We start from the raw sequence: 144,179 nt of genomic DNA, 5'->3' as shown, positions 1-144,179 counted from the left end.
AATTGTTATACTTTATTATTAGTTGCTGTTATTTACCCTGGCTATTTTATCAATTAAACCATTACAGGTATGTGTTGTAAACCCAAAATATCTGAGACAGATCTCAACCAATTTAGAGAGTTTATTTTGCTAAGGTTAAGGATACACCTGTTACACAGGCTCAGGAGGTCCTGACAACCTGTGCCCAAGGTGGTCAGCATACAGCTTGCTTTTATACATTTTAAGGAGACATGAGACATCAATCACTATGTGTAAGATGTACATTGGTTTGATCCAGTAGGACTGGACAACTCAAAGTGGTGGTGGGGTCTTCCAGGTCATAGGTAGAAAAGACACAAAAGACAAATGTTGCATTCCTTTGAGTCCTTGATCAACCTTTCACTGAATACACAATTTAGTTTGGCTCAGTGAATCTGCATTTTTACATAAACAATAGGGCAGAGGAAACAATCAGATATGCATTTGTCTCAGGTAAGCAGAGGGATGACAGTTTGGTTTTTTTGTTTTGTTTTGTTTTGTTTGAGACAGAGTCTCACTCTGTCACCCAGGCTGAAGTGCAGTGGTGCGATCTTGGCTCACTGCAACAACCTCCTCACTGCAACAACCTCTGCCTCCTGGGTTCAAGCGATTCTCCTGTCTCAGCCTCTCCAATAGCTGGGATTACAGGCACATGCCACTACACCTGGCTAAGTTTTGTATTTTTATTAGAGACAGGGTTTTGCCATGTTGGCCAGGCTGGTCTCCTGACCTCAGGTGATCTGCCCACCTTGGCCTCCCAAAGTGCTGAGATTACAGGCGTGAATGACCCACCGCACCTGGCCAGAGGAATGACTTTCGGTCCCACACCTGTGAAGGTAAGCTATCAGTTTACATTGCCAGGGTAAAATTCAACAGAATTGTTTTAGGATAAATACCTTAAGGCCTTCAAGGAATTTCCTTGTGGGCAAATTGTGAGGGAGGTATGTAGCTCTTTTATCTTTTTAACTATCTTGTTTAGGAATAAAATGAGAGGCAGGTTTGCCTGTAGTTCCCAGCTTGACTTTTCTGTTGACTTAGTGATTTTAGGGTTCTAAAGTTTATTTTCCTTTCACAGTGTGTATAGAAGAAAAAACAGTTATGTATAGGGTTTAGTACTATCAGCAGTCTCAAGCATCCACTAGGGGTCTTGGAATATATCCCCCATGAATAAAAGGACTATTGTATCTGAAACTGTACCAAACTAAGAAGAAAGGTATAAGAGTCTGCACTAATGGGACATCCACAGTTGGGGCCCAGGCTTTTTCTAGGAACAGAAATACAGAGAAATTCACTGATCTTCCTCACATGCAGAAGAATCTCCTCACATGCAGAAGAATCAGAACCTGATTCTATGAAACAGGTTTTCCTACTTTACTCTGAAACTCTACATTGCTCTGAAATGACCAAATCATAAAATATTGAGATTGTTAAAAAAAGTTTTCCAGGTCACTAAATGTAACTGCCCAACGGGTTCATCTTGCCTGCTGCCTAGACAGAGCCAATTTATCAAGACAGGGAAATTGCAATGGAGAAAGAGTAATTCACGCAGAGCCAGCTGCGTGGGAGACCAGAGTTTTATTATTACTCAAATCAGTCTCCCTGAGCATTGGAGCACTGGGGGATGGTAATTTTAAAAGATAATTTAGCAGCAGCCACGGTGGCTCATACTTGTAATCCCAGGACTTTGGGAGGCCGAGGTGGGCAGATTACTTGAGGTCAGGAGTTCAAGACCAGCCTGGCCAACATGGTGAAATCCCACTTCTACTAAAAATACAAAAACTAGCTGGCCATAGGGGCGGAAGGGGAGCCTGTAATCCCAGCTACTCGGGAGGCTGAGGCAGGAGAATCACTTGAACCCGGGAGGTGGAGGTTTCAGTGTGCCGAGATTGTGCCATTGCACTCCAACCTGGGCAACAATAGCGACAGTTGGTCTCAAACAAACAAAAATAAATAAATTAATTAAAAGATTATTTAGGGGGTAAGGGCCATGGGAAGTAGGGAGTGCTGATTGGTCAGGTCGGAGATGGAATCATAGCAGGTGTGGAAGTGAGGTTTTCTTGAGGTTTCTCTTGTTCCTCGGTGGGACTGCAGAACTGGGTGGTGGTAGCTGATCCATCGAATGTAGGGTCTGCAAAACATCTCAAGCACCCATTTTAGGTTTTACAGTAGTGATGTTATCCCCAGGAGCAATATGGGGAGCTTCAGATTCTTGCAGCCAGAGGATGCATGACGGACCCCTAAACCATAATTTGTAATCTGGTAGCTAATTTGTTAGTCCTACCCAGGCAATAAGGGATTTTCTTTTGGGAAAAAGCTGTTATGGTCATTGTTCTGAACTATAAACTATAAACTAAGTTCCTCCCAAAGTTAGTTCAGCCTACGTCCAGGAATGAACAAGGACAGATTGGAGGTTAGAAGAAAGATGGTTAGGTCAGATCTTTTTCACTGTCTCAGCTATAATTTTGCAGTGGTTGTTTCATAAAGACAAAAAACAAGTTTAAAGTTTATTAATAGCAAAGAAGTCAGTCAACTTTAAAAGTTTCCTCTGCTCGGCCGGGCACGGTGTCTCATGCCTGTAACCCCAGCACTTTGGGAGGCCGAGGCAGGTGGATCGCCTGAGGTCAGGAGTTTGAGACCAGCCTGACCAATACGGCGAAACTCTGCCTCTACTAAAAAAATTCCACGAAAATTAGCTGGGCGTGGTGGCATGTCCCAGCTACTCAGTAGGCTGAGACAGGAGAAGCTTGAACCTGGGAGAATTGCTTGAACCTGGGAGGCGGAGGTTTCAGTGAGCCAAGATTGTACCACTGCACTCCAGCATAAGCGACAGAGCAAGACTCCGTCTCAAAAAAAAAAAAAAAAAAAAAAAATTTCCTCTGCTCAAAATACCTTTCCTTCTTCACCTGGCCTGGCATTTGTGAAGTATTTGGGTCACTGGGGAAACCCCTTCCTGGGTACTGGGTTGTGGAGTTTTGGTATTGTTGGTTTTGATAAATGGAAGATACGATGAAAGGAAAAACTTGCCTCAAATATGAAAATGCTCAAAGGAAAAAAATACATTTCACAATACTAAATATGGGACATCCAAGAAAACTCCATTTTAATTTTTAGAGGTGACTCGTGGGTATACGGTAGTTTCCATAGAAACTGGGCGGAAATATATCCTGTCAGTATTGTTTTTTCTTCTCTCTCCACTTTAGCTTAGTTAATTCTTTCACTAAACTCGACTCCAGTTGTCAACGCAAACGTCAACACCAAAGGTAAACACTGAACATTGTTGCAAAACTAGTATCGCTGTGGGGCCCTAACTCTGGTCTCTACACTTGCGTAGCTTCTGACCTGGGCTGAGGTGCAGGTGGTACAGGTCCCACCTACCTGGTGCACCTGGCCACTCTTCACAATCAGGAAAGAGTGAGGCTCTCAAGGTTTATAAAACGGAACAGAACTCCTTTTGGGGTTTGTTGTTTGTTTGTTTGGGTTTTTGTTTGTTTGTTTTCTTTTTGTTTTTGAGACAGAGTCTCGCTCTGTTGCCCAAGCTGGGGTGCAGTGGCACAATCAGGGCTCACTGCTGCCTGGACCCCCCGGGCTCAAGCAATTCTCCCATCTTAGCCCCCAGAGTAGCTGGGACCACAAGCACATGCCACCATGCCAGGCTAATTTTTTAATGTTTTGTTGTGGGTGGGGGAAGGGGTGTCTCACTATATTGCCCAAGCTGGTCTCGAACTCAAGAGCTCAAAAGACTCTCCCGCTTCAGTCTCTCAGAGTATTGGGATTACAGGCGTGAGCCACCATGCCTGGCAGAGTTTCCCTTTGAATCACATCTGTGCACATTTTATTGTGCTTTATATCATTGAGCCATATATATCACTTAAGAGTTATTTGCCAAATATTTGTATTGCAAATATCTTCTTATCACTTGAGTCTGGGAAACACTTTAATGATCTCTTGTGATGAAATTGTTAATTTTGATGGCACATGCCTATAATCCCAGCTACTTGGGAGGCTGAGGCAGGAGAACTGTTTGAACCTGGGAGGTAGAGGTTGCAGTGAGCTGAGATCGCACCACACACGGTACTGTAGCCTGGGCGACCCAGCAAGACTCCGTCTCAAAAATAATAATTAGAAGAAGAAATTGTTAATTTTTATGAAGTCCAATTCATTTAACTTTGGTTTAGTTATTTTTGTGTCTCCCTAAGAAATTTTTCTTTCCCCAAGGTCACATAAATATTCGATTCTTTTTTATCCCCCTCATAACTTTATTTATTTTTCACTTTTAGAATTATGAGCAAAAAACCTGAACAGGCAATTCTAAAATAGAATATGTTAATGGCCAATGAGTACATGAGCATACGTTTTCACAGCAATAAAAAGTTTGCTGATTTCTTTATTTTAACCAGTGGTGACCAGACAAAGACCTCAATGGCCTCTGGTAACATTATTTCCTTTCCAGAAATCTTTTCAAAACTCTTCTGTGAAGGTTGTGTTTTTCTGGGGGAGGGGCGGAAGCATGATTTGAGGTGTGTTGCAGATGGAGATAAGATAAGGTTTCTGCCTTCAGGATTTTGAGGAATATCTGCCCTTCAGAAGCGTGCTTAATCTGATTCTGTTGATCTCCCTTTCTTTTTCAGTTTGCGCCATCTCTCCAATCCTGAGACTTAGTTCATAGCTGCATTTGATCTACATCTCTTCGGCTCCAGACGGTTTTACTAGGGGTCAAATGTGGGCTGCATCTCTCTGGGACAAAGGGAGTCCTACTAGAGTCAGATTGCCCTCTCCAGCCAAAAGAACCTACAAGTTAGGTGCTTGAGACATAAGGTCCTATCAGTTAGGCTCTCAGTCACTGCTAGGAGCCATCCTTCCTTCCTTAGTGGGTGGAATGGGAATTCCCCTGGGACTCGAAATTGAGGTCAATCAGAGGTGAGGAGTCAGAAATTCAAGACAGTCTAGAGCTGGAGGTGGGAGCCCAACCTTTTTGGCAGTTCCAGTGGTGCCTGTACACACTAGATTTGTGAGGCCCTAATTTGTGGGGCTAGTAGCAGAATTTATTGGAATTGAGGAACGAAACGAAGAAAAGATTTTAAGTTTTAGTTATTTGATGTAATGTGCAAGTACTATATTTTGCTAGAGAGTAAAAGTAAGTCCATTTTTTTTTTATTAAAAAAATTATTGAGGTAAAAAGAGCTTGCCATGAGATTTACTCTCTTGAATTTTTTTTTTTTTTTTTTTTTGAGATGGAGTTTTGCTCTTTTTTTCCAGGCTGGAGTGCAATGGTGTGATCTTGGCTCACGACAACCTCCACTTCCCAGGTTCAAGCTATTCTCCTGCTTCAGCCTCCCCAGTAGCTGGGATTACAGGCATGCGCCACTATGCCAGGCTAATTTTGTATTTTTAGTAGAGATGGGGGTTTCTCCATGTTGGTCAGGCTGGTCTTGAACTCCCGACCTCAGGTGATCTGCCCGCCTCGGCCTCCCAAAGTGCTGGGATTACAGGCGTGAGCCACTGAGCCCAGCGACAAAAATTTAAGAGTACAATACAGTATTGTTAACTACACAATGTTGTACAGCAGATCTCTAGAACTTACTTTGCATAACTGAAATTCCCATTTTCCCCTTCCCCCAACCACAGGCAACCACCATTCTATTCTCTGATTCAATGAGTTTGGTTATTTTAGATATCTCAAGTGGAATCAAGCAGTATTTGTCCATTTGTGGGAAGCTCATTTCACTCACAATAATGTCCTCAAAGTAGTTGACCCATGCTGTTGCATATTGCAGAATTTCCTTTTTTTTTCTTTTGAGACAGGGTCTTGCTTTGTCTTTCAGGATCGAGTGCAATGGTATGATGTTGGCTTACTACAGCCTCAACCTCCTGGGCTCAAGTGATCCTCCCACCTCAGTCTCCTGAGTAGCTAGGACTGCACGCCGCCATGCTTGGCTAATATTTTATTTTTTTGTAGAGACAGGCTCTCACTATATTGCTCAAGCGATCCCCCCATTTCAGCCTCCCAAAGTGCTGGGATTACAGGCATGAGCCACCGCACCCGGCCTGGTAGTTCTATTTTTAATTTTTTGAAGAACCTTCATATTGTTTTCCACAGTGGCTGCACCATTTCACAATCTCATTAACAGGGTAGAAAAGTTCCAATTTCTCTACGAACTCACCAACACTTGTCTTTTGCTTTTTTGATAACAGCTATCCTAACAGGTATTAAGATGATATCTCACTTTTGTTTTGATTTGCATTCCCTTGATGATTAGTGACATTGAGTATGTTTTCATATACTTGTTGGCTGTTTGTATATCGTCTTTGGAGAAATGTCTATGCAAGTCCTTAGTACATTTTTATTATTATTATTATTTTTTGAGATGAAGTTTCGCTCTTGTTTCCCAGGCTGGAGTGCAATGGAGCGATCTTGGCTCACCGGAACCTCTGCCTCCTGGGTTGAACTGATTCTCCTGCCTCAGCCTCGCAAGTAGATGGAATTACAGGCATACGCCACCAAGTCCAGCTAATTTTGTATTTTTAGTAGAGACAGGTTTTCTCCATGTTGGTCAGGCTGGTCTCAAACTCCCGATCTCAGGTGATCTGCCCGCCTCAGCCTCCCAAAGTGCTGGGATTACAAACGTGAGCCACCGTGCCTTGCCCATTTTTATTTTTAATCAGGTTTTTGTTTTTATTTGTTTTGATTAACTACTGAATTGTAAGAGTTATGTATCTTAGAAATTAACCCCTTATCAGATATATGGTTTGCAATTTTTTCCCCCCATTTAATAGGTTGCCTTCTTTTTTTTTTTTTTTTTTTTTTTTTTTTTTTAACCGTGCAGAAGGCCTATAATCCCAGCACTTTGGAAGGCCAAGGTGGGCGGATCACCTGAGGTCGGGAGTTTGAGACCAACCTGACCAACATGGAGAAACTCCTTCTCTACTAAAAATACAAAATTAGCTAGGCATGGTGGCACATGCCTGAGGCAGGAGATCACTTGAACCCGTGAGGCGGAGGTTGCGGTGAGCCAAGATCGCGCCATTGCACTCCATCCGGGGCAACAAGAATGAAACTCCATCTCGGAAAAAAAAAGAAAAAAAAAAAAGAAACTCTTTTATTTGATATTATCCCGTTTTTCTATTTTTGCTCTTGTTGGTTATGATTTTGATGTCATAGTCATTAAATCATTGCCAAGACCGATGTCCTAAAGCTTTCCCCCCAGAGTTTTATAGTTGCAGATCTTAGATTTAAGTCATTAATCCATTTTAGTTAATTTTTGTGACTGCTGTAAACAAGGGTCTAATTTCATTCTTTTTCATGTGAATATCTGGTTTTCTCAACATCATTTGTTGAAAAGATTGGTTTTTTTTTCCCTTTGTGTGTTCTTGGCAACCTCGTTAAAGATCAGTTGACCATATATTTATGGATTAATCTCTGAGCTCTCTGTCCTGTTATTTTGGTTAGTATACCTGTCTTTTTGCTAGTACCAGACTGTTTTAATAGCTGTAGCTCTGTAGTATATGCTGAAATCAGGAAGTGTGATGTCTTCAGCTTTGTTGTTCTTGCTCAAAATGGACTTGGTGACTTTGGGTTCTTTGTAGTTTCATATGAGTTTTATATGAATTTTATAGTCTTTTTTTTTCTGTTTTCTAAAAACTGCCAGAGAGATTTTGATACAGATTGCATTAATTGTATATCACTGAAAACTTTAACAAACATTAACAACATTTCACCTTCATGATTAAGTTTAATTCTTTCTTTAAGGGGGAGGGGTGCTACTATAAATGGCATTGTCCTTTAATTTTTCTTTCTATGTAGTTTATTATTTCATGTAGTTTATTGTTACTGTATAGTAATGCAAGTGACTTCTGAATATTGATTTTGTATTCTGCAAATATATTGAATTTGTTCATTAGTATTAACACTTCTTTTTAATGGAGTCTTTAGGACTGTCTCTATATAAAGTCATATTATCTGCAAACAGGCCCAATTTTACTTCTTCCTTTCCAATTTGGATACTTTTGGTGGTGGTGTTTTTGTCTTATGTTGAGACAGGGTCTTGCTTCAACTCCGTCTTCAGGTTGACTGATAATGCATGATTCAAATCACATGATTGGTATTTCTGATGAGGTTATGGGGTGTGGCCAGCCTCATCTTAAAAAAATACACTATACCCAAACAGGTACTTATAGTGCCAGCTACTTGAGAAGCTGAGGCAGGGGGATCCCTTCAGCCTAGGAGCTTGAATCCAGCCTGGGCAACATAGTGAAATGGTATCTGTTAAACAAACAAAACACTACTATTAGGGGGTCCAGTTTTTCATTACACAGGAAGAGATGGGCTCCTCCTCAGAAACTAATCTAGAATGACGTCTGACAAAGAACAGAACATAAATAATTCTGCTTTTCTAGGAAACTAATAACAGAAACCAATAGCCTGTTCTGAGGAGAACTGGGTGGCTAGGATATAAGAAAAATGGTAAACTTTATACAAAAAAATTTTAAACAATACATATTATCTATGTAACATTTTTAAAAATTAACAAATTATTACATGAAATACAATTTAGAAATGACAAGAGATGGAAAAGACTGTATTTATGCTCTGGATAAAATCACTTAGGGGAGCATTTTAAGAATACAGATCTTCTCAGTTTATACCAGAAATAGAAATGGAAATATGGGTGAAAAGAAAGTAAACAAACAGTAAAGAAATCCAGAAGATCAAAATGGAAAAAAAAAAAAAGGGAGAGAGAAAATTTTTCTACTATTGAAATTATATTCCATAAATAATCTAAAAAATTATTGGACTCATTTTCACATGAAGATGAAAATTTTAAAAGTAGATTACTTAGCCCCTTTTGGTGGTGGTATGATATCTCACAGTAGATATTAACCTACATGGGGACTAAAACAAACTCACTTCAAATTCTAGTTGTTAGCCAAGCATACATATCAATCTTTCATTTGGCAGGAGTATATGCCAAATCTAGGAGAACCTTGGAGTTTTAATGCTTAAAATTTCCAATATTCTCATCTGGAATAACCAAAAAGAAGTACATTTTACATTTTTTTCCCCTTCTCATCATCCACATCCAAATCACCTTATTTTTGACTCCTTTCCTTTCTATTCTTCTTATCTCTCCCCATAGTTCTGACTTTACTCCACTGTTTTGACCTTCCAAGAATATTTTTGAGCATCTACTAAGTATCATTACATTGGACTAGTTATTTGAAAGGTTTTGCTTTGTTTTGTTTTGTTTTTGTTTTGAGATGGAGTCTCACTCTGTCCCTCAGGCTGGGGTGCAGTGGCCCAATCTCAGCTCACTGCAACCTCTGCCTGCTGGCTTCAAGCGATTCTCCTGCCTCAGCCTCCTGAGTAACTTGGACTACAGGAATGCACCACCACGCCCAGCTAATCTGTGTGTGTGTGTGTGTGTGTGTGTATATATATATGTATTTTATTTATTTTTTATTTTTTATTTTTTAGTAGAGACAGGGTTTCACCATGTTGGCCCGGATGGTCTCTATCTCTTAACTTCATGATCCGCCTGCCTTAGCCTCCCAAAGTGCTGGGATTACAGGCGCGAGCCACTGCGCCCAGAAAATCATAAGCATTTTTAAGATGTTTTTCAGATCCTGAATTCCAGCAGAAAGGCCAACACCAACTAGCACTGACATTCATAAAGGAACTGAATCAGTGTGAAAATGCAGTTTCAGGCAGAGCACAGTGGTACACACCTGTAATCCCAGCACTTTGGGAGGCCACAATTGGAGGATCACTTGAGGCCAGAAGTTCAAGATCAGCCTGGGCAACATAGTGAGACCCTCTCTCTAACAATGACAGCAACAATTTTTTTTTCTTTTTATACTTTAAGTTCTAGGGTACATGTGCACAACGTGCAGGTTTGTTACATATGTATACATGTGCCATGTTGGTGTGCTGCACCCATTAACTCGTCATTTACATTAGGTGTATCTCCTAATGCTATCCCTCCCCACCCCAATTTTTTTAATTTTACAAAAAAGGGTCAGGTGCGGTGGCTCACGCTTGTAATCCCAGCACTTTGGGAGGTCGAGGCGTATGGATCACTCGAGATCAGGAGTTTGAGACCAGCCTGGGCAACATGGTGAAACCCCGTCTGTACTAAAAATACAAAAATTAGCTGGGCGTGGTGGTCATGGTGCCACACGCCTGTAATTCTAGCTACTTGGGAGGCTGAGGCAGAAGAATCGTTTGAACCTGGGAGGCGGAGGTTGCAGTGAGCCAAGATGGCACCACTGCACTTCAGCCTGGATGACAGAGTGAGACTCCGTCTAAAAGAAAAAAAAAAGAAAATGCAGTTTTCTCATCTCCTCATCCCATGACTTTACCTCTTTTTTTTTTCTTTTTTTGAGACAGAATCTCGCTCTGTCGCCCAGTCTGGAGTGCAATGGTGCAATGTTGGTTTACTGCAACCTCTGCCTCCTGGGTTCAAGCAATTTCCTGCCTCAGCCTGCTGGGTAGCTAGGATTACAGGCACCCGCCACCACACCTGGCTAATTTTTTGTATTGTTTTTAGTAGAGAAGGGGTTTTACCATGTTGGCCAGGCTGGTTTCGAACTCCTGACCTCAAATGATCCTTCTGCCTCAGCCTCCCAGAGCACTAGGATTACAGGCCTGAACCACCATGCCTGTCCCACGCAACACTCTTGGGCCAATCAACGATCCCAACTCCTTGATCCACTCCAAATCCCTTAAAATCGCTACCTCGAACTCCTCAGGAAGGCAGATTTGAGGTTTTCCTCCATCTCCTTGTTGGGCTGTACATGATTAAACCTCTTCCTCTGCTGCAATCTGATGTCTCAGTATATTGATTTGCCATGTATTGGGTAATGAATCTGATATGGTTACATTCTTCTTGATAAGCAAACTAGTAGGAAAAGCAGTTCTATATATAAATATATCTCTTTTTTTTTTTACAGTGAAATAAATGTGAATTAAGTGTTATGAAGTTGTTGTTGTTGTTTTCTTTGAGACAGAGTCTCACTTTGTTGTTCAGGCTGGAGTGCAGGGAGAGTGATCATGGCTCACTGCAGCCTCCACCTTCTGGGCTCAAGGGATCCTCCCACCTCAGCCTCCTAAGTAGCTGAGACATGCCCAATTAATTAATTTTTTGTAGAGATGGGGTCTCCCTATGTTGCTCAGGCTGGTCTCAAACTCCTGGGCTCACGGGGTCCTCTGACCTAGGCCTCCCAAAGCACTGGGATTACAGGTGTGAGCAACCTGAAGTATCTTATAATAAAAAACAAGAAATCATTGATTTTTCCCCCCTGGATTATGAAAAATGAGTAAAAATCTGTCGTGTAGACAAGATGAAGAGCATTCTAGGTGCAGAGAAGAACTGGAGACAGTGCGGCTACTACTACTTTATTATCTGCGCAAGGAAGCCCCTTCTCTGACCTTTGACCTTCACAATCTTCAGTGAGAACCTACGCGATAGACAACAGTCTCTTTTAATGTTCATTTCTCAGTACCTACACTTAACCTTTAGTTTGCTAAAAATAAATAAAATTAATGTTCATCCTAAGAGGTGAAAATGGGGGAGACAAAAGGTGTAAAGCAGTGGTCCCCAACATTTTTGGCATTAAGGACCGGTTTAGTGGAAGACAATATTTTCACAGTCTGTAGGGGGTGGGGCGGGGGCGGGGGCGGGGGCGGGGGCAGAGTATGGTTCCCAGATAAAACTGTTCCACCTCAGATCATCAGGCGTTAGATTCACATAAGGAGCCTGCAACCTAGATCCCTTGCATGCCCAGTTCACAATTGAGTTCGCACTCCTATGAGAATCTAATGCCCCGGCTGACCTGACAGGTGGCAGAGCTCAGGCAGTAATGCTCGACCGCCACTCATCTCCTGCTGTGTAACAGGCCATGGACCAGCACCACTCTGCCGCCCAGGGTTGGGGATGCCTAGTATAAAGGGTGCAAACAGTCTGGGAGCAGTGGCTTACGCCTGTAATCCCAGCACTTTGGGAGGCCGAGGTGGGCGGATCACAAAGTCAGGAGATCGACACCATCCTGGCTAACAAGGTGAAACCCAGTCTCTACTAAAACTACAAAAAATTAGCTGGGCATGGCGGCGGGCGCCTGTAGTCTCTGCTACTGGGGAGGCTGAGGAGGGAGAATGGCGTGAACCTGAGAGGCGGGGCTTGCAGTGAGCTGAGATTGCGCCACTGCACACTCCAGCCTGGGCAACAGAGCAAGACTCTGTCTCAAAAAAAAAAAAAAAAAAAAAAAAAGGGTGCAAACACTTCCTGATATCACAGGTAGAGAGAATTCTGAGAGTTACAATTCATTCAGAGTGAGAAATTGAGCTTGGTACTGAAGAAACAAACACAATTAAGGTATAATCTTTCTCTTCCCCACCAAAGAGCTCATGATGCAATAGATGAGAGAGTGAAGTAAAAAGAAGACTAAAATAACGTATCAAGTAGCTAGCACAACAGATAAAGCTCATAGGAGTGTGTCTGATCCAAACTGTTGGATATGAAGTTCCCACCATAACCTGAAGGATAAACAAGTGATCACCAGTGGAAGAAATGGAGGCAAACAAAGGGAAGCAAAGTGTAAAACAAGAAGTTCTGTCCCTCTGGAGAACCCGGACTAATATAGATTTTTGTATCAGGAGTGGTTCTAGAGGAACAGAATATTAAGGATGGAGTTCTTTCATTGGTTTTGGGGTTTCTGGAGTTGGCTGCTTAATATGATTCGACACAAAAATGCTAAGGACTCTACTTCTAATAGTGTGGAGAACACTGATAGTCCTTGGCATGAACTGTTCAGAGAGTTATGCAAAATAAATAAATTTGACACTCCTGATTCACCACTCCTGAGAAGCAAGTTTAGTGACTTTATACATAATACTTTTGACCATATGTGGAGAACCAAGGAACAAAAGGAGGCTGGTTGGTTGCTTCTAAGTTCAGTGGACAAAGTGATGAAAGAAAATGATGAACTCAGGGATTGTATCTCCTGGCTTCAGAAGCAGATACTAAGCCTCAAATCTGCTAAGATTGCCCTGAGTGAGAGTCTCATCTCCTGTAGAGAAAGAGCTGACATTGTGGAAAAACAGACAAAAGCTCTTACCATGCGAGTGGCTGACCTGCAATGAAAGATGCATGCACAGCCTCACCAGGTGTCTACTATTAAAGTGAGGGCATTGATTGGAAAAGAATGGGACCCTGAAATTGGGGATGTGTAAGAAGACCCTGATGAAGCTGGGAACACTGAGTTTGTAAACTCTGATGAACCTATTTTGCCAGAAAGAACAGCTTCCCAATCCCCAGTAGTGGAAACATCCCCTCCCCGACCCATGCTGCCATCAGCCTGTCCACCATTGTCTGAGGAGATAAACCCTGAGCTGCCTGAGGCAATAGTGATGGCCTCCCCTGAAGCAGTTGCCAGGCAAAATAATGTTGATTCTCCTCAGGAGAACCCCCAACACCCCTGTTTGCTTCTAGACCTATAACTAGACTAAAGTCCTGGTAGGCCCCTGGAGGTGAGATTGAGAGTGTAACTCATGAGGAGGTGCACTACACTTGAAAAGAACTGTTTGAGTTCTCTAATTTACATAAACAGAAATCTGGAGAACAGGCATGAGAATGGATATTTAAGGATATAGGATGATGGTGGAACACAGAGTTGGATCGGGCGGAATTTATTGATTTGGGCCCATTAAGTAGGGACTCTGCATTTAATGTTGCAGCTCGGGGAGTTAAAAAAAAAAAAAAAAAAAAGGTTCTAATAGTTTATCTGCTTGGTTAGCTGAAATATGGATTCAAAGATGGCCTACTGTGAGCAAGCCGGAAATGCCTGATCTCCCTTGATTTAATGTAGAGGAAGGGATCCAAAGGCTCAGGGAGATTGTGAAGGTGGAGTGAATTAGTCACTTTAGACCTACTCATCGCAGCTGGGAAGGCCCAGAAGATATATACCCTTGACCATGCTTTGCAAAACAGATTTGTGAGGGCAGCACCTGCATCTTTGAAGAGCCCTGTAATTGCTCTTCTCTGTATGTCAGATCTAACAGTGGGAACCACAGTCACTCAACTACAAACTTAAATACAATGAGAATAATTGGATTGCAAGGTGGCAGGGGCCAAGTGGCAGTACTCAACTGTCGAAGACAAGGTGGGCATAGCTACCATAATGGACAGCAGAGTCAAAGCGGTAATCAGAATAGTCTGACTCATGTGGAGTCTGGCATTGGCTAATTAATCACAGTGTTCCTAGAAGTGAAATTGATAGGAAGCCTACTGCATTCCTACTTAATTTATACAAGCAGAAAACTTCTAAGTCGAATGGACAAAAGACTAATTTGAATTATAAAAACAGAATCATGGCCCCTCAATCAGTTTCCAGATTTGAGCCAGTTTACAGACCCAGAACCCTTTGGATAAAGGGGAGGCCACGTCCCCTCGAGGAAGGACCCCACTACATTACTGAGAGTTTATGCAGTGAATCTTTTTCCCACCCTTCCCCAAGAAGACCCCCTGCCTTTTACCAAGGCAACTGTGCATTGGGGAAAGGAAAATGATCAGACATTTCGGGGACTACTGGACACTGGCTCTGAGCTGATGTTGATTCCAGGGGACCCAAAACATCATTGTGGTCCTCCAGTTAAAGTAGGGGCATATGGAAGCCAGGTAATCAATGGAGTTTTAGTGCAGATCCGACTTACAGTGGGTCCCCGGACTCATCCTGGGGTCATTTCCCAAGTGCCAGAATGCATAATTACATAGACATACTTAGCAGCTGGCAGAACCCTCACATTGGCTCCATGACTGGTAGGGTGAGGGCTACTATGGTGGGAAAGACCAAATGGAAGCCATTAGAGCTGCTACCTAGAAAAATAGTAAATCTAAAACACTCAATCATCAAAGGAAAGGTGAGTGTAGTGACTCTGATGAACTGAGGAGTCAAAGCAGCAATCAGAATAGTCTGAATCTCATAGATCTATGGCATTGGCTAGTTAATCATGGTGTTTTCAGAAGTGAAATAGATAGGAAGGACACTAAATTCTTTTTTTTTCTAGCAGAATGATGTTTTTATTTTACCATCATGCAAAAAAGGGAAGATAAGTATGCCAATGGTACATTTCTAATTTGTCACAGCAATTTCACAGTATTTATACAATTTAGGAAAGAGACATATCAGTTATTATGTTGTTACCAGGGCAAATTATCAAGTAAGACAATCAACTACTTGATCTGTATAAACAGAGAACTACCAGATCAAGTGAACAAAAGTCTAACTCGATAAAAATACAGTCATGGCTTCCCAGACTGCCGCAGTTTGCACAGTTACTATGGGACTGAACGAGGAGGATGAACACAGAAATGAAAACTTAAAACAAAAGAAACTATTTTAAAGAAGGGGTCCGGGGAAGAAGAAGAGAGCTCCTTGCTTCTAGTGAGCAAAGGCAGCCCTGAGCGTCTACAGCCCTTGGTATTTATTGGGTAGAAAGAGCAGGGAGGAGGAGATAATGATCGGTCAGCTGTTTGATGAGTCACAGGTTCACATTATTGCTAACAGGCTTCAGATGTGCCTAGTCACAAGAAACACTGCACGTGGGGCATGACTGCCCTCAGCATTCCTGCTGAGTGGCAGACACAGCTGTCAGCTTGCCAACATTCTGCATTTATGAGAACAGTTTGCTGTTTGCTCATATAGCCTCCAGTGGTATACTGAGTTGATCACGACCCTCACTCTTTCAGCGTGCAACACCAGACTTGAGCCAGTTTATAGACTCAGAACCCTTTGAATGGAGTGGCAGTGGGGTCTTCTTGAGGAAGGACCTGGTACGCTACCAAAAATTTATACTATTAATCTTTTTCCCAGCCTTCCTCAAAGGGACCTACCATCTTTTACCAGAGTAACTGAGCACTGGGAGCAAGGAAATAATTAGACTCTTTAGGGACTATAGTTCTGAGCTGACATTGATTCCAGGAGACCTCAACATCACTGTGGTACTCCAGTCAGAGTAGGGGCTTATAAAAGTCAGGTGACCAATGAAGTTTTAGCTCAGATCTGACTCACAGTGGGTCCGGTAAGTCCCTGAATGCATCCTGTGATTATTCCCCCAGTTTCAGAAAGCAAAATTGGAATAGACATACTTAGCATCTGGCAGAATCCTCACATTAGTTCCCTGACCTATGGAATGAGGGCTATTAAGGTGGGAAAGAACAATTGGAAGGCATTAGAACTACCTCTACCTAGGAAAATAGTAAATCAAAAGCAACACTACATTTCTGAAGGGATTGTAGAGATTAGTGCCACCATCAAGGACTTAAAAGATGCAGGAGTGATATTTTTGCTTTCCCACATCAGAGCTCCAGGTTCTCAGGCCTTCAGAATCTGGGACTCCAGAGAAGTCTCCCTTCTCCCTGGCCCACTGCTTCCTCAGACTTTGGGAGGCAGGCCTAAATCACACCACTGGTTTTCCTGATTCTCTAGCTTACAGACAGCATATTGTGAGATTTCTTGCCTCCATAATCCTGTGAACCAATTCTCATAATTCCTCATATTTACTTTTATATATCCTAGTGGTTCTGTTTCTCTGGAGAACGCTGACTAACACAGAATGTGTATATCACTACATGTGTGGAAAGCTGAGGACAGAACTGTGGGGGAATATCCATATTTAAGGAACAGGAGGAAGATTCTACGAGACCAAATGAAATCCAGGAAAGACTGGATAAAAGCACAGCAACCTGGAATCATGTATTTCAGACCCTAGCATCAAGATGAATGTGTTTTTCCAAACAAGGCAGTTTGTTTACTTTTTGATGAAATTAGGAAGAAACACATACCCAGCCATTTATGTCTGATGTTTCACTGCTGGGGAAAAATTAGCATTTCTTGTTTCCCAGTCAGGTTTTTGTAAAGTAGACAGTGGAGCTCTACACAGAACACATTTAGGTTTCACAGGTGGAGTTCAACAACTTCACTGCCATCCTTGTAGATACCAAAGCTCAGGTACCTGGGAGTACTTTCTGCACATCGATGAACCCTGGTGACAGTTGCATGAATCGCAGAGAATAAAACCCAGTTTCTCCACCTCCTTGCTCAGTCCCCAAAGAGCTGAAGAATAGTTTTTAAGTGGAGGAGCAAGGGAGGGAGGAGGCTTCATTGAAGCAGAACAGCCTGGCTGTGAGGCCTCCCGACTGAGGAGAAATGAGTTTGCTGGATGAGTTCAATTTGGGTCTTGCTGGGTTTCTTACCTTCTCTGAAATCTGCCAAGTATCCCCCTTGATCAAAGGAATCTTTATGGGCTCACCACGGAAAACTTATCCATTTTGGCATTTTACTTTAAAGAGAAGGGAAAAATGCATTATCGTGAAATGTCTGAAATCTCAAGTGGAAGAAAACATGCTCCAGGTGAGGCTCGAACTCACAACCTCGGCATCACCCGCACATATACTGTTGTATAAGTACCGCGCGCTAACCGATTGCGCCACTGGAGCATGCTTTCCTTATCCTCGCCATGCGCACTCTACAGAGCCATGAGCTACTGAAGCGCTCGACCCCGGCCTCGCGCCGGAGCGGGAGCGCGCTGAGCTGCAGGGGATCCTCCCTCCGCAGTCACTCGCCTCCTGTGTAAAACACAATTTGATCAAGATATCTGCGTCTCTCCTGGAAGATGAATGTAATCCTCCCCCCATGCCATCAGGAGCCAAAATTTCCCGGGAATATGCGGGTGTTCTTTTCAGAAAGCCCGAGAAAAGCCGAGGAGAAAAAGGAGAGACTCCGGCTTCTCCTTGCCATCGTCCTAGCAAGAACATGGGTTTTTGTAGAAGACGCGAGCTACTTGGCTTCTTCGTAGTTACACCGCGCACTGCCACGCTGGCCTGTGATGCTTTCAGATCCAGGACGCGGAGAAGCGGAGCTCGCCGCCTGCCCCTCCCTCTGCGCGTCTGCCGACACCAGCAGCGCTCCTGGCTGCCCTCCCAGCCTCGCCTGCAGCGCGCCCGCATTCGCAGTCCAGCATCTCTGGGCTGTCTATTGGGATTCCCCAAAACTCTCCCAGAGCCTGCCTGAAAACTGCATTCGAATTCACAGAGCCAGCTGGTCAGGCACCTCTTCAGGGAAAACTGGCACAGCAACCACTTCTTATTTGTGCAGCAGGTTCCAGAGGTCAAGGCAGTGTGCACCTCCAGCGCTCCTCCCTCTGTCTTGACCTTTTCCAGTTGCAGAAAGTTTGCCGCTGTGACATACCCGCTCAGTAACCTTATCTCTGGGGCCTCAATTTTAAGGCCAATTTTGTTTGTTGCTTGATTGTTTGATTTGGTTGGGGGACGGGGGAAGGCAGCTGTCAAAGTACACATATACACAAGATATGAAGTCTGTTGGCTTTTGTAGAATAATTTCTGTCAACCAGAAGAATTGTGTAAAAGGAATAGCCTGCCTATTCCTGACCACGGAACACTTAACAAACAGGACTGAGAGTAACAGACCAGTGACTAAGTTTCTCCATACTTTAAAAAAAAAAAAGGAAATGCTTCCATATCTTTATTTTTTTATTATTATTTATTTATTTATTTATTTTTGGAGGCGGAGTCTGGCTCTCTTGCCCAGGCTGGAGTGCAGTGGCTGGATCTCAGCTCACTGCAAGCTCCGCCTCCCGGGTTCACGCCATTCTCCTGCCTCAGCCTCCCGAGTAGCTGGGACTACAGGCGCCCGCCTCCTCGCCCGGCTAGTTTTTTGTATTTTTTAGTAGAGACGGGGTTTCACTGTGTTAGCCAGGATGGTCTCGATCTCCTGACCTCGTGATCCGCCCGTCTCGGCCTCCTAAAGTGCATATCTTGATGTCTATTACATAGCTGTTTTGAGATCTTTTCATGTGTTTAAAATAACACCTTAAGGTAAGGAGCGGGGAGAAGCAACACAGGCTCCTTGGTAGATGACCACCTCTCCTGAGAAGCTCCTACATTCTCACTACACAGTCCCAGAGGGAGCAACAAGGCTCTGCCTGAACCTCTAGAGATTGCTCCATCTAAATAACAGTAGCTCATAACAGTTTGTCAGAGCTTACCATGTTGCTTCGGTTTGAGTGTTTGTGTTTCTCCAAAATCATACTGAAACTTAACCTCCATTGTGATATTAAGAGGTGGGGCCTTTTGGGAAGTGATTAAGTCCTGAGGGTTCTGGCTTCCTGAATCGGATTACTGCCTATGTAAAAGAGGCTTTAGAGAGCTGCCTGGCCCTCTCATATCTTCTGCCCTGTGAGGATGCAGCAAAAGGCATCACCTTTGAAGCAGAGAGAGCATCCCTCACCAGATACGGTATCTGCTGGAGCCTTGATCTTGGACTTCCTTGTCTCCAGAACTATAAAAAAAAAATCTATTCTTTACAAATTATCCAGTCAAAGGTATTTTGTTAATATAGCCCTAAAGTACTAAGACACATGGGTCAGGCACTGTTCTAAGTGAGTTCTAGAAACCTCATAACAATACTAATGATTTTGTGTTCCAAAACCAGATCTAAATATGAACAGCCAGCATTTGGGGAATTATTGTTCTGAAGGGATGAAAACTTATAGGACTCACAGTATGTCACTGGATATTAAACAACTCTTATCAGGAGGCAGGTCAGTGACATAATATAGGATTTATAAGCATAAAATCATGATAGGAGAAAATGGTGGATGGAAAGCTGAATGTTTTGAATTGTTGATGTTAAAAAAGTGACTGTCTTCAGTTCTCTACCCACTGTGCCATAGAAAGCTGACCTGTATGATCTATACCAATAGATGTCCCAGGCCTGTGGTTTCAAGTTGAATTTTTTTTTTTTTTTTTTTTTTTTTTTGAGACGGAGTCTTGCTCCGTTACCCAGGCTAGAGTGCAGTGGCAATCTCAGCCCACTGCAACCTCCACCTCCCAGGTTCAAGTGATTCTCCTGCCTCAACCTCCCAAGTAGCTGGGGCTACAGGCATGTGCCACCATGCCCGGCTAATGTTTGTATTTTTAGCACAGATGGGGTTTCACTATTTTGACCAGGCTGGTCTCAAACTCCTGACCTTGTGATCCGCCCGCCTCGGCCTCCCAAAGTGCTGGGATTGGGATTATAGGTGTGAGCCACCATCCTGGCCTCAAGTTGAATTTCATTAGTGGAAACGCTAGCATTAGATCAGAATGAGATTGGAGAAAGAGGCTAGAGTATTTATTTATCTGAATCTCTTTCTGTGGGTCAACTCTGGGTAGTTCAACAAAGCGGACCTTTCCTCCAAATTTCAGTAATGGCTTTTTCCTCTCTCCTTCAGGTCTAGGGGCATTGACCACTCTACTATCAGTAAGCCTAGAGTACTGCCCTCTTCTTTGTCCTTCCCGCAGCCTGCCCATACCTTTACTAGACACCTTTAGTAAACAGTCCCTTTATTAAATCCTTCTGAAATTATTGCAATTTGAATAAGACACCTGTTTTCTCTCGGGATCCTGACTGATAGAAATCCTGGTACTATTGATAATGTCATTATGAGTGATTAGAAGTAGTTTGGGGAGGCCAAGGAGTGGGTGGCTCACGCCTGTAATCCCAGCACTTTGGGAGGCCGAGGCAGGCAGATCACCTGAGCTCAGGAGTTCGAGACCAGCCTGACCAACATGGAGAAACCCTGTCTCTACTAAAACTGCAAAATTAGTTGGGCGTGGTGGCGCATGCCTATAATCCCAGCTACTCAGGAGGCTGAGGCAGGAGAATCGCTTGAACCTGGGAGGCGGAGGTTGCGGTGAGCTGAGATCACTCCATTGCACTCCATCCTGGGCAACAAGAGCCAAACTCCATCTCAAAAAAAAAAAAAAAAAAAAAAAAAAAAATGTAGTTTTGGGAGTAGTAGTTAATATTATGTTTTGGCCAGTTTTGGGAGGCCGGCTGGGGTGGCTCAGCCTGTAATCCCAACACTTTAGGAGGCTGAGGCAGGAGGATTGTTTGAGGCCAGGAGTTCAAGACTAACCTGGTATAGTGAGACCCCATCTCTGCAAAAAAATTTTTTTAATTAGCCTGGTGTGGTGGCAGTCATCTGTGGTCCTAGCTACTCAGAAGACTAAGGTGGGAGGATCACATAAGCCTGGGAGGTCGAGGCTGTAGTGTGCTGTAATTGTGCCACTGCACTCCAGCCTTCCAGCCTGGGCCACAGAATAAGATTTTGTCAAAAAATATAGGTATATATTTTCTTTCTTTTTTTCTTTTCTTTTTTCTTTTTCTTTTTCTTTTTTTTTTTTTTTGAGACAGAGTCTTGCTCTATCACCCAGGCTAGAGTGCAGTGGCATGATCTTGGCTCACTATAACTTCCGCCTCCCAGGTTCAAGCAATTCTCCTGCCTCAGCCTCCCAAGTAGCTGGGATTACAGGCGCCCACTGCCACACCTGGCTAATTTTTGTATTTTTAGTAGAGATGAGGTTTCACCATGTTGGCCAGGCTGGTCTCGAACTCCTGACCTCGTGATCCACCCACCTCGGCCTCCCAAAGTGCTGGGATTACAGGCATGAATCACCACCCCCTACTAAAAAAATTATGTTTTAAGTTGGGGAACAAAAACATGAAAATAAACATGCTATTTTTACAACAGTTACACAAATATAGAAAAATTACAAAGTCTTTAAACTACTTTTCAAGAAGATAAAGATCTGGTAGCAACTGATATGTCCTATTTAAACTTATCTGAAACAGCAATTGTAGGTAATATACTCAAATTCCCTCTCAAAAATATTATTCTCTGTGCAACAATGGCAGGGAATTTTTTTTCTAATTAAAAAAAAAAAAAAAGATGATTCTCAAAGGTCCAAGACTCAAGGGTCTAATCATTTTGTTCCAGAATCAGATATGGCAGTGCCTCCTTTGCCATTTGAGAAAAGTGATGAGCCTTTTTAAATCTGAGAAAAATGCTGGTTACCTTTTGGTGTATTCCTCATCACAAATATTTAATTAAGGCTATATTAATAAAGTGAAAATGTTGAAATAGTATTTTAAACATTTCAGGGTGAACAAAGGTTTTTTTTTGTGTTTGTTTTTTGTTTTTCACATGCCATCACCCAGGCTGGAGTGCAATGGTGTGATCTCCTAACTCACTGCAACTTCTACCTCCCAGGTTCAAGCAATTCTCCTGCCTCAGCCTCCCGAGTAGCTGGGATTACAGGCACTGGCCACTACGCCTGACTAATTTTTATATTTTTAGTAGAGATGGGATTTCACCATGTTGGTCGGGCTGGTGTCCAACTCCTGACCTCAGGTGATCCACCCACCTCAGCCTCCCAAAGTGCTGGGATTATAGGCTAAGCCACCGTGCCCAGCCCGAGTTGGAGGATATTAGTGCTTGTTTTCAGTTTTTTGTCTAGTGGATGCTTAAATGCATTCATTTATAGAATCAGTGTATCACCTGTGTGAACAGAGAGAGAACCTTGAAATATATGTCAATTTTCAGAACTTTTTTTTTTTTTTCTTTTTTTTGAGACAGAATCTTGCTCTGGCGCCTAGGCTGGAGTGCAGTGGCGCAATCTTGGTTCACTGCCACTTCTGCCTCCCTGGTTCAAGCTATTTTCTTGCCTCAGCCTCCCAAGTAGCTGGGACTACAGGCGCCCTCCACCACGCCTGGCTAATTTTTGTATTTTTAGTAGAGACAGGGTTTCACCGTGTTAGCCAGGATGGTCTCGATCTCCTGACCTCGTGATCCACCCGCCTCAGCCTCCCAAAGTATCAGGATTATAGGCGTGAGCCACTGTACCCGGCTAATTCTCAGAATTTTTATTCTAGATTTGCACCCTTAATTGTTCATTTTTGGGGTGATTCTTTCAAAATTTATGTATGTGTTGGGGATTAGAAAAGGATACCCCAAAGTATGGTGCTTGGGCATGCTGAGTTCTTAGACTTAAAGGAAACTGGAAGGCTTAGAAGCTCTCCTCAAAATTAAGGTCTCTCTGGCTTCCCTTGTTTCTCCCCTCCAAGTACAAGTACAGGGAGAGGCTGTCTCTGAAGTTCCCCATACATGACTGAAGGAAGTTCTTCCAAAAGGAATACAATTGTCTTGAACTTTTTTCCTAGGAATATCGTCAAACAACCAGAGATTAATCACTGAGAGAAGAGGAGATTAAAAGTCATCATGGCCAGGCACGTGGCTCGTGCCTGTAATCTCAGCACTTTCGGAAGCCGAGGCGGGTGGATCACCTGAGTTCAGGAGTTCCAGACCAGCCTGGCTAACATGGTGAAACCTCATCTCTACAAAAAATACAAAAAATTAGTGGGGCATGGTGGTGCATGCCTGTAATCCCAGCTACTTTGGAGGCTGAAGCAGGAGAATTGCTTGAACCTAGGAGGCAGAGGTTGCAGTGAGCTGAGATTGTGCCATTGCACTCCAGCCTGGGCAACAAGAGTGAAACTCTGTCTCAAAAAAAATAAAAAATAAAAAATTTCTCCAATTTAGTGTGTGGAATGAAAATAAATCTCAGGACCCCAGAATCACTAAGACAAAGGGAAAAGTCAAGCTGGGAAATGTGTCAGACAAACCTGCCTCCTATTTTAATCCTAAATAAGATAGCTACAAAGATGAAAAAGCTACATACCTCCCTCACAGTTTTCCCACAAGGAAATTCCTTGTGGGCCTCAACATCTTTACCCTAAAACAGTCTGTTGAATTTTATCCTGGCAATGTAAATTGATAGCTTATCTTCACAGGTGTGGGACAGACAGTCATCTCTCTGCTCACCTGAGACAAATGCATATCTGATTGCTTCCTCTGCCCTATTGTTTATGTAAAAATGCAGTTTCCCTGAGTGAGACTAAGGCATAAATGACAATTTGCTACCCCCACGTAAATTGTGTATTCAGTGAACTGAGTCCTTGATCAAGGACTCAAAAGAATGCAACTGTTTGTCTCTTATCTACCTATGTCCTGGAAGCCCCCTCCCCTCAACTCCTTCAAGTTGTCCCTTTCCAGACCAAACCAATGTACATCTTACACATACTGATTGATGTCTCATGTCTCCCTAAAACGTATAAAAGCAAGCTGTACCCTGACAACTTTGGGCACGTGTCATCAGGACCTCCTGAGGCTATGTCACAGGCATGTTCGGAACCTTGGCAAAATAAGTTTTCTATATTGATGGAGACCTGTCTCAGATATTTCAGGTTCACAGGTAGTATTTAGATTGTGTAGGGCAGGGGGTGAGGGGGTAGGGGGTGGAGTAGAGGAATGCAGACCAGGAAAAAGTTGCACAGCATCCCTCTATACTAGAAACCCCTCTCCCGCAACACTGATCGGGGATACTTGTCACAAGATAGAGCTGTCAAACTTCATTATTTTGGCATCTCCTCTCTGTAGGATACAGTTAGGAGAGTCTTTGGGAGTGATTTCGGAGACTACCCAGAATGAGTGATCTCCAAGAAATAATCAAGGCTTGGCAAGACACAAAGAAAAAAATAAAATAATGTGGAAATAGGGGTCAGTTGCCATAAAGATGCCCAGAAAATCACACTAAAGCTCCCTTTCATCACTGTGGAGTAATTAGCATCATATATAAAGCCATGTGTTAGTCAGGATTCTCCAGAGAAGTCGAACAAATAGCAGATAGATAGATAGGTAGATAGATAGATACTAGATATATGAGAGGAGATTTATTCTGAAACTTAGCTTGTGAGCTTACAAAGGCCAAGAAGTCCCATGATCTGCTGTCTGCAAGCTGGAGAGCCTGGAAAGTCAGTGGTGTAATTCAGTCTGAGTCCAATGTCCTAGGACAAGAAGGGAGGCTCTAGTGTAATCCTACAGTCTGAAGATCCCAAAGCCAGGAGCTCCAGTGACAGGAGAACATGTGTGTCCCAACTCAAGAAGACAGAGCATTATCCCTCCCTCCACCTTGTTGTTCTTTTCAAGCCTTTAATGGATTGAATGATGTCCATGTGCACTGGTGAGGGTGGATCTGCTTTACTCAATCTGCTGATTGAAATGCTAATCTCTTTCAGAAACACTCTTGCAGACATATCCAGAAATGATGTTTTATCCAAACTTTTTGGGTATTCCTTACCCCAATCAAATTAACACACATAATTTGCCATCACAGACCATAAGAACACTAAATTCATTACACCTTTCTCTCTCCAGAAGGAAGGTGAGGATGGTGATCAGAAAAGATAGGGTTAGTGGAAGGATATGGTCCTAAGGCTAATTATTTCTGACAACCTCATGTTAGAGAGGGCACTAGGCAGACATGAGCAGGGCATGTCTGCCTAGCTACCCCAATCCCCTGCCCCAATAATATCAGGTCACCAGCAGGTGATGATCAGGCACTTGTTAAACTGTCTCTCTAAAATAATAATTGGTCGGCCGGGCGCTGTGGCTCACGCCTATAATCCCAGCACTTTGGGAGGCCGAGGCGGGCAGATCTCCACGTCAGGAGATCGAGACCATCCCGGCTAACATGGTGAAACCCTGTCTCTACTAAAAATACAAAAACAAAATTAGCAGGGCGTGGTGGCAGGCGCCTGTAGTCCCAGCTACTCAGGAGGCAGAAGCGAGAGAATGGCGTGAACCCTGGAGACAGAGGTTGCAGTGAGCTGAGATCGCACCACTGCACTCCAGCCTGGGTGACAGAGTGAGACTCCGTCATAAATAAATAAATAAATAAATAAATAAAATAATTGGTCATAGCCAGCACTAGAGAAAGGCAGTCTCCTAATAGAGGCAGTCTCCCAATAAATAGAAAACATTTGGTGTTATGTTGGTGATCAGCAGCTTCCCAGTAAGATCTCAGGAGTTGGGCGAGGGGGTCAAACATGTGCACTAAGAGGCAAAACGGTGGCCTTTAACCAGTGTATGATCTTCCTCTAGGAACACTAGAAACACTAGATTGGTAAGGGAAAACATCTCAAATGAGCATGTGCACAACTTCAGTAAATACACAGTGCTTGTGGCCCCTCCCAAGTGCTGGCAGGCCACTGAGCATGCAGATAGCCCACCTTAAGGGAAAAATCAAAAGAAGAGAAACAGAAACCCCAGAACCATGCCAATGTATAAAACCCCCAGTCAAGGGCCAAACAGCACACGGATCTCTCAAGTTGCACGCTTGGCCTTCTTCCAAGCTCTAAAACTTGCCTTGGTCTCTTACTTTGCCTTATGCCCCTCGGACAAATTATTTCCTGCTAGGAGGCAAGAATTGAGTTCGCCACTCCAGACACTCAAACCAACGATTTCACCTAAGCTAGAAGAACAATTTAAAACTGGCAAGTTAGAGTTCTTCAGGTATGGCAGGCACTTTGAAATGGCTAAACCAGCTCTACCAGAAGTAGATAAGGAATTCACTAAAGATTATAAAGTAGTTCATAGAACTAGTAACCTGAGTAAGCCAGAACACCAGGCTTATAGACTATGGAGCTAGAAACAACACCCAAAATCACACTACAGAACTGCTCACACACTGTTGCCACTACAAGGCAATAGTTAATGGCTTTTCTAGGAAAATGAACATATTTGCTACTACCATCACCAGAATGGATGCCTTGTACTGTCTGCTTCTTTATGTCCACAATTTCATTTCTTTTCTTTCTTTTCTTTCCTTCTGTTTTTTTTTTTTTTTTTTTAGATGGAGTCTCACTCTGTTGCCCAGGCTGGAGTGCAATGGCACAGTCTCAGTTCACTGCAAACTCCACCCCTCGGGTTCAAGAGATTCTCCTGTCTCAGCCTCCCGAGTAGCTGGGACTACAGGCGTGAGCCACTACACCCAGCTAATTTTGTGTTTTTAGTAGAGGTGGGGTTTCACTGTGTTGGCCAGGCTGGTCTCAAATTCTAAACCTCAGGTGATCCACCTACCTTGGCCTCACAAAGTGCTGGGATTACAGGCGTGAGCCACTGCGTCTGGCCTGTGTCCACAATTTCTGAATCAAAGCCTGACGTGGATGAACTTGGTTGGTGAATTCTTTGTCATATGCTTATGCTCTGGATGCAAAGAAAATGAGTTCAAAGACAAATGAAGAGGGCTTTGTGCTGTGGCTCACGCCTGTAATGCCAACACCTTGGGAGGCTGAGGAGGAAGGATCACTTGAGGACAGGAGTTTGGGATCAGCATGTGCATCCTACTGAGACCCCGTCTCTACAAAAAAAATTTAAAAGTTACCTTGTCTCAAGAAAAGAAAAAAAAGACAAGTGAAGGGTATCAAAATATGCCATCTCAAAATATGCTACTATAGCATAAGAATTGTTTTTAGCTGAAGTCAACTGAGTGAAACATCAGATGCCAGAAATGCTTTCTACCTTCCCCCTTTCTGTCTAAGAGCAGAGCATAAATTTTACTTTTGTGAAGGTCTTCCCTCTCCCCTCTCACATACTGGGGAGAGGAGACAATTATAATGCATCACCTACAATCTGCTTAAACAAACCTTACTTCCATTAACACCTTCCCCCGATCTGTAAATTTACCTTACCTAAAAGCCTAAATGCTTTTCATTTGTCTCATCAGTTCTCCAGTATTTATCACCCTTTGTTAAATAGTGCATAAGTTCTCAAGCCTAAACACTTGTTTGGGTTTTTACTTTCTTTTCTCTGAGACCCCTGTGTACACATTAAAATTAAAATATTAGCATCAAAGTTTGTATGCCTTTTCTCCTATTACTGTTTTTTGTCAGTTTAATTTCTAAGACTCCACTCACTAAACCTAAGAAAGTCAAGGAAAAAGTTCTATTTCCCCCTGTAGAAGATAACGGAATTGAGTGAAAATGGAGATTGAAGAGCAAATAAAAGAGTGTGCTATAACAATAACAGAATTAACAAATTAGAAACAGCAAGTAAAGGAGTTTTTTGGTCCTTCCCCAAAAAACTGAGTGACAAGAAAAGGTTAGTGAAAATTTCAAATAATTCAAAGGAAAAAGACAAACATATAAAAATAGTTATATTTTATTGAAAGACAATGGAGAACTAAGCAAAATCAGGTAACTTGTGTCTGAAGTTGAGAATAATTTCAGTGGAAAAGGAAACAAAACTTCAATAGAAATATTTGTAAATATTTATAAAGAAAGCCATGTTCCACAAAAATCAAGTACTTTCAATCCATCAGAACAGATACCGTGGCTGGGCTCGGTGGCTCACGCCTGTAATCCTGGCACTTTGAGAGGATGAGGTAGGCAGATCGCTTGACGCCAGGAGTTTAAGACCAGCCTGGTCAACGTGGCGAAACTCAGTCTCTACTAAAAATACAAAAATTAGCTGGATGTGGTGGTACACGCCTGTAGACCCAGCTACTCAGGAGATTGAGGTACAAGAACCTCTTGAACCGGGGAGGTGATGGCTGTAGTGAGCCAAGATCCCCCCATGGCATTCCAGCCTGTGTGACACAACGAGACTCTGTCTCAAACAAACAAAAACAAAACTGAGATACCTTTTAGGTCACCCCAGAATTTAGAAAAAACTAATAGATAAACAAAATGGAGACACATCCTCATGGTTACCAAACTTCTAAATGTAACTGCCCAAAAAGTTCGTCCTGCCAGCTGCCCAGGTGGAGCTGATTTATCAAGATGGGGAATGGAGAAAGAGTTTAATACACACAAAGTCAGCTAACCGGGAGACTGGAGTTTTACTATTACTCAAATCACGCCCCCTGAAAATTCAGAAGCTAGGGCTTTTAAATGATAATTAAAAATTAAATTCGTCCCAAAGTTAGTTCGACTTACAGCCAGGAATGAATAAGGGCAGCTTGCAGGCAAAGGCCAAGATGGAGTCAGATCAGATCTCTTTCATGGTCATACTTTTCCCACTGTTATAATCTTTGCAAAAGCAGTTTCAAAAATATAGAAAGAGGCTGGGCGCTGTAATCTCAGCACTTTGGGAGGACAAGATGGGCGGATCACCTGAAGTTAGGAGTTCGAGACCAGCCTGGTCAACATGCTGAAAGCCCATCTCTACTAAAAATACAAAAAATAGCCAGGCCTGGTGGTGGGCACCTGTAATCCTTGCTACTTGGGAGGCTGAGGCAGGAGAATCGATTGAACCCGGGGGGCGGAGGTTGCAGTGAGCCGAGATTGCGCCACTGCACTCCAGCCTGGGTGACAGAATTAGACTTCCTCTAAAAAAGAAAAGAAAAGAAAAGAAAATATATATTATTATTTACTAGATATTATTCAAATATAATAAAGATGTGCAAATGGTGCTATGAAAAAGCACTTCTCACCTAGATTGAGGGCAAAGTGATACATATTTGAATTCTGAAGTGGTAGGACTTAGCTAGAAGAAGGGATGAAATTATTATTGCATGCAGAGAAAGCAGTATCTATGAAGCCATGGAAACATAAAGTACCCTGAGGGCTTTCAGAAAGGAATGATAGTCCTAAAGTGCAAGCAACTAAAAGCTGCTCTGGTGGATTTTAGTAGAAATGAATAATCTGTGCCTGTCCTGATTCTTAAGCAATTTAAAGTAGATTTTCCAAACTTAGTACAGCAAAAAGTGTTGGATTATTTCAGGAATCCAAATTACCATTTTGAGGAGTCTATTTGTGACTTGTGAACATTATTATATTATTCAGTATTTAGAACAAATGTGGTGGAAAGAAACTCCATCATTTTAGTCTCTGATATAGATTATTGATTTTAACAATTTACGTGAGCCACTCAGATGTTATCTTTGGGTGTTTAATTTTGCAGGCAGCTCAGTTCCGATTCTGAGGCATAAATTGAGACCAGGAGGACTGATCACTTAACATTTAGGTAGAATCTTTATCAGAGCTTTCTGTGTTGTTTACTTTGTTCCTCTATATTTGCTGACTTTGATTTCTTGGGCTTCAGGTAAATTTTCGACCTCCTGTGGTATTTACAAACTCATTACATTCTGATTGTCTCTTTTCTTTTCTCTTCTCTTCTCTTCTCCTCTTTTCTTTTCTTTTCTTTTCTTTTCTTTTCTTTTCTTTTCTTTTCTTTTCTTTTCACAGGGTCTCAGCTCTGTCACCCAGGGGCTTGACCATAGCTCACTGCAACCTTGAACTCCTAGACTAAAATGATTCTACCTCGGCCTGGAATTACAGGCTTGAGCCATCGCGCCCAGCCTGGTTGCATTTCTTTAGCTGTGCTTCATTCAAGAAACCTTTACTTAGCAGAGACTAGGGTTCATACTTTGCAAGGCTCTGAGATACAATATTAAATAAGATATGATGCCTGTTATCAGGGAGCTTACAGTCCATTAAATAAGCATCATAAAATCAATAATTATAATATAGTTTCTTTAGACCTACAATGACTACATTAGTGGAAACTGCTTAGGTTGCAGGTGACTGAGATTTGATACAAATTAGTTTATCAGAAAGAGGCATTTATTAACTGGTTTATATTGCCACTAATTCAAAGATTCCTACAGCTGAATTTCTTGTATCAACAGTTCAGATAGCACAGCAGTTTCATTTCCATCTGTTATGAAGAATTTTAATTTTAGAATTCCGTGCTTTTGGTGATAATTTTGGTGCTGTGTATTTAGTTTTGGTTTTCAGTAGGAAGCAGTGAAGCCAGCTTGCTTCTGCCATTTTGGAACCAGAAGTGTATTTCTAGCATTTCCTACTTTTGCTACCAGTACATTCCTGCATTCTGAGAAGGTGGGCTAAAATGGGTGCTTATCGATTTGAATAATTTCCAGTTTTAGGTTTTGGCATCTAATAAACGCACCCTTCGGCTGGGCGCGGTGGTTGACGCCTGTAGTCTCAGCACTTTAGGAGGGCGAGGCGGGCGGATCTCCTGAAAGCAGGAGTTCCAAACCAGCCTGGCCAACATGGTGAAACCCTGTCTCTACCCCAAAACACAAAAATTAGCCGGGCTTTGTGGTGCACGCCTGTTGTCCCATCTACTTGGGAGGCTGAGGCGGGAAAAAATTGCTTGAACCCGGGAGGCGGTGGTTGTAGTGAGCCCAGATGGCGCCATTGCACCCGTCTGGTGACGGAGCGAGACTTCGTCTCAAAAAAACACAGACACAAGAACTACAGACTTCAAAAGCAAACACCACAAACCCAGGGGTTACTCTGCACAGGACCATGGTGAGAATTGAACTCATGACCCTTGTTTTAGGAAACCAGCGCTCCAACCCCTGAGCTACAGGGCCACGTTAAAAACTGATTTACTTCCTTTTACTAAAGCTATTTTCACTCTCAACTCAGTTTTGTTGCTGTTTGGTTTCTAGAATATTTGATTTTTCACTTTCCTCTTTCTTCCAATTTTCTGGCCTATGGTCAAACATCGCAAATCCCTGCATTCTCTAATAGTTTTAGCATCCCCTCCAATTAGCTTTTGGCCATTTTTAGCCACGCCCCAGTGTCTGCTGTACTTTTCACGCTGCTTAACGCCCAGATATTCCGGACTTCAGTTCTTAGCGCCTTAGGGGAATAGTGCCTTCATCTGTCTCAAATTCCCCCAAATCATAAATCAAAAGAGCCACACTAATAGGTGAGGGTAAGGGTTAGACAGTCTGGAAGGGGGCCGTGAAGCACCTCCCAGGGACAGAAGCCGAAGAGAGGCTCCGCCTGCTGGAGTCGTCTTTAAGATTGTATCCTTTTGGAGCTTCCACCCAGGGCGTAAATCCTTGCCGTGTTTCTCATTCTCCACTGAGCGACACTGAAATCCAAATAAAAGAGTTCCATCCAACCGCGCTGTGGCAAAGAAACCAGAAATTTGTTCTCTTCCGCAAGGGGAAAGTGGCTGGGAGGGGCATGAGAAAAGCTATTTGAGACTCGGCTCCGACAAGCAGACCGGGGTAAAAAAGTAAACTAAACCACAAATCTTAAGTCTCCTTAAGTCGGGGCCCTGTGCTCATAAACAGGATCCCTTAAAAAAATGAAATAAGTAAAAATAAAAAAGTCCTCGACTACTGACAAATACAAGTAACATTAAAACAACTCAGAAAAAAATGAGAACCACTGGTTGGGAAGTGGGGAATCCAGGCCCTATGTCCCTGTCTTATCCCGAGGACGCAGCTCTCCCTTCCAGAAGAGAGGCTGTGAAATCTGCTGTTTAAGAGCAATCCAGCCAGCTCTCCAAAAGGTCTTACAGGGTAAAACAATCACACATTCCACATCCCCACCTTCATTCCCCAAAGTCATACCGGCAAAATAATGCCCTTGTGACCGGAAGTGGCATAAACTCAAACGATAGGAAAACGAAACAAGAAATGGAGGGTCATATGAATGCGGCAGAGTGAGAGTGGAGAGAATGTAAGGTCAATTTTATCGCTATTCTCCATCCTGAACTTCTTAGAATCAAAGGTTCGCCTCCCAGAGGGGCCAGTTGTTTGTTCAGATTCTCCAAAATCCTAAACTTCCTTGGGTAGAAGGGACCCTTTCTTCTGAAGCTCCTTGTCATCACCCGAGTTCCAGAGAAGAGGGGGATGCAGGTCCAAGAAGGACCGTGAAGTCCCAACAAGCTTGTGCAGGGCAGTTTTTGAGAATGTCGTTTTATGTTTAGGTACAGTGTTCCGCCTCCTGATTTCTAGTGCCTAAAGAAAAGAATAACCTCAGTGAAACACAGGTCTATTACGTTCAGAGGAATCACTTGAGCCTAATTTTTTTTGTTGTTGTTTATTTGTTTTGTTTTTGTTTTTAATTCTCTTACGGTATCTCAGTGGGCTCTCTTTCCTTGTCTGCTGAGATTAAGACTTTTGATTCTTAAACCGGGCGCGGTGGCTCATGCCTGTAATCCCAGCACTTTGGGAGGGCGAGGCGGGCGGATCACGAGATCAGGAAATCGAGACAATCCTAGCTAACATGGTGAAACCCTCTCTCTACTAAAAATACAGAAAATTAGCCAGGCATGGTGGCGGGCGCCTGTAGTCCCAGCTACTAGGGAGGCTGAGGCAGGAGAATGGCGTGAACCCGGGAGGCGGAGCCGAGATCCTGCCACTGCACTCCAGACTGGGAAAGAGAGTGAGACTTCTTCTCAAAAAAAATAAAAACAAAACAAAAAAAACCAAAAAGACTTCTGATTCTTAACGGTATTCATTTAATACAGTATTCACTAATGCATGAGCAATCATTATGGGAAAGATACTATGGATGTCACTTCTTTATCTCAAGGAGTACACAGTAATTAAGAGTAGGCAAGGCATACATTCAAATCTCTACCACATAAGGCACTTGTGACACAATACTTAACCTGCAAACACACTATTATATCGCAAGTGTTTTGGCAGCTACGCGAGGGCCTGCAAGGACTGAAATTCTGGAAAAGTACCAGCCTTAATATCTCTTACTTCTCACTTCATTTTACACATGTCAGCAGATGCTTGCACCAGGGAACTTACATGGATGGTGTCTGGAACAAAAAGATAAAACAGACCTTCAGTTCTTGATAAAATTAGGTATGGCCTCTTTTACAGAGCTTTTCTCAACCTGAGCTCTTTCTTTTTTTTTTTTTTGAGATGGAGTATCGCTCTGTCGCCCAGGCTGCAGTGCAGTGGCCGGATCTCAGCTCACTGCAAGCACGCCATTCTCCTGCCTCAGCGTCCCGAGTAGCTGGGACTACAGGCGCCCGCCACCTCGCCCGGTTAGTTTTTTGTATTTTTTTTTTTTAGTAGAGACGGGGTTTCACCATGTTAACCAGGATGGTCTCGATTTCCTGACCTCGTGATCCGCCCGTCTCGGCCTCCCAAAGTGCTGGGATTACAGGCTTGAGCCACCGCGCCCGGCCCCTGGGCTCTTTCAGAATTAGAGAACACTAATAAGTTAGGGGGCAGAGGGAAGGGGACAGTGGTGAGAAAACAGAGACATAAAGGAAAAATAAAGATGAAAGGGAGAATGCTGAAGGGCGGGAACTAGGAGTGGATAGGTAGCCTGTTCCTGTACACATTTCCTCTACCAAATTTGTTAGCCACATTCCCAAAGATGCCCTGACTGCACTGCCGTCTCCCAGGCTCAAGTCTCTGCTTGTGAATCTGAATTTTAGAAAATAGGTAATGGTCCACCTTTCAACTTATGAACACCACACTATATACTATATACTATATATAGGTATATGTAGGTACATATATGTGTACGTGTATAGGTATATATTGTATATGGAGCTTGTGCCAGAAGGCAAATCAACTATATCACTAAGCATATTCAGTTCCATTGACTCACTGATTGTAGGAAAAGTTCCTCAGTAAAGGCAGTAGTGCATTTAATTATACTTTGGTGCAAGCTTATCTTACTGTACCATATTCACATGGAATATCATGCAGCTCTTAAAGGTTTTTAAAAGAAACCTGCATTTAATAATACAGAGAAAGTTCATGAACTACCATTGAGTGAAAAAAGTAGAGGGCAAAACTTTATGAATGATCACAATTTCATTCTCAGTGTATTTGCATAGCAAAATCTTAGAAGGAAATAAATCAACATACTGATGGCTATTGGTTGACTTTTGAATTTATGTATAAGTCAAATGATTATATTGTAATAATTTCTAAATTATAAAAAATGCTGAAGTAATATTTATTTGTATTTGGTTTAACCTTCTGATAAATGTGATTTGAGGAGCTGAATAATTCAGAATTTAGTAAATGTAGGATCTGTCCCTTTGACTCTGTGATACTAAATTAAACAATTAACTTTATTGTTTTTATTGTTATTAATTCCTACTTCCAGTAGGAAGCAGTGGCTCACGCTTGTAACCCCAACACTTTGGGAGGCCAAGGCGGGAGGATCACCTGAGGTCAGGAGTTCGAGACCAGCCTGGCCAACGAGGTGAAACCCCGTCTCTACTGAAAACACATAAAATGGTCCGGTGGCGGCTCATGCTTGTAATCCTAGCACTTTGGAAGGCCGAGGTGAGTGGATCACGAGGTCAAGAGATGGAGACCATCCTGGCCAACATGGTGAAACTTTGTCTCTACTAAAATACAAAAATTAGCTGGGCATGCCTGTAATCCCAGCTACTTGGGAGAACTGAGGCAGGAGAATCGCTTGAACCCGGGAGGCAGAAGTTACAGTGAGCTGAAATCGGGCCACTGCACTCCAGCCTGGCGACAGAGTGAGACTCCGTCTCAAAACAAAACAAAACAAAATACAAAAAATTAGCCGGCTGTGGTGGCGCCCACCTGTAATCCCAGCTACTCAGGAGGATGAGACAGGAGAATTGCTTGAACCTGGGAGGCAGACGTTGCAGTGAGCTGAGATCACACCATTGCACTCCAGCCTGGGCGGCAAGAGTGAAACTTCATCTCAAAAAAAAAAAAAAAAAAAAAAAAAATCCTGCTTCCTTCTATTGTAGTATACCTTTGTCTAATTAGAATGTCTTAATGAGTATTTTCAGAGCATCCATTATATCGATTTCTAATTTCAGAGTTATGTTTAAGAGGGAAAATCACAAATGCAGGGAAGTTACTATTCAGGCCATGGACCTTGAGGCTCTTATAGGCTCCATCTTTTTTTTTTTTTTTTTTTTTTTTTGAGACGGAATCTTGCTCTCTCCTAGTCTGGAGTGCAGTGGCGCAGTCTCGGCTCACTGCAAGCTCCGCCTCCCGGGTTCACGCCATTCTCCTGCCTCAACCTCCGGAGTATCTGGGATCACAGTCGCTCGCCGCCACGCCCGGCTAATTTTTGGTATTTTTTAGTAGAGACGGGGTTTCACTGTGCTAGCCATGATGCTCTCTATCTCCTGACCTCGTGATCCGCCCACCTCGGCCTTCCAAAGTGCTAGGATTAAAGGCGTGAGCTACCGCGCCCGGCCTAGGCTCCATCTTTGAAGCGCCTCCCCACACTGCTGTCAGGAGAGTAAGGCTCAGAAGTGGACTTGGGTAAATCTGGTTATATTCATCAGGGCACATTCCAAGGGTGGATTGAGGAGAGACAATTGGAGGGCTTCTTTATAGAATTAGGGAACCAAGATGTGAGGAAATCTTCAGGGATCAGAACAGTGGGAATCTTCAATATTCCTAGGCATTAAGGGAAAAGGGAAGGGGCAGAATTGCCAGAATTTGGCATGAGTTCCAGCAACGGGACAGGAACCACCCACTGGGAGCTGTGCCCATGGGAGGAACACAGCTTGTCCGGGAGCAAGTAGGGGAAATACTGTACATGCATCTGCCTCTCTTTCTTTGTGCCCTCTTATCTCCTGCTGCTGTCTTCCATTGGCTGAATCCGAACGAGAGCCAGGAGCCAGGAGGCAAGTGATACAGCCTTCCAGGGAGAAGAAAGGCAAATAATGGATCTGGAAGTGCAAATGCAGAATAATCTGCATTATCTGATTGTTGTTATAATTATAGTGATACCTCCCAGGAGTTTGTTGGGTGATGAATTTCTGTACCTTTTTTTTTTTTTTTTTGGACAGAATCTTTCTCCGTTGCCCAGGCTGGGCGATCTCTGCTCCCTGCAACCTTCGCCTCCGGGGTTCAAGCAGTTCTCTTGCCTCAGCCTCCAGTGTAGCTGGGATTACAGGCGCCCGCCACCATGCCCAGCTTATTTTTGTATTTTTAGTAGAGATAGGATTTCGTGATGTTGGCCAGGCTGTCTCGAGCTGACGTCAGTGATCTGCCCGCCTCAGTCTCTCCCAAAGTGCTGGGATTACAGGCGTAAACCACGGCACTCGACCAATACTTCATAAACTTTGAATGATAGGATAAGTTGAAGCCTCAGTAACTGATAAAAAATAGTATTTACCTCAACATATTTTTTATTTTCTCACATTGGGAGCGCCGCCATTGCAAGGACAAGTATGAATAGGTTTGCCATAAACTGCTATGACAGAGGAAGTCTTGGTTCTTCCCAACAGATGCATCTCAGTGAGACTAGTATATAGAAGGCTCACCTTCTGTCAAAAAAGGATGAGGAGGCATCTGGCCTGGGGAAGAATGTGATGCAGCTTCTGGCTTTAAGCAATAGCTTGGTTCATTCTAAGTAACCTGATAAGGCTGCAGTGATATTTTCTGGCTTTGTTATCCCAGTTTGTTTTTCTTGGAGACTTCATGAACTATATAAATAATGTTTCATAAATATTTTTCTAATTATACCAATAGAATGAATCCTCTTTTAAAAATACATATACTGGGCCGGGTGCAGTGGCTCACACCTGTAGTCCCAGCACTTTGGGAGGCCAGGGATGGTGGATCACGAAGTCAAGAGATGGAGACCATCTTGGCCAACATGGTGAAACCCCGTCTCTGCTTGTAATGCCTACATCGTTTGTTCCTTAAAGAAGACCACCAGAGTCCAGAGTCAAAGCTAAGTGGCAAGGATCTTTTACTGCAAGTTCGAACTTGGTCCTTCCATTCTACAGCATACAAGAGGGCCCTGAACAATGCGAGTGCTTGCTTTTTATAGCCTGATGTAAATAGGATACGTAAAGTTACAGAGGAACAAGGGAATTCTTTTGGTTACAGCATTACAATTGGTTTACATTTTAAGTTATACATTTAGTAGTTTTTCTATTGGTTCCTGCGCTTTCAGTAAAACTACAAACGGCTGTGTCCTTATCGGGGATTTTCCAGGTGGTGTTTGTACTGGGCTCAGGAAGTTGAGAGATATATGGTGGGATGTGTTTGTACTGGGCTCGGGAAGTTGAGAGATATATGGTGGGATGTGTTTGTACTGGGCTCAGGAAGTTGAGAGATATATGGTAGGATGTGTGTTTGTACTGGGCTCAGGAAGTTGAGAGATATATGGTGGGATGTGTTTGTACTGGGCCTGTTTGTGTTGAGCCCGGGGCTGAGGAATGTGCCTGATTTCTTTCATGCTAAAAATACAAAAATCAGCTGGGCGTGGTGGCATGCACCTGTAGTCCCAGTCCCTCCGGAGGTTGAGGGAGGAGAATTACTTGAACCAGGGAGGCGGAGTCTGCAGTGAGCCAAGATCACGCCACTGTACTTCAGCCTGGCAGCTGAGCTAGACTCCATCCAAAAAAAAAAAGAACAACAAATGCTTACCTCCATGCAAGTGTTGGAATACCCCTCTAAAACTATTGGTGTGCAAAATTGTGCAGGGAACACCAGTTACTGGTCTACAATAAGATAAACTTGCACCAAAGTATAATTAAATGCACTGCTGCCTTCACTAAGAAACTATTCCTACAATAATCAGTCATTCGATGGAACTAAAGATGCTTAGTGATATAGTTGATTTGCCTTCTGGCATAAGCTCCATATCTTGAAACAGACCAGACTGGTAAATAACATTTATAAATTAGCACTGGGTTGCAGACCACGTTTTGAGTGGCTGTGCTTTACACAGTTTTATGCCTCATAGTTATTTACCCCAAAACAGAATGTATCCACTGACAATATCTACATACATTAGTACAATCTTGGATCAGTAGATAGCTAACTGGTTCTGTAGGACTAAGAGTTTATATACAAAGCAAAAAGAAGATTCTGATTTTGTAATATTTTGGTGGCCACTGCCTGATAAACAAGGCTCAACTAAAATTCATAGCACTTCTCCTTACAGCTAATGCCTGATGATAAGGCTATTGTAATACTGTGTGACCTTTGAAATACCTAATAATAAAACTTTGTGGAACAAGTACTTTTGCCTCCTCCTTTGTAGGATGAAAAGGGAGCAACAGGAGCTGAGGAGACATAGATACATTTCTAGCCAGGCACAAATAAGTGAAACTAGGGTGAGGTGTGGTGGCTCACACCTGCAATCGCAGCACTTTGGGAGGTCCAGGCGGGAGGATCACTTGAGACCAGGAGTTCAAGACCAGCCTGGCCAACATAGTGAAACCCTGTCTCTAGTAAAAATACAAAAAATTAGCCAGGCGTTGTGGCGGGCACCTGCAATCCCAGCTACTCAGGAGGCTGAGTCAGGAGAATCGCTTGAACCCGGGAGGCAGAGGTTGCAGTGAGCCGAGATCACGCCATTGCACTCCAGACTGGGGGACAAGAGAAAGACTTTGTCTGGAAAAAAAAGAAAAAAAGAAAAAAAGAAATAGCTGTTGCCTCCCACAGTGGGTAACATTTGCAGAAAAGCATCTGAGAGCTCTAGAGAGAGGAGAGACAGGATTATCACTTTATCACTATAGAGCACATGCGACCCTACAGGGCAGAAGACGGTGATGTTTACTCAACTGTGTAATGAAATGAAAGATGTAAGGATGACTTCCGGTGGTGAAATCACATTTCGGATAGGTTGAGGAGAAGGCGGAATGCCTAGAAATCCATGTACAGAACAGCCCCACTCTCTTGCTATGACCTCCTCTTGTCCAGAAAAGTTTCCACCAGCCCTGGGGCAGCATCATGTTGGAGCTGCTGCATCAGGACTTAAGTAACAAAGAGCAAAGTGATCCCACAGGGTCAGGATCGTAAGCAGAGGTCTATGTGGGGCAGGAGGGCTGGGTCAGAGGGAGAGGGCAGGGGGCCGAGCCCAGGGAGTTACTGGAGGAAGGGGAGAGGCGACGTGGAAACGTCTCCTCCATATCTTGTTCCCCCACTCCCATCTTGGTCTCTAGTACTGTAAAAATTATTCAGTTCCGCACTAACAGTTGTACTCTTCTACGCTTTCATTCCGTAATCAGTGAATTCGGAACTCCTGTTTAGTCGGGCAAATTCCAGAGATAACTTTTGCGGCTGGGATTCAGCCAGGAGGCGAGCCGTAAGTCATCATGACTCATCACGTGTATTTTCAGCGGCTGCGTAATAGTGTTAGGATGGGCGAGTGGTCTAAGGCGCCAGACTCAAGCTTGCTACTGCTTGTGTTTGGGTCTTCTGGCCTCCGTATGGAGGCGTGGGTTCAAATCCCACTTACGATACAGTGCGACATTTTGTTTTTCCCTACCAGATTTGTACCGAGTTCCGCCAAGGAATGCCACAATAGTTCAGCGGTTTTTATCTCCAAGATTTCTCGCCCCAACAGATATTCGCCAAACAGGGTCTCGCAAAGAGAGAGGCATCTCTCTTACACCAAACCAATCGACAAACGAAAACCCCTGACTTACAGAATCCTGGGATATTTTCAGTACCATTTGGACGCAGTCCCGCAGCACTATTGGAGATCCCTTTCTCTTGCAAGAAAGTAAGCAGTGGATTTCCATCTATTGGTCTGTGAATCAGCTGACGAAAATTAAACAAACGAAAAAAGGAAAGAAAAAAGAAAGGCAGGAGAAAAAGGTCTCCGTTCTCAGACAGCCCTGTAGGAACGTTCCTTATTCCTGTATATCGTCTGTCTCCCTGAAAGGGGAATCAGACATTGATCTGACCAGCAACCGTCGTAAACACACACCGCTGTAGCAACGATGGTAACACCCTGTTCTTTTTCCTTAGTCGTTCAACTGATCAGTCATGTGCGGGAAATCACTAAAATCTTCACTACTTTTCTGCACAGGTAAAATAATCTGTTACAAACTTCTACCAAAAGATTTCCTAGGTTAGCTCTAAAACCTAAGAGGAAGGAACCCCTAAGATTATGAAACTGCTGAAAACACGTTTGGGTCATCGATAACAAAGAAATACTCATCCTGTTAAAAAGAAACTAAGTTTAAAACTCCTTCTGAGATTGCGTCTCAGAATTACGGGATTTGGATATCCTTTCTGTCTCTTGTTTTTGAAGATAAAAATTGCATTATATGAAGTACTACGTAGATTGAAATCTTGGTCTTAAAATTAGGGTCCTAGGTTTTTTTTTGCAATATTAACATTACCTGGGTTTTCCTCCTGTATAACTTTTAAATTATTACCCAGTAAGTCCACTTCCAGGAATCCACCTCAGTGAAATTTCAGCTCAGCTCCATGATTGGCCTTGCCAGGTACAGTGCTTCTAGCATTTTGAGGTAGCAGATTGTTAGAGGCAACCTGTATGTCCATCAGTATACTGCCTATGGTTTTCATACTATGCAGCAGCCACAAGTGACCAAGCAGATGTACATGTAGCAGGATGAGCAGATTTTTCAAACCGTGTTGAGTAAAAGAAAAAAGTTAGGATTTATTTTTATTTTTTGAGACAAAGTCTTGCTGCGTCGCCCAGCCTGCAGTGCAGTAATGCAATCTCGGCTCACTGCAAGCTCCACTTCCCCGGGTTCACGCCATTCTCCTGCCTCAGCCACCGGAGTACCTGGGACTACAGGCGCCCGCCATCACGCCCAGCTAATTTTCTGTATTTTTAGTAGAGACGGGGTTTCACCGTGTTAGCCAGGATGGTCTCTTATCTCCTGACCTCGTGATCCGCTTGCCTCGGCCTCCCAAAGTGCTGGGATTACAGGCGTGAGCCACCACGCCCAGTCAGAAGTTAGGATTTAAGTTACGCAAATCAACAACATATTTTTCAAGGATAGTTTATTATAATTTCGGCCGGGCGCGGTGGCTCACGCCTGTAATCCCAGCACTTTGGGAGGCCCAGGTGGGCGAATCACTTGAGGTCCGGATTTCCAGACCAGCCTGACCAAAATAGTGAAACCCCATCTCTACCAAAAATACAAAAATTAGCTGGGCGTGGTGGTGTGCGCCTGTAATCCCCGCTACTCGGGAGGCTGAGGCAGGAGAATCGCTTGAAACTGAGAGGCAGAGGTTGCAGTGAGCCAAGATGGTGCCACTGCACTCCAGCCTGGGAGACAGAGTAAAACTCCATCTCAAACAGTAGTAATAATGTAGTCCCACCACTTTGGGAGGCCTAGACGAACCTAGCATACTCCACCCATCCAAGGTCTTTTCCTTCAGAGCCAGAGTCTACTGACCATGAGTTACATAATGAAACTTAAGGACTAGCAGTATGTGTCAGGATGGCCGAGTGGTCTAAGGCGCCAGACTCAAGTTACTGCTTCCCAAGTTTGGGGCTTCTGGTCTCCGCATGGAGGTGTGGGTTCGAATCCCACTTCTGACACACCCCTTTTGCCCCTTTCATCCTAGGATTGGGGGACCGGGCGCGGTGGTTTACGCCTGTAATCTCAGCACTTTGGGAGGCCGAGACGGGCGGATCTCCTGAGGTCAGGAGTTCGAGATCAGCCTGGCGAACATGGTGAAACCCTGTCTCTTCTAGAAATACAAAAAAAATCAGCCAGGCATGATGGCGCGCGCCTGTAGTCCCAGCTACTCGGGAGGCTGAGGCAAGAGAATCGCTTGAACCCAGGAGCCAGAGGCTGCAATCAGCCGAGATCGCGCCACTGCACTCCAGCCTGGGTGACAGAGTGAGACTCTGTCTCAAAAAATAATAATTTTAAATATTTTAGAGAGGTTACCTGTATGTTGGGAGAGAGGAAAGGGCTGTATGGTAGGCATGACAAAGAAAAACAACAAAACAGTAAGGGAAACAGAGAGAGAAAGAGAAAGATTTCGTTGACCAATAACAAAAATGAGCCATGGACAGTTTGATTAATTTACCTCTCCAAACCTGAAGTCTCTTCTTCCTCTCTTCCCGCCTCCATGATTAATTCCACCTTTTCACTCTTCTTCTCACCTCTGCACATTCACAAGCACCTACCACTCTTTCTTGCTCTAGAAACCTCTTAAAATGATAAAATTGTTAATTATTTTTCTCCATTCTCCACCTTCATCTTTTTCAACCATTCTTTTGAATTGAGACAGTTCATTTTTCTGTTACTGATTTTATTTCTGCTTCAAAGTATTCACAGCGTATTTTGGGCTAGGTGGGGAAACCGGAAAAGTAAAAATAAAAATCATGTATGACTTTTGTTTCTTTCTACAAAGCGCCTGCTTAGGATGCTGAATACTGAGCTTTGAGGGTCCCTCTAGCCAGGAAACTGTTACGGAGCTAGATAGAAACTTAGCACTGTTCTGAGTATTTGCCACTTTCCCTATTATTTCATTTTTGACTTAACCTGAAAGATAGCAACATAAAGTATTTTGATGACACTATTTTTAGCATCATTTAGAATAGCATCGGGCAAAATAATAAATACCGCTCTGAAAACCGGGAGCATACGCCACCCATCCGAGGTCTTTTCCTCCTTTGTCAGAGACCGAGTCTGCTGACCACGAGTTACATAATGAAACTTAAGGACTAGCAGCACGTGTCAGGATGGCCGAGTGGTCTAAGGCGCCAGACTCAAGTTACTGCTTCCCAAGTTTGGGGCTTCTGGTCTCCGCATGGAGGCGTGGGTTCGAATCCCACTTCTGACACACCTCTTTTGCCCCTTTCATCCTAGGATTGGGGGACCGGGCGCGGTGGTTTACACCTGTAATCTCAGCACTTTGGGAGGCCGAGACGGGCGGATCACCTGAGGTCAGGAGTTCGAGACCAGCTTTGCCAACATGGCGAAACCCCGTCTCTACTAAAAATACAAGAATTACCCGGCAGCAGTGGTGGGCGCCGGTAATCCCAATTACTTGAGAGGCGGAGGCAGGAGAATCGCTTAAACCCGGGAGGTGGAGGTTGCAGTGAGCCGAGATCGTGCCATTGCACTCTAGCCTTGGCGACCAAGCAAAACTCCCTCTCAAAAAGCCACACACACACACACACACAAAGCAAAAAACCACTAGGATTTGGGGGCTGAGCGGGGAGGATTGTTTGAGCCCAGGAGTTCCACCCCGTCTATACAAAAAATGAACGATGCGTGGTGGCGCGCCCCTGTAGTCCCAGCTACCTGGGTAGGAGAAAGGCTTGATCACGTGAGAGCCCAGGAGAGCGAAACTGCAGTGAGGTGAGTTGTATGATCGCGCCGCTGCACTCCAACCAGGGCGACAGAGCGAGTTCATTTCTAAAACAAACAAAAACAGGAGACAAGAGCTTGAGATACAGATTTTACCAAAATCATTTTGCAACTACCACCTTTCAGGAGCTGTCCCCAATGCTTCCGCCCACATTTTAACTTAACAAGCCCGTGAGTGGCACTTACATATTCCCTGTACAATTATTTTCAGCATCTTAATGGTTTCTGCAAGGGATAGGCTGGAGTATTATTGCACAATCATCTCGTTTCCTTCCTCAAGGTCAAACCACCACCACCTCTTCCCCCCACCCCCTTCCGCCTTTTTTCTTTCCATGTTTCCCCGTTCTTCCTCTCCCTCGCTTATCTAGATCCCCTTTGATTCTTTCTGTGGGTGATGGGAGAAGGGATGTGAAGTGAAGAGACAGGATGTAGGTTATTATGGGACGCACGTAAGAGAAATATAAGACCTTGATGGACGAACAGAGAGATCTTCATCTTGATTTAAAACTCTACCGAGTAAAAAATAAATAAATATGTGTATATGTGTGTGTATATATGTGTGTGTATATATATAAATATATATATAAATATATATATACACACACACACGAATCCCTCTTGCTTTATTAAGGTGGGAGACATACATCCAATATGTATGTCCAATTACATCCAATTACTTTCCATTCTGTTCCATAGTAATGCTTTCAATTACTGCCCCAAATTAGCAGCTTTCAGAAACTTCATTTCCTACAGAAATGAAACAACGAACATACACGCAGAAGACAATCCTGACATACTCAAATGTACTGGCAAGCAGCTATTGCAAGATCCTATTTTATGTACCCAACGATCAGGGGTGAATTGTTTGTCGTTGTTGTTGTTGTTGTTGTTGTTTTTGGTCTTCAAGTGGAGAACTTCAAATGTTGCTGAGAAATGCGAAGTCCTCCGTTCTTGTTTTTTGGTTAAAAGAATTTAAGCAAGAGACAAGCAACAACGAAGATACCATCTTAAGACAGTTTATTGCAAAAACGAAAATACACTGAAAGCTAAGTCAGAGCAGGCTGCTTGAAGGTGAGACGGCGCCAGCTGGCACTGGGGATACCCCCTTTTTGGGATTCTTTTTTAATTTTACTTTCATTTAAATTATTTATTTATTTATTTATTTTGAGACAGAATCCGGCTCTGGAGTGCAGTGGCGCGATCTCAGCTCACTGTAACCTCCGCCTGCCAGGCTCAAGTAATTCTCCTGCCGCAGCCTCCCGAGTAGCTGAGACTACTGGCAAGCGCCACTACACCCGGCTAATTTTTGTATTTTTAATACAGACGGGGTTTCACCACGTTGGCCAGACTAGTCTCCAACTCCTGGCCTTGTGATCCTCCCGCCTCGGCCTCCCAAAGTGCTGGGATTAGAGGAGTGAGCCACCGCGCCTGGCCGGGAGTCTTATATGTTTATTCAAAAAGTGGCAGGCAGGAGGAGGTGTTACTAGTAAGCATGTTTTGGGTGATCCTCTGGGTGCACATGCGCTGTGGCTATACATGCTAGTACATACATTGCATGTCTCATTAACATCTTAAATCTCCCTCCAGGGGTGTGTTTTTTACTATTATAATGAGCAAAAGGTTACTTCTGGAGCAAGCAAAACTGGAGCAAACCGTACTCCGCTTGCCTCCATGGCATGGAAAGTCCCTTGTGGAGTTGTTAGTTCCTGCTTGAGCCAGATAAGTTCAACTGCAAGAAGGGTCCAAGGACTCTTGAAGTCTCAGATGCGGATGATATGTCAACTGTCATGGCCCCCTTCCTAGGTGTGACAGATATGTAGGCCAACCTGGAGCCCACCTCCCTGTTCATATTTAACTTGTTTATTGTTATTATTTTGAGACAGAGTGTCGCTCTGTCGTTCAGGCGGTAGGGCAGTGGTGCGATCTCGGCTCACTGCAACCTCCGCCTCGAAGGTTCAAGTGATTCTCTTGCCTCAGCCTCTCGAGTAGCTGAGATTACAGGCTGCCACAACCACGCCCAGCTAAAACCCGACGGGGTTTCACCATGTTGAGCAGCCTGGTCTTGAGTGATCTGCTCGCCTCGGGATCCAAAGTGCTGTATTACAGGCGTGAGCCGCTGCGCCCGGCCAAACCCAGCATTGTTTTAAAGGCAAAGTGCAATAGTAGCAAACATAAGCCTCTTGAATCAGATATATGTGTTTAAATTCAAACTCCATCACTTCCGAAAGTAAAATGTATGGTGTTTTATTTTATTTAGATCATTTGTGAAACTTTTCTTCATCTGCAAATGTAGGGAAAATTCTTCAAAATTCTTTGGGTATTGTAAGGGCGCAGTGGCTCACGCCTGTAATTCCAGCACTTTGGGAGGCCGAGGCGGGAGAATTACCTGAGGTCAGGAGTTCGAGACCAGCTTAGTCAATGTGGTGAAACCTTGTCTCCACAAAATTACAAAAATTAACCAGGCATGGTGGCGTGCGCCTGTAATCTCAGCTAGCCTACTTGGGAGGCTGAGGCAGGAGAATCACATCCGGGAGGCAGAGGCAACAGTGAGCCGAGATCGCGCCATTGCACTCCAGCCTGGGCTACAGGGCAAGACTACGTCTCAAAAAAAAAATTTTTTTTTTTGTTTTAAATCCTTTGGGGCCTGGGCGCGGTGGCTCACACCTGTAATCCCAGCACTTTGGGGGGCCGAGGCGGGCGAATCACGAGGTAAGGAGATCGAGACCACGATGAAACCCTGTCTCTACCAAAAAAAAAAAAAAAAAAAAAAAAAAAAAAAAAAAAATTAGCCAGGCGCGGTGGCGGGCGCCTGTAGTCCCAGCTACTCGGAAGGTTGAGGCAGGAGAATGGCGTGAACCCCGGAGGCGGAGTTTGCAGTAAGCCGAGATCGCACCACTGCACTCCAGCCTGGGCTACAGAGCGAGACTCCGTTAAAAAAAAAAAAAAAAAAAAAAATCCTTTAGGGATTAAAAATAATTTACGTAAATACTTTCCCTAGCAAACCATGTCTCTTGAGCAGTTGCTCAAGAGAGCATTCAGCTTCGTATTTCTATTTGCTGCCTCTGGCATTTTTACCGATTTGCAACAACTCAAATTCTCTGCTGTATCGCCATTTCTGGACCAAGGAGTCCTACCTTCCAAACACTTTAGAAAATGTGCTCGGAGTCCCTTTTTCTCTAACAATTAAAATATTTCAAACTTATACCTCACACCCCATCATGTGCTCGTCATCCAGCACTTGACATCCCCGTCAGGACTTCTTTCTTCCTCTTTTGAACCCCCAAAATGTTCTGGTGTTATCAGCCACAAGGAAAACCGAAAACCTGACTTTCATACAAATATAACATGAATGTAGTGTTTAAGATTTCATATATCTCGCTAATTACTAAGTAAATTGGGAAAACCCCTTAAAAGATGAATTTGAAGAACCAACAACACACATTAGAAAGGCTGAAAATTGTATCTCAACTGAGTAAAATCTTAGGGTTAATGTAGACATGAATCACTTGAATTATTATCACTTTTCTATAACTTAACTTCTACCATCACAGAGCTTAGCCTAGTGAATAGAAAGTCAAAGGTGCATAGCTCTAAAAAAATCAGATACTTGCTAGAGGGTCTGCCAGACAACGCCAAGCACATCACTGAAAGGAAGGACCCAGTAATTTTTGTTGTCGATTTTTAAGTCTGACAATTCTTTCTGACACATATGACACCTTATAAAAGTTGCTTCAAAGTAAACATGGGAGAGTGTTAAAGGAGATGGAGTCTTGTTGTTTGTTTGTTTGTTTGTTTTGAGGTTATTTAGTTCTGACCTTAGTCTTCAGTTTGTCCATTTATACAACTGGGTGTGTATATATTTAATTTTACCGTTGTGGTCAGGCGGAACATTTAAAAATCTTTTATGTTTTCCTTGGTTTACATTCTTTCTAATGGACTCTTTATATTTCCAACGTGAATAAAAATGAATGTATTATTTTACTTTTGTTCTGAATCTTTCTTCTATATCTCCCTACTTGATTATTTTTACTTAAAATATCAGATGTATTTTGTGGTGTGAAGGGACTCCAAAATCAGCAAGGTCCGAATAAAGAATTTATTTTCCTTTTTTTTTGTTTTGTTTTGTTTTTTGAGACGGAGTCTTGCTCTGTCGCCCGGGCTGGAATGCAGTGGTGCCATCTCGGCTCACGGCAAGCTCCACCTCCCGGGTTCCACGCCATTCTCCTGCCTCAGCCTCCCGAGTAGCTGGGACTACAGGTGTCCGCCACCACGCCTGGGTATTTTTTTTTGTATTTTTAGTAGCGAGGGGTTTCACCGTGTTAGCCAGGGTGGTCTCCATCTCCCGACCTCGTGATCCGCCCGTCTCCGCACCCGGCCCCGACTAAGGTATTTCTTAGGCTCAATATAATGTGCCAGTCAGTTGAGATGGTCAAAATCTAGCAGACCAGAGATATTCTCAAGATTATTAAAGACCCCAGAATTTGATTCAAGTAACTAACTCCATATTAATCTCTTCGGGGAAATTTTTGAAGCTTTCACTTGTAAAGATGTCTTTTAGGATAGAGAGCAGTATCAATATATTTTCTACAAACTCTATCAATGTACTTGAAAGAAGTCATTTTAAGAGCTCCTGAAGAGACCCTTTATACCATAAAAATGGTAGTTTGTGATGACACCTGTCTGCGCAAAAGTCACATAATTGTCTTGTAAGCTAGGGGTCAGTGGAATAAAATATCTGATGCCCACTGGCACCCAAATCCTATGAAATCAGTTTGTCTAGTGGGGGTAGAAGCCTACAAAAATTGGTACAGTTAGCCCTCCATGTCTGTGGGTTTTACATCTGTTGATTAAACCAATTGTGGATCAAAAAAATATATATTTTTTAAAAAGGATGGTTGCATCTATACTAAACATTACAGATTCTTATATTCTTGTCATTTTCCCTAATCAATACAGTTTAACAATTATTTACATAGCATGTACCTTGTATTTTAGGTATTATAAGTAATCTAGAGATAATTTAATGTATACAGGAGGTTGTGCGTAGGTCATATGCAAATACTACTCCATTTTACATAAGGAACTTGAGCGTGCATGGATTCTGGTATCCGTGGGAGATCCTAAATTAATCTCCCACAGATACCAAGGTACGACTCTAGTTTTAAAGATCCTGAAGTGTGATTCTAATGTGCAAAGTTTGAGAACCACTGTTCTAGGCCATTTCCGTATCATTGGTTACTCTATTTTTTAAAAAAATGTAGAATGCTTCACAAATTTGTATGTCATCCTGCACAGGGGCCATGCTAATCTTCTCTGTATAGTTCCAATTTTTGTATATGTGCTGTCAAAGTGAACACAACTCTAATTGTTGCTTGCTTACATACAGTTTTTCATTATATATAAACAATCAAAGCCAATTTTTATAGTGTGAAGAAAACCCCTTATCATATAGTATAAGTCATATTTAACGTTACCCTCAAACAACGACTAAAGTAACTGTGTTTCTTCCCTAACAACAAGAATGCCAAAATGGGACGGGTGCAGTGGCTCACTCTTGTAATCCCAGCACTTTGGGAGGCAGAGATGGGCGGGTCACCTGAGGTCAGAAGTTTGAGACCAGTCTGGCCAACATGGTGAAACCCCGTCTCCACCAAAAATATTTTAAAAATTAGCTGGGCGTGGTGGCAGGTGCCTGTGATCCCAGCTACTCAGGAGGCTGAGGCAGGAGAATCGCATGAACCCGGGAGGCAGAGGTTGCAGTGAGCCAAGATTGCACCATTGCACTCCAGCCTGGGTGACAGAGCCAGACTCTGTCTCAAAATAAAAATAAAAATATATTTTAAAAAAGGAATACCAAAATGTACAGTGAAGATAGTGTTTTAAATCTTGCCCTGGCACTGTGGCTCACGCCTGTAATCCCAACATTTTGGGAAGCCGAGGTGGGCAGATCACCTGAGGTCAGCAGTTCGAGACCAGCCTGGCCAATATGGTGAAGCCCCATCTCTATCAAAAATACAAAAAATTGGCCGGGCGCGGTGGCTCAAGCCTGTAATCCCAGCACTTTGGGAGGCCGAGACGGGCGGATCACGAGGTCAGGAGATCGAGACCATCCTGGCTAACACGGTGAAACCCCGTCTCTACTAAAAATACAAAAAACTAGCCGGGCGAGGTGGCGGGCGCCTGTAGTCCCAGCTACTCGGGAGGCTGAGGCAGGAGAATGGCGTAAACCCGGGAGGCGGAGCTTGCAGTGAGCTGAGATCCGGCCACTGCAGTCCAGCCCGGGCTACAGAGCAAGACTCCGTCTCAAAAAAAAAAAAAAAAAAAAAAAAAAAAAAAAATTAGCTGGGTGTGGTAGTAGGCGCCTGTAATCCCAGCTACTCAGGAGGCTGAGGCAGGAGAATCGCTTGAACCGGGGAGGAAGAGGTTGAAGTGAGCCGAGATCGCACCAATGCACTCCAGCCTGGGCGATAAGAGCAAAACTCCATCTCAAAAACAGACAAACAAAAAAAGCAAAAACAACACCACCACCAAAGCTTATAAAAATGTGAGTATTTTGATTGGCATCTTTCATAGCTCAAATTTATTAAATTATGTGTTATTTATATATAAAAAGCAAAACACATGGTGTTGGTGTTAAGGAAAACATTATTTATGGCAATTGTTAAAGATAGTAAGGAAAACTTTACTATAAGGGGATTTTGCAGTAGGTGAGAGAGACTGGACTCAACTTTGCATATAACAATGAAAAGTGGGAATTTATAGCCAAGGATCAGGGTGGGGAGATGAGGTCAGTGGATGGAAAATTACTGAAAGGAAACATCACAGGTAAGGGGGTTTCTGGTTAACCTGGCCTGATAGAATTCTTGAAGGCAGGCCAAGGAGATGATATCACTGGAGCATGGTGGAGAATGAGGATCCTGATCAGATATGAATGATGATCAGATAATAGAGGATGAGGGATTCTGGCTAAACTGACTTAGCACGATTATTGTTAAAAGTGGGCAATGCAGAGCTACAAACATGTAAGTTCAAAAGTCGGGGACTTAGTTGAGAAGAGCCTTCAGAGGAACCTGACTAGAGTTTGGTCATGAAGAAATCTTTGTCACTGCTCAAAAAAAGTCTGATAAGTAATTAAATTATTAGAGGTTATTTGATATATTATCTAAATGTGTTAGTAATTTAAATGATTTGACATCTTTTCTGACTTGAATTTTATAAAATTTAGATAATGTAAAAATAGAAACTTACAGCAATGTTAAGCATTGGGGTTTCAAAATGAAGCCTCCAAATTCTTACCTTGAGGACTCCAAGCTCCACCTTTATTTTTAGTTTTAGTTTTTTTGGAGTCTCGCTCTGTCGCCCAGCCTGGAGTGCAGTAGCACGACTTGGCACACTGCAACCTCTGCCTCCCGGTTTCAAGCAGTTCTCCTGCCTCAGCTTGCCGAGTAGCTGAGATTACAGGCATGCGCCAGCACGCCTGGCTAACTTTTTTGTGTTTTTAGTAGAGACGAGGTTTCACCATATTGGTCAGGCTGGTCTCGAACTCCTGACCTCGCGATCCATCCGCCTCAACCTCCCACAGTGCTGGGATTATAGATGTGAGCCACCGTGCCGGGCCACCAGGGTCTGATTTTTCAAGTGTGAAAACAAGATAGTAAAGAAGCCTGAGGGGAGCCCAGCAAAGAGAACCAAACATCGCTGAAATTTGGGAAGCAGGACCAGCTATATAATTTGTAGGGCCCAGTGAAAAATTAAAATGAGGGAGCCCTGGTTCAAAAAGCAGGGAGACAACGCTGTTGTAATTATTAATGTATACTGATATGGGTGTGAGCTACAGGCTCACTGCCACCAAGACGCCCTCCCAACTCACCTGGGCACTGCCAGGCTGCCAGCCAGTGTCAGGAATGACAGCCATTATGCCACACCCCAGAAACCCCGGGATTAGGCTGCAGGAACTTAATCCCTCTTCTGTAGACCCCCTAGGGGGCTTTACTGCTGGAGGCAGGTGGGGAAGAGGGGTCGGGAAAGAGAGTGGGGAAGGATGTCAGTTAGTAGGGCTAATTCGCTTCTGAAAACCCATCGAGGGGAGGCAGAGCTCTTGGGAGCCAACTCTTGGGCAGAACTCTTGGGAGTCAACTGACCCCCATGCCTAAGCTTGCTACATTGTCATGTTGGCTATAGCTTACAAAACACAAGTTTAAGGATAAAACTATTGAGAACTTCAAGAGAGCCATTACAAAACGTTAAACCCCAAGAGTAGGGCTGAGTGTGTAGGGATGCTCGGGGGATGGTGGTAAGTTGTACGACTCCATAGATCTCAGGCCTGTGAAGCCCATCCCACTGGGGAGCTTAAATTGTACTCAGGATCTTTAAAATGGCTTTGCGCAATTCCTTGGCTGGAAGAACCAAGACTGACAAAAACGGGTCCACAGACACACCTAGAACGCGATCTGAGCCTCAGTTTTCCGATCCAGTGTCCAAAGGCCAAGTGGTCAACACACACACGCTCTTCTTATAGTTAGGAATACCCATTACGATCTTTGTGAAAAAAGTTTCATTGTAGTGGGGGACACAGAAAACTGAATCTTCTTTGAGTTGGCATGTCGTCTCCACGTCTCCCTCAATTCTGCGAGCAAAGATTTTCGGAAGTACATGCATTTCCTTCTCTTCGGTTCGCTGCATCTTCAGTTTCTCCTTAGTCTCTCCAACCTGGCCGAGGACAGGGCCTCACGACCACACAGTGCCCCTGCCTTACCAGGGATACGGAGGAGCCAAGGTGTTCCAAATTACAGACAGTGTGTGCACTATAGAAGGCGCGGAAAACAAACAAACAAACAAACAAACAAGCAAACAAACCCTGAGTTCTAATTCCAACCCTAGAAGTCAGTGTATGAGAGCCTAATGGGTTGAATGTCAAGTTCCTGAGAACGGCTTTCAATAGGTTTTCTTAAGTTGCAAAGGAGCAAACAACAAGTCCTAGGTGACTATGTTGAGAAGGAAACGTGAGACAACTCGAGGATGAAAGGCAGACTAGAGAAAATAAATAGATAAAGAAGAAAAAAATATATTGACACAACTGGACAGCGGTATTAGGAGATGTATAAGTTACTTGGATAAAAGACACAACAGTCTAGAGGGGCAGCAGAGTGGCGCAGCGGAAGCGTGCTGGGCCCATAACCCAGAGGTCGATGGATCGAAACCATCCTCTGCTAACTTCACGTTTTTTTCCTCCAAAACGTTGGATCTGGCACTCGTCAGAGGTGCTTTAACACCTGCCATGAGTGACTGAAGACCTACTGTGACTGAGGGAGTAAGCTCTGTTTTAACTGCCTGGTCCTTTCTGAAACCTAGTGATCCACTTTGAAAGATCAGAAGCACAGGCGGAGAAATGAGTGAATCTGCAAATGGGAGGTCTGAAAAATAAGGTGGTAGAGGAGCAGAGATTGGTGTGGAGAAGAAGGGAAAGACTGAGGAAGAGGTGAAGAAAAAGAGCAAAAAATGAAGACTAGGTTGGGCGACCGGGAAAAAGATATTACAAAACTCTTGGAGAAGTGGATTTTGAAGGAGGTAATTCCCCAGACAGAAGCGGGTGTCACATGTATGTTGCTCTGGCATTACGATTCCAGGAAACCTCATCTCTGAAGAGCTAGGAAAACACCGGAGGAAACAACGGGAATTGAACTACTTTCCTTGCGCCATAACTTAATCTTTCTTTACCCAAATGTTTTATTCGTCTGAAATTTCTTCCCACTTATTGAAGTCATTGTTGAAATGCGTACTTTCTGCCTCCAACCTTCTGGTAAGCTGATGAAGAAGCCCGAGAGTCCGCTCTAAAGCGCCTTTACCAGCCAGCTACGATCTCTAAGGGCTCCTGTGTGCAGTAATGAGTTGCACACGGTAGTGGGAATATTCACTACCGAAGGGGTCCCACTCTATTCTGAGCCCGATTTTCTTCATTTCCCCTATAATAAATACTACACAATAATTTCATATTTAACGCATGAACAGTTTGAGGGTTAAATGAATGCTCAATATAATAAAGCTTGGCTGCAGTGCTGAGGCACCGGTATATGACCAGAACGCTTGGAAGACCCAAGTAATTACCGAAATCATGAGCCTTATTAGCACTTCCTAGTGCAGCGGAGGTAGCAGCGGAGAGCCTGGATAGCTCAGTCGGTAGAGCATCAGACTTTTAATCTGAGGGTCCAGGGTTCAAGTCCCTGTTCAGGCGAAAATTACTAGTTTTACTTCAGTTAGGTCTAAATCCCAGCCCATTTGGGAACGTCTTGTGAGGAGAAGGAAATTATCACAAAGGCTGAAACAGACAAAGGCATCACTTTCTTCTTTAAATTATCCTTTCCCAATATTATTTGAAACATATCCCCAATATTTCAAGAGAAGTGGAAAAGGACATGATATAAAAATAATAAACTGGTGATGGAATGACTGGGAAATGGACCATTTTAAAACTCCCTTGAAATGGTTCATTATTCCAGGCATGGGGGGGAGCAGTTTGGAAGGTCTTGATTAAAATGCAAAATCTTTAAGAGCAGTGACCTTTGCATAGTGTGTCTCTGTGGTTCCTTGGAGTTTAGACCAGCTCTTCTTTCACAAAAAATTTGACCACTTTGCAACAGTTCCCAGTTGAAAAACTCATTTCCAAACACTTTCTGAAATAGTATTTTCTGTGTTTACATTATTTCTATCATTATCCCGGGATTTGGATTATGGTTAATGACCCTGATCATGGGCTTCTAGGACATGGCTTCTGTGGGCAGTGTGCTGAATCTGCTAAACCACGCCACTATGAAGGTACTAAGAGTTCAAAATTGTTGACAGTTTTTTTGTCTTGTCACTTTTGTCTTGAGCCTGACAATATTCAGTCCAAACACTGCATTTGGGTCCATTTTGTAAGATCTCGCCCTTTCTTTTTTCAGTTATATGATTCATTTGAAGTAATTAGGTCCATTTTGACTCTTTTCCCTGACCTTGCTTTTTATTTTATTTTATTTTATTTTTTTGAGACGGAATTTCACTCTTGTCGCCAAGGCTGGAGTGCAATGGCGTGATCTTGGTTCCCTGCAACACCCACTTCCCGGGTTCAAGTGGTTCTCCTGTCTCAGCCTCCCAAGTAGCTGGGATTACAGGAGCGCCACCATGCCAGGCTAATTTTTGTATTTTTAATAGAGACGGGGTTTCACCATGTTGGCCAGGCTTTGAACTCCTGACCTCAGGCGATCCGCCCGCCTCGGCCTCCCAAATTGCTGGGATTACAGGCATGAGCCACTGTGCCCGGCATATTTTAGTTTTTGTATATAGTTAAAACATAACATCATTTTAAAAGTTAGAACTATGCAAAAGAGATATACTCGAAGAAATACCACTTCCCTTCATTGCTTCTTTTTCTTTCCTTCTCCATCTTTTTCAACTCATTCTCATCTACCGCCTATAGGTAATCCACCTTACCAGTTTCTTTTTTTATCCTTCCTGTACCTCCTTTGAATAAGCAGGCAGATACATACTTTTTTATTTATTTATTTTATTTTATTTTTTTGAGACCAGTCTGGAGTGCAATGGCGCCATCTCGGCTCCTGCAACCTCCACCTCCCCGGTTCAAGCGATTCTCCTGTCTCAGCCTCCTGAGTAGCTGGGATTACAGGCACGCGCCACCAGGCCTGGGTAATTTTTGTATTTTTGCTAGAGACAGGGTTTCACCATGTTGGTCAGGCTGGTCTCCAACTCCTGACCTTGTGACCCAACCACCTCGGCCTCCCAAAGTGCCGGGATTACAAGTGTGAGCCACTGCGCCCAGCGATACATACTTTATAAAATGTCCTCTTCTTTTTCAGACTAAAGATATTATACTATATTGTGTGTATATATTGATTTACAGTATATAGATATTGATTTGCTTTACTTTTTTTGCTTAGCAATATATGTTAGAAATCTCTCCATGTCAGTTCATAGAGATCTTTTGTACAGCTGCATAAGTACTCCACTGTGCGGAAGTAACAATCTAGTCATTCTTTTATGCTTAAGCATTTAGGTTGTTCAAAAAATTTTGCAATTACAAACAATGCTGCAATGAGTAAATATTCTTATGAATATTTTCATTTTGTCGATGTAGATTTTCAGGGTAAATTGTTAGACTTGGGATTGTTGGGTGAAATGATTAAGATATATATAATTTTGTTAGACATAGTCTAATTCCCCTTCATAAAGCTTGTATTCATATCAATGTGCTTCCTTACCAGAAATAAATGACACTACTTGTTCCCTGTATGCATTGACATACTTTTAAAATTTTTACCAATCTGATAGCAGAGAAATAGTATCTTCATGTAGTTTCAATTTGCAATTCTTTATTACAGAATTTAAACATATTTTCATATGTGCAAATATATGTATTAATTATCTGTTAATGTTTTTGCCCATTTTACTATAAAGTTTTCTTTTCTTCAATTGTTGAAAAATGTTTCTTCAATTGTTGAAAAATGTTTCTGTATTAAGGATATTAACTCCTTATCTGTGATACACATTGCAAATAGTCTCCCTGCCCCCATTCCCACCATTTGCTAACTCTCTTTAGAGTCTGCTTGTCATGTTTCTTTGTACCATATTTTTAGGTACTTAAAGCTATTAAATTTTCTTTTATTATATCTACAGTTTAACTTATAATTAGGAAACTCTATATCCAGGCTATAAGGGAATTCACACATGACTGTTTTTAATACTTGTAGGTTTTCAGTGTTTGCACTTAGATCACTGATTCATTTGGAATTTATTCTTGCATAAAGAGTGAGAGCTGAATTTCATTTTAGCTCTAATTGACTAACAAGCTGTTCCTGAACTACTTGTCAAAAAGTCTGTCTTTGCACCTATGGCTTGAAATACATGCTTTATAAAATATTAAATACCCATATGTGATTTTTTTTTTTACTTCTGTTTACTTCTGGACTTTGTATTCCATTACTAGACTGTCTATTCACTTGTGAATGATACAGTGCTTTAATTATGGATGCATGAAGAGTATATTTTAATATCTGATGGGGCTACCCCTCTCCACGGTATCAAGGCTCCATTCTCATAGCTTCCAGGAGTGTTGACTGCTAAAATGTCATTTCACCTCCAGGAACAGCGCCTCTGCCAAAGATTGTACTCTCTCAGGACTAGACTCTCTCTGGGGCAAACAGTATCCAGTGACCACAGTTTTGCTTCAATTTGGGACAGTTCTGAAGGGCATCCTACCAGAGCTCCCATGGCTTGGCTGAAGCCTCTGCTGTAACTGTTTGGCAGTTTTACTTTTTCCTCTCTCCAGTTCTGCTTTTCTCTCATTCTTATATTTTCTTCTGTGTTCTCTGTAATAAATTTTGTGCACATAATCTCTCTCAGATAATCTGTTTCTTGGGAACCCAAACTAAGTCACTCTCTGAGACACAGTCTTGGCTTCAACATTATTTTCTTTTTATTGGTAGAAATATTGTTTCCTTTTTATTAAGTCTACAAGTTTTCCTTTGGTTACTGCTTTAGTGCTATTGTATGGAGTCTGCTACATAATATTAGAGAATGGGGATGACTTTTAACGAGCATACTGTCTCCAAGCACTTCTTTAACGAAGCACATCCTGCATAGCCCTAAATCCATTAAACCTTGAGTCAACACAGCACATGTCTCTGCTAGCACAGGGTTGGGGCTAGGGTTATAGATTAACAGCATCTCAAGGCGGAATAATTTTTCTTTCTTTTTTTTTTTTTTTTTGAGGCGGAGTCTTCACTCTGTCGCCCAGGCTGGAGTGCAGTGGCACCATCTCGGCTCACTGCAAGCTCCGCTCCCGGGTTTGTGCCATTCTCCTGCCTCAGCCTCCCGAGTAGCTGGGACTACAGGTGCCCGCCACCGTGCCCGGCTAATTTTTTGTATTTTAGTAGAGACGGGGTTTCACCGTGTTAGCCAGGATGGTCTCGATCTCCTGACCTCGTGATCCGCCCGCCTCGGCCTCCCAAAGTGCAGGGATTACAGGCGTGAGCCACCGGCGCCCGGCCAAGAATTTTTCTTAATACAGGACAAAATGGAGTCTCTTATGTCCACTTCTTTCTACATAGACACAGCAACAGTCTGATCTCTTTCTTTTCCCCACATTTCTCCCTTTTCTTTTTGACGATATCACCATGGTCATCATGACCCATTCTCGATGGTCACTGTCTCTTCGGAGCTGCTGGGTACACCTGCAGACTAACCACAGACAGAACAGGCACACAGGATTAACATGAAATTTACAACAGTAGTACTTCCCATGGTCTTAACTCAAGTGACGGGATTAAGATTTTCGAGGCCATCAGCAACTGCCCCGATTGCCTCAGTTCCTGGTACCAAATTTACATGGGCTTTTGATGCTTCGAAAATTTCTTTTAATTTGGAAATGTCTAAAGTGAGATTATCTGCTCTTCCCTGTAGATGGCATCTAACCATGTCCCAGTGATGCTTAGACTCATTATAAACTCGGGGTGTAATAAAAAAAATCTGACGTATTCCAGTCACACTGTAACTGGAAACGATGTTCCAAGCTCATGAGCCAATCTCCTATCCAAATGACAGTTTGTCAAGGATCATTAATTTGATTTGCCAATTTTTGATCAATACCACATTGTGAATTCCACAATCTTGTAGAATTCTTTTGCCAATCGTTAACAAAGCTTACTGTCCGAACAGAAGAATCCAATGCAACTCCTGCCACAGCGGCCATAGCTGTGACTGCAATTAATCCCATAATCACTGCAATTAAAGTAAAAATGTATCTTTTGGATCTATTTAAAATGCCTTTTAATACTTCAGTCAAAACACGGACGGATGGGATGGCGAGGCCTCCCACAGTGGGTCCATGCACACAGGGATCCTTCTCTTGCTCTCGCTAGCAGAATACGGTGATGTCAATTAAAAGTCGAATCAATGCAAGTAAACAATCTGTAGTTTTCACAGGTTATAGTATGGGAATCTGGTTTAATAACTATATTTCCTATAACTAGCATATAAGGGAGGCTTTACACAACTTTGCAAAGGAACTGTTAGACAGGAATTTAGGTCGATAGAATAAAGTGGCTTACGATCTCTTCTTTCTATAGTTTGATTTCCAGACCAAATTCTAATGCAGTATGAGGCCACAGTAAGCCTCCATAATTCTGGATATTCAGGACCAGAAACAGGACTTATTATTTTTGGTCTTGGAGTAGAGATTCCTTTTTCTCCCCATTCCCAAGGGTAGAAAGACTGTAATTTTTTGTGCTTATGTTTGTCTAAACTTTCTGTTAAGTCACTATTAACAGCTGGACTCACGCACTGGGCCATGATTGAGTTTGCCCTGTGCAATTGTGGTAGAATTGTTCTCAAGATGCCCAATCAGTAATAGTTCCGAATTCATCATTTTGTAATTATCACAGCACTATTGGCCACATGTCCTTCCGAAACTAAAACTTCTGTGTCTTTTGATCCTTTGGGAATTTCCTTGGGGCAAGGTTTCCCTTTAGGCCTAAATTTTAATGATCTTTGATAAGAAAAGTCCTGTAAATAATTTACCTGTAGCCTGAGTGACATTCCATTTACCATGTGATAAGTAAATCTACTGGTGGTGCTGACAGTGGGTGCTTTTACCAACCAATTTTGGATTGCCGGCATTAAACATCCTGGTGCTCTCCCTAGGCAAATAGGAGGATAATGATACCCAGTGGAAATATTTATCATCATCCCTTCTTCATCAGGTTTGGCAGGGCAACGATCGTGGGGCCAGGTACCCATATACTATTATTATTAACATATACTTCAGTAGGATTATCCACACATGCGCCTGCCCGAATTAAGGGTGGGAAAGGCACATAGGCCCAGTAGGTATAATTAGCTGCAGCTACTCCTGCAAGCATGGGGAGACTTACCACCGTTGATAAAATCAAAGCTGCAAGCAGCATATTCTCTGGAGTTTGTGTCACCTTTGTGTTCTCTAGGCGTTTTTTAGCTAACTGTGTCAGCTTCTTTAATTGTGCCCAAGTCGGCGGCTCTGCCTTCTTGATGGATGGCAATTTCATTTGTTCTTCTGACATCACCATTTTGCTCATCTTGTGAGTCGATGATGCTCGATTGTGGTTTTTCTGTCTCCGTGGAGGCACTTTTCTTTGCATCTCCAATGGGTTCATTGTAGAACTTCAAATGTCTTCTGGGTATCCAAACAGGAAACTGATTTTCTCCTGGTGAAACACAAGCAAAACCTCTTCCCCACGTTACCACCTTCCCCATTTTCCATGTCTTATTTTTGTTGTCTTTCCACCAAACCAGTTTTCCTTCATATGGACTGTTATTTTTACCAGTAAGATGTTGTTCTGCAGAAGTAGTAGTCTGATTTCTACAAATGTTTAAAAAATTTAAGGTATAGAGTGCTAGATTAAGTTGTATCTGAGGAGTGGTACACTCCTTACTGTCTCCCCCTTCTTTTTGTGTAACTAATTGAGTTCTGAGTGTTCTATTAGTTCTTTCAACTATGGCCTGTCCTTGGGAATTATAGGGAATTCCTGTTGTATGTTGTATGTGTAACTTTCCACTGATTTAAGAATTCTTGGAAAGCTTCACTACAGTATCCTGGTCCATTGTCAGTTTAAATTTTTTCTGGAACTCCCATGACAGCAAAACAAGATAATAAATGTTTTTTAACATGGGAAACACTTTTTCCCGTCTGGCAGGTTGCCCATATGAAATGTGAATAAGTATCAATTGTTTCATAAGCATATGATAATCTTCCAAATGAAGGTACATGCGTGATATCCATTTGCCATATGCATTAAGACACAGACCTCTCGGATTAACTCCTGCCTCTTGAGTGGGCAGGTGTAGGACTTGACACTGGGTGCAATGTTGTACAATATCTTTTGGCTGTTTCCATGTGACATCAAATTTGTTTTTCAATCCTGCTGCATTTACATGAGTCAAAGCATGAAGTTCTTGTGCTTTTATGAATGCAGAGGATACCAGTAAGTCAGCTTGTTCATTTGCTTTAGTTAAAGGCCCTGGTAAATTAGTGTGTGCTCAAATATGAGTAATATAAAATGGGAAATTTCTTTTTCTTACAGTTTGTTGTAATAAATTGAACAGCTGGTTTAACTGATCATCCATGCTATATTTAATTGGAGCTGTCTCAACATCCCTTGTAGCCTGTACTACATATGCAGAATCTGATACAATATTAATAGGTTGATTAAAATCTTGTAACACTGTAATGAATGCAACCAACTCTGCTCTTTGAGCCAATTGACATTGAGTTTCGATTATTACTCGCTCTTTTGGCCCCATGTAAGCCGTTTTTCCATTGCTGGAACCATCGGTAAATACTGTGAGAGCATTTTGTAAAGGTTTATGTCTGGCAATTTTAGGTAAAATCCAAGTAGTCAATTTTAAAAACTGGAAGATTTTTATTTTTGGGTAATGATTATCAATAATTCCCACAAAATTAGCAAGATCAATCTGCCATGCACCAGAATTGATAAAGGCTTGTCTAACTTGTTCCTTGTTTAAAGGAACAATAACTTGTTCCTTGTTTAAAGGAACAATAACTTGTTCCTTGTTTAAAGGAACAATAACTTGTGGGATAACTATTTTGTCTGGGTCATTTCCACACAATTTTATTATTCGTAATCTTGCCTGACCAATTAATGTAGCTATTTGATCCAAGTACAATGTAAAAGTCTTAATTGTACTGTGAGGAAGAAATGATCACTCCACAAGATCAGTATTTTGAACAATGATGCCTGTTGGAGAATGTGCAGTAGCAAAAATCAAAAGTTGGACTGGAGCTAAGGGATCTATTCTATTTATTTGCACTAACTAAATTTTTTTTCTTCCACTAATTTAATTTCTTTTGTTGCCTCTGTGGTTACTATCCTTTTACTATTTAAGTCTGGGTCTCCTCTTAGGATAGAGAACAAATTTGACATGGCATAAGTAGGAATCCCTAGAGTTGGCCGAATTCAATTAATATCTCCTAGCAATTTTTGAAAGTCATTTAATGTTTTTAATGTGTCTCTTCTTATTTCTATTTTTTGTGGCTTAATTCTTCTATTTTCTATTTGTATCCCTAAATAATGAAAAGGAGTAGAGGTTTGAATCTTATCAGATGCTATTGTCAGGCCTGCTTTGGCAACCTCTGCTTGCAGAAATGTGTAACAGTCAATTAATTTGTCTCATTTCTGAAGCACATAAAATATCAACATACTGAATGATATAACAGTTTGAAAATTTGTCTCTAACTGGTTGAAGAGCTTGACCTACAAAAGTCTGACAAATAGTTGGGCTATGAAGCATTCCCTGAGGTAACACTTTCCACTGAAACCTGGTGGCCGGTTCTTTATTATTTATGACTGGTATAGTAAAGGCAAATTTTTTACAATCCTGCTCTGCCAGAGGAATGGTAAAAAAGCAATCCTTCAGATCAATTATAATTAGAGGCCAGTCTTTTGGGATCATGGCCGGAGAGGGCAGTCCGGGTTGGAGAGGTCCCATGGGTTGAATTACGGCATTGACGGCTCTTAAGTCAGTCAACATATACGCCATCGGCCGGAATTTTTCTGAATTACAAACACGGGAGAATTCCAAGGCGAGAATAAAGGCTCAATATGTCCCTTTTCTAATTGTTCCTTCTAATAAATGCAAAGCCTCCAGTTTTTGTTTTGGTAGTGGCCACTGATTTACTCATACTGGTTTTTCTGTTTTCCAAGTTAATGGAATGGGTTTAGGAGGCTCTACAGTGGCTGCCCCTAAAAAGGACACCCTATTCCTTTTCTTTCTTGATTTCCGTCAGTCTCAATTGGGACTTTAATGCCATTTTCATGTTCTCCTAATCCCTTTTCTGTTACATATCCCATCTTAGTCATGATTTTTTGACTCGTGGGGCTGCATAATGGAGCAGGCATAGTGATTTTCGCACCCCATTGTTGTAACAAATCTCGACCCTACAGATTAACAGGAATGGAAGTAATCATTGGTTGAACAGTACTTTCTTGATTATCCGGCCCTAAACAATGTAAAATCACAGTACTTTGATACACTTCTAAGGCAATGCCTATGCTGAGAAGTCCTGTAACAGCCTGGCCACTGATTTAAAGCAATGATAGAGACCTCTGCTCCAGTGTCTGCGAGCCCTTCAAACTTTTTCCTTGAATAATGGCCTTACACACAAGTCTGCTCTCTGAGAACTGACTTGTCCAATATGCAGCCTTTCCTGCAAATCAGTGCTTCCAAACCCTCCTGTTCTTTTTATCTCACTGTTACCAACCTAATATAAGGCAGGAGTAATAATTGAGCAATCCTGTCTCCTGGACTGGCATTCCAAGGAATTGAGGAGCTAATAACCAGTTGAATTTCACCTTTGTAGTCTGAATTAACCACACCAGTATGAATTTGAACTCCCTTTAGATTTAGACTTGATCTTCCTAAGATTAGTCCCACAGTCCCCTTAGGCAGTGGGCCATATGTCCCTGTGGGGATTTTTTGTGGGGGCTCCCCTGGAAGCAGAGAGACTGCTTGTATAGTACATAAATCTACTGCTGCACTGCCGCTTGTGGCGGGGGACAATTGCTATATTGTGGTAAAAGGCTCATTCCTTGAAGTACTTGTGACATTGGGGGTTGTTGTCCCTGAAAACCCTGAGGAACAAAGGGTTGAATTGGGAATGCCCCAGTTTGTTGCAGGGCCTGAGGCTGGCCCATCTTCTCGTTTCCCGACAATGGTTGCCCATTTTTTATCAAATTTAGAATGACATTGATCAGCCCAATGTTTTCCTTTTTTGCATCTTGGACATAAGTCAGGTGGCTCTTTACCTGTTGTTGTAATACCTTGAATAGTTATATTTTATTTGTTTAAGACTGGGTAATTTTTTTTAGGTGTCAATTTGTCCACAATTATAACATTTTCCCCCAAATGTTCTGACTTGTCCTCCTAAAGCAACTCCTGTGATTGCTTGAGCCGTAAGCATAGCTTTATGCATAGCTCCTCCAATTCCATCACAGGCTTTTTCCGTACTCTGAGATTACATATGATCCTGCCAGGACCTTTCCTTTAAATGGCTTAATGACTGATTGACACTCAGGACTGGCGTTTTCGTATGCCATCAACTCCACTATGACCTTATGGGCATTCTTATCGGTAATTGACTTTTGAGCAGCATCTTGAAGCCTTGCCACAAAATCAGGGTAGGGCTCTTTAGAGCCTTGTCTTATTGTATTGAATGAGGGGCAGGTGGTTCCTGGGTCTTGGATTTTTTTCCCAGGCTCTAAGGTGGATAGCTCTAACTTGCTCAATGGCCTTATTTTGCATTATTGCTTGTTGCTCAGTAGTGCTCCAATTTTGACCTATTCCCAATAGTTGATCTGCATCTATGTTAATAGGAGGATTGGCAGTCCTATTTCTTCGGACCTGTTCTTGTGCCCCATCAATCCACCAAGTCTTAAATTGTAAAAATTGAGAGGGTGAGAGTGATGATTTTGCCAAAATCTCCCAGTCATAAGGAATGAGTCTATGTCCATGAGCAATGGAATCTAATAATGTCCTTATGTAAGTGCAGTTGGGTCCATACTATTTTACTCCCTATTTCATATCTTTTAGCATTTTTATAGAAAAGGACTCATATCTGGCTTCAGCTAGGGGAGGCTCTCCCTCTTGGGCCCCTTCTCCAAGTGGTATCGGTTCTAATATTACTGAGAATTGCCCCGCCTCAGTATCTCCTTGTTTTCTTATCAATAATGTTATGTAATTCACTACCCTCTCCACTAGGTGGTGCTGTAGGATTAAGTCTCATACTGGGCGGCTGAGGCTATAACCCCTGCCCTGTGGTGCTGGAAACCACACCTGGCCGTCCATACTGATTTTATGGGGGCGGCCTGTACTGAAGTTCAGCTGGCGGCCAATATTGATAGGCTACTGGCAATTGGGTCTTATTTTCTACCGGCTGATATTGTGGATACTGTATTTGGATTGGCACCGACGTGACAGAGGCTCTATCTTGTTCTATTTGATCTTCTTTTGGGGTTTGTACTTGTCTAACCTGCATTTGAGGTTGTAATGTTACAGGCATCTGAGCTGCTGGAAGACAAGTTGGCCATCGTGGTTTAGACTCTGATGGCCCCACTAATTCTTGACCTTTTTCTTCTAATTTTAACGTTTCAGGATATATCACCTCCTGTAATTGATTATAGTCAACATTTTGCATTGACTGAGCCATTGCCAACTCTGCTACATATTTACAATGTGAACTTTCTATTCCTTTCCAGGATTCTATCCCTGCCTCATCTTCACAATCGATTACACAGCTTTCAGGAGCATCAGAAACTGAAACACTATCTTCTCCTGTTTGAAACGGTTCTAAAGCTACTTTAATAATTACCCAATCATTCCATACTGTAAGTGGGATGATTTCACCCTACCTACTTGCTTGTTTTAATTCTTTGCCAATTTTTTCCTAATCTTTTAGATCTAAAGTTCCCTGTTCTAGAAACCGTGGGCAGAATTGTTCTATCGTTTGAAATAGCGTGATTAGATTTTCTGTAGAGACTCTAACTCCCCATCTTTTAAAATCAATTTTAATAGAGCTGAGATAAGAGGCATATTTACTTTTAATTTGCCCCATTGTTACCCTAGGTTCTTTCGAGCACACAGGCTTACCGCAAGGCTGACCATAGATGTACTCTGGAATCTCTCATTGACTTGTCCTCAATGACCACGCTCGAGCATCCAGATGAAGGGGTGGCCTGCCTCTCCACACCTGTGGGCGTTTCTTGTCAGGTGGGATGGAGAAAAGAAAGAGACACAGAGACAAGTATAGAGAAAGAAAAAGTGGGCCCAGGGGACCAGCGCTCAGCATAGGGAGGACCGGTGCTCAGCATAGGGAGGACCCACCCTGGCACTGGTCTCTGAGTTCCCTCAGTATTTATTGATCATTATCTCTACTATCCCAGAGAGGGGGATGTGGCAGTACAATAGGGTAATACCGGGGAGAGGGTCAGCAGGAAAACATGTGAACAAAGGTCTCTATGTCTAAACAAGGTTAAGAAAAGGTGCTGTGCTTTGATGTGCACATACATAAACATCTCAGTGCATTAAAGAACAATATTGCCGCCAGCATGTCTCACCTCCAGCCTTAAGGCTGTTTTCTCCTATCTCAGCAAATAGAACATAGAATCGGGTTTTACACCGAGACATTCCATTGCCCAGGGACGAGCAGGAGACAGATGCCTTCCGCTTATCTCAACTGCAAAGAGGCCTTCCTCTTTTACTAATCCTCCTCTGCACAGACCCTTTATGGGTATCGGGCTGGGGGATGGTCAGGTCTTTCCCTTCCTAGGAGGCCACATCTCAGCCTATCACATGAGGAGAAACCTTGGACAACACCTGGCTTTCCTAGGCAGAGGTCCCTGTGGCCTTCCGAAGTGTATTGTGTCCCTGGGTACTTTTGTCTTCTGCAGTATATTGTGTCCCTGGGTACTTGAGATTAAAGAATGGCATGACTTTTAACAAGCACACTGCCTTCAAGCACTTTTTTAACAAAGCACATCCTGCATAACCCTAAATCCATTAAACCTTAAGTCAACACAGCACATGTCTCTGCTAGCACAGGATTGGGGCTAGGGTTACATATTAACAGCATCTCAAGGCGGAAGAATTTTTCTTAATACAGAACAAAATAGAGTCTCTTATGTCTACTTCTTTCTACACAGACACAGTAACAGTCTGATCTATCTTTCTTTTCCCCACATAACGTCAGGTAATCCACCCGCCTCGGTCTCCCAAAGTGCTGGGATTATAGGCATGAGCCACCGTGCACGGCCGGCCCTAGTTTTTAAAAAAAAGTTTTATAATTTTCAAAGGTCAGAAAATGTTGATTTCTACTATTTCTATATTTTAGAGTATATTGAGGATTTTTTTTGTGGGGTAGGAGCAGCTAATATATGAATAATTTTCATGCATATATTATGCATATACCGTGGGAAATTTTCTCATTTCAGAGTGCAGACTTCAAAAATCTTTGCATCAGGCCTTTCACACATCAACCAATGAGTATCTGAGTTGTTTCCAGGCATATTGTTAATAGTTCTATGAGCAATTATGCACATACAGCATGGTGCTGAGTTACAAGTGTTTTTGTGTGTGTGTGTGTGTGTGTGTGTGTGTGTTCCTAGAAGAAAAATTGTCAATTTGTTAGATTTTGTAAATGTTTAACTTTTTGAGATAATGACAAACCATTTTTCAGGGTTGTAAAAATGGATGCCTCTCTTGGCAATGTATTAGGGATACTACTACATATCTAAATAGTCAACTGCTATTATTTTTGCACATTTCATTTTAATCTGATCAAGTGGAGGTTAATAGTATCTTATTGTAGTGATGGTTTGTATTCCTTTATCACAATGAGGTTGAACATATCTACATATGTTTGGATTTATACATTTGAATTTTCTTCTAAATGTCAGTTTATTTATCTATTTGATTATTTCATGTATATATTTGACTTATTTACATGTGGAAGTCTTGCTACATTTTTTAATCTTCCTCCTTATCTAATCCCTTGCAATTCAATTCAATTATTTGGATGCAGTTTAATCTTTCTCAGAGTAACTTGTGTTTTCAATTTAATCTGTAATTACTTTCATAATTATCAAGGTTTTCTTAAACCTGGAGCATTTTTGTGTCTTGTTTAACCAGTGTTTCCAATCTTTACTACTTCCAACACATATTCTCATATATGTGGTAACCACTGCCTCTTGTTTCTCAAATTCTTTCTTCACCCTTCTCCTTCAACTTTTTCCCACATCAAAGAGGGTTGAACTCTGACTGCATTTCCCAAGCCTGCTTCACATTTGTTTGCAGCTCAGTTTAGTCAACAAAATGCACTGGTGGGTGATAGGAGAGTAAAAGGAATAAAGGAGTCAGATAATTTCTACCACTGTCTGCCTGCTCTGGGCACCATCTATGGGAACAGCTGCATGTTCTCCTTCACTTTAGCTCTCACTGGACACAACAAGTACGATTAAACCTTAAGCCAGATAATTTCAATTCCTAGGCTCTAATAATGCTGTCTCTTCCAGAAAGTGTGATGGTACTTGCTTCTCTTTTCTGGGGGAGTTTAAGGATCTCTTCATGTGCAGAAAGCATTAGTTTTTGAATGTGAGTTAAATATTGGTAAAATGCTGACATTGGATGTTGAGTAGCAAAAGAGGTAGAGTTCACTTAGCTGTTTTTGCTCAGACTTACTCATCACCCATGCTCTTTTGTGCTCTACACTGCAATGACGTAAACTGCGTTTCCCAGACTCCCTTGTCAACTGACTTCTGGTTGGACTTAACCAATGTTAGGCACTGAATGGAGATGAAAGGGAAGAAGGAAAAGTGGAAACAGGGTATTACCCATCCCTCCTGGGCTTCTGCTACATCTTAATGTGTCAAGAGCCTGAAGGGTAAGCCTGCCGCGGCTTCAGGTTCTTCCAGGTGGCAGAGGCTTTTGGCCTTTAGTGATTTCCAGTTCTTCCTAATCTCTGTCCCATTTGTCATATCAGTTTCTCTATCACTAGTGTAGCCAATTTGTTGTATTAAATGTCTCCATCTTACTACCTAACTAGTGTATACACAGTCCTGATTGATTTGTATAAATATTAGTAAGAATTGCAAATTTTGTTCTTGACATTTATGTCCTTGATCTTCATGGTGTTAATCTTTTTTTTTTTTTTTTAGACAGGGTTTCTCTCTTGATGCCGAGGCTGGAGTGAAACGACGTTGCCTTGCGTCACTGCAACCTCCATATCCCAGGTTCAAGCGATTCTCCTGTCTCAGCCTCTCGAGTAGCTGGGATTACAGGTGCCTGCTGCCGAGCCCAGCTAATTTTTTGTATTTTTAGTAGAGACGGGGTTTCACTATGTTGGCCAAGTTGGTCTTGAACTCCTGACCTAGGCAATCCACCCACCTCAGCCTCCCAAAGTGCTGGGATTACAGGCGTGAGCCACCGTGCCCAGTTCATGGTGTTAATCTTTACCCAACTTCGTGTTTCCCTCTATAAGAATATTATATTCCTGGCTTCATTCATTAAATACCCCCAACTCTCCTATGATCTGGCATAACCCTCAGTCAATATACCAGAGTTTATATACGTATGAGTTTTTCTTTAATTAGCTCTTTTTTGTATTTTGTCAACTCAAGATTTTATATCAGTACGTGTTTTAATATATGAATTTCTGGAATGTCTAATAAGTCCTGCAAGTTTGTTGGCAATTTTCTCCTTATTTTTAGTAAGTGTTCTTGCTATTATAGTTCCTATGCACTTCCATATAATTTTACAACCAGTTTATCAAATCCTTGGAAAAACACTTTTGGAATTTATGTTGAAATTACACTGAATCAATAGATCAGTTTGGGAAGAAATGATATGGTTGAGATATTAAGTCTTCTTATCTGTAAACATGATATGTTTTTCCACTTATTGAAGTTTTCAGTTTCTATTTTGAAAATAAGCTATTTTGTCATTCTACCTCTTCTGATATTTTTAGAAAGTTTGTAATTTTTATCTATTTGTTATCTTCATCATTACATTATTATTTAAGAGCTTGGTTATTGTGTTTCTTTAGACAATCTCTTTGTTTCCTTAGTTTGAACAATTAACAATGCAAGATTGCATATTCTTCCTCCCCGCCTCTCTTCCCTCTCACCCACAGCCAATTGTAATCAGTGATTTTACAGCTCTCAGTGTTTACTTTGGTGTAGTTAATTAAGCTCATGCATATAACACTTCTTCATTCTTAGTTGTAGTGGATTAAATAATGTTGCCCCAAGTTTGTGTCCATCCAGAACCTCAAAATGTGACTTTATTTGAAAATAGGGTCTTGGCTGATGTAATTAGTTAAGATGAGGTCATACTGGATTAGGGCGAGGCTTAAATCCAATGACTGGTGTCTTTACAAGAAGAGAAGGCATACAGAGACACAGAGAAAAGAAGGCCACGTAACAACACAGACAGAGATAGGAATTACGCAGCTACAACCCAAGGTACACTAGAGGTTTCCAGGAGCCACCAGAAGCTAGGAAGAGGCAAGGAAATATTCTTCCCTAGAGCCTTCAGAGAGGGTGACTGCAGACACTTTGATTTCAGACTCCTAGACAATAGAACTGAGAGCAAATTTTTATTGTTTTAAACCACCCAGTTTGTGACATGTTATAGCAGTGCTAGAAAACTTGCTGATTTTCTCTCAGTACACACTTATTCAGATTTCTGATGCACATCAGGTCGCCTTTAATTCCCTGTTACATCAAATTGGTACAATTAATATCTTATTTCTGTGAAGCCACTTATTGAGCTCAGCTGGAATTTCACTGAAACACATTCCTAGGAATGGGATTTCTACTACTAAACGGCTATACAAAAATAAACACGTATTTAATGTCAATGCTGCAAAATCTAAAACCTAGACTTTAAGATCCTTCCTTTATGAAAGGAAATGTAGAAATTAATATATGTATATTTTTATCATGGTAAACAGAAGCAGAGGAAGGGCATCTAACTCACATTGGTCCGAGAAAAAATCCTGGGGGACGGTGACCTTGAGGTAAACCTATAATGAATAAACTTGAGTTGAAGAAGAAAGGAGGATATTTCGACCAGAGGAAGTTTTTTAAGTTTACTGTACTCCTTACTATTAATGAAGATTTCTTCGCTATTCATGACCTAGAACTATTTTCAGCAAAGTCATAATCTTTTGCAGAACTGCCGTTTTCAGATTTTCGAAGCAACATGGGAAATCTGTTTTATAGAATCTTATAACAACTTTTTAATATGAAGATTAGCATTTTTTAGGGCCTCTGTCAAGAAAAAATTCAGCAGTCAATGTATGAATGCCACTTCAATAGACTTTCTTTTTATGTGTTATTTAGGGCTTCCTCGTTAGTATAGTGGTGAGTATCCCCGCCTGTCACGCGGGAGACCGGGGTTCGATTCCCCGACGGGGAGACAAATGGCTAGTTTTGATTCCAACCTAAACAATTATGTTAGAAAGCGAGTCAGGCCTTAATAAGGCCAATCTTAGAAAGCAGCTCTTTCTGGTTTTTATTTATTTATTTATTTATTTATTTATTTATTTATTGAGAGGGAGTTTCACTCTTGTTGCCCAGGCTGGAGTGCAATGGCGCGATCTCAACTCACTGCAACCTCCCTCTCCCGGGTTCAAGTGATTCTCTGCTCTTGTTGCCCAGGCTGGAGTGCAATGGCGCGATCTCAACTCACTGCAACCTCCCTCTCCCGGGTTCAAGCGATTCTCTGCCTCAGGCTCCCGAGTAGCTGGGATTACAGCCATGCGCCACCCGGCTAATTTTATATTTTTAGTAGAGATGGGATTTCTCCATGTTGGCCAGCCTGGCCTCAAACTCCCAACCTCAGGTGATCCACCCACCTCGGCCTCCCAAAGTGCTGGGATTACAGGCGTGAGCCACCGCGCCTGGCCCTGGTTTTGTCATTTTAAGTCTGATTCCTGCGTATTGGTTTATCAATGGGTTCACGCAGCAAGCCATCATCTGATGGAAGTCCACTGCCACCTTCTCTCTGGGAAGAGAGGTCACCGAACGCGCCAGTATTCAAAGTGTGTTCAGCTGGCTCTAGAAACACACCAGGATCTCTAATTGGGAATTTTCATTCCTCGACCGGTTGGTTGGGAACAAGAAATGCGTTTTTGTTTTCCTTAGTGTGTTCCAAGCATGCTAGTTGGTGAGAGTCATTTGAGGCCGGCCTGCCACAGGAGCGACTTTGAGGCAGAAAGGGCCGAACTACTGGGGTGGGTGGTGAAGTTTACATTTAGGCTGCATCACTTGCAAATTGGGCGATGTCTTGGGTTATTTTGTCCTCTCCTTCCATCTGTGAATTTAATAATTTGTATCTTAGGATTCTTGGGGAAATTAATAAGTAAATGATAAATGGAAACTGATTAATAATCTATACAGGAAAGGCCCGGCGTGGTGGCTCACGCCTGTGATCCCAGCACTTTGGGAGGCGGAGGCAGACAGATCACCAGGTCAGGAGTTCGAAACCAGCCTGACCAACTGGTGAAATCCCGTCTCTACTAAAAATACAAAAATTAGCCAGGTAGGGTGTCGTGCGACTGTAATCACAGCTACTCGGGAGGCTGAGGCAGGAGAATGGCTTGAATCTGGGAGGCGGAGGTTGCAGTGAGCCGAGATGGTGCCACTGCACTCCAGCTTGGGCAACAGAGTGAAACTCCATCTCAATAATAATAATAAAAATAAAATAATAATCTATACAGGACAGTAAAATGTAATATCTGGGGTTATATTTTCTACTGGAAATTAATTATATTTCTATCAGACAAAATGTATTTGAGTTGGTATGGACTAATATCATTTGCACTACTATCAGTTATCTACAAATCAGCTTTTCTCCTGCGGAGTCCTAGAACAGTTTAACAAATAAAAATTTGGTCAAAGGTACACACTCACAATCAAGTAATTTCCAGAGGTCTATTAGACAATGCCCAACACTTCACTGAAAAGACACCCAATCATTTCTGTTGCCCATTTCTAAGATTCTGACAATTTTTTGTAACACATGAAACTTTAAGTTGTTATGCACCATTTCAAATCGAGTTATTAAGGAGGAGTTAGCAGAGACAGAGACACCTTTAACCAGGTCACTTAGTTCTGTCCCTCTGTTTATCCAGTTGTAAATCTGGTCAGTGTATGTTTTTAACTTTATTACCACAGTTGGATGGGATATTTTAAAGTCTTACTCTTTCCTTAGTTTATACTGTTTCTTAGGGACTTCATATGAACAAAGATGAGTGAAAACAAATGCATTCTCTGGCAATTCTACAAGATCTTTCTTCTCTCACTTCCTACTTGCTCTCCCTCATTTAGAAGATCTGTTGTTTGTGGTATGAAGAGACTTCAGCAGGCTTCAGTAGATGGTATTAATATTTCAGGATGCATGTTGCTTCTGTTGTCCAGGTTTAACAAAAAGTCCACTGAGTCAACTGAGACAGTCAAAATCTGCCAGTACGGAGATACAGCCAATCTAAGGCTCTGCAATCCAAGTGACTGAAGGAACTCACACTGCAGCCTTGACTGCTTGGGCTCAAGCAATCCTCCCACCTGAGCCTCCCTAGTGGCTGGGACCACAGTCATACGCCACCATACCTAGCTAATTTATTGTTGTTATTTTTTGAAGAGACAGGGTCTCACTATTTTACCCAGGCTAGTCTCAAACTCCTGTGCTCAAATAGTCCTCCTGCCACAGCCTTCCAAAATGCCAGGATTGCAGGCATGAGCCACTGCACTTGGCCCTCATTCCTTTTTATAACTACATATTATACCATTACATGTGAAACGATAGTTCATTCAATAAATATCCTACGTTTGGCAGTTTAGGTAGTTTCCAGTATTTTGCAGTTTCAAGTAGTCCTGCAGTTAATGTGTGTAGATAGTTTCATATTGTTGGAAATGTATCCTAAGTATAAATGTTTCAAAGTGGGAGTGCTAGGTTGAAGGATGAGTAAGAAAGCAAGATGTTGATTGGCTTGTGGCTTGAGGTGTATGTATTTTATAATGCTAAAGGACTATCCAACTATTCTTAAGAGTGTCTTAGAAAGTGGTAATAATTTTGTCAAAGTTCAACATCCAATAATAGAGGAGATAATTATATAATTTTATTTTTGCACATGAGGGGCAATAACCCATCCCTTTATTGTGAGGTCCTTTGTGAATGTTTGTATGTCTTTTTTTTAGACAGAGTTTCACTCTTGTCACCCAGGCTGGAGTGCAATGATGCAATCTCGGCTCACTGCAACCCCCTCCTCCTGGGTTCAAGTGATTCTCCTGCCTCAGCCTCCTGAGTAGCTGGGATTACAGGTGTTCACCACTATGCCCAGCAAATTTTTTTATTTTTAGTAGAGACGGGGTTTCACCATGTTGGCCAGGCTGGTCTAGACCTCCTGACCTCAGGTGATCCACCCACCTCGGCCTCCCAAAGTGCTGGTATTACAGGTGTGTAATACCAGCACTCAGCCAAATGTTTGTATGTCTTGAGTGAGTTTGTGTGTCAAATAAGTCTCCACAGAGAAGAATGCCATCAATATAATATCACACCTATATTTCTGGAGAAAGTTGGATGCAGTTAAGATCTTGCTGGCAAAGATTATGTGCTATGGCAAGCCATATGAGATAATCCATGGTAGAGAGGTAAAAGTGTACTGTGTTCCCTCACAGATGCAGGCAAACTGAGAAGATTTGAGGCATTGAAATAGCCACTAAACAAAACGTAGTAGACAAATCTATAACTACAGAGTATGTATCAGTTAACAATTAGATGGTGTCAGTAATTACAATAATATTTGGTGTAAGGACCTTAATGGGTGGGACCATGGAATTAAGGTTGCAGTAATCTTCCATTAGGAGGCATTCATGCTTTCCAAGTTTAATAACAAGCTAACCTGGGCTGTTCAATGAGAAACTGTAGGGATAATCACCCCTTCTCTAAACAGAGCTTATACAATGGGCTCAATACTTGAAAGTCCTGTTTTAATTTATATTAAATTAAATATACAGTCAAAATATCCCATTACATGTAGCACTTTTTAAAATCTCTTTTCTACCATCTTTTAATACTGATAAAGCAATTTCCACAATACTCACTTTGACAAGGGAAATGCTTACTTGAGCAGAAAAAGTCAGAGAATGTAAAATTTGGGAAGGAAGAAAAACCTGAATCTAATGTTCCCAGGCTACAGAAAACTCATGAAATCTTAAAATTAACTTGGGTTCCACTTCGCTTTGTATAGCTTTCACCTTTACAAGCTCAGAGCTATGCCTACACTCACCCTCATATCCATCTCATTCTTTGGCCAGAGGTTGCTAGTACATAATATTCAGAGAAGAAAGAAATGCAGAAGACTCTTGGGATGAAAGGAAGGGGGATGGAGGAAATGGATGAAAACAGAAGGAAAATAAATCAAGAATGAAGAATAAAATTGTACTTCTGTGTTGAGCTGAACGAATTTATGTGAATCCATAGAACTGTTTTCTTGGCAACTTATGCAAAGTCAGATTGCACAGCAGATGCATGCTGGACCTACAACACAGACCTCAATGGGTGAAACCATACTAACATTTTCAATATGGCACTTGTGGACTCCAAAATTATTCTGTTTTCCCCAACTCTGAGTCCCCCAGGAGAGAAGAACAACACAGTTTATGTAAATCACAGCCACTGCTTTCTATTTCCTGCCCCGTCCCATACCTGACAAAATCTAGCCTTTCATCATTTTCCATGGTTTTGGTTTATTTGTTTATTTATTTATTTATTTACTTACTTTGAAACTGACATTATTGCAGGAAACATTGTGAAGTCTCTTGTTGTCTTGGTTCTTACCTCATTGCTTCCTTTCTTCCTCTGCAAAGGTGCTCATGCATGACTGAAGGTCGAATATGACCATGGCAGCAAATATTACTTTTTCAACTTCCAGGTCATTCTTGTCTTTGAATGAGATGGACCTTAAGATAAGATGTGATGAAACATATTAGAAGAGGACATGGATTAATATGGAATCTCTGATGTTCAAGGTGATGCATTACCAAGTGATTCATTCAACTTTGCCCTTATGGATGGGAAAGGAAACACTTAAGTAGCAAATGAGAGGTAACAGAGAATGAAAGGTAGAAGAAAAGAGAAGACAAGAGGGAAAAGAAGAAGGGCCTAGGGAAAGGTGGAGGAGAGGAGAAAGGAAAAGTTAGCATTAGGATGGGTGTGCTAAAAAGGGAGAAGCACGAGAGACATGGGAAGTGGTCTTCTATGCCTGCAAAACCCTTGGAAGTGGGCAGTCATTCCACTTCCCACCCAACCCTAAATAACCCAGGAAATCCCAATTGTGAAAGTGCAGAAAAAATGTTGAAGGGGACAACAGATTTAAATCCTCTGTCTTGTGTTGTAAGTTATAACTTTCATTCTGCTTTCCCTATCTTTTATTTTTATTTATTTATTTATTTGAGACTGAGTCTCACTCTGTCACCCAGGTTGGAGTCCAGTGGCATGATCTTGGCTCACTGCAACCTCCACCTCCCAGGTTCAAGCAATTCTCCTGCCTCAGCCTCCCGAGTAGCTGGGACTACAGGCGCATGCCACCACGCCCGGGTAATTTTTGCATTTTTAGTAGTAATGGGGCTTCACCATGTTGGCCAGGCTGGTCTTGAACTCCTGATCTCAAGTGATCTGCCCACTTTGGCCTCCCAAAGTGCTGGGATTACAGGGGTGAGCCACTGAGTCTGGCCTCTTTCTGTATCTTTTAATTCCTCTGAAGAGGAAACCTTGTTCACTCCAGTCATTACTAAATTGGACACATCTCCTCAAGTTCAGGAAGAAACATGAGTCCCCAGGTGACTGAGACACACTTTGGGAGACCCTGAAAGTCTTTGAAACCCTGAATTCCTCTCACTCTTCTTACAGATCTCATCATTTCACCAGCTGAATTAGGATCTAAGAGAGAGCTGGAGGTTAAGTCTGGGGAACAGCAGACTTTTGACCTTTCAATACCTGTTTCTGCTAAAAAAAAATACTTCATTTTTATGTCAGGTGCAACCAGGGACTGACAATTCCTGCTGCCCTGCCTACTGATTTCTGAGGTCCACTTTGAAGGCGGGAAAACTTCCACAACTTTTCAAATACAGAGTTTCTCTAATAGAAATCTTGTTAGCTTTACTCCTCTTCTCTAGGGTACATATGACTTAGTGAAAATGAGGGAACAGTCATAAAGAATATGCACTTACTGTGCCCAGAGTATCCACTGGGTAAAAACCTCGACTTTTTGTCCAAAACCCATTTCAAGTCTTATAAAAATCTATAGTGCTGTACACAGAAAAAATGCACAGAAGCCAATTTCTGTTTTTTTTTTTTTTTTTTTTTAGATTATATCTTAAGGTGAGGACAGTAGCTTTGTAATGAAAGCACAAAATGGATGACTGACAATTTCAAAATCTGTCTGGATTTTAGTTCGTAAGTGTTTCTTGCAGAGTTTTGTGTACTACCATCTTGTCTAAGACCTGGGAAACTCGGAGATGAACAAGACAAAGGCCACTGCTCTCAGAGTCTACATGCTACTAGGGTGCTCCCAAACTGCAACACCCTCTAGAATGAGGTAGTTATCCCCCACCACGTAAGGGAATTTGAAAGCGGCTAGCCAGTAACTCCAGTGCAAGTTACTTGTTATAGTATCTTCACCATAATCCTAAATTTTCTTACAAATAAGTGATTTAGTCTTTGGAGGGTATAAGTAAGTTAAACCTAGCAAGGTGAGGGTAGGACTGTTTCGACACATACGGCAGAAGTTTTGACTTCTACATGTGGCAGAAGTCAAAACTTCACTTAACGCCTGGACAGGGACTTGAACCCTGGACCCTCAGATTAAAAGTCTGATGCTCTACCGACTGAGCTACCCAGGCCCTTCCATAGTTACCTTCTTCATTCTTTAAATAATGTAATCCCATCAGTAATTGGATTGCCAAGAAAAGCTGCAGGAAATCCATGGTTTCAGAAACCACCAGGGTTGGAGCTCAATTACCTAAGCCATTTAATCACCAAGCAGCTAATTTAACCTCCACACTGTACTTTCATTAAACAGCCTATTCATGTACACAATTGCAGGGAGAATGAAGATTATTCCTATATTGCCAAAGGGAGTTCGTTGCTCTGGGCAGAGGGGTCCTGGGAGACCGAATTTGCGGGCTCTCTCGCCATCTTGGAGGGAGGAACCAGGAAGTGGAGACGGTTTTAAGGAACGATTGGCCTAACTGAGGAGAATCCTCGAGAGGATTAAAAATTGTGGAAAGAAGATGAAGGTTCTCTGTTGCCCCATTTGGTATTTTTCCCACACTTTCAGAAGTGGAATGTCTAGGTTCTTCAGAGGTAGGAGGAAATAAAAATACAAGTCCCCCTCTAATTTTCTCTTCGCATTTTGTCTGGAGCCCCAATTCATTCAAAGACAAGAATGGCCTGGGAGTTCAGGAAATAGTGCTCGTGGTTTGTTCAGTATTTATTAATTCTTGAGATATTTTGAGCATCTGTAAAGAGGGACCATGGGGACAAAAACCCCACAGCAAATCTGGCAGAAGAGGAAGACAGGAAGAGACTTGTTCCATGAGGAGCTGTGCCAGACCTGGACTGCCTAACCCAGGACTATTTATTTTTGAGTCAGTAACTCTATTGTTTAAAACATTAGGCCGGGCACAGTGGCTCACGCCTGTAACCACAGCACTTTGGGAGGCTGAGATAGGTGGATCACTTGAAGTCAGGAGTTTGAAACCAGCCTCGCCAACATGGCGAAACCCGGTCTCCAATAAAAATACAAAAAAAAAAAAAAAAAAAAAAAAAAAAAAAAAATTGGCTGGGCTTGGTGGTGGGCACCTGTAATCAGCTACTCGGGAGAGTGACGGAGGAGAATCGCTTGAACTCAGGAGGCAGAGGTTGCAGTGAGCCAAGATCGCACCATTGCCCTCCAACCTGGGCGGCAGAGCGAGACTCCATCCCAATAAATAAATAAATAAATAAATAAATAAATAAATAAATAAGCTAGCTTTTCTTTTTCCTTTTCCTTTTCCTTTTTCTTTTTTCTTTTTTTTTTTTTTTTTTTTTTTTTGAGACGGAGTCTCGCTCTGTCGCCCAGTGCAGAGCGCAGTGACGCGATCTCGGCTCACCGCAAGCTCCGCCTCCTGGGTTCAGGCCATTCTGCCTCAGGCTCCCAAGTAGCTGGGACTACAGGCGCCTGCCACCACTCCTGGCTATTTTTTTCTATTTTTTGAAGTAGTGGGCAGAAGGGGAGGCTGAGGCAGGAGAATGGCGTGAACCCGGGAAGCGGAGCTTGCAGTGAGCCGAGATCGCGCCACTGAACTCCAACCTGGCGACAGAGCGAGACTGCGTCTCAACAACAACAAAAATTACCCCTACTTCCTGACAGTATCCAAAGCACGGCAAAGCCCTACTTTCTTAAAGCCTGTCTCAAATCACCCCGCCAAAGTCTAAATTTTATAATTTTTTTTCTAACACCGTATTAGTGAGACACCCGTGGTTTCCACTGTGTGTGTTCTCCCTCACTGCAACATGTAATAAACCCAACTCCAGGTGTGTCCCTGGCGGCCTTTGTTGAGAGTGCGTTGGCACCCATCAGTTTTATGTATTTGTCTGTCTCCCTGCACTGCTCCACTTCTGTATCTTTGGTACCAATTACAGAATCAGAACTTGGCTGTGCATTCAACAAATATTTGTGAAATGAATGAATGAATGAACAAATCAATAAAGTCAGCTTTGCCCACAAGAAAGCAAAAGGCTACATTCCTGAGCAGGGCAGGCCAAGAAAGCAGCAAATCTTGCCATATGCCTGGCTTCCAGAAAGGTTGGATTAGCATAGCTGGAATAAAGCAGGCTATTTTCTTTCAGGGCAACATGCTGCCTTTCTTGGCAGACTCATAAGCCGATCCACTTGGTGTATACTCTCTTCTTCCACCCTCTCCTTATATTACCAAGCAAAGCCTGGCATGAGTGGGAGTTTTAAAATTAGGTCAGCCACATTTCAACTGGGAAGCATTCTTAATCTGTTAGGATTCATGCTGGATTCTTCTACCACCTTCATCAACAATAAGAGTTTCCTGATTTATACTCAGGGCAACAGTGAATAATGAATCAGTAAATCCTTTCATGTCTTCTTTTTTTGTCAAGTCACATTTTCTTCTACCGTGTGACCATATCTCTCAGTATTTCCCACTTTGAAAGCCAAAAAAATAGTAAAATATGTTTGGTCTACTTAACAGAGAAAATCCCATTGGTGTTCAACATTGAAGCTTTTGCTCACACCCTCTCACAGGTCACTTCATTGGCTTCATTTGAGATCTAATCCAATCACTTCTGATCTTCATGTGAGTGTCATCAAGTCGTTATAGATTAGGGGCATTCCCACTTAAAGAAAAAAATAGGTCACTTTTCTAAATGGAACAATTTCCTTTAGATGAAGATTCTATAAATAATAAACTTTTTTTTTTTTTTTTTTGAGACAGAGTCTCGCTCTGTCGCCCAGGCTGGAGTGTAGTGGCGTGACCTCAGTTCACTGCAAGCTCCACCTGGGTTCATGCCATTCTCCTGCTTCAGCCTCCAGAGTAGCTGGGACTACAGGCGCCCACCACCACGCCCGACTAACTTTTTGTAGTTTGTTTAGTAGAGACGGGGTTTCACCGTGTTAGCTGGGACGGTCTTGATCTCCTGATCTTGTGATCTACCCGCCTCGGCCTCCCAAAGTGCTGGGATTACAAGCATGAGCCATCGCGCCCGGCCAATAATAAACTTTTTGATAGTCCTGCTCAAAACTATTCTGGATGTTTCACGACCTTCCATCATTTAGATATTATAGCTCTGCCAAAGCCTGCCTCCAGTTGTGTTGGTTCCGGGAAAAAAAAAAGCCCTTCTTTAAGCATTTAAAACATTCTTTCACTGGTGAGAATTTCTACTTTGATTTAGTTTTCTAGTCTGTTAATTTTGGCTTGTGATATTGTGAGCATGGGCTGACAAATTGTGATGATGGCCTTGTATGGGGTAGAACCTAGTCTATTGATTGTTAAATAGGCTTCTTGCCCATGATTCACATCCTTTTACTCTTCCCTATGGATAAAGCTATTGGCTCTTATTCCTCATGTGGTGCATCTGACTTCCACCATCATCTAGTCCAAACCATCATCACTTTTTCTGGACCACTGCAAGGTTCTCATAAGGGTGGAGCCTGAATTCAATCCCACTGATATCTGACTCAAGGTTTTCATTCTTTCCACATCTCTAAATGTTGTTAAAATATTTTACATGCTACAGCTAGATCAAGAAATTATTAATACAAGTCCTAGCTACTTGGAAGGCTGAGGCAGGAGGATTACTTGAGACCAGCAGTTCCAGGCTGTGGTACACTATGATCACACCTGTACATAGCCACTGCATTCCAGCCTGGGTAACCAAAGAAGACCCTGTTTTTGTTGTTGCTGTTGTTGTTTTAAAATAACAGACAAGTAAACAACAACAAGACCAACTTCTCTTTGGCCATTGTCCATTCACAAAATAGCCTGCAACTCTCCGATAACTGATTTACAATGTGTCTGTAATGCTGGAAGCCCTTCACTACAAAATAAAAGCAGGGACAGCTGTGAGCCTCTCACCTTCATCACTGAAAGGAGGGAGAAGGGAAGGCAGATACAGTTTATTGCTTGGTAATAGCCATTAACCCTTTTTACTCGTACCTCTATTAGCATATATCGAACCATATATCATACCCCTTCACTTTCATATCCCCTTTACCCAGGCTATCAGGAAAAAATGAATGAGAGGAAAAAATGAGAGAGATAAAAGCCAGTGGGTGAAGAAAGTGCTGGAACAAGTGGGGGATCTGGGGAGAAACACAGGAAGAGTGTGCAATATGCCGCCACCTAAACTTAGAAGGACGATTTGGATGCTGGAAGACAGGTTTAAAGGGGGGGCGCTCAAGCCTTTCTCACTGGCTCCCTCCTTACCTATGTTACTTTTCAATTTAATTGTGAGAAGAGAGTGTAAGCATCAAAACAAGCTAGCAGAAAAGGTCTCCACAGCCATCACTAACAAGATCTACAGATATGTGAAATTCCCATACCGTGGGGACTGACTTGGACTGTGGGGCTGGTGGGTGAGTGGGAGGAGGGAATCTTGGTGGGCAACGAATTAAGGGGAGGTGTGGGTGGGAGCGGGCTCTCAATACACCCGGCTCCTTGGCTCTGGGGCTGCCTTAACTGTGTGCCATAGTGATAGTCTCCACTTCCATCAAAACTCAACTTTACTCCTCTTCTGTTTTGCAATTAGTTTAGTTTTCACTGTACAACTGAACACAGTCTCTGGAACAGATTGACTATTGATTACGGTAAGTAGATGATGAACCACCCACTCCATGCAGGTGTCAGGATAGCCAAGTGGTCTAAGGCACCAGACTCAAGCTTAGGCTTCCCCCTCTGGAGGTTCGGATCTCCAAATGGAGGCATGGGTTTGAATCCCACTTCTGACATACCTATTTTGCATACGCCACAGATTCAAGATCTGCAACTTCTCATGTTAACTGTTTTACTACCCTACTCTTTTTTAAAAATTCTTTGGCAGGCGCTCCAAATGTTGCTCTTCCCCACTTTCTTCATTAGAACATTGCCCTTCTTTCAGCTCTTTTTGGACCAGTGTGGTTTAGAAATCCTTTCCCTCTTTCTTCTTTCCTGTCCTTTCCATAAAAATTACATATTTACAAATTTCTACATGGAATAATAGTAATAGCTCAGTCCTAAAATCCAGGCCTTAAAATATAGATAAGGAGACGGCTATTCGTTCCTATTTTCAGTCCTTTAACTTCTCTGTGAGAGTAAGTGGCAGGCATTTTGAGCATTCTTCCGTATTTCTGCATGTCGTTCCTTCTCCATTGTCCTCACCAGAGCTTCTCCTTTTTCTTTGCCTGCTGGCCTTCTTCTTTCATTCCTCATATACCTCCTCCCCATCACTTTATTCACTGGCTTTTATCTCTCTCATTTTTTCCTCTCATTCATTTCTTCTTGATAGCCTAATTGTATAGTGGGTGAAGTAAAGAGATGGGATGTGATACATTCTATGGCATAAGATAAGAGAGATGTGAGAGTCAGAAGAACAAGAACAGTGGTTCTCAACTAGAAGTGATTTTGCCAAAGTCTAGAGATATTTCTGGTTGTCACACTGGGAAAGGGTGCTACTTGCATCTAGTGATTAGTTATCAGTGATGCTGCTAAACATTCTACAGTGCATGGGACAGCATCTGCAACCAACTAAGAATTATCTAGCCTAAAATGTCAATAGTGCTGAGACTGAGAAACCCTGGATTAGGAAGAACCTCTCCCTTTGTTTTGTAATCACTATTGAGTAATAAGTTGTGTGTTAGTTTCCTTTTGCTGTTGCAACAAATTACCACAAACTTGGTGACTTAACACAAATTTATTCTCATACAGTCAGAAGTCTAAGATCAAGCAGGACTTTGTTCCTCCTGAGGCTTCAAAAGAGAATCTGTTTCCTTGCCTTTTCCTGCTCTTAGCAGCCACCTGTATCCCTTGATTCAAGGGATACAGTCCTCCATTTTCTTTTTCCTTTCTTTTCTTTTTTTTTTTTTTTTTGAGACAGAGTCTCGCACTGCTGCCCAGGCTGGAGTGCAATGGTATGATCTTGGCTCACTGCAACCTCTGCCTCCGAGGTTCAAGTGATTCTCCTTGCCTCAGCCTCCCAAGTAGCTGGGATTACAGGTGTCTGCCACCATGCCCAGCTAAATTTTTTGTATTTTTAGTAGAGGTGGGATTTCTCCATGTTGGCCAGGCTGGTCTCAAACTCCTGACCTCGTAATTTACCCACCATGGCTTCCTAAAGTGCTGGGATTACAGATGTGAGCCACCGCACCTGGCTAGTCCTCCATTTTCAAAGCACATACATCACTCTATCCTCTGGTTGCATCATCATATATTCTTTTTCTGTCTCTTTCACTCTTGACTTCCCTTTTATAATATTGGGCCCAACTGAATCATCCGGGATACTTTTCTCATCTCAAGATCCTAAACTTAATTACTTTGCAAAATCTCCTTTGCCATGTAAGGTAACATATTCATAGGTTTCTGGGATTAGCATGTGGACATCTGTGAGGGGCCACTACTCAGTCTATCACAAGTGGTTTCCTGACTTGATTAAGGTGAAAGATGTTTATGCACTGGTCAGTTTTCATACGTGTATTTATTAGCCCTCTAATTAGTAGCTTTCAGAGGCTTTCATTTCCCATGAAAGATAATACAAATATTACAAGCAACAATTGGCAATCGGGTATCTAATTTTACCCATTTTGTGTGTGGTTGGTGATCTGGTGGTGTTTTGTTTGCTTGGTTTTGCCTACTTAATTAAATTTGTTTGTTTCTCAGATAAAATACCCAGAATATTACTTTGAAACAATGTAAAGAAGTAATACCATGAGAACTTTGAGTCAAATATTAGGAGTTTGAATTCAAGTCCCCCAAATGAACTCCTCTAAAAGGTAAAATTTTCTTGTTCCTAGAAATGTCATCAAATTCCAGTAGCTGACAATTTCAAGTATTCCTGCCCTACTTCATATTACCCTAGTCCAACATGATCTGTGTTGTTATGAGTCAGCCAATGTTTTCTGTAAAAAGACCAGATGGGTCAAGAGGAAAACTCAAAGATATTCTGTAAGTTTTAAATTGTAAGAGAAAAAACAACATTTGTTTGTTTGTTTGTTTGTTTGTTTGTTTGTTTTGAGATGGAGTCTCACTCTGTAGGCTAGGCTGGAGTGCAATAGTGCAATCTCAGCTCACTGCAACCTCTGCCTCCCACGTTCAAGTGATTCTCCTACCTCAGCCTCCTGAGTAGCTGAGGTTACAGGCACCCGCCATCAAGCCGGGTTAATTTTTTTATTTTTTAAAGATAGGGTTTCACCATGTTGGCCAGGTTGGTCTTGAACTCCTGACCTCAGGTGATCCACCTGCCTTGCCCTCCCGAATTGCTAGGATTACAGGTGTGAGCCACCACGCTCAGCTGAGAAAACAACATTTTTAACAAAATTCAAAATATAACTATGGAATTGAGCAAATTTTTTTCTAGTATAGGCCCACTAATGAAAAGAATGAAATTTTTTGGAGGGAATAATGTTTCAGTTACTTGAAATTCTAAGTCAGCATTCCCTATTATCAAGTAAACTAAGCAGTATTGGTAATATCTATCCACACATCAAGAGCCAGGGGAAGTCATTCAAAGGCATTTGCCTTTGTTGTAATTGACTACTAACATTACTCACAATGTTTTCAGCTCTTAGCAGAGTTCTGTTCTGAAGGTCGGCTGTTCAGATTTCTATTGGAACTAACTCACAGAATAGAGTTGCTTTCTCTTCTCTCCTTTCCATCTTATTTCCAACCAAATTTTAGTTTCTCACTGTTTGCTTTGGTTCAGTTAAATAATCATAGGCACAGAATGTTTGTCATTCTTAAATAATACTTTTTATCTTAGTTATTAGAGATTGTACAGTGAACCTAAATTCTGCAGTATTGCTCCGTACTCCTTCAAATTTTTAGTTATATCATCTCTATATTGTCAGAGCATATACCATTTCCATTTTCTTCAGTTACTCTTATCTTTCTCACTGTTTTGGTGATCTGCAGTTTAATACATTCAGTGCCCCATGTTAATTGTTTTGCTCCAATTTCCCCAGTCATTTTAATTGTTTGTTTGTTTGCCTAGAATAATACTTTGTGTAGTTGTTTATTGAAGGAAAGTCTATGTGATCAATATATCCTGACTTCTTGCATTTTTAAGTTGTTTATCCAAAATATTTGACTTAAAAATGCAGCTTTCTGAATATATACAACCCCTTATTCACCCTATATTTCCTTGAGCGTATGGTAGGTGTTACTCTACTGTCTTCAGGCATTTGATGCTGTTGTAGAGAAATCAGATGCCAACATGATTTTCTTTCCCCTAGCGTTGACTTGACCTTTGTAGCTGCTACCCAAATATTTTTTTTATTTTCAAAGTCAGATAACAGTACTAGAAATTATCCTATTTGAGATCAATTTTCTCTGGTATGCTTTGTGATCTTTCAGTAGATATATTCAAATTTTCTTTTAGATTATAAATATTTTCTCATGTAATGCAAATTCTGCACTGTTTCAATAATTCTTATTTTGGAGGGGGGAATTCCACTTATGTGGGTTTGTTGTTGTTGTTATTTCGAGACAGAGTCTCACTCTGTCGCCCAGGCCGGAGTGCAGTGGCAAGATCTTGGCTCATGCAACCTCCACCTCCCAGGTTCAAGCAATGCTCCTGCCTCAGCCTCCCAAGCAGCTGGGATTACAGGCGTACACCATCATGCTCAGCCAATTTTTGTATTTTTAGTAGAGACGGAGTTTCACCATTATGGCCAGGCTGGTCTCAAACTCCTGGCCTCATGTGATTTGTCGGCCTTGGCCTCTCAAAGTGCTAGGATTACCGATGTGAGCCACCATGTCCCTCCACACATCTGTGTATTTTTAAAATCTCCCTTGCCTATATTCTGCATTAGCAGTTGGCAAAATTTTTCTGTAAAAGATCAGATAGTAAATATTTTACGCTTCGCAGGCCATATGGTCTGCAGCTACTCAACTCTGGCACTGAGAAGGGTAGTATGAAAGCAGCAACATATAATATAATAGCACATGAATGAGTATGACTGTGCTCCAAAAACCTTTATTTAAATAAAGCCTAATTTGAATTTTAAACTGAAAATAAATTTCATATCATTGTTTATATGTTATAAAGTTGTTTTCATTTTCTGAGCCATTTAAAAATAGAAAAAACATTCTTAGTTCAAGGCCACACAAGAATAGGTGGTAGGCTTGATTTGGTCCATAGCTGTAGAGCATCAACACCTGCTCTATATCTATAATTATTTTTATAATTAATTTGATTATATTTTTGTTGTTCTTCTATTTTTCATGTCTATTCTCACTATCCACTTATATGCTATCAGTGGTACCCGCTTTGTGCTTTTTGTAATTTTAGTCTTCAATCTTGTATATTTTTTTCTTTTGTCTCTATGAGTTCTGTATTTTTCTGTTTCACAGTCTTTATTTCTCTTGTCATGAAATATTTATTTCTGGCAATGTATTTCCTGAATTCTTGTGTTTCTGCTTTGTGTGTTTTTCTTTATAGCCATTATTGTTTCTGTTTAACCCAAAAGTATCTGAGACAGGTCTCAATCAATTTACAAAGTTTATTTTGCCAAGATTAAGGACACACCCGTGACACAGCCTCAGGAGGTCCTGAGGACATGTGCCCAAAGTAGTCGGAATACAGCTTGCTTATTGATTGATTGATTGATTGATTGAGAAGGAATTTTCGCTCTTGTTGCCCAGGCTGGAGTGCAATGGCGCGATCTCGGCTCACCACAACCTCTGCCTCCCTGATTCAAGAGATTATCCTGCCTCAGCCTCCCAAGTAGCTGAGATGACAGGTATGTGCCACCATGCCCGGCTAATATTTTTTTTTTTTTTTTTTTGTATTTTTAATAGAGACAGAATTTCTCCATATTCATCAGGCTGGTCTCGAACTCCTGATCTCAGGTGATCTGCCCACCTCAGCCTCCCAGAGTGCTGGGATTACAGGCGTGAGCCACTGCGCCCGGCCGTAGAGCTTGCTTTTATACGTTTTAGGGAGACATAATGTTACCGGAAAGGAGTCCCAATCCAGACCCAAGAGAGGATTCTTGGATCTCGTGTAGTAAGGAATTCCGGGAGAGTCCGTAGAGTAAAAAGCAAGTTTTTTAAGAAAGTAAAGGAATAAAGAATGGCTACTCTATAGGCAGAGCAGCAGCATAGGCTGCTCTGCAGCTTATTCTTATAGTAATTTCTTGATCATATGCTAAACAAGGGGTGGATTATTCCATGAATTTTCCTGGAAATGGGTGGGCAATTACCGGAACTGAGGGTTCCTCAGATCATACAGACCGTATAGGATAACTTCCAGAGGTTGCCATGGCATTTGTAAACTCATGGTGCTGGTGGGAGTATCTTTTTGCATGCTAATAAGTTATAATTAGCCTATAATGAGCAGTGAGAACGACCAGAGGTCACTCTGGTCACCATCTTGGTTTTGGTAGGTTTTGGCCAGCTTCTTTATCGCATCCTTTTATCAGTGAGGTCTTTGTGACCTGTACCGTGTCGTGACCTCCTCTCTCATCCTGTGACTAAGAACGCCTGAACCTCCTGGAAATGCAGCCCAGTAGGTCTCAGCCTTATTTCACCCAGCCCCTTCAAGGTGGAGTCGCCGTTGTTCCAGTGCCTCTGACAATGAGCCATCAATCAGTATGTGTAAGATGTACATTGGTTCGGTGTGATAAGGCAGGACAACTCAAAGTAGGGGCTTCAAGGTTAGAAGTCCATAAGAGACAAAGGTTGCATTATTTTGAGACCTTGATAAGCCTTCCACTGAAAACACAATTTAGTCTGGCTCCTTGAATCTGCATTTTTACGTAAACAATAGTGCAGAGGAAGCAATCTGATACACACGTGTCTCAGGTGAGCCTCAGAGAGATGACTTTGAGTTCTCTCTGTTCTTTGTCCACAAGGAATTTCCTTGTGGGCAAATTGTGAGGGAGGTATGTAACTTCTTATCTTCGTACCTATCTTATTCAGGAATAAAATGGGAGGCAGGTTTGCTTGACATAGTTCCCAGCTTGACTTTTCCCTTGGTTTTGTGATTTTTGGGATCCTGGTATTTATTTTCCTTTCATACCTCCTTATAATATTTTTAATAAATTAATCATGAATTATGTTATTTTATATTCTTCTTTGTAGCCATATTTTTGGGCAAACTTGTATACAGAAAGATTAGATTGCAAGTTTTATATTTATTTTTATTGCAGCTATCTGTGGATACCAGCATACTTATTTTGTGTGTGTGTGATGCAGTCTCACTCTGTCACCCATGCTGGAGTGCAATGGTGCCATCTTGGCTCATGGCCACCCCCACCTCCTGGGTTCAAGTGATTCTCTTGCCTCAGCCTCCCAGTAGCTGGGATTACAGATGTGCACCACCACACCTGGCTAATTTTTGTATTTTTAGTAGAAATCAGGTTTCACCATGTTGGCCAGGCTGGTCTTGAACTCCTGACCTCAGGTGATCCTCTGGCCTCAACCTCCCAGAGTTGAGATTACAGGTGTGAGCCACCGTGCCTGGCCCAGCATACTTCATTTTCTCTTCAGATATAAGTGAGACAGATTTTCCTGAACTAGTAGCATAGGCCCCTGTGAGAGCAGAGAAGGCAGGGTAACTTTGTAGACTTCAGATGTCAAAGATTCTCTATTGTGTTGTTTCAATAAAAGCCTGAGGTTGGCACCTCTGCAATCATGCTTCTCTTGGCTTTCAAAACCTAGCCCAGGTCTGGAGGGTTTTTGCCCATAGCTCTGAAATACTTAGACTTCTTTTCATGGACAAAAGTAATGAATGGTATTACCTTGATGTTTCAAGACGAAGCACCAATTCAAACACAAGCTTTTTTTTTTTTTTTTTTGGAGAGAGAGTGGAGTCTGGCTCTGCTGCCCAGGCTGGAGTGCAGTGGTTCACCGCAACCTGCACCTCCTGGGTTCAAGCAAGCCTCGGGCTCCCAAATAGCTGGGATTACAGGTGTGTACCACCACGCCCAGCTAATTTTTGTGTTTTTAGTAGAAACGGGGTTTCACCATGTTAGCTAGGGTAGTCTCGAACTCCTGACCTCAGGTGATCCACCCGCCTCGGCCTCCCAAAGTGCTGGGATTACAGGTGTGAGCCACTGCCCCCGGTTACACAAGCACTTTCTAAACTTTCCTACCCTCCTTCAGCCGTGACCTTGTCTGGTATCATCTCAGTTCTATTTGCAGAAATTTCAGCTCAGGATTGGTTCTCTCCTTATGGCAGAGAGAGGCAGCTCAATACTTCTGAAGCCTGCTCCCTATCAGATTCCTCTGCGTTTCCTCTTCTCTGGGAAATAACTCGATTTGACTGCTATTTGGTTTCCTAGGCATGCATTGTGAAATTATCAGGCGTTTAAGGTGTTGTATATTCTCTATTTTGTTCCTATGTAAAAGTTGTTTGTGCTCTTTATGATATTCCGGTGGGGTATCTGAAAGATTTCAAACTAAGCGGCTGCCACGCCCCTCCCAGCTACTGTCCTTGGACCGGGGCTAGCCGGGCTTCTGCTCTTGCCCCTCGCCGCAGCGAGCGCAGCGTTTTGGAACACTTTCCTCGAAATTCCAAGTCTGAGACTCTAGTCTTTAGCACAGCCCTGGCATGGGGGTGGCGACCCGATCCAAGAAAGAGGCCCAGCGCGTGGGTCACTCCTGTTGACGGGTGTGGCATTTCTTACATGGGATCGTGAGAGATTCGGCCGTCAAAACGGAACTGACGCACTGATCTGGGGTGATCTTCACTCAAATCAGACACGATTTGGGTCTCTGGCTACCGATGGGCCACCGCCAATTCTTAACCTTCATCCACAGTGTGGATTCATGCGGCGGCTCTCACCACCGATGTCACTTCGAGGCCACCTCGGGTCTGCACCAGACAGCAAAGGGGGAGCAGTAGCAGGAGTCCTTTACCGTGTGCTCTATCCCTACTTCCGCTGCTGGCCCCACAGCCGTCGCCCATCCTCGCGGCTGGCTCCACACCTAGTGTCCGGTTGTCCTCAGGGAGGGGCAACACCTCTCTCTCTCGAGGACTCTTGAGACCGTTGCCTTACAACGCCAACAGGCCCATATGACTGATGTCCCCTCTTGACTCTAATCAATGTGATGACATCATTCTAGACAAAGGCAGACTTTCCTTGCTTGAATAGAACCACTCTACTAACTCCACCTACAAGACCTTTGCCCTCTAGTGGCCGTGTATGGAATGCAGCGTGTAATGCAATCAACAACGGAAAGAAATCACATTTTAAGAATGTAAACCTTTGTTCTTCTTTTTCGCATTAAAATTCTGACAAGAGATAAATGTAACCCGACCAGAAAAATGAATTGTTGTTCACATTATCCTGCATATTCTGGGTAAGACTTGCCTTAGTGGTCGTTAACAAAGCACAGTAACAACCTTTCCCAGAGTCACTGTAAACTGGTATTTATTGGTAACCGATGGGCACACTCCTGCACTGGAGGTCACATTTCCTTTTAAGGCAGCCCTCGAGACTCTATACTTCTAGGTTCAAGTAATTAAACTATCCCCATGCCTTTTCTTATACAGGGGCGATATCCCTACTATTACTTGTCTTGGAGAACTATTCCTGAGGGTTTTTTCCTACCTTATAACATCTTTGTAAGTATTCCCAACATTAAAAATAAAAACGAATGCATTCTGTATGTCCCACTAGAAGTTCCTCTAGTATCCTTGTAGTAGTTCAAAATGTACAGTATTACTAGAAGGTTTGCTGGGAAATATATAAGCTGCACTGTCCCCTGATTTCTCAAGTCACCCTAGGTAGATGCCAACAAAATTAACATTTGTTTTTCTTACTGGATTTACAGACTAGTAATTTCATAAATAATATGCATAACTGATATTATTGATTAATTGATTTAGACAATTAATTAATTTAGGTAATTTAGGCCAAACTGGCAGAGATCTGAGAGAGGATGAGGGAAAAGTGCTAATCTCATCCAGGAATGTCCTCACAGACATACCCAGAAATAATGCTTACTCTGGGTACCCTGTGGTTCATGCAAGGTGTCTCATAAAATTAACAATCACAGATACATACTATGAGGTACTGATTTTGGCATTTAAATGTTACATAATTAAAGTAATCATTGTGGAAAAAGTTAGAAATTGAATGATATGTACATAAAATATAATTTATAGAATATAAAAAGACATGTACCAAATATCATTACATACTCTTCTAGAAAACATTGTCATAAATTGTAAACATTTAATTCATTAGACTAGTTTCCTGTGAAAAAGAATGACATAGGGAATAGGCTATGTAGATAAAAAGAAATTAATCAATTGATTAAGATGGTCTTAGATTAAGTAATCAAAAAAATTAACAAAATACTATGAGATATTCAAAATAATTGATGATCTCTGTGGTGCTTTTTTTTTTCTTTTAAACAATCTTGCTTTGTTGCCTAGTCTCGAGTGGTGCAGTGGCACAATCTCGGCTCACTGCAACCTCTGCCTCCCAGATTCAAGCAATTCTTATGCCTCCCAAGTACCTGGGATTATAAGCATGTGCCATCACGACCAACTAATTTTTGTATTTTTAGTGGAGACATTGTTTCACCATGGTGCCCCAGCAGGTCTCCTGAGCTCAAGCAATCCAATAGCCTCAGCCTCCCAAAGTGCTGGGATTACAAGCGTGAGCCACCTCACCCGGCCCGTGGTGCATATTTTGAAAATGAAAATTCTGCTTCCACTCATGAAAAATGAATTGCTAGGAGAATTGTCCTCTGGCTATAAAAAACTAGAAAAATAGAAAAAATATCTAATACAGTTCTTAGATAACAATGTTTTGGAAACAGGCAATGCCAGCTTGTAACACTTGAGAGACGAGAAACAGAAAATGTGAACCTGGTGATTACATCAGTCAAGAGAATTTTGAAGAAGGAAAAGATAGTGGCATTTACCTCACTAAGTATCATGTCTTACTAGAAGTCTCAATACATTCAGAGCATGCATTGTTGGTGCAAGGATAAACAAAATGTCATATAATAGAGAGCTCAGAAATCATCTGCACATATGTGTAAATTTAATACATGATAAAGGTGGCATTGCAGCTGGAGTAAGAGAGTATCATTTACTGAGAAATGTATACAGGAATAAATAGGGGTAAGAAGCTGTGAATCTATCACACCCTGTTTCATTGCCTGACCTGACTAGAGGTAATTTATGTCATAAGAAAAGGAGTATGTACTGGATAATAAATATTCTACATATGGTCAATCATGACATTAACTGATCTTAGTGAAAGGGTACGTCATTGCCAAATTGTTGTGCAAAGTAAGGGGAAAATTCACCATGTCAAATGGTATGTTTATTTTATTTATTTATTTATTTATTTATTTATTTTGAGACGGAGCCTCGTTCTGTCATCCAGGCTGGAGTGTAGTGGCGCGATCTCGGCTCAATGCAAGCTCCGCCTCCCAGGTTCATGCCATTCTCCTGCCTCAGGCTCCCAAGTAGCTGGGACTACAGGCGCCCGCCACTTTTTGTATTTTTAGTAGAGACAGGGTTTCACCGTGTTAGCCAGGATGGGCTCGATCTCCTGACCTCGTCATCCACCCGCCTTGGCCTCTCAAAATGCTGGGATTACAGGCGTGAGCCACCGCGCCAGGATAGGCATGGTTTTTAAAAAGGGCTTTATTGGGGGATTTATTTTGCTAAGCAAGCAAAGGCAGAGGTTGATCAATTCTCTCTTTATTTCACATGGAAGCATGCCAGGCACAGGCATTACTGGAAATACAGCAGGTCTGTAGTCCACAAGAAGGTATCTTCCCTCTATTTCTTACCCTCCACAAACAGAAGAGCCTTTTCCCAGACCTTCAGTGAGAGTGGGCCAGACCGCCTAATGGCAAGCAATCTGGATTTAAGGTGTGACGTGTTTGTAATCTAATGGTACAATCCATGCTGTGGAATATTATGTAATTTATATAAAGAATTATATAAAACTACGTATATTAAATGATACCACTACAAAGATGAGTGGAGATATACATCTATATGTATATATATAAAGTGTGTATACATATATGCATATATATGCATCTTCCCAGAAATATATTACATATTGTTAATGTTAACATACATATAGAATTTCTGGGAAGGTGCACAGGATACTTGAAACTAAGCACCAGTGGAGGGAATTAAGAAAGTAGTGTTCTTGGATGAAAAGGAGACATTTTCCAGCTCTATTTGTACAATTGAGTGGGGGGAGGACTTTTACTGATCTTTGTTTTGGATCAAAATCAGTGCTAGACATCCTCATCCATAATATTTCATTTAAAAGCGAATTTAATTTTAATTAATTTCTTAGAGCTGAAATATTTGCACTACCAACGATCACTTATTGAGGTTGACGATGAGATGAAGAGCAGACTTGAGGCTTGAGTTTTCACCAGCTAGAAAACTGGCGTGTTTCCAAATGGACAGAATTCTTACAGGCACAGTTTAGAACATGTGCCAGCAATTCTCAAGCAGAGGCTGGGAAAACAATAAGTTTATCTGCCCCAGAAAGTTGTTTTTCATAAGGAAGAAACAGTTACTAGTATTCATTTTAATATCCAACTTGTTTTATTTTCCCTTTGATTTGGTCATCTAGCGACTGTAGACGTCTATACATGGCAATGTTTCTGAAGAAGCTCCTCAGATGTTAACACTAAAAGCAGAAAATGAATTACAGGAAAATGGGATTTGCTGATTGGAGAAAACGTCCAATTAATTAATATGAGGAGAAATTACTTGCGCAAGTATCCACTCAAATCACAAAACGCAAGATCCGACTCTGGCGGGACTCGAACCCGCAACCTTTGAATCTCTCGAGTCAGGCTAGAAGTCCAATGCGCTATCCATTGCGCCACAGAGCCTGCTTGCGCGCCACCTTTCGCCCTGAGGTTACTAACTAATTTGACTACTCAAGTAATACGTTTCCTGAAAACATTCTGCTCCAGTCACCGTGAGAGTTCAATAAACACAAAAATGAGACAACACAAGGGGTACACACAATCCCTGACACGGAGGAGTTACTAAGCCTTTCAACAACTATTTTCACTTGTGCCATGAGATAACGAATAATTTAGCGAGACTACGTCTCAAAAAAAAAAAAAAAAAAAAAAGCGAGACTCTGTCTCAAGAATAATTGGAGAGCTTCCAGACAGCTGAACACGTGGCGGTTTCTGGAGGGTGGCAGACCCAGGGAGTGCTTGGAAGCTCGGCGCCCCTTCTCCCATACCTTGCCCTGCGTGCCTCTTCATTTGAATCCTTTGCGATATCCTTTATAATAAACCAGTAAACCCTATAGCCTGACGCCCGCAACATGGGAGGTGCAGGTGGCTTGCTCTGAGGATGTGGACTTGCCCTGCACGGTCCCCTGGGAACCGCAGATGCCCTACATGGTCTCCTGGATCAAGCTATTGGAAGGCGGTGAAGAGAGGGTGGAGGCACCCCAGAAAGATCTGCGCTTCAGAGGACAGAAGGGCCAAAATGGCTCTTCCGGGGTCCAGTGAAAGATCCTATTCCCTGAAGATCAGAAACACTACTAGCTGCAACCCGTGAACATACAAGTGCACTCTGCAGGCACCGGAAGGGCAGAGAAACCTAAGTGGAGAGGCGATCCTGAGAGTGACAAGATGTCCTAAACGCCGAAGATAATTTTAAGAAATACAAAGCTGGAGCCGGGCACGGTGGCTCACGCCTGTAATTCCAGCACTTTGGGAGGCTGAGGCGGGAGGATCACGAGGTCAGGAGTTTGAGACCAGCCTGGCCAACATGGTGAAACCCCATCTTTACTGAAAATACAAAAGTTAGCCAGGCATGGTGGTGCGCCCCTGTAGATCCAGCTACTCGGGAGGCTGAGACAGGAGATTCGCTTGAACCAGGGAGGCAGAGGTTGCAGTGAGCTGAGACTGCACCACTGCACTCCAGCCTAGGTGACAGAGCAAGACTAGGTCTCAAAAAAAAAAAAAAAAGAAAAAGAAAAAAGAAAAAGAAATGCAGAGTTGGGATTTTGCTGTTGTTGTCTCTGGTCGTTTTCTACTCATTCTCACTTGTAAGTTTACATGACTACAGAGTTATTTACCCAGAGTTTTCTAAACCCGTCATGGAATAAGCTTTTCTCCCAGTTACCTCCCTAAATAAGCATTTGGGGCCAGTAACTCTTTGTAAGACAGAACTGGTATGAGCAGGATTTCTACAAATTGTTTCTCCTAAAGCTGAGGACTCAGTGGTGTGTCTGTCACACTGGAGGAGAGAATGAGTCCTACACTGAAGAAGTGTGAAGTCCTTCATCTGAGTGAAAACACCGGAAGTGGATCATCCCACCCTATTTTCTATGAGCAGGCCTTGAAAACCATCACATGACCACACAGCATGGAGTCACCACGACTTCTCCATGGCTATCTTTTTAGCGATTTATGCAGCTATCTGAACATATAAAAGCTATGGTGAGATGCAGCTGGAAAAGGGTCTTGGGAAATACGAATGCCTCCAGCTGGCCCTGTGACAGACTCCTGAGGACAGCTGTCATCTTCTACATCTGGGGAACATCTTTTTTAGTTTACTGTGTTTTATTGTACCAGCCCAGATACTTTATGTCTGGGAAAAATTGACAGATCAAGCTGGAAGACAGTGGGAAATATTTAGCAAATAATTTTCTGGTGTGAGGGTCCTGCTATTACTAAGGAATATTCTGTTTCTGTGTACAAAGAAATAACAATTCAATGGATTATTCCCCAGCAGGACTGGGGAATTATTCCAGCAGGATTATTCTCCAGCAGTGTGTTTTCATCTGGGAAAGACATCCATAAACAAGCAATAAAGAAGAGTGCCACAATTATTTTTGTATCTTTATGTACTTGTCAAAAAAGGGTTTGTATTTTTCTCCTTTTGAAAACTATATCTATAGTTAGATTGCATTGTGAACTGACAAGTAGCCTGGATATGGAGAGTGAGAAGTCCGAGAAGGTGACAACAGGATTAAATACCTGATTAAAATACCATACACAAGGCCGGGCGCTGTGGCTCATGCCTGTAATCCCAGCAATTTGGGAGGCCGAGGTGAGCAGATCACTTGAGGTCGGGAGTTCAAGACCAGCCTGGCCAACATGGTGAAACCCCATCTCTACTTAAAAATACAAAAATTAGCCGGGCATGGTGGTGCACGCCTATAGCTCCAGCTACTTGGGAGGCTGAGGCAGGAGGATCCCTTGAACCTGGGAGGCAGAGGTTGCAGTGAACAGAGATGGCACCACTGCACTCCAGCCTGGGCGACAGAGCCAGACACCATCTCAAACAAATAAAATAAAATAAAATAAAATAGCGTGAAAATGCTTTGAAAAAGTATAAAGCGCTATGCAAATTTGAAACTTCCATTTTAGGGTTTTTAGAAAAAAAATGTGTATGTTAAGGTTATTAGAAAAACATAAAAATATAATTAAAAAAAGAAACTCCATTGAGTCATTATCCTCGCTATGATGGTGGTGTTCTGGGGATGAGAGGATGCCTTTCATTTCTCATGTTTTCCATCATTCCAAACAAAGAAGATCACAAAGAAGCCTTTCCCATAGTCTTCTGCAGGAATTCCTTTGGGGAAGTTAGGAGGCCAGGTCCATGGTCTGTTCTTGAAGCACCAGCCAAAAGAATTCCAAGATATGGACATACCGGAGCCACTGGCAGAAGGGACTTCACTAAATGCTGCACTGATATTTTAGCAATTGTTGGGTTTCTCTGATCAAGCTTGGGCCCTTCCCTTCTTGATTTCCAACGACATTTTATTGCTTTAGTTGTGTGTTCATTGCCTCCACTAATATTAGGGTGTAAAAGGGATACTAAGTTCATTTTGTGTTTTTGCATGTTTCATAGCTTTCATGTTATTAAAAATGTACAAGTGGGGGAAAAAAGAATAGTTTGACCAAGGATCAAAATCCATATCTCATTTAATCTGGCCTCTCCAATTCCATGCTTGGGACAGTTGATTTCACAGAATGGAATTTGAGGAACTTCCAACATTTGACGTTGGATGGTATTTTTAATACATATCCGAGTCCCGTAAGTCCCTTTCCTCTAGCTCCAGTCTAGAGTTTTCTCTCGAAAGATAAGCCCCTCTTGTTCGTTCTTTTTCATGTCTGTCTTTTTCGTTTGTGTTTAAGAACGAGTTTCGTGTGTTTTGTCAACAAGCTCACAGAGCAAACGATGACTTTGTGGCACAAATTTACTGCGTCCAGGTGGCTTTAGAACGCTCCCAGGTTTTCTAACTTGGGAATTTTCTTTTAGCAGCTGTTTGGGCTGAGATGTAAAAACACCATTTTCTTTGCTTTTCCGCCTTTCGTTGAGACAGTGTGGCCCAGCGATACTTGCTCCGTTAGGGGAGGTCAATTAAGTGGCTTCTTGTCGTCCTGGACAGAAAGGAATGAAGTTGTTGAAGGTGACGCTCAAGCGCGGGAGAATCCAAGTTTGGCATTGTGGAACGGGCGAGCATTTGTGGTCTGAGAAATGGGAGGAGAAATGTGGAGGGAAGAGAAGAAGTCTCAGGTGATCCGCGACCCAAAGATGGCTTGGTGCAACGTGACAGAAACAAATACGACCCTCACTGGAGGGTTAGATTCCATGCCTCTAGGGCGAGATCGAATCCCAGGGTTAAGACCTTAAGGTCATTCATTCGTCCCCATACGCTACTTAACAATAGACAGTGAGGAACTTCTCTGGCCCGATGACCTCCCAACTTTATGTCGCATCCAGAAAAGAAAATACTGTAATTAATTCTGAAACCTGCAGGACGCAAAACAAAGCAAAATACAAACTCTGAACTGTTTGCAAAAACGCAAGGCAGACTTCCTCTCAAGCTTGGCGTTTGTTTGGTGGGGTCCCACGCGGGTTCAACATGCATATCGAGAAGTGTTATTTCTGTTCAGGGCCCATCTACCCTGGATACGGCATGATGTTCGTCCGCAACGATTGCAAGGTGTTCAGATTTTGCAAATCTAAATGTCATAAAAACTTTAAAAAGAAGCACAATCCTCGTGGACCAAAGCATTCCGGAAAGCAGCTGGTAAAGAACTTACAGTGGATAATTCATTTGAATTTGAAAAACGTAGAAATGAACCTATCAAATGCCAGCGAGAGCTATGGAATAAAACTATTGATGCAATGAAGAGAGTTGAAGAGATCAAACAGAAACGCCAAGCTAAATTTAAAATGAACAGATTGAAGAAAAATAAAGAGCTACAGAAAGTTCAGGAAATCAAAGAAGTCAAGCAAAACATCCATGTTATCCCAGCCCCTCTTGCAGGCAAAGGGAAGCAGTTGGAAGAGAAAATGGTACAGCAGTTACAAGAGGATGTGGACATGGAAGATGCTCCTTAAAAATTTCTGTAACCATTTCTTTTGTGTACATTTGAAAATGCCCTTTGGATACTCGGAACTGCTAAATTATTTTATTTTTTACATAAGGTCACTTAAATGAAAAGCGATTAAAATACATCTTTCCTACATTGCCATCTACATAACATCAGATATTACAGATGTTAGATTGCATCTCAGTGTTAAATCTTCACTGATAGATGTACTTAAGTAAATCATGAAAATTCTACTTGTAACTATAGAAGTGAATTGTGGATGTAAAATGGTTGTGCCATTTGGATAATGGCACTAGGCAGCATTTGTATAGTAACTAATGGCAAAAATTTATGGCTAGTGATGTATAAAATAAAATATTATTTGCAGTAAAGTATTCCCTTTGTTAATGTTATAGAAGGGGGAGATACAAAAAGGAACTAACAATTTGTATGGCAGTGTCAGATATTATTTTTATTTTAGTATTTCTTGTTTTGGTTTGTTTGCATCTTAGAAGAGCATAATGACATTGTTTGATGAAGCCTAAATTATGCTGGACTGTTTTGACCCTTCTGATAGGTAGTTGTGGATGTTGGGGGTGAGAACTGAATAATATTTGCCTGGAGTGACACTACACTCTAGAGTTTCCACTTTGGAGAATATTCAGTTCTCACTTGTGATTCCTGGTAGAACAAACTTTATTTTTCTAGCCCAGCAACGATCTAGAAGCAGAGGAATCCCAGTGCCTTTTAAAAGTTATTATGTGGTTTTCTTTTAAAAAGCTCCTGTTTTTGGAAAGTAGAATTTATGGGTACAACGTATGTTCATTATTTGTACATAAGATAAAACCATTTAAAAAGTAAAAAAAACAAAAAACAAAAAAAAAAACAAAAACGCAACGCAGAAAGGAGTTTTAAACCGGAAATGAAGATTGAGCTGAGGGGAAAAGTTCTTGCATCCCTAGAGCCTCGAAGCCCAGGTTACTTATCGCGGGTTTCGGGGCACACTCGCTTCCCATTCCCCTCTCTCCTCCCGGCCGCCATCGCTTTCTCAGAACTCGGTTTCTTCCACGGACCACACTGCCCATGGACCCCTCAATTCCTTGGAGAGACTTCAGGGAACCTAAGGAATGAGAAGATGGGAGGTAAATCTACCACCAGCACCAGGCTGCTGAAATCTTTTCCAGCCAATTTACCGCGGTGCTGACTTGTTTCTCTTACAAATTAATTTTAAAATGAAGATAAATGAAGAGGGTGTCCTTGAGAAACGCTTAAGGTCCCTTATACAGTCCTCTCTCAGCATTTTAACTGCCCCCCATGACAGGTATACTGAGCATTAATCCACACTCCTTTTGAGTGCCGCTGCCTCCTCGAGTCCCCAGAAGACGTCTTCCTTCAGTTTTCTTCACAATCTAGACTTCCTCTTCCCTCCCTCTCATAATTTATTCCCTTTATTTTTTTCTTCTGGACGAAGGAAAAGCATTGGAAGTAAATGTAAAGTGATATATATTATATGACATAGAATATGAGGTATATATAAGACTAAGAATTAGGAGCAATCTCTTTGCCTTGGTAACCACTTGGTAAACACTTCTGAGTTATAGGTGATTTCTTTTTTACTTTTTACAAGGTATTAAACCTTGGCGACGGTAAACAATTTTCATTCACTGTTCATTCTCCATTCTGTAACACAGTAGTTCTCTCTACTTAATAGCTTCAAGATGTTTGTTTCTTTTTACGGGAGAGAATCCAAACACTCCAAATATTAATTATAAATCTTTTAGTACAGACGATTTTCTGTGTGGGCAAACTCTCAAAAGGTGGAGATTTTTTCTTGTGGCAGTAAGCTACTCTAGCTAGTATAAAATATGCATAAAATACTATTAAAGGCAGAGTAGAATCATGGTGATTGGGGTGGGGGCATTGGCTGCCGGATATAGATAGGTACAATTCAGACTCGTTCCCTACCAGCTGCTTGATGTTCAAGTTTATTTCGTTTCCTTAGGCCTCATTATCCTCATCCCTTCCTCATACTGTTGTTTAGTCAAATTGTTTCTTGTTCCCACAATCCTCTCCGACAACGGCTTACTTTCTGAGCCCCCCAACCCCCACATCAAAAGACTGTATCTACATCATTCTGGAGAGTGTTTTATCAGACCCTTCTCTTTCCCTCCAAGGGCACTGGTTTTCCTGAAAAGAATGGACTTGGAAGCACTACTTTGCTAAGATATGTAAAACACCAATAAAAAAGAACTTAATTCATTATCTTAGATCACTAATTTCTTTTAACTGAACATATGAGGCATAGTTCTTGCTCCTGCCACTTTAGTTATAATCAGCAATAATACAAATGTTGATATATCATGGCCAGTCTGAAAGGCTAGTTTGGTTATGTAATATTCCATCTAACTTCCCAAAATTAATAAACACAATTTTGTAGAATCATCTAGATTGGGTGATCATCTCATGGAAGGATATCCTAATATATTCTCATAAACTAACATCTCATAAACTTCTAATGAAGATGCTCTTGACTGACAATAGGAAAGAGGGAGAGGGAGAGGAAAAGAGAGAGAGGGGCACACACACACACACACACACACAGAGAGCAAGAGAGAGAGAGAGAGAGAGAGAGAGAGAGAGAGAGAGATTGATTTTCAAGGGACTCTGGCTGAGCCAGAGCAGTTGGCTGGCACTGGGAGCTTCTGTGACTGGGGATGTTCCATCTCTTTCCTCCCACCAGGAACGTTTCTCCCACCCTTCCTTCTTCAGAATTGAAAACCAGACAATAAACCTCCAAATCTACTTTTGCTTTTTACTGAGTATTTTATGAAGCCCACAGAAAGGCTCTCATTCTCTAAAGTGATGGACGAGGTAGGGAGGGTACAGATTACATCAAATAATTTCCCTCTGTGGTCTCTAGGCTGCAGAAGGGAGGCATTTGACATAATTCTTACTAACATGAAATTTGAGGCCGGGCGTGGTGGCTCACACCTGTAATCCCAGCACTTTGGGAGGCCCAGGTGGGCGGATCACGAGGTCAGGAGATGGAGATCATCCTGGCCAACATAGTGAAACCCCGTCTCTACTAAAACTACAAAAATTAGCCGGGCGTGGTGGCGGGCGCTACTCGGGAGGCTGAGGCACAAGAATCGCTTGAGCCCAGGAGATGGAGGTTCGGTGAGCTGAGATCGCCACTGCACTCCAGTCTGGCAACAGAGCAAGACTCCGCCTCAAAAAAAAAGAAAAGAAAAGAAAAGAAATTTGAGCTATCTAATTTTTAGTGGATTCAGTTTTGCTTGTAGATTTTTAAAAATCCAATTTCTTTACAATTAAATGTGGTTTGACTCTCATTTTCTCATCATCTGGGACTGTGACTCTGATGGCATTAACTTGGGCTGCTTCTTCCCTAGCTCAAAGGATTACTATGTATTCAAAAGTGCAGTTGAGGCTGGGCATGGTGGCTCATGCCTGTAATCAAAGCACTTTGAGAGGCCGAGGGGGGCGCCTCACTTGAGGTCAGGGGTTTGAGACCAGCCTGGCCAACATGGTGAAACCCCATCTCTACTAAAAATACAAAAACATTAGGGCCCAGCTGAAAATAAAGATTTGAAATACATTATACAATCTTTTAAAGCAAATGACTGGACATTTTCCAAAGATGGCCAGTAGAAAAACACATAAGTAATGCTCTGGTTCTGTATAAAGATCTATATATAGAAAGTAAGTGTGATACATTCGTACTTTCCATGACCACATTTATTCTGTTTATCAGTCATGACATAGTTAAACTTCTCTGGGTACAGATAAAAGGAAATTATTTGATCTTGAAAAAGATTTAGTTTTCTGGAAAAAAAAACTTTCTCAGTGATACATGAATTAAATAGAATGCTATGTAAAAGGCACTTTGTTACTGCTGGTTAAATATAATATATTAAAACCAAACAATTAGCTTTCTCAAGATGCATCAAATTCATTTTGCCCATTAACATTTTTCTGACCATGAAATGGGACCTGCACATCTACGCATCTTGGGATCTGGCATCCACATTTATCGTTTTTTGTTTGTTTTTGTTTTTTTCATTTCATTTCATTTCATTTCATTTCATTTCTATAGAGTATCTGGACATTCTGCTAAAGGAACTGGTGAGTTGCAAATGTAAAAAGGAGAACTGGAAATGTGCTTTATTGGTTAAATTTGGTTTGATCAACCATTGCATTGTTCACAAAATTAAACCAAGAAGTCAATTTTTTAGAAAGTAAACTAGGATCTATTAGGATCTAGGATTTCACAGGAAAAGAATTCATGGGCCAGCTTTACTTGCAAATTTCTTCTTAACCCGTCTGGAAAGTGAAAGCGCATTGTCATTTGCGAAACAATTTCCCAAACATAATGAAATAAATATTTTAGGTTTACATTTTGGGGCTTAGGGACACCAAGTGATAATAAGATCCAGAGGTTTTCTGTATCGTTTTTCTCTCCCTCAGCTTAGCTGAGGGTGAAGGGGTGGCCAGCCCCTCCACACCTGTGGGCGTTTCTCGTCAGGTGGGACGAGCGACTTGAGAAAAAAAAGAGACACAGAGACAAAGTATGGAGAAAGAAAAGTGGGCCCAGGGGACCGGCGCTCAGCATACGGAGGACCCGCGCCGGCACTGGTCTCTGAGTTCCCTCAGTATTTATTGATCTTAGCATCTCGGAGAGGGGGATGTGGCAGGACAATAGGGTAATAGTGGGGAAAGGGTCAGCAGGAAAACGTGTGAACAAAGGTCTCTGCGTCATAAATAAGTTTAAGGAAAGGTGCTGTGCCTTGATAAGTACCTATACAAACAACTCGGTGCAATAAAGAGCAGTATTGCCGCTAGCACGTCTTACCTCTAGTTCTAGGGCGGTGTTCTCCTATCTTAGTAAATAGAACATAGAATCGGGTTTTACCCTGAGACATTCAATTCCCAGGGAGGAGCAGGAGACAGATGCCTTCCTCTTACCTCAACTGCAAAGAGGCCTTCCTCTTTTACTAATCCTCCTCAGCACAGACTTTTTACGGGTGTCGGGCTGGGGGACGGTCAGGTCTTTCCCTTCCCACGAGGCCATATCTCAGGCTATCACAAGGGGAAAAATCTTGGACAATACCTGGCTTTCCTAGGCAGAGGTCCCTGCGGCCTTCCGCAGTGTACTGTGTCCCTGGGTACTTGAGATTAGAGAATGGTGATGACTTTTTAACATGTATACTGCCTTCAAGCACTTTTTTAACGAAGCACATCCTGCATAGCCCTAAATCCATTAAACCTGGAGTCAACACAGCACATGTCTCTGCGAGCACAGGGTTGGGGCTAGGGTTACAGATTAGCAGCATCTCAAGGCAGAAAAATTTTTCTTAATACGGAACAAAATGGAGTCTCTTATGTCTACTTCTTTCTGCATAGACACAGTAACAATGTGATCTCTCCTTCTTTTCTCCACATGAGGGAGCATTTCCTTCTCTGAAATCCATTAAGCAACAGTGTCATTCAGCGAGGAGGCTGGTCTCCTGAAGTTCTAGCAGAAGGTCCCATCGTCTAGCAGAAGGTCCCAGGTTTAAAAGTAGGATTAAGGCCTGGCTCCACCTCCTTGGTGAGTAAATTTGTTTTCAGTTTCGAGGACTCCAGCAAGGAGGCAAACTTGTCCCCAGGGGAGCTGGTTGTTGAATTGACCTGGTTTGTTCGAAATAAAGATGCTTGTGTGGTGGATATGGTCATCTTAGTTCTTCCAAAGTTCTGTCATGTCTGTAGTCCCGTTGCCATCTCTGTAGTCGTGGCCGAGTGGTTAAGGCGATGGACTAGAAATCCATTGGGGTCTCCCCGCGCAGGTTCGAATCCTGCCGACTACGTTTGAAATTTTACCCTAAAATGGGGTCAGATTAATGTAATACGAAAAGTACAGGAGCACTTGTATCATCTTTCTCCCCTCTGGTTAATGTAAGACGGAAGGTACAGGAGTACTTATATCATCGTTCGCCCCTCTCTAATTCTACCCTGGCGGTGTATGTGTTTGCTGTCAAAATGACGCTAGTTCCTTTACTTAATGAACTAGTAACCTCAGTAATCCTCCTTCACTGGCAATGTGCAGTGCTCCAGGGTCTCACCGGGTTTTCTCTCCTCCAAACCCTGCTCAAAGTAAGCTCTTTCAAGAGCTTGGTGAAAGTGTTTCTCAGAGAAACCATGGAGTGTATATAGTCTATGCCACAAATGGGAGCTATCTGTATTTTTTAAAATTATTAAGTAAAATTGACTTTTAAAAAGCACTTATATGTATATACACATAGTCATTACCATATCAGGATACACATCAGTTCTATCAATCCATAAGCCTCCCTAGCACTGTTCCTTTATAGTCTCATCCAAATCCCACACATAGCAGCTGACAATCGTAAATACGTTTTCCATTTGTACATTTTGGCCTTTTGGAAAATGTCGTAGAAATGGAATCATACAGTAAGCAACTTTTTGAGATTAGCTTCCTTTACTTAGCATAATGCCTTAAGATTTACCCAAGTCGGCCGGAAGCGGTGGCTCACGCCTGTAATCCCAGCCCTTTGGGAGGCCGAGGCGGGCGGATCACGAGGTCAGGAGATCAAGACCATCCTGGCTAACACGGTGAAACCCCGTCTCTACTAAAGATACAAAAAATTAGCCGGGCGTGGTGGCGGGCGCCTGTAGTCCCAGCTACTCGGGAGGCTGAGGCAGGAGAATGGCGGGAACCCGGGAGGCGGAGCTTGCAGTGAGCCGAGATCGCGCCACTGCACTCCAGCCTGGGCGACAGAGCGAGACTCCGTCACACACACACAAAATAATAATAATAGTAATAATAATAAAAGATTTTTCCTAGTTGTTACAAATATCAAAATTTCATTCCTTTTTCCTCTTGAATAGAATTCCATTGCACAAATGTACCACAGTTTATGCACTCAGGGAAGGACATTTGTGTTGTGTGACGTTTGTTTCCAGTTTGGGGCAATTGTGAAAAAAAAAACAAGTTGTATTTCATAATGGCTAATGATGTCAAATATCTTTTTGTGTGCTTATTTGCCATCCTTATACTTTCTTTGGTAAAGTATTTATGCCTTTACCCAATTTTTATTGCGTTGTTTTCTTATTGTTGAGTTTTAAGGTTTATATATTCTATATACAATTCCTCTATCAGATACACGACTTACAAATATTTTCTGCCAGTCTTTATTTTTTTCAGTGTCTTAACGGTTTCTTTTGCAGAGCAAATGTGTTAAAAATTGATTAAGTCCAATGTATTTCTTTTTTCTCTTTTGGAAAGTGCCATATCTAAGAACTCATCACCCAACTCAAGGTCATGTGGATATTGTTATGTTTTCTTTTAACAATTTTATAGTTTTATGTTTACATTTGCATGTATGATCAATTTTTAGTAATTTTTGTATAAACTGTGAGATTTATGTTAGGATTGCTTTTCTTTCTTCCTTCCACTTTTCCTTCCACTTCTTCCTTCCAGGCCTTCCTTACGTTTCTTTTTCCTTCATTTCTTTCTCTCCTTTTCTCAGCTTTCCTTCTTTCCTTTGCATATGGATAGCCTATTGTCCCAATATTATTTGTTGAACAATTTTAATTTCTTCATTTATTTTATTTGCACCTTTGTCAAAAACCAATTAGCCATATTTGTGTAAGTTTATTTCTGGAATCTCTGTCCTGATCAGGAGATATATATGTTTATATTTCTGCCAATACCTTACTATCTTGATTACTGAAGTTTGTATGAAATCTTAAAACCAGGTAATGTGATTTTTCACTGCATTTTTTCAAAATTGATTTAGCTATTCTAATTCTTTTGTCTATCCATATAAATTTTAGAATCAGCTTTTCTCTGTCTCCAAGAAATTCTACTGGAATTTTGATAGCAATTGCATTACATCTATAATCAATTTGGGGAGAATACACAGGATAATTCTGGTTATTTTTCCATCCTTACACTCTTTTATTTACTCTTTTATTATCAGAGTCTTCAAATAGTTATCTCATGTATTCTGCCCATAACTTATAGCGTTATTTGATAGGAGAAAAATGGTAAAACACACTTCATCTCATCTGGAAATAGGAACTTGAGATTTTTTTTTTATGATAATAAAACAAGATCTCCTAGAAATAAAGTAGTGGGGAAAGGAAAAACATTTAATGAAAAATTTGGAAGTTACAGTTTAGAATTACTTCAAAAACAGTAGGAAAACATCAAAGATGGAAAATAGTAGTGGAAAGAAAATTGAACAACCCATTCCAGAGATTCAGTATCATCTGATTACTGGGAGTTCCAGCAAGACAAAGGAAAAATGGAGGATAATTTTATCAAGAAATATAAGAAAAATTCTCAGAACTGAAGGACTTGAAGGTCTACATGGGAAGGATTGCCCTTTATGACTAACACTTTTAGCATCAAGTCTAGAAAATATTTCCTTGGGTCAAAGTCTAAAGATGTTTCCCGATGTTGTATTCTACAAGCTTTGTTTGCTTACTTTCATATTCAGATCTACAGTCAATCTGGAATTGGCTTAGTGGATAATGTGAAAAAGGTAAATTTAATTTTTTTGCTTGTAGATAATCATCTGATCACTTTTTTTCTTCTATATATTTATCATTTATTCAAAGACTGTATTCTGTGTAGTGATTGTCTATCTTTGGGCAATGTCATGTTTTTAAAAATTACGTTACCTTTCTATCTTTCTCTTTGGTAAAGTAAGTCTTCTGACTTTGCTTTCCTTTTTCAAGATGAGTTAGGCTACTTTGGTCCTTTTCACTTTCATATTATTTTTTACTGAATTTATCAATCTCTTTCCAAAAACCTGATATTATTGTTACTAAAAATGCAGGAGAAATGGGGACTTACTGGTTAACAGGTATAGGGAAGATATAAAAAGTTCTGGAGATAGATGGTGGGGATAGTTGCACAATAATGCAACATACTTCACGCCACTTAACTGTACACTTACAAATGGTTGAAGTTGTAACTTTTATATTTTGTATATTTTATCACAATAAAAATCAAAAAAGATAAAAAGATGGCCACTTTATTGACTTTGTTGATCATCTCTATTTCGTATTAATGTCTGCTCTTTGCATTAATAATGCATTAATATCTGCTCTTTGCCTCATTACTTCTTTCTCTATAATTCTCTTGGGAGTAAATTACGGATTGGTCACTAATTTCATGTAATACATGCTTAGATCACTAATCTTATTTTATTTATATACTATAGTATTTAAGGATTTCTTAATGCATTTCTAGCTACATACTACATATTTTGATATGTACTATTTTTATTATCATTTATTTCAAAATAGGTCCTAATTTTGATGGATATTTTTTCTTTAAGTCATGAATTATTTAGAAGTGTTTTATCATTTTGCAAATAAATATGATTTTTAATTTTCCTGTTTTGATTTCTGGCACAATTTTATTGCTGTGAAATAATAGCATGTATCTAACCCTGTTATGTTTCTGGAGCATTGCTTCGTGGTCTGGTAAAATGTCAAATTTGAGATAATTTGATGTGTGTCTGAAAAAAGTTTGAATCCTGAAGTCGATATGTGCACTGTTCTCTATATAGGTATGTTATATGAACTGCATTACTTTTCTTTGCAGTTATTTTTCCATTTACATTTTTATTAGTTTTTCAGAGAGATATATTACACTAAAGTATTACACTATAATTGTGGTTTTATCTGCTCCTTTTACTTCCATGAACTCCTGGATTTTTTTTTTTTTTTTCTCCATGTCTTTTTTTTTTTTTTTTTTGAGGTGGAGTCTCGCTCTGTTGCCCAGGCTGGAGTGCAACGGCACTATCTCGCCCAGGTTGGAGTGCAGTGGAATGATCTCGGCTCACTGCAACCTCCACCTCCCGGGTCCAAGCAATTCTCCTGCCTCAGCCTCCTGAGTAGCTGGGATTACAGGCGTGCGCCACCACGCCCGGCTAATTTTTGTGTTTTTAGTAGAGACGGAGTTTCATCATGTTGGTCAGGCTGGTCTCGAACTCCTGACCTCTGGAACCGCCTACCTTGGCCTCCCAAAGTGTTGGGATTACAGGCGTGAGCCACCATGCCTGGCCTCTCTATCTCTTTATGTCCTAGAAGCCAGAAATTCTGGATAGAGCATGACTTATGTAACAGCTATAATTTGGAAATACCAGACACTACCTCCAAGCGAACAACAGCAATAAGAAAAGCCTAGGAGAAAAAAATCTGAGTTCAATTTATACAGGCATTAGAATATCCATTGGGACTTCAAATAAATACTTTCATTTAGACATACTTTTACATGTTTCCTTCCTCAAAATAAATGATGAAAATATAATTCAAATACAATTTATCTTACGAGAAACTCTGGATGATGCTGAGTAGAAGCTGCAGTAAAGGTTCCAATCAATCTCTGCTTTAAAATGAGCCTAGTTCCTAACCTAGCTGACTCCACCTGTCCTACAAATGGCTGTGTCTATAGTCTCCCAAAACTGTATCATCATAACCTCTCCCAGACCAGGGAGACACAGGGAACTGGTTTGACTAGAATTATAGCTTCATGCGTGGGTGCAGATTTGCCTCCAATTTACAATATTGAGGTTAGTGAATCACGTAGCCTCAATTTGAAGAGATGTTTGTTTAGCAGCTTTATGCTTAATTTCACTTGAGTAATTTTTTTTTTCTTAATTGTTACAACTAGTTTACATGATAGAGAGAAGGCCAAATTTAAATAATTCTCAGTCGATCGCACGGAACCTTCAATAATTTTGTGAATTTCCTGGAATCAAGATATTAAAAGTTGTTTTCCTAGAGGCAGTAAACCTGATAACTCACCTATGTGGAGAAAAATATCCCGTGTCTGAAATTGAGCAGAGTTGCAGACAAGACACGAGTTCTCCAAGACTTAATTTCCCCGTTTTTGTGGGGGACTATAAGAGCTCACTTAACCTAGCTTTTAAGCATTAAATTGCAGAAACAATAGAAGTTCGGTCCAGTTCCGATACGTATAAGAGTGGCTCAATTTTTCTTAATGAAGAAAGCAAGGCTCAGGACCACCAAGTTTCTGAGTTAATTGGGGGTTAGGGGGAAGGGAGACTTCGTGGATCAATGTAATAGGCAAAAATAAATAAATAGATCCCCCAGGGTTTTCTTTGAAAGGTTGTTGTGAGTGGGCATAAACTAAAGATTTTTGCTTTGATACACTAAATGCGTGCAGTAGAATGCCTGTAACTCAGCATGAGCAATTGTTGGGTAAACAGTACCAAGAGGGGTTCCATGGTGTAATGGTTAGCACTCTGGACTCTGAATCCAACTATCCGAGGTCAAGTCTCGGTGGAACTTACTCAAGGATATATGTATAAATTTTCTCTACCTTTCGTTTCCCCAGGGAAAACGCTCTCTGTGTAAATTACCAAAATCAATTTTCGGCCTGATATATTCCATGAATTCCTGCAACTCTCGATATTACACTAGATCTTGGTCAAAAGGCCAAGAAGCCAGGCAAGTCCCAATATACCTGCCTCTGGGTGAGGAGGTGGAATAGCATCCACTTTCCGGGATCACAGCTCACTACAGCCTCGACCTCCCCAGGCTCAGGTGATCCCAGGTAGCTGGGACTTCAGGTGCGCACCACCACAGCCGGCTAAATTTTTGTTTGTTTGTTTTTGTTTGTTTTTTGGAGGGAGACAGAGTTTTCGCTATTTTGCCCAGGGTGGTCTCGAAGACCACCTGGGCTCAGGCTATCCTTCCGCCTCCATCTCCCAAAGTACTGGGATTACAGGCGTGAGCCATCGCACCTGTCCTGAACGGATTGTTTCTTTCAATAATTTGTGAAGTCCACGGAAACATTTTTGTCCTCTGAAGTGGGAAGTGCTGATAAAAATAATCTGCTCTTGGGTCTTTATGCAGGAGAGCTGAGATTTTAATTACTACGAATGCAAAATTTGGGCAAATTTGTATTTCTTTGCTTTGTAGAGTTGCTTTTCTTTTTTTCTTTTTTTTTTTTTTTTTTTTTTTGTGTCGTTGTTGTTTTTACCTCACTTACTTCTAATATATGTAGCATAACTACAATTTCTTTCCATCTCTCAGGCCAAGATAGTCTTTAACTTTCTCTCAAACCAGCCTTGTACTGTGCCTTCAAATCCTGTTGGTTGAAAAAGTATTCTTTGCTATCAAGCTCCAGTGTTCAGTAGCTTAAATGGTCTAATGTGTTGGCAAGCTCTTATAAACTGTTAAGAAACACCCTGCTCAAAAACAGACAAACTCCCGTGGACTGATGAGCGGTATGCCCTACATCAAAGATAACTCAAGCGTCAAACACCCCACGGGCAGCAATATCCCACCCCAGGCTAAACCCAACGGCTAAAATCATACCACTTTGTGGCCTCATTACCAACAGAAATAGAATGATGTCAGAACAGTGAACTAACTCTGAATGTTAGAGATAGCAAATGGAGCACAGGAATTTGGATAAGTTTTGATTAATTTAGCTGAGGAAACCTAAGGATTGATTAATTTAGCTGAGGAAACCTAACTGTACCTGGTAAAACCGTAGCCGGCAGGATTCGAACCTGCGCGGGGAAACCCCAATGGATTTCAAGTCCATCGCCTTAACCACTCGGCCACGACTACCCGCCTACGTCTTAGTTGACGGCTGTGATGAACTTATATAATGGATGCGTGGAGCCCTCGGAAGCAGTTGGTCTTCAGTCTCGTTAAGGCCTTTGCTCACGAATGAAAGGGCTCATTTAGAGCACATCAATAATCAGAACTTAGTGCCTAGGATTGCAATTCAATACAGGACTCCTAGACAAAAGACTCAAAGTGCCTGGGCGCTGGAACTTGCCCACTAGCCGCTGAAATCCGCGGACACCACGTTCACACCTAATTCTCACGAACCAGCAAAAAGGAGTATTGAATTGAGAGTCCAAGCAGCCTCAAGCCTCTCAATGCCAATGGGAGAAGCAACGGGAAATGAGGGAAGGCACGACAGTGGGGGGTCATCTGCGTTTATGTACAGTTAAAATCGAAATAAGGAGCCTCTTCGATAACATTCAACTGACTTACTCTTCCGAAAGAACGGCTAAAACCGGACTGGTGCGGGCGTGCGAGCTGAGGAGGGGGCTCCTTTCTGTCCTAACTGGAAAAGATGACTCTAGAGAGGTCTCTGACTCTTCAGGTAAATGTAATTCCCGTCAGTCTGGTGAAGGATGCGAGACTTCCTTCAGCCACCTGAGCCTAGGGAAAAGGAAGAACTCAGAACACAGGTTTCCAAAAATCTTAAGGAGAGTCCAGCACAGAAAAACGCAAAAAGATGAAAACACGTAAATGTCAGGATAAATCTAGCTAAATTAATAAGGTTGATTCTTGCTTCAGATACTACAGTATTGTCAGAGTGGGATAATAAGGGGTAAACTTAAATCAGATTTCTTTTTAGACAAAAGTCAGGGGGAAAGTCTACGAATTCCACGGAAAGTGATCTCTATGACCGAGGCCAGCAATGTCTCTGACAGTGAAAGCGCGCCCACATTTGTTTTTCCCTCTAAAATAGTAAGAAATGTGTTCCCTTCGTTGTACTCTTGCAAATATTATTTGGTCTTATTTCTGCGGCACTTGCTAAAAACGGTTTGTAACCTTTGACACAGCAAATTTATTTTCAAATTCTTTGTCCCTATGCAGTCTTCGCAAAGTGTTGTCCTCGCCCAGCAGCCTGTGCACCACCTGGGAACTTAGGAGAAATGCATATTCTTGGGCTTGAACTCAGATCTCAGAATCAGAAACTAGAGTGGTGTGGTGCGTGTGTGTGTGTGTGGGGGGGGAGTTGGGGGGGGTGAGGGGGGTGGGGCGCGGGGGAGGCGGAGGGTGTCTAGCAATCTGTTTTAACAAGCCGTCCTGCCGGGCGCGGAGGCTCATGCCTGTAATCCCAGCACTTTGGGAGGCTGAGGCAGGTGGATTATGAGGTCAGCAGATCGAGACCACCCTGGCTAACACGATGAAACCCCGTCTCTACCAAAAATACAAAAAATTAGCCGGGCTTGACGGCACGCTCCTGTAGTCCCAGCTGCGAGGGAGGCTGAGGTAGGAGAATCTCTTGAACCTAGGAGGCAGAGGTTGCAGTGAGCCAAGATCGCACCACTGCACTCTAGCTTGGGAGACAGAGCAAGACTGTCTCAAAAATAAAAATAAAAAAATAAAAATAAAAAAACCCCAAGCCATCCTGGTGGTTCTGATGCCCACTGAAGTTTTCAGAAGCACTCTCCTAGAGAAATAACCTTTTTATTTGTTTGTTTGTTTTATATTTTATAAATAGAAATGGGGCGCCTCGCTATGTTGATCAGTCTGGTCTTAAACTCCTGGTTCAAACCCCTGGTCTCAAGCCATACTTCCATCTCCGCCTCCCAAAGTTCTGGAATTACAGGCGTGAACCACTGTACCCAGCTAGGAAATAAGCTTAACCAAAGGAAAACATATACTACACAGGAACCTTTATTTTTATTTCTAATTGTGATAGTGAAAAATAGATATTAAAATGGGAGTTCTTTATTATTATTGTTGCTCCATCTGCGTAATAGATCATTACCAAGCCACTAGAAACGACATGCTGGAAGACTGTAATAGTTCTGGGAAAATGTTTGTGACGTAATGTTCACTGACAAAAGTAAGAGGCAGTAAGCATGACTTAATCTAGGCAAAATTTTTGCAGGTAGAATCCTGCGGTGAACTCATAATGGATGCGTGGAGCGCTGGGAAGCAGTTAGTCTTCACAGTCTTGTCCAGGTCTCTCCTCACGAGTGAAAGAGCTCGTTCAGAGCACATCAAGAACCAGAATATTGTACTTAGTGTTTCAATTTAATACAGGACTCCTAGACAAGCGACTCAAAGTTCCTGGGCGGTGGAGCTTGCCCACTGTCGCTGATATCTGCGGACACCACGTTCACATCTAATTCTCACGAACCCGCAGAAAGGGAGTATTGAATTGAGAGTCCAAGCAACCTCAAGCCTGTTAATGCCAGTGGGAGAAGCAACGGGAAATAAGGGAAGGCATGAGAGTGGGGAGTCATCTGCGTTTACGTACAGTTAAAATCTAAATCAGAAGTCTCTTCGATGTCGTTCATCTGACTTGCTCTTCCAAAGGAACGGCTAAAACCAGACTGGCGCGGGCTTGCGAGGTGAGGAGGGGCTTCGTTTCTATCCTAACTGGAAAAGATGACTCTGGAGAGGTCTCCTACTCTTCAGCCAAATATGATTCCCGTAAGTTCTGGTGAAGGACGCGAGACCATTTCTAAGAGCCAAAGCCTCCAGTCACTCGAGCCCAGGGAAAGGGAAGAATTCAGAACACAGGTTTCCAAAAATCTTAGGGAGAGTCCAGCACGGAAAAACGCAAAAAGACGGAAACACATAAATGTCAGGATAAATCTAGCTAAATTAATAAGGTTGATTCTTGCTTCAGATAGTACAAAATGGTTAACACAAGGATCAGCTAATTTTTCCCCAGTTGCATATTTCAGATTTGTGGAGTACTCTTCCTTAAAAGGTAACATCCTGGTACATAGAGAAATTACAGTTTGGTTTACTGACAAATATTGGATGATGGCAATTGCCTCGCTCTTTTAAGGCTTACTGTTGGCATACACTGCTTACCGGTTTAGTTTCACAAATGGATACCTGAGAAACATGTTTAAAATCTTGTTGATATTGCTTCTGTAGAGCACTTAGAAATAATGCTGAAGGCACAAATAGAGTCCATGAGCAAAGAGCAGTGAACATCATCTAAGATGCCTAGGTTACTGATCTAAATCTAATTCTCAGGTGCTGTGTAGGTTTGCATGCTTACCTTAGCCCCTCATTTCCTTATTTGTGATGTAAAGACTAAATGAGGCCAGATACATAAATGAGAGTATTTTGCAAAATGTGAGGTCTTATATACATGTTAGTGACTAACGTGATTTTCTAAAAGAATATCCTGGAGTACATTTCATATCAGCATTATAGAAGCGCATCTCATTCCTTTTATCACTTGCAGAAGCTTCCATTCCATGGATCTTCCAAAATTTATTTTAAACATCAAACATCGATGGCCATTTGTTCAAATTGTCACTATAAGTCAAAGATTTGCAGCGAATGTTAGAGTGTGTCCCTGTTGTTGCGGGTGTCTCCTGCATCCCCATCCCCTGAAGGAGCAGGAAGCTTGATCTCTGGAAATGCATCCTGCTTGGTCTCCTTCCATCAGAACGTCAGAAGAAGGGGTCCTCCCAGGTCCAAGGATAAAGTGTTACTTGTCAGTTTGAAACAACAACATGATAATCATCTAACAAATGCCAAAGAATAAGAAACATTGACAGCAAATACAATTTCTGGCAGAAAATTTGACCTTTCCAAGAGAGTTATAGTTCAGTACAGTGATTTATGCTAATGAGCAAAGCGTTCTTTATGTAGTCGTGGCCGAGTGGTTAAGGCGATGGACTAGAAATCCATTGGGGTTTCCCCGCGCAGGTTCGACTCCTGCCGACTACGATAATGTTTCCCTTTGCAAAGGGGATGTAACACCTTATCAGATGGGATATTCTGACTTTATCTTCCAGGAAGAAGCCTGATCAGACTTTTTCTCTTTATATGCCCACTAAAAATACTCTGCCACCTTCCTGAAACAATGAGGAAAATGTGTACTTATTTGGGAAAAAAAAAAAAAGTTAATTAGACCAGAGTCTTACTGGTGTTTTACCCCCAAGAAGAGCCAAGGTGATGCTATCGTGTTTCCTGCAATCAATGCCCTGTTTTGAAGGCAGTTTTCCTTTAAAAATGTTGCCAGGAGTGTTTGTGTCTCACAGAATTGTTCCCTTGTTAGGGATCTACTTCAGTCAAGTAAACATTCTCATTCATACCGAAAAGGAAATTCCAGGAAATCCAGAATCAAATACAAGTGAAAGCAACGACTCAGATATGGTCGCCAAGATGGGAATAACTTGGGCATTATTAAGCAAACAACTAAGCAATTAAATATATTAAGTAAAGCATTTTCCTTGAAATCATATAAAAACGAATTGACGACTTCAAGCCAGACTGGCTTGTCCAGGTGTCCAGGACGATAATGAGGCAAGAGGGACTGAAAAGAAAGTGATGTGTGACTATATTCAGAGCACGGAAAGATAATCACCTCAGGTGCAGAATCACATTGTGTGATTAACAACTATGGGTTAAATAATGCATTGGTCAAAGGAATGCTAGCCACAGCTGAGTAATTTTTAAGGAATACCTAGGGGAATTCTATCACTCCCTTGGAAGCTTGGTGGAGCTCATCCTCACTTCTTGCCTTGCTGCATCTTCTTTTTTATTTGTTAGACCTGCCATTCTCCTTTTTCTATATCTGAGATCAGTTATTTGTGCCTTATTGGATAAACTCAATGAGTTTATCCAAGGATTTTGCAATTTTATTAGTTTTTTTTTTAACAAAATTTTGGCTTTTTTTTTTTTTTTTTTTGCTTATTTCCATCTTATGTTTCTATTTCATTGCATTAAATCAGCCATTTTCTTCTTCATTTCCTTCCCTAAGATTTCTTTGGGTAAAGTTTGCTAATTTCTAATTTCTTCCAATGGATCTCAGATTATTGATGTTCAGTTTTTATTTTATTCTTAATTATGTATTTAAGAGTTTAAGCATCCAAGTGCATTTTGGACTGCATGAAACATATTTCATAAGTATTATTTTCAATGTCATTCTTCTGAATATAAGTTTTAATTACCATTTAGATATCTTCTTGGAACCATATGCACATTTTTTTTCTTTCTCTTCTTTTCTTTTCTTTTGTTTTTTTTTTGTTTTTTTTGTTTGTTTGTTTGTTTGTTTGTTTTGAGACGGAGTTTCGCTCTTCTTGCCCAGACTGGAGCGCAATGGTGCAGTCTTGGCTCACCGCAACCTTTGCCCCCGAGTTCAAGCGATTCTCCTGCCTCAGCCTACTAAGTAGCTGAGATTACAGGCTTGCGCCACCACATCCTGTGAATTTTGTATTTTTAGTAGAAACGGGGTTTCTCCATGTTGGTCAGGCTGGTCTTGAACTCCCGACCTCAGGTGATCCTCCTGCCTCGGCCTCCCAAAGAGCTGGAATTACAGGCGTGGGCCACCGCACCCGGCCATACGCACACTTTTTAACTTCTAAACATAACACAATTTTCGATTTCTAATTAATGTCTAGCAAAATGTACTGTGGCTAGACCCTAGTATTTATCTCTTAGACTGTTCGAATTTTGGAAACTTACTTTAAAACCGGCAAGGCAAAAGGTTTTTTTGTTGTTGTTTTTGTTTTGTTTGTTTGTTTGTTTGTTTAGTTCCATGTATACTTCAAAAAGAAATTTGTCTTCAGAAGTTGAGATGCCACTAGGCGCGGTGGCTCATCCCTATAATTCCAACACTTTGGGAGGCTGGGGCGGGCGAGTCACTTGAGCCCAGGAGTTCCAGAGCAGCCTGGGCAACATAGTGAAAACCAGTCTCTACAAAAAATTTAGCCGGGTATGGTGGCAGGCGCCTGTGTTCCCAGCTACTCCGGAGGCTGAGGTGGGAGGATCACTGAGCCCGGGGAGGTCGAGGCTGCAGTGAGCAGTGATCCCACCGCTACACTCCAGCCTGGGCAACAGAGTTAAAAAAAAAAAAAAAAAAGTTGAAGTGTGTAGTGTTCTTCATATGTAAGTTAGGTAAAATTCAGGAATAGTTGTGTTTAAAATTTTTACGTCTTTACTGTTTTCCTTCCCTCTTCTGCTTTTTAATTAGTTTCTGAGGGATATATATTGTGTTAAAATTTCTAAGTATGATTGCGACTTTTCTTTCTTTGGACAGAGTCTGGCTCTGTCGCCCAGGCTGGAGGGCAGTGGAGCGATCTCTGTTCGCTGCAAGCTCCGCCTCCCGGGTTCTGGCCATTCTCCTGCCTCAACCTCCCGAGTAGCTGGGACTACAGGCGCCTGCCAGCATGCCTGGCTAATATTTTGTGTTTTTAGTAGAGACGGGGTGTCACCGTGTTAGTCCACCTTGTTAGGATGGTCTCGATCTCCTGACCTTGTGATCCGCCCGCCTCAGACTCCCAAAGTGCTGAGATTACAGGTGTGAGCCACTGCGTCCGGCTTTTTTTTTTTTTTTTTTTTAAATTTTTACCTTATATATTTTAGGAGTTCCTAAATTTTACTTCGTACAGTTTAGAAGCTTAATTTTTCCCTGTATCTTTTTGTTTTCCAAAGCAACAAGAAATTCTAAATAAAATGCTGCTTATGAAATATTTATAAATTGGCAATGGCAAGTATCACCTTCCAGTGGCACAATAAACAAGATAACACTCAGTGAAAAAATCTGGGCTTAAATTTACACAGAATTCAGAATACTCATAAAGTGTTAAGAAAAAGAGCATTACTTTGCTTCTGTCTCCCTTTTGCTTCTTTTCTCAACAAGAAAGGAAAAATATCCTAAATTGAGGGCTTCTTCTGAGTGGAGGTCTCACAGTAAGGGTTGAAAAGGAATTTAAGTAGAGGTTTTAATCATCCCTTAACCAGCCAGGTTTTATTCCCTTCTGCTGGACCTATATATGTGTCATTCTAATGTCCCAAAGGGTAATGTGAGGAACCAACATCCATAAGCTCTCTCAGAAAAGAGAGAGAAATTCAAAGAACTGGTTTGACTAGGATCTCAGCTTTGGGCGTGTGTGTGTACTTTTGGCCTCCTAATTTAAAAGGCCGAGATTAATGAATCATAGGGCCACAATTCAAAGGTGATTTTTTTTAATCCAATTTTTTTTTTTTTTTTTTTTTTTTGAGATGACGTCTTGCTCTTTTGCCCAGGCTGGAGTGCAGTAGCACCATCTCTGCTCACTGCAACCTCTAGCCTCCAGCCTCCTGGGTTCAAGTGATTCTTCTGCCTCAGCCTCCTAAGTAGCTGGGATTACAGATGCCCCGTGCCACCGTGCCTGGCTAATTTTTGTAGTTTTAGTAGAGACGGAGTTTCGCCATGTTGGCCAGGCTGGTCTTGAACTCCTGACCTCATGTGATCCACCTGCCTCGGCCTAACCAAAGTGCTGGGATTACAGGCATGAGCCACTGCACCTAGCCTCAAAGGTAATATTTTTAAAGCAGCTTCATGCTTAAGATCAGGTTTGGTGATTTTGAACCTTTTAGTTAAATTCGATTGCTTGATGTGGAAGGAAATTCAAAAGGCAGGTGATTCCCTGCTCAGCATCCATGGTCTTCCACAGTTTCTGTAAACTCCTTGATAACGATTTCTCCAATTGTTTTGTATCAGGGGGCATGTAAAGTGAGAGAGTTCACACCTTTTTTTCTATTTGGCTTGGACTTTTTATTTTTCTTTTTAAAAAGACAGGAGTCTCTCTATTTTGCCCAGGCTGGCCTCCAACTCCTGAGCTCAAGTGATCTTCTTGCCTCAGCCTCCCAAGAAGCTGGAACTATAGAGAAATATAGTACCTTATCTGGCTGTGCCTTGGAATTTTTAAGAATTTAAAAATCTCTTTCCTAATAACTTCATGACCATGAAGTGGAAGAGAGAATTGCCAACTGCTTGCTGTTGTTTTGGGAAATGCCTAAAATACATATATGAGAGACAGGTGTCTCTAATTGTTACAGAATTCTCTGAGACAGTCCAAACATCTGTTTCCCCAGTGAAAAAGTTATATCCACTACTCTACCAAGGTGAAAAGCGTTATTGGAAATTGCTGTGCTCAGTGCCATGGTCCAAGTATATTTTTGATATTCACAGACCAATGCAGGCACATGCATACCTAAAGCACATGACTTTCCAGGCTTTATCTGAGTCATGATGCTAATCTCATTGCCAAACTTAATCTTTCCCTTTTCTTTCATGTTGTTGCCCTCCAGAATTAATCATTCTCCTTTAATGATCAAGGCCCACAAGCATAAATCTTGTACCCGAGAAATGGTAGACTCACACTTTTCCCCAATCAAACTTTCCAGTGCTCATCCACCTGGAAATTGCAGTTTTCATTTTTATTTGAGTATTCCACCCTCTTTGTGCCATTATGCTGCTGGCCACAAGTAGTTTTCTTAAACTCTCCCTGTATGGGCTTGTTTATATTTGTAGAATATTCCTCCTAATAGACATCAATCACCATGAGGTCAGCAACTGTGCTTGTGTTTTGTTTACCTTTGTGTCTATAGCACTGAGCACAACACCTGGCCCACCATAAAAATTTAATATTTTCTACTTTTTTTTTTTTTTTTTGATACAGAGTTTTGCCTTGTCACCAGACTGGAGTGCAACGGCGCGATCTGGGCTCACTGCAACCTCCGTCTCCTGGGTTCAGGCGATTTTCCTGCCTCAGCTTCCCAAGTAGCTGGGATTACAGGTGCCCACCACCACGTCTGGCTAATGTTTTGTATTTTTAGTAGAGATGGAGTTTCACCATGTCGGCCAGGCTGCTCTCGAACTCCTGACCTCAGGTGATCCACCCACCTCGGCCTCCCAAACTGCTGGGATTATATTCATGAGCCACGGCGTTCAGCCTATTTTCTACTATTTATAGCAAGAATGACCTTCTCAGAGCTCCTAACTGAATGTTTAGCTCACAGTAAGAACCTAGTTTAGTATATTGCCTTACTTCAGTCTGCTGATTGTTTCAGTTCAAATTCTTACTCATCTCATTCTCCATCTTCCTTCTAAGTTATATTCTCTGTTAGAACAGCTCTAAGCCAGTCAAGTGGCTGCCCACAGGGCCACTGGCTATTACTGGGTCTGAGAAGGCAGTTCAATTACTGAAGGAGATAAAATTGTATTCCTCATGTTGCAAGCTCTAGTTTTTAAATTTCTATTGGATAAATTCTTTTCCTTCTCTACATTCTTGGTCTGTATTTATGTAGAATAATGTTTTCTTGATTTGCTAGATCAAACCTATTTATATATCGATTGCAGACAGTCCAGAGCCTATCCTGTATAGAAGGTGATCATTGTAAGTACGTCAGATAGAATTAAATTTAAAATTCACTGTAACCTAAAACTAATGTTAAAATTGATCTTTATATGTTTTTATCTTTCAGACTGTGGGTAAGAATGATTAAACTCCTTTCTTTAATATCAGCTTAAAAAAAAATCCCACTTACCAGAACATCCTCTTTCTACTGTCTGCCTCCAAGTAGGCAAGTGGGCCAAGGTGCTCTGAAGGAATGTATGGGCTTTCCCTGGGGTGTGAGGGTGAAGGTCAAGAAGTGGGGTAGGGGAGGGAAGACAGTGACATTTTCCTCTGTTAAACCAGTGACCACTATCCATCGAATCACATAGTATGAAGTTCTTTATGCAGCATAGGTTTTTTCCAAGCAGTCACAGACGGTTGGACACTTGGAAATGCCTTCTTTAACAGTTGAAAATTTACAATGCAATAAAACCGTCTTTGCATCATGGCTATGGCATGCACTGGAGTCCAGCTGGGTAGGGTCAAATTCTGAGACCTGTGATTCTTTACTCTAGTAAAGGCCATTTGCTTCTCCCCACAGCCCTTTAGGCTAACAATCTGGGATTGCTACTCTCTCCTGCCTTTTCTTTGTCATTGATAGTACAATAATGATCAGTTCTTGGTGTATCTCCTATTCTTCTTGGTAGCAAGGAAAGCATTTTTTGCAGCAGAGCTTGGAAGGACCCTGTAGGAGCTGCCCAGCAGTTCAGATCACAGAACAGTATTCCCAAGTAAGTTTCAAACTCTTTTAGAAAAAAACTCTCCATAAAGCCTGAAATATGAGAATAGCATTTTAAACTCTTGTGTTTTCCATGACTCTTTCTCTAATGCTTTCCCTTTAAGGGTGATGTCCTTCTATCTTGACATCATCACACTCAAAAGCAGGAACACGGTAATCCCAGCACTTTGGGAGGCCGAGGCGGGAGGATCACAAGGTCAAGAAATCAAGACCATCCTGGCCAACATGGTGAATCCCCGTCTCTACTAAAAATACAAAAATTAGACAGGTGTGGTGGTGCGCACCTGTAGTCCCAGCTACTCAGGAGGCTGAGACAAGGAGAATCACTTGAACCTGGGAGGCAGAGGTTGCAGTGAGCCGAGATTGCGCCACTGCACTCCAGCCTGGCAACAGAGCAACACTCTGTCTCAAAAAATAAAAAATAAAAAAAAGAAAAAGAAAAGAAAAGAAAAGGCAGGAACAACCTGGCAGTTGAGGAAATGACATGTGAAGCCATGGTCTGATTCGTGAGCCCCTCTAGTGAAAATTAAGCAAGCAGTGAGGGAGTCCACAGTTGAGGTGGAAGACAAATAAAACTGCAGAGTGTCTTCCATAATTCTGTGAGCTCTGAAGATGGAGCAGTGAAAAGGCAGCTTAAAGAACTAGATCCCTAAAGTGGTACTGTTTGTTCTCAAAATATAGTAAAATAGGAGAGAAAAAAAAAAAATCAGTTTGACAATACCCTTAGCAGCATGGGTCAGGCAAGGACTTGAAAGTTATTTGCTTTAGGTAGACATGTACCTGTTTCATTTATTTACGTATTAATTTTACATGTTCATGATTTATTGACAATTTTTTAGTAGCCAAGTATTCACAGAAGGGAACAGTTGTTTCATTGTATTTTTTATTTTTTAATCTTGTTTTTAATTGACACATGATAATTATACATATTTACAGAGTACAGCATGATGATTTGTTACATTTATACATTGTATAATGATCAAATCGTGGTATTTAGCATATCCATCTCCTCAAACATTTATCATTTCTTTGTGGTGAGAACATTCTCTTCTGTTTATTTTGTAATATACACTATGTGGCTGGGCAAGGTGCCTCATGTCTGTAATCACAGCATTTGGGGAGGCCAAGGTGAGAGGATCCCTTGAGGCCAGAAGTTTGAGACCAGCCTGGGCAACACAGGGAGACTTCATCTCTATTTCAATTAAGAAATGTTTTTTAAAAGAGATATACACTACAGTATTATATACTATAGGCACCATACTGTGTTTTCTTATTTTTCTGTGCTGATCATGACACTGTCCATTAGTGTGTCTCGTTTTCCATGTTACTTTCTTGTCTAAAAGACACCTTTCCTCTTCCTTAGTAGTGGGAAGAGAAAAAAACAAAACAAAACAAAACAAAAACCCTTCTAGAACTCGATGGCATTATTCAGAAACTAGATCACATGCTGTTCTTCTACAAGGCAAAATTCTGTGAGATCAATCCTTGCTCAAGACCCTGCTGCAGCCCCAGAACCTGAACTTGAGTCTGCATGGGCTTGTCCAGAAAAAAAGCATCCAGAAGGAGAGAAGCTCCTATTTATGCTACCAACACTTCTCTCTAAGATATGTTTTTGTTGTTGTTGTCATTGTTAAGACGGGAGTCTCGCTTTGTTGCCCAGGCTGGAGTGCAGTGGCGCGATCTCGGCTCACTGTAACCTCCATCTCTGGGGTTCAAGCGATTCTCCTGCCTCACCCTCCTGTCTTGCTGAGATTACAGGCCCACGCCATCGCGCCTGGCTAATTTTTGTGTTTTTAGCAGAGACGAGGTTTCACCATGTTGGTCAAGCTGGTTTCCAACTCCTGACTGCAGGTGATCCGCCTGCCTCGGCCTCTGAAAGTGCTGAGATTACAGGCGTGAGCCACTGCGCCCGCCCATCTAAGATATCTTTTTGAACAAATTTAAATTTTTAATTTCTGTACATATATGTCAGATGGAATACTTAACTCTACTATTAGGAATTGTTTCCACAAAAGGGCTGTAGCATTTCATTAGTTTTCACATTCTAGAATTCTATTAGATAGTTTTTCCGAATCAAAGCAACCTGCATCCTGGATATGGGAGAGGGTAGGAGAACCGATCAGTCTCCTCCTCTGGAAATCTGAATCTCCATACACTAAGACAAGTCTTGTTCTTCTTGCCTGCACCGCTCAGCAGAGCATTTGCGGCAGTTTACTGTCACTGCCCCACTAATTTTGAAATGCAATGCTCTAAAGAGACACATAAAAGAAGAAAGGATCTGGCATTTTATCAACAGGGCCAGCACTCTGTTTATGAAAACATATTAGAATCATTCTTGGATGAGGTAAAATAAATCATGACAACTCTTTGAAGATTAGAAGAAGAGAGGTGAGGACAAGCTGCTCCACTTAAGCTGCCAAGGCAGTGATGCATGGATTCCCCTAGGAATTCCTAGGAAGGTACTCAACTGTGGTCAACATTCTTTTGGTCAATACATTAACGCATAGTTGTTCATCACAATGAGATTCTGCATCTGAGCTGGGGCTCTTTCTGTGCTCAGGATATAATCACAACTTCATCTCGGTTTTAGTCGCTCTTGCCTCACCAGGACAGGTGGTGAGGGACTTGCCTCACCAGTGTCCTGGTCCCCAGGACAGGCCACTCCACTTGACGTCGTTGATTTTTTAAAAATTGGGTTATGAAAAAAATTGCTTTACTCAATTATCTTTTATTATGTAGTGGTTTGCTTATAAATGGCCAATATAGATTCTCATCTTGGTGACCATGCCTGTGGGTTGCTTTCACCTGTATTTGATCATGGATTTCCTGGAATTTCCTTTTCTACGTTAAACCAGGGCGTTTGCTTGACTGGAGAAGATCCCTAATAAGGGGACAATTCTGTGAGACACAAACACTCCTAGCAATTTTTTTCTCTAAGGAAAGCTGTCTTCAAAATGGGGCATCTGTGGCAGGAAACAGAAAAACATCACCCTGAGCTCTTCTTAGGGCAAAGGAAAACATCAATAAGGCTGTGATAGAAGTATTTTTTTGTATGACTTTTCCTCATTGTTTCAGAGACATGGAGTATTTTTAGTGGGTCCCTATAAAGAGGAAAAGCCTATAGGTTGGAACAAGCAAGCTTCTTCTTGAGAGCCAATGACAGACTTTCAACCTGGCAAGGTGTCAGTAGACTCCTTTTCCAACAAGAAATGGACCGTAGTCGGCAGGATTCGAACCTGCGCGGGGAAACCCCAATGGATTTCTAGTCCATCGCCTTAACCACTCGGCCACGACTACGTGGTGGATCCTCTGCTCATTAGCATAAGTCACCTTACTGAACTCCCTTGGAAAGGTCAAATTTTCTGCTAAAAAGTGAATTTGCTCTCAATGTTTCTTATTTTTTGACATCAGTTAGATGACTATCATGCTGTTGCGGCAAACTGACAAGTAACACTTTATCCTCGGACCTGGGAGGACCCCTTATTCTGATGTTTTGATGGAAGGAGACTACGCAGGAGGCATTCCCAGAGACCAAGCTTCCGGCTCCGTCCGCTTCTGATGGTGTTCCAGGAGATACCCGCAACAATTGCGACACCCTCTAACATCTGCTGCAGAATTTTGGGTTACAGTGATGATTTGAACAAGCTCAAATGGCCATTGATGTTTGACTTTTAAAATAAATTTTGGAAGATTAATGTAATGGAAGCTTCTGCAATTGATAAAAGGAATGAGATGCACTTCTATTTACTGAGAGGAAATACACTAGTATTTCAGTCGTAGCCCAGTGCATTAAGAGGATACACTAGAAATCCACTTATTGCCAGTTTGAGAGCCTGGTATTGCCTCTAAGAAACTTCATCTTTTCCCCTTGACAACTCCCCCTTTGACCTCCAGTAAACAACTCCCCCTGCATCTCAAATCAAAGGTACATTTTTACTACCATTTTTTTTCTTTTTTAAGTTCCCACTTATTTAAATGCCCCTTGAATGCTTACCTGAGCTTCATAAACGATTCTGGGAAACAAATAGTAGATTTACTCAGTGTGGTTTCCAATTAGAAGGAAGAGAGCTGAGGAGTAAACTCAAGGTCTTAATTTCTTATTCTGTCAGTTTTGGTAAATCATCTCTTCAAGGGAATCTGTCCTAAATTGTCAAATCTATTTACAAAACATTGTTCATACTGTATTCTTAGTATATTCTTGATGTCCATATACTAAAATGTAATGTTATCCTATATTTATTTCTGGTATTAGTATTCTCTGTTTTCTCTTCCTTTTATTGAACAATCCTTGATTTAGAACAATAATTTTGTCAATCCTCCCTAAATTCCTATTTTTTGATTTGTTGATGTTCTCTGTTTTTTTTCTGTGTGTGTTCTTTTTATAATCTTGCTTCTAATATTTTAATTTGCTGTTTTCCTCTAAATTACTGAGAAAAAAGCTGTAACATCAAATATTAAAACATCTTTATTCTAATATATGCAAGTAGAACTATAAATTAGACTATGGGCACAGTTCAGCTGCATTACACAAATTTTTATATATCTTATTTTGATTATCATTCATTTTAACTAAATGTGATTTCTTTAAGCTATGGCTTTGGATGAGTGTTTTTTCATTTAGTAACATTTGGGGGTTTTCCATTTTATTTCTGAAATTAATTTTATTTTTATTATGCTGGACTCACAGAATATATTCTGTGTCATTTCAATCCTTGTACATTTTTAAAGACTTGCATTAGGGCCCACCAACGGTATTGAAAAATAATATGTAAATCAACATATAAAAATAGTAGCATTTCTATACAAAAATAATGACCTAACTGCAAAACAAATCAAGAAAACAATCTCATTTATGATAGCATCAAAAATAAAATACTTAGGAATAAATTTGACCAAGGAGGTGAAAGATTTTTACACTGAAAACTATAAAATGTTGAAAGAAATTAAAGACAACATAAATCAATGGAAAGATATCCAATGTTCATGAATTGGAATAATTAATACTGTTAAAATGTCCATGCCATCCAAAGCAATATACAAATTCAGTACAGTCCTTATCAAAACTCCAAAGGGACATTCTTCACAGAAGTAGAAAAAACAATCCTAAAATTCATATGGAATCACATACACACACCCCAAATAGCCATAGCAATCCTGCGAAAGAAAAACAAAATTGGAGGCAACACACTCCCTGCTTTAAAATTATATTATAAAGTTAAATAATAATCAAGACATATTGTTCTCATAGCAGCACAAACATTCCTGCATAGAAACAGAAACAGACCAATGCAATAGAAGAGACATCCCAGAAATAAACTCAAACATATACTGCCAACTAATTTTTGACAAGGGCATCAAGAGGACACAATGGGGGAAAGAATAATCTCCAATAAATGATGCTTGGAAAACTGGATTTCCACATGCAAACGAATGAAATTAGACTCTTATTACTATACACAAAAATCAATTTAAAATGGACAAAACACCTAAACATAAGACCTGAACACAAAACTTCCATAAGAAAACAGTGGGAAAGCTCTTTGTCATTGGCCTTGGCAATAATTTTTTGGATATCATGCCAAATGTCCAGGATACAAAAGCAAAAATAAATAAATGGGACCACACCAAACTACAAAACTTCCGCACAGCAAAGAAAACAATCAACAACAAAAAAAGGCAACTTATGGACTGGGAAAAACGAGTTGTTATTCAAAATTTATAAAGAACTCTTATAACTCCATAGCAGAAAAACAGATAACCTGATTAAAAAATGGTCAAGGAGACTTACCTTCTGAGCACAGCTGGCAGCACTACAGTCTCATGAAAAATGGGCAAAGGATCTGAACAATTTCTTCAAAGAAGACATAAAAGGGCCAATATGCATATGAAAAGGTGCTCAACAACATTAATCATCAGAAAAATGCAATTTAAAACCACTATGAGATATTACTTCACACCTGTTAGGATGGCTATTATCAAAAAGACAAGAGACAACGAATGTTGGCAAGGATGTGGAGAAAAGGGAACCCTAGAACACTGTTGGTGAGAATGTAGATTTGTGCAGTCATTATGGAAAATACCATGGATGTTTCTAAAGAAATTAAACATAGAACTACCATATGACCCTGCAATTCCTCTCCTGGATATAAACCCAAAGGAGATACAATTACTACCTCATAAAGACATCTGCACTCCCACATTCACTGAAGCACTATTCACAACAGCCAAGATATGGAAACAATCTATGTCTGTCAATAGATTAATGGATAAAGAATCTGTGTGTGTGTGTGTGTGTGTGTGTGTGTATAATATTACTCAGTCTTAAAAAAGGAGATCCTGCCATTTGCCACAACATGAATGACCCTGGAGGATATTATGCTCAGTGAAATAAACCAGACATAGAAAGAAAAATATTGTGAGATCTTACTTATATGTGGATATATATACACACACACACACACACACACATACATATATGAAGGTCAAACATACAGACAGAATTAAAAAGTGGTTGCCAGGGGTGGATGAGGAGAAAAGAAATATGGAAATGTAGGGTACAACATGAGGACTCTAGTGAATTGAATTGTATTAAATTAGGGATTTTTGTTAAATTAGTAGAGTTTAGGTGCTCTTGTCCAAAAAAGATGTAACTATTTGAGATGATAGATGTTAATTTGCCTCATTGGAACAATCATTTTACTATCTACATATATTTCATAGCATCATGTTGTAAACATCAAATATACACAACACAATATCTTTTAATAAATAAATAATATATATATTTTTAGTTGAGTATAGTGTTCTATATTTGTCATTTAGGTAAATCGATTTGTTTAATCTTTATCTATACTGAAATTTCATTAAATGTGTATTGTAAAATTTCTGTGGCCATGGAGGTGCACTGCTCAGATCTTCCTTCAAGGAAGAACTTGTTTTCAGTTGCAAGAAATGCTGTCAGCTGACAGCCTCCAAGGCACTTTTACCATCTTCAGCTTCAGCACTTTTACCATCTTCCACAGTGTTCAAACTGAGGTTGTTTTCTTCTTGGTGAGCACAGTGGGTGTACGCTAAAGTCTGGTCATTTCCACTTGACTGGGGTCTCATCCATGGGCAATCTTTACACCAAAGCTGGACAAGACTTTCTCAGAGTTGTGCGAAAACCTCGGGCTTTTTCTACTGAATCCTACTTTCTTCCTTCTCTAATTTTGCCCATGCCTGACCCACATCATGGTCTGAAAGCTCTTCCTGCATTCGTCTTTCCTTCTCCTCTTTGTTTATTGTTATGGGCATTATTGTCAATAACCTCTTGCACTTCTAACACATCTTAGTGTCTGCTTTCCAGAGATCCCAAACTTTCACAGCTGGTATCAGAAGAGGTCTGTGAAAGCAGATGGTAAAATGTGATTTGACAACTATATTACTCATTGCCAAGTTGGCAAGGAGGACCCCGGCTTGAGTGGTATGAGTGTTCAAGGAGTCTCTGAAACAAAGTGACATATAATTGCTAAAAATTTCTGGTTTTTATATGAGTTCTTGAGATATATGTTTTAAAAATCTCTATGGTGCAGATGACGTTGTAAAATGGTTGCGTGATGATTCATGTGTTTTTATGTTGAAAACATGGGTGACAACCATACAACAATGATTGTCTGGCTATTGAAGCAGAAGGGGCTTAACCTACAGAGCTGTGAAGATAGTTAATACAGCATAGTGTCCCTAAGGGTAGAAAAGTTAGGCTAGCGGGGTGGCTCACACCTGTAACCCCAGCACTATGGGAGGCCGAGGCGGGTGGATCACGAGGTCGGGAGTTCAAGAGTAGCCTGACGAACATGGTGAAACCCTGTCTCTACTAAAAATACTAAAATTAGCCAGGCGTGGTGGTGGGCGCCTGTAATCCCAGCTACTCAGGAGGCTGAGGCAGGAGAATCGCTTGAACCTGGGAGGCGGAGGTTGCAGTGAGCCGAGAGCCGAGATCGCACCACTGCACTCCAGCCTGGGTTACAGAGCGAGAGTCTGTCTCAAAAAAAAAAAAAAAAAAAAAAAAAAAAAAGAAAGAAAGAAAGAAAGAAAGAAAAGAAAAGAAAAGAAAAAAGAAAAGAAAAAGCAGTGAATGTGAATGTTTGTGCTGCATAATACATAGAATCAAAATAAGCAAGGGCATATGAACAGAAGGCTGAGGACACTTCCCTAATATAAAATAATCTTTTAATGAGTTATTGGACCAAAGCCTGACTCTACTTTTTTTTTTTTTTAGACGGAGTCTCGCTGCCTTGCCCAGGCTGGAGTGCAGTGGCACGATCTTGGCTCACTGCAAGCTCCGCCTCCCGGGTTCACGCCATTCTGGCTCAGCCTCCGAAGTAGCTGGTACTACAGGCGCCCGCCGCCAGACCCGGCTAATTTTTTGTATTTTTAGTGGAGACGGGGTTCACCGAGTTAGCCAGGATGGTCTCGATCTCCTGACCTCGTGATCCGCCCTCCTCAGTCTCCCAAAGTGCTGGGATTACAAGCATGAGCCACCGCACCCGGCCGAAGCCTGACTCTACTTCTAAAAGTTTTATATTTTAAAAATTTTTGTTTTGTTTTATGACTTATGATTTTTTTAACTAATTTTATGTATTCAGTGGAGTTACAAACTCCATTTCTAGGGACTTCTGCTCTTGGGAAGCTGGAAGAGGAAAAAAAACCTGTGGTCAAAACCTTCACACACGACAGCAAAGGCAAAGTGGGGAATCTAGACTTTCATCAGGCTGTAACAAGGTGCTTTCCCTCTACCTCCAACACATACACACGCGCACACACACACACAACACGCGCACGCACGTTTTGAAGAAAGCAAAATAGGGAGCTGAGACTTTCATTGCCCCAGGCTGTAAAGAACCCCCTATCCCCAGGCCAGAATGAAAGTCAAATAGCCAGATACCTACTTTCATGTTATTTCTGGGATCCTTGAGCCTATTTTGTTCTGTTTTTTTTTTTTTTTTTTTTTTTTTTTTTTTGAGGTGGAGTCTCACTTTGTCACCCAGGCTGGAGTGTAATGACACCATCTCGCCTCACTGTAACCTCTGCCTTCTGGGTTCAAGCGATTCTCCTGCCTCAGCCTTCTAAAGTGCTGGGATTATAAATGAGAGCCACCGCGCCTGGCCAGGTGAACTCTTTTAATGGTGAACTTCAAGTCACAACAGTAACTATCAGTTCAACTACACCAAGGTTACTGAAGACAATGGCTTCTCCACTCAAGCAGGTTGTATACAAATTCCAAATAGAATATGGCATCACCCTGAAGGAATTCCCTTCACACTGTTGGGGAAATTTACCAAGATAGCTTCAGACTAGACTAACTTTACACAGCACATTTTTTAAAGAGACACATTTATTCAGTGTCATGATTAGACTATTACATTTGGCATCCAACAGCATGGTTGCAAAAAGAAAAAAAGAAAAAAAGAAAAAAATCCACTACATTAAAACCCTTTGTTGGAATGATATATACTTTCCTCAGAACAGAAACTAAAATAACCTGTTATACAATTAGTCACAAATACAGTCCTCAAGTTTTTTGCCCATACACATGAGTATTTGTCTAATACATGTCTTCTTTGTAGCAGTTAGGCCCTTCCACCACTGGGCTTAGCTGAGTTCACAAATCAGTTGTAGTCTGCAGCTTCCCTGTCACTTCTTTGACTCTCCTCTCCTGGTGAGTTTTCTTTCCTGGCAGTAATTAAAATCTTCTGCCACTGCCATAGCTCCTGCTGCTACTGGAACTGCCATAGCCACCTTGGTTTCATGGTTTGGCAAAGTATTGGCATCCACCACCATAGGGACCAGAGCTTCTGCCTCCAAAGTTTTCTCCCTTTATGGGTCCAAAATTTGAAGACCGATCGTTGTAATTGCCAAAATCATTGTAGCTTCCACCACCTCCAAAATCGCTTCCATCATTATCACATCCCCTATAACCATTCCCACTGCCACCATATCTACCACCACCACGTCTGCCACCAAAGCCACCACAACCACTGAAGTTTCCTCCATGACCAAAGTTGTCATTCTCACCAAAACCACCTCCAATGCCACCACCAAAGTTTCCAGAACCACTTCGACCTCTTTAGCTGGATGAAGCACTATCCATTTTTTGCTTTGACAGGGCTTTCCTAAAGTCACAGTTGTGGCCATTCACAGTATGGTATTTCTGAATGACAGTCCTATCCATGGAGTCATGGTCATCAAAAGTTACAAAGGCAAAGCCCCTGTTCTTGCCACCACCTCGGTCAGTCATGATTTCAATCACTTCAATTTTTCCATACTGTTCAATATAATCTCTTAGTTTATGTTCTTCAGTGTCTTCTTTAACATCTTTTTCACAGTTAAGTGGGCACCTGTTCTTTGAGAATCTTCTCTTGAGATAGCTCTCTTTGGTTCCACAACTCTTCCATCCACCTTGTGTGGCCTTGCATTGATGGCTGCATCCACCTTTTCCATAGTGGCATATGTGACAAACCCAAAGTCCCTGGAGTGCTTGGTGTTTGGATCTTTCTTACTGCACAGTCCGTGAGCATTCCCTATTGCTCAAAATGGCTCCTCAGGCTCTCATCAGTTGTTTCAAAGCTCAGTCCTCCTGGCCGGGTGCAGTGGCTCATGCTTGTAATCCTAGTACTCTGGGAGGCCAGCCTGGCCAACATAGTAAAACTCTGTACTAAAAACACACACACTCACACAATTAGCTGGGCGTGGTGGTGCACACCTGTAGTCCCAGCTACTTGGGAGGTTGAGGCGGGAGAATCACTTGAACCCAGGAGGCGGAGGTTGCAGCGAGCCCAGATTGTGCCACTGCACTCCTCCAGCCTGGGTGACAGAAGGAGACTCGTCTCAAAAAAAAAAAAAAAAAAAAAGTTCAACCCTCCAATGACAACGAAAATCTTCAGCAGTTGTTCAGGCTCTTTAGGAGACTGTGACTTAGATATGATGGCAGTGGGAAGAGAGACATTTAACAGTGTTTTCTCAGCAGCGTCCACGGTCAGAAAAGGCCAGGTTTACTTTTATTATCTGAATAGTATGGTTGTCTTATTTTATTTATTTATTTATTTATTTATTTATTTATTTTTTAGTACTCATTGTTTAGTACAAGAATAAGAATTTTAGCTATTAAACATAGAGTGAAAATCTCCTTGTGAGCTTTATTTGTTAAGATACTGTCAATCATTGAAATATGAATGGATTTTTACTATTTTGGGATAAAATGCTTCAATAATTAATAATTTGTGAAAAACTTTACATTTTATGTAATATTAAGATTAAAATTGAATTTAATATAAGGAAGTTAATATAAATATAAGAGTTCTTTAGATTGCTGTATAGGAAGAACATGTACTTTTATTCTCAACAAATATAAATATTTACATTAGAATAAAATGAAGAATAATAAAGTTGTAATTACATCTTAATACTTCATTTCTAGAATATTTAAAAATACCTTCAAAAACTATTTTCTATCTTAGCCTTGAGTCTTTAAACAAAATTTCTATCTGATAACTTTTTTCATTTTGTCAAAATAATTTAAAAGCAAAATGTCTATTTTGTCACATTAAACTTTCACAAGGGGGAAACGTTCCAAAATTTTGTATTATATCATGATAAATCTTTGTGTATGCAAGTATAATAAAATCTTTGAAGAAGAGGAAATGTTTAGAAGCAATGAAGTCCATTTAAGTTAAAAGTGGGCATCCATTTTTTGGCCCAACTGTGCAGTAGAGTGACTGAAGAAAAATCTAGTAAATGATATTGATACACAATAATATCAACCTTTGAAATTTTGACTAGTAAAGTTTTGATTACAACACAATTCTTGTAGTAATATATTGATATAAAATATAATACATTAAATACAATGCTAATAATAATTAGTTTTTCAATAAAATTCTTAAATTTTTACATCCTGACATTTTATTCACAGCAAAGGGGTGCTACTGTGTAGCTTTGGCTATGACCTCAGACAAGTACTAATTTCATAGTCATTCATTCAGCATTTGCATGAATTATAACTTCAGTAAACAGTTTAAAAATTATCTTTTATTATGATAAATGACTCGAGTATAATTTGATCCTTATTACAACATCCCATTTTGTGAATTATTGTTATTCATCATTGTAGTTCCATTTTGTTTCTACATCTCAAAATTTAGTAATTATTAACTAATATTTTAACAGATTCTTTAACAAATATATTATTAGTTTTGTAGAGACAGGGTCTTACCATGTTGCTCAGGCTGGTCACCAACTCCTGGCCTTAAGTGATCCACCCACCTCACCCTCTGAAACTGTGGGAATTAAAGGCATGAACCACTGTGCCCGGCCTATATAGATTCTGTGGCTGAATCATAATGAAAGAGAAAATTGATGGAAAAAGAAAAGTTTAGGAAGAAAAGAAATTATAGATAATCATATTGATGAACATAGTGGTCTAATATGCCTAAGACTTCATATGACTAGGGAGAATTCTCTACCAATGAACTATGCATCCTCAATGGTACTGTCATAACTAAATTTCTGCTATGGACTGAATGTGTCCCCCTCAAATTCATATGTGGAAGCCTCTCTCTCTCTCTCTCTCTCTCTCTCTCTCTCTCTCTCTCTCTCTTTCTCTCCCCTTCTCTCTCCCTTTGTCTCTGTCTCTCTCTTTCTCTCTCTCTCTCTCTCTCTCCCCACAGTATGTGAGGATAGAGCAAGAGGACAGTAGGCTGCAAATCAAGAAAGGAGGCCTCACCAGACACTGAATCAGCTGGAACCTTGATTTTGGGTTTCCCAGCCTTCAGAATTGTGAGAAATAAATGTTTGTTGTTTAAGTCAACAAACATTATATAGTTATAGTAGTCCAAACTGTCTAAAACAATTTCCTAGGCTTCTATGTAGCTAGGATGGCAGGCATGTGCCCTAAGCTTTGCCAATCAGATGTATTTCTTCTTTCAGAAGAAACATGTATATAAACAAGGGGGGAAAACTCCAAAATTATGTATTATATCATGATACATCTTTATGCAAGTATAATAAAGTCTATAAAGAAATGTTTAGAAGCAAATTAGGTCTATCTAAATTAAAGGTAAGCATCTATTTTCTTGCAACATTTGCCTTGGTAAGGGTAATGAATAGATATCTGCTAAACGCAGGTAGATATTTAAGCTTTTAGAGGCAGTGGTGGCATAAGGCCTAGCAAAGGCATTCCATGCTGGGGAACATAATGCTGCTAGCAGTTAACACTAGAAAATGCATGAGGAATCAGAAGGAATCAGTAGTGCAATATAAAAGGGTGAATAATCATTATGTGCGGAAGCATTTGGAAAATGAAAATGACAGCTCAAATTCTCCACCAAATGTATGGTTGCAGAATCAGGAATTTCCTCTGCAGTAACATAATTTTTAATTTTTGTGACTCAAGAATTGCCATAATTCAAAATCAAATTTATATTATAAATAACTCTAGGTTTCCCATTAATGGAAAGATGAATGAATGAGCTGTGGCATGTTCATATTACACAGCAGCTAACATGAAATCAGTGAATGAATGGTAGCTACATACAACAAAAGAGATGATTAATTTTAGTAATATAAGATTAAATGAAAAAAGATTATAATATATAGCCTGATACCCTGTATCCATAATTAAAATACACAATTTTATAAATACTAATAGATAAGATCAAACTAAGGAAAGCACTTTGGCCTTATTTCTTCAGAGACCCAGTAACTTCTTTGTCTTACCTTAAGTTGTGACAAATCCAAACATTTACCAGAAAATTAACTTGCAACAGGAGACATTTAGTTTTATGAAGACAAAATAATCACAGAGACATCTAGGATACAATTTGAAAGCTGTATCATTCTATGGGACATATTCATCATTGACAGCAATTCTGTGTGGTACGTTAATGTCATAGAAATGACCAACAGAGCACCATGGAAGCACTTAGAAGATGTATCTGGGTATTTACTTACCGTGTTGACAGTGATTGAAGTTACCATGTGAAGATCCAATAGTGTTCAAATACCTAAGAGAGTTTAAGCAATTTTTATTTAAAATACAGATTTATTTTCACGAATCCTTGTTTCTCAGTGGCAAATGAAACACCTGTAAATTCTAGTGATTGCACCTGAAAGGCATTATAAAACCTCATTCTCTTGGGAAAAAGATACATACAAGAATCTTTCTTCTCCCTCAAATCTGTTGAGTCCTTTTTGTCCTCTGAAGTGAATTAACCGCATTTCATAAGGCAATAAATCAAATAAAAAGTTTAACTCAACTCAAATTATTTTGGGTATTAGAATATCTGTTAGGTGGTGGTGAGGAGGGTACTAAAAGGAAGGAGGTATGAGGAATGGTCTCCTGCTCTGAACATAGAGCAGAGAGTCAGTGGGCCCCATACAGAGTCCACTTCATACTTTGGGTTCATATGAACTGGAGATTCCCTGCCAATCACATCTAAGAGGGAAATTTATTTTAGAAAGAAAAAAATAGTGAGGAAGCAAGAAGAAAAAAAGAAAAAAACCAAAAACCTCAGGTTCCACCGAGATTTGAACTCGGATCGCTGGATTCAGAGTCCAGAGTGCTAACCATTACACCATGGAACCTCACCACAGCCGCACTTGCTATCACTCCTTCCTGATGGAGTATATCTTCATTTCTGAATTCAAGCCGTCTTCCCTTTAAGAACCTGTTTCTACCCTAGTGTTCGTTATCTGCCGCCACCACACAAGTTCCCTTTTCGTTTCGCACAGGGCTCTTCGTGCAAAATCCAAGAGCAAATCGGTTTCCAGGGACAGATAAGGTAAGTCCGTGTCCCCCTTAGACTCTTAGCGTCCCTCTGCCTTCTGCAACCTTCGGGGTTCCCTAGCCTCGGTTCGGCCGCCCTCAACCGGGCTGCCCCGACGCAGGGGCAGAGGGCACCAACCTAGAGGCGCTGACAGATTGCGTTGTTGGAAGAACCGCGAGGCTTGCCGCCTCCCGAGCGTTTGTCCGGCGTTCTTTGCTCCTAATGCTAGGCACACTTTTGAAAGTTCGATTTCGTAACATATAAATTATGGATGACTTCAGTTGAGGTGGCATGTCAACTAGTCCTGGCTGTGGCGTTGACGAGGGTAAAAAACAAAAAACAGGACACCGAAAGATGCTTTCAGCTTCACAGGAAGGCTCCACCTCGTGGATACCAAAGGGTAAAGCACTGTTAAAAGTTCGAATATTTGCAAAGCAGGATTTTGTAATTAGTTTCTCACTGATAAAGCTTTGACTTGGTCTTTTTCAATGGTATTAACTATGAGCCTCTCCCAAAATATTCAGCGGTAAAAATTTACGGATGCCAAGACCCGGACATGACTTGTCTAGGACTGTTTATTGCAGGAGACAAAAGCGATCTTATATTGTCAAATAGAAAGGCTGAGGAAGGAGGCAGAGGGTCCTTAAGAGTAAATAATCGCAGTTGATAGGATCTGAACCTTCCCAACAAGATCACATGAGAGGTATCGGCATCTGCCAGAATGACTTCATTATTTAGAGACGTCTGGTATCATGGACAAAAATCCTTCCGGCTTAAATGAGGCGGCACTGTCACTACCAGGTTAAAATGGACCCCGCCCGTAGGGCCGTGTGTTCTGCGGCATGAGCTGCAATGGCAGCTGTACAGTGGCAACGAGAGTATCCGTACATATCTCATCCAATACATCTTCTCCCAGCCCTATGACTTTCCGATCCGCTCACTACCAGAAAACAAGACAGAATGAAACCCTCTTGCTAAACGGGATAACTAAAGGTGGTTTGCAGGAGCCTCGGGAACAAGAAGCATGAGGATCCTAAGTATTTTCAACAAAAATCTAGCCCACTGCAGGCTTTTGAAAAACTGAAGGTCCCGGTAACAACTTTAAGATGAGCATTTCTAAGGGCTAGGGCTTGTACCAAGTTCTGTGCTCTCTGAAAAAAAAAAAAAAAAAAATTAAAAATATTTGCCTGTAACGGTCAAAGCTGAAACAATTTGAGCAACAATAAATAGAAGATTTAAACCAATCCTTACAGCTTCCCTGATGTGCAACAAATCTCAGTTTTTCAGGGAATCTCCTCAGCAGAATTCCAAATAACTCCACCCCTTCATTGTGGGCTCTGCATAGTGATTGCTCTACAGAATACAGTATGAAAAAGGGTGGGAAAGTAAAGAGTGAATAAATCCCAAAAGCACTACACCAGCAGTGATAAGCCATGTTGATAGTACATAGTCTTGATATAATGTGATAAAAATGGCACTTTAGGCCAAGCATGGTGGTTTATGCCTGTAATCCCAGCACTTTGGGAGGCCGAGGCAGGTGGATCACTTGAGGCCAGGAATTCGAGACCAAGCTGGCCAACATGGCGAAACCCTGTCTCTAAGAAAATTGCAAAAATTAGGCCGGGTGCGGTGGCTCACGCCTGTAATCCCAGCACTTTGGGAGGCCGAGGCGGGCGGATCACCTGAGGTCAGGAGTTCGAGACCAGCCTCAACATGGAGTAACTTCGTCTCTACTAAAAATACAAAATTAGCTGGGTGTGGTGGTGCATGCCTGTAATCCCAGCTACTCGGGAGGCTGAGGCATCGTATCCAGCAGGTTCTTCCAACTCTTAAGCCTTTCCAAGAAACTGTGATATCAACTTTATTATTGTTGGCTTCCCACCTTGCAAACAGGTTTCAGCTTTATCCACTCTAATTCAATTACTATTTATCCAACTCCCTTCTGTCTCCCAAATTTTGTTGATAACTGTGGTATCCACCTAAATTCCTGTTTCCTCCTCCATAGTACAGTGTTGTCTGTGGGAATAAGCTACTCAGCCAAAGTCTGTACTTACCAAGACTCCTTACACCTCAGTGAGGCCATATGATTAGTTATAATCGATAAATCATGAATGCAAGTAGCATGTTTTTCTCCAGACCTTTAAGAAGTGTGCACTTTCCCAAGCTTTAGGGGATCATAGATTCATAAGATGGAAGGGGCCTGGAATCTTGAATCACCACAAGGAAAAAAAACAGGTTCCTCTTTCTTTGCTGACACAAAAATCTGCAATCGACTGTTACATGAGTAAGACATAAATCTCAGGCCGAGGCGGGCGGATCACCTGAGGTCCGGAGTTTGAGACCAGCCAAACCAACATGGAGAAACCCCGTCTCTACTAAAATTACAAAAAATTAGCCGAGCGTGGTGGTGCATGCCTGTAATCCCAGCTACTCGGGAGGCTGAGGCGGGAGAATAGCTAGAACTCGGGAGGCAGAGGTTACGGTGAGCTGAGATCGCGCCATTGCACTCCAGCCTGGGCAACAAGAGCAAAACTCCGTCTCAAAAAAAAAAAAAAAAAAAAAACAAACCTCGTAAATTTCCCTTGCATCAAGCTACTTTAATTTGGGAAGCAAACAATGTTTTGTACTATCCGTTATTTGCTCTCATGCTCTCTTCATCACTGTAGGTTTACACAATTTTTGAATTGCTTTTATTGCCAACTTGTGGGCATCTTAAGAAAGCAAAAATAAAGCCCTGGGTTTCACTACCATTTTAACCAGAAGTCCCCTTGAACAATGTGACCACTTGAGCCAAATGTTTGACTACTGAGTAACATCAAAGTTCTTGTATCTAGGGACTACTTTTCCCTGTTCCAGCAATAAAATGCTATTTCTGCCCTTCGTTTTTAAACCTAAATAATGATGTTTGCTTCACAGCATAGAAAAACAAAGAAAAAAAAACTCTCTGATCCTACAACCCAGACACAACTAGTAATGCATTGGTGTATTCTCCCACATCTCCCAAATATGTATAATGCAAAAATGTTACGTGAGGTTATACAGTATATGCATTTTTAAAATTCTCCTCTTTTCACTTAACATTATATCACATGCTTCTTGCCTGAACTATCACAATCTTTTCAAAAATACTGTTAGTTTATTTATTTATTTCTGCTATCCACTAGTAAGAGTTGCAAAATATCGTTTTTATTGGTAGTATTTTTCCAGGTAGATATAACCTGTATTACATAATCATCTTCCCTCCCATTGTTGGAAATGTTTGTTATTTTAATTATTTCATTATTATAACAAAATATCATAAGTGTCTTTGAACATAAATGATTTCTTTTAGTTTGGATTGTTTCGCTAAGTGAGTTTTCTTCAAAATGAAGTGAGTCAGCCAGGCGCGGTGGCTAACGCCTGTAATCCCAGCACTTTGGGGGGCCAAGGCGGGCGGATCACGAGGTCAGGAGTTCAAGATCACGTGTCCAACGTGGTGAAACCCCGTCTCTACTAAAAATACAGGAAAAAAAAAAATAGCTGGACATGGTGGCGCATACCTGTAATCCCATCTACTCAAGAGGCTGAGACAGGAGAATCGCTAGAACCAGGGAGTTGGAGGTTGCAGTGAGCCGAGGTCCTGCCACTGCACTCCAAGCCTGGCAAAAGAGCTAGACTCCATCTCAAGAGAAAAAAAAAAAAAGTGAGTCACCATTTGCACGAGCTTCCTGGTGGAATGGAGAAGTGCTAGGGCAGCAACAGAAAGGATCTTGTTCCAAGAACATGGGTAAGGGAGCTGATTAGTTTCCTAAGACTGCCCAAACAACCATAAACTGGGTAACTTAAAAAGACAGATTTATTCTCTCACAGCTCTAGAAGTCAGAAATCTAAAATCAAGATTTTGGCCGGGTTGGTTGTTTTCTAGGTGCTCTGATGGACAATCTGAGACCTCTTTCCTTGCTCCTAATGATTGAAGAAAATCCTTGGCATTCTTGGTTTGTAATTGCGTCACTCCACTCTGCCTCCCTCTCAACATGGCTTTTGTCCTGGTGACTGTGTCTCTAAATTTCCCATTTCCTATAAGGACAATAGTCACTGGATTACTGGATTTAGAGCCTACCTGAATCCAGCGTGACCTCCTCTTAACTTGATTAAATCAGCGAAGACTGTTTTCAAATAGGTCACACTCACAAGTACCACAGGTTAGGATATCAACATATCTTTCTGAGCAACACAGTGCAATTCACTTCAGGAGCAACTGTCTTTTTGTTCTGCCCTAAATGAAAACGAGTGTGGGAGAACTGTATCTGCAAGAGAGTTTGAGGGTCTCAAATGTAAAGGAATTCTCCCATCTGAAAGTCTGTCTGAATCTACTTGGCGGTACTTTGGTCAAGCACTTCAATTCCCAGAACTCAAAGCTGTAATCCCTGAGATTCCCCATTAAAGAATAAACAATAAAAGCCTGGTTCTGTAGTGTTTCCCTGAACCAACAGTCTTTAATCCTAGGGGGAAAAAAAGGTATTAATATAGCTAGATTTAGTGTGGCATTCATAAGCTCTTTTGCATTAGGAGGGACAAAGAATGTTTTCAAGCTGGAAAATTTTGGAAAACATGTTCTCTAAGGTTCTCCATATTCCCCTGGCTCCTGGGACTGCCTGCTTCCCTCCCTGGGGAAGGTGAAAAGGAGTTAGCTTTTCCTGAGAGGATGGAGACCTTCCCATCAACTTTTTCTTCAGAGGGTCCACGAAGGCTAGGTCCTCCCTGCCCCTTCTCATCCTGCACCCCTGCTCAAATTGTGTTTCAACGAATTCTCTAAGCCAGAGAAAGGACAAAGCAGTTCAAAGCTGTTGAAGATATTTCTGGCTTAGTATTCAATACTGAAAGCAAAAGCAAATGACTCCAAGGTCATAATTCCTTCAAATTTCCTCTAGCAGGTTTCCTGTTCCATTGTCATTTGAGGGTGTGAAGCTACTAGGATCAGACCCTCAGCACCAAACTCCCTTTCTGCTAGTATCTCACAAATACCTGTGAACAGGTGCCTCAACCATGACTAGCAAGTGGAGTTCTAGGGGGAGAGAAAATCCAAATCTCTTGTCTTGGAATGCTCCTTTGAACTCCACATTTCTCAACTGAATTCCAATTCACTATGGATGACTTATTTCATCTAAAAGCTGGGAGCTCTTAATGCACCTAGAAAATTATTTGTTACTAGACTTAGTAACCAGGCACCAAAACATCTTTTACTGTAGTATCTACCTACTATACTGCCCAAGAATGGCACACTACTCACATCTTCAAAAGCTTTAACCAAGAACCCCATATGGCTGAGTAGTCGTGGCCGAGTGGTTAAGGCGATGGACTTGAAATCCATTGGGGTTTCCCCGCGCAGGTTCGAATCCTGCCGGCTACGGTTTTAGCCTGACTTCTCCCAAATAGTTTCTTTCTAATTGCACCCCAAAGGCAACTGAGTCTCCTGGATTACAGTTGTGTCATCTCCTTTGGTAACCCTGCCTTGTGCTCTGCGTTATATCTGTCATCATTGTAGGTAACCCTGCGTTATAGTTTGCCTCTTCCTCTGAGTCCATTAACCTCCTCCTCCAACACTCGAGACAACTGTGTCTCCAGTAAGAGAGAATCTATTGTGGTGTTAACACTACCTAACGTTAATCCACCTAACGTTAATCCTAATTTGAGGAAGGCAATTCTCTTTTCCTCACCTACAAACTCTGAGAATTGAAGTCAGACTCCATGGAGTTTTCTCTGTAGACAAGTCTAAGTTGCTTGTCTGGGGTGTGAAGATTTTGCCTATTGTGTATTAAGTGTTTTGTTACCCCAAGTTTAGGGACTGTCTGTCATTCAACAGCAATAAGGCATTACCTGTTTTGCAGCAATAATAACAATGACTGTGATTGTAACTTCAATATAAATAGTTGGTTTGTAGACAGTACCACACACATTGTATCTTCTCGGCCTGAAAATTCGAGAGCGCAAGAATGGGAAAGGTTTATTAAACCACAGGAAGTGGATGTTAAAGCTAACCTCTGACTGCCAAGCCCTTATTATTTTTATTCTATTGATTTTGTTAAATGCCTTCATCTTACAGCTTAGAAAAATTCCAGGTGAAGTTCTCTGGCCCCAGTCTATTCTTCCTATCTTCTCCAGCACATTCAAAGACCAAGAACACTTATCTGGGCTTTACAGTACATTCAGGAAATAAGGTGTAACTTCAAACACTCAGTACTTTGGTTCTCATACAGAAGAAAGTTGGGAAGAAAAGGTCTAGGGAGGAGAAGAAAAGATATGGAAAAACAAGAAAAGGGAAGAGAGGAGAAAGGCCAGGAGATGAAAGGAATGGAACAAAAGAGAAGCTACCAGGGTGCCAAATACAGGAATGTTCTCACCCCTCTTGGCCACTTTTATTCTGAGTTTCCTCTGTCTTAGCAACCCCTAAATGCCCTTGCTCTTGTTCTGACAAGTAACTTTCCACTTTCTCCACTCTTTGAAATCAGTCCCTGATGTCAAGGCGCTTCTTAAAGTCCAACACTTTCACAGAGACATTTGGATTATTTCCAGTTTGGCCATTACAACTAGTGCTGCCATGAATATACTTGTACATGTATTTCAGTGAATATAAATAAATATTTTTGTTGGAGAGATATGGGTGGAATTGCAGAGTCACAGTACATGTATACATTCAAGCTTTAATATATAATGCTAAGTCATTCTCGCAAGTGGTTGAGCCAATTTACACCCCCTGAGCAAGTAACACATTGTCCTGATTGCTATGGCTTTTTAAGTCCCCCCCCCACCCCCACCTTTCAGGAAGCTCGATTTTTATTTTAAATCGGCATATGTTCACTAACACATTGCCTTGCCTAAAGCTTCAGATATTGTTGAAAGCAGCAATGTTGACAATCCTCATGTGTTCCTGAAACTTGGGAATCTCCTCAAAAGTCTGTGGCCACTTCGTCATCTTCCCTCATATGTTTGATTAACATCTTGTGGATTCTATAATTTGGAGTTGCCCAGGTCAGCTAGTGCAGCTGGAGCACACACAATCCCCCAGCTGGACCATGTCAATATCTTCATTCCAGGATTTCGTGTCTAGAAGGATGGAGGATTTGAACATTTACATGAGCTTTTTGACCATGCAAATAAGAGGCAGATGCTAGACAACTGTATTCTCGATAACTTTTAATAAGTACATTTTGTGTCATTTAAACCTAGATTCTCCTTAGGGCCTTAAACTAACTGTCACTTTGAGTTTTCAGAATTGCCTGGAATGTTTCTGTGATCAGAGCAGCTGGTTTTAGGAGTGAGGAGAGTCGAGAGGTTCCAGTGACAGTTAAGAAGGAATGGCAAGTGGTCCCACCGCAGCTCTGCCCTCAGAGCCAGGTAGGGGCCATCAGTGGGCAAAAGATGCAAAAAGCTACTTTTCTCCCCGTCGGGGAATCGAACCCCGGTCTCCCGCGTGACAGGCGGGGATACTCACCACTATACTAACGAGGAAGAACTGGAAGACTCTCTCTTTTGACTACCTCTAATAAACTGAAGTACTCTCGTCCACTTTTTTAAGTCTAAGTTTGTATTGTACTAAATTGATTATACTTGGCGAATTTACACTTTAATATGCCGCCTCAGTCGAAACGACAGGGTCTGTCAGGACAGCCTGCTTTTTTGATTGTGATGGTGTGGATATCTCTGACAGTGTTTCTAGTCATTTGCAACCAGCGAGACCGGGTGACAAAAGCAGTTGAACCACTGATTCCACAGAAACTGATAATTGACCACAGACTTGGACCTCAGACTAGGACTAAATTTCCATGAAGAGGAAAGCACTATCAACACTTGTAACAAGTATAGGCTTCAAGAGAATTTGGAGGGCAGGGAAACGCAAGGCGTCCCCGAAAACCGTGCAAAGGTTCCGCTAAAGGGAAAATGATTAGGTACCTACTAATTAAGGCACCCATAATCTTAATGAAAATAGTAAGTAGTCAATAACTTCCACCCTCCATTATTGTGTGGGGTTTCAGGATCGGGGAAGTAACAAACTCAATTCGCAATACCTGAGTTGGTTTAAATTTCCTTCTTCTAAATCTTCTCTTGTTATCTCGTAGTCGGCAGGATTCGAACCTGCGTGGGGAGACCCCAGTGGATTTCTAGTCCATCGCCTTAACCACTCGGCCACGACTACACGGCCTGACCACGGTTTTTTTTCACGATACAGACATGAAGAAATGCAAATCAGGATAACTACCGTATTGGTACAAGAAAATTGGCTTTGTGAGTTGAATGTAAACTTTCAGGTACAACGAGAGTTTGGTTAAAAAAAAAAAAAAGCCAACCTCCTGTGCCACCTGGACAAGAGCACTGGAATGAGAGTCCTCCCGCGTGAGGATGAGCAGCATCAGCGTTCCAACCAAACAATACAAACTTCACGTTAGTAAACGGTGAGCGAGCTCCCGTCGGCGCCCGAAAGTAGGCTGTGATCTG

At 41.6% G+C, this 144,179-nt stretch overlaps 17 non-coding genes and 3 pseudogenes across 17 annotated transcripts; 10 read left to right on the top strand and 10 right to left on the bottom strand.

The window, feature by feature from the left end:
* Positions 1 to 17,413: 17,413 nt before the first annotated feature.
* TRNAI-UAU (transfer RNA isoleucine (anticodon UAU)) lies at positions 17,414 to 17,507 on the bottom strand. The gene is made up of 2 exons: positions 17,470 to 17,507; positions 17,414 to 17,449 (listed from the first exon to the last, which is right to left on the bottom strand). It is a non-coding gene; the product is annotated as a tRNA-Ile (tRNA).
* A 24,152-nt stretch (positions 17,508 to 41,659) lies between these two features.
* TRNAL-CAA (transfer RNA leucine (anticodon CAA)) lies at positions 41,660 to 41,766 on the top strand. The gene is made up of 2 exons: positions 41,660 to 41,697; positions 41,721 to 41,766. It is a non-coding gene; the product is annotated as a tRNA-Leu (tRNA).
* A 1,149-nt stretch (positions 41,767 to 42,915) lies between these two features.
* TRNAL-CAA (transfer RNA leucine (anticodon CAA)) lies at positions 42,916 to 43,022 on the top strand. The gene is made up of 2 exons: positions 42,916 to 42,953; positions 42,977 to 43,022. It is a non-coding gene; the product is annotated as a tRNA-Leu (tRNA).
* Positions 43,023 to 48,803: 5,781 nt separating this feature from the next.
* Positions 48,804 to 48,909, bottom strand: LOC119626906 (U6 spliceosomal RNA). The gene has a single exon (XR_005243084.1). It is a non-coding gene; the product is annotated as a U6 spliceosomal RNA (small nuclear RNA).
* Positions 48,910 to 52,692: 3,783 nt separating this feature from the next.
* TRNAM-CAU (transfer RNA methionine (anticodon CAU)) lies at positions 52,693 to 52,764 on the top strand. Its single transcript has one exon. It is a non-coding gene; the product is annotated as a tRNA-Met (tRNA).
* A 946-nt stretch (positions 52,765 to 53,710) lies between these two features.
* TRNAK-UUU (transfer RNA lysine (anticodon UUU)) lies at positions 53,711 to 53,783 on the top strand. Its single transcript has one exon. It is a non-coding gene; the product is annotated as a tRNA-Lys (tRNA).
* Positions 53,784 to 57,602: 3,819 nt separating this feature from the next.
* LOC140708905 (endogenous retrovirus group K member 6 Env polyprotein-like) lies at positions 57,603 to 59,908 on the bottom strand (annotated as a pseudogene).
* A 10,584-nt stretch (positions 59,909 to 70,492) lies between these two features.
* On the top strand, positions 70,493 to 70,564 carry TRNAD-GUC (transfer RNA aspartic acid (anticodon GUC)). Its single transcript has one exon. It is a non-coding gene; the product is annotated as a tRNA-Asp (tRNA).
* A 6,412-nt stretch (positions 70,565 to 76,976) lies between these two features.
* TRNAK-UUU (transfer RNA lysine (anticodon UUU)) lies at positions 76,977 to 77,049 on the bottom strand. Its single transcript has one exon. It is a non-coding gene; the product is annotated as a tRNA-Lys (tRNA).
* Positions 77,050 to 81,050: 4,001 nt separating this feature from the next.
* On the top strand, positions 81,051 to 95,057 carry LOC140708904 (CD83 antigen-like; annotated as a pseudogene).
* On the bottom strand, positions 93,658 to 93,744 carry TRNAR-UCU (transfer RNA arginine (anticodon UCU)). The gene is given in 2 exon segments: positions 93,658 to 93,693; positions 93,708 to 93,744. It is a non-coding gene; the product is annotated as a tRNA-Arg (tRNA).
* Positions 95,058 to 97,728: 2,671 nt separating the features above from the next.
* On the top strand, positions 97,729 to 98,312 carry LOC103221949 (probable ribosome biogenesis protein RLP24 pseudogene; annotated as a pseudogene).
* A 5,678-nt stretch (positions 98,313 to 103,990) lies between these two features.
* TRNAS-AGA (transfer RNA serine (anticodon AGA)) lies at positions 103,991 to 104,072 on the top strand. The gene has a single exon. It is a non-coding gene; the product is annotated as a tRNA-Ser (tRNA).
* A 6,693-nt stretch (positions 104,073 to 110,765) lies between these two features.
* Positions 110,766 to 110,847, bottom strand: TRNAS-UGA (transfer RNA serine (anticodon UGA)). Its single transcript has one exon. It is a non-coding gene; the product is annotated as a tRNA-Ser (tRNA).
* A 3,800-nt stretch (positions 110,848 to 114,647) lies between these two features.
* TRNAS-AGA (transfer RNA serine (anticodon AGA)) lies at positions 114,648 to 114,729 on the top strand. The gene has a single exon. It is a non-coding gene; the product is annotated as a tRNA-Ser (tRNA).
* A 9,392-nt stretch (positions 114,730 to 124,121) lies between these two features.
* On the bottom strand, positions 124,122 to 124,203 carry TRNAS-AGA (transfer RNA serine (anticodon AGA)). Its single transcript has one exon. It is a non-coding gene; the product is annotated as a tRNA-Ser (tRNA).
* An 11,250-nt stretch (positions 124,204 to 135,453) lies between these two features.
* TRNAQ-CUG (transfer RNA glutamine (anticodon CUG)) lies at positions 135,454 to 135,525 on the bottom strand. The gene has a single exon. It is a non-coding gene; the product is annotated as a tRNA-Gln (tRNA).
* A 5,489-nt stretch (positions 135,526 to 141,014) lies between these two features.
* TRNAS-UGA (transfer RNA serine (anticodon UGA)) lies at positions 141,015 to 141,096 on the top strand. Its single transcript has one exon. It is a non-coding gene; the product is annotated as a tRNA-Ser (tRNA).
* Positions 141,097 to 143,123: 2,027 nt separating this feature from the next.
* Positions 143,124 to 143,195, bottom strand: TRNAD-GUC (transfer RNA aspartic acid (anticodon GUC)). The gene has a single exon. It is a non-coding gene; the product is annotated as a tRNA-Asp (tRNA).
* A 603-nt stretch (positions 143,196 to 143,798) lies between these two features.
* TRNAS-AGA (transfer RNA serine (anticodon AGA)) lies at positions 143,799 to 143,880 on the bottom strand. The gene has a single exon. It is a non-coding gene; the product is annotated as a tRNA-Ser (tRNA).
* Between the last annotated feature and the right edge of the window lie 299 nt (positions 143,881 to 144,179).

The sequence above is a fragment of the Chlorocebus sabaeus genome, chromosome 17, assembly GCF_047675955.1.
Source record: "Chlorocebus sabaeus isolate Y175 chromosome 17, mChlSab1.0.hap1, whole genome shotgun sequence".
Classification (NCBI taxonomy): Eukaryota; Metazoa; Chordata; class Mammalia; order Primates; family Cercopithecidae; genus Chlorocebus; species Chlorocebus sabaeus.
Note: the sequence above shows the minus strand (reverse complement) of the source record. Positions and strands in the feature narration are given on the sequence as shown.